Source organism: Euleptes europaea, chromosome 12, assembly GCF_029931775.1.
Source record: "Euleptes europaea isolate rEulEur1 chromosome 12, rEulEur1.hap1, whole genome shotgun sequence".
NCBI lineage: Eukaryota > Metazoa > Chordata > Lepidosauria > Squamata > Sphaerodactylidae > Euleptes > Euleptes europaea.
In genome coordinates this window covers 66,515,491-66,659,669 of record NC_079323.1, presented here as the reverse complement: position 1 = coordinate 66,659,669, position 144,179 = coordinate 66,515,491, and positions in this window count along the sequence as shown.

Genomic DNA, 144,179 nt, shown 5'->3' with positions numbered 1-144,179 from the left:
TTATGAAAGAATCAGAGACGGGAACCCCCCCCCTCGTTCAAAATAGTAGTCGGAGCAGGTAGGGGGGTTGGCGAGGGGGAAACGCTTACGTGTTGCGGTGCGTAGACTTCAGGCGGCCGGGCGGCCGGTTGAGTTGGAGGAGTCGGAGCCGGAGCCGGAGCCATCGTGGTGTCCCGTCGCGGAGGTAGGAGAGTAGCCGGTAGGGTTGAAGGAGTTTGCCCGCTGGTGACTGTGTGTTGTCGCTGGGGCAGCGTTTGGGATCGGGATTGTACAGCCAATACGGGCAGGGCTTCTCTTTGTGCGGGCGTAAATAGAGAGTCTGTTGGCTGATCGAGTGTTGCTGGGTATTGAGGCAATCAGGAGAGAGCATCCGCGAGAACGTTTTGTTTTCCTGGGACATGCTTCAGGACAAAACGAAACTGAGCAAAGAATTCCGCCCAACGTTGTTGTTTTGCGGATAATTTATGGGTTCCTGTGAGAGCGGCCAGATTCTTGTGATCGGTCCAAACTTCGAAGGGGACTTTGGACCCTTCCAGGAACTGTCGCCAAAGGGTAAGAGCATGGTGAACAGCTGAGGCTTCTTTCTCCCAAATAGGCCAGTTCAATTGGGAGTGCGCAAACTTCTTAGAGAAATAAGCGCAAGGATGAAGGAGACCATTAGGTCCTTTTTGCAGCAGGCCCCCCCCCATAGCTACGTCGGAGGCATCGACTTGCACAACGAACATTCGATTAGGGTCTGGGTGCCGTAGCACCGGTTCTGATGTGAAAAGCCGTTTGAGAGCTGCAAAAGCGGCTTGGCATTGATCAGTCCACAGTATTTTAGCGGAGGGCAATGTGGGCAGTGCTATTTGGGCGAAGTTTGGAATGAATCCGCGGTAGAAATTAGCAAAGCCCAGGAATTGTTGTACTTGCTTGCGGTTGGAGGGAGGTGCCCATTCGAGGATGGAACGGACCTTGTCCGGGTCCATGCTAAGGCCATGGTGGGAGATTATGTATCCCAAGAAAGTTATTTTGCTTTGGTGAAATTCGCATTTAGCCAGCTTTGCGAAGAGTTGGTGGGTGCGTAGGCGGCGTAGAACTTCTCGGACCAATGTGACATGCTCGTCCATGGTTTTTGAATAAATGAGAATGTCGTCTAAATAAACCACCACTCCGCGGTACAGCAAATCATGAAGGATTTCATTGATGAGTTGCATGAAGACCCCCGGGGCCCCTTTTAACCCGAAGGGCATCACAAGGAATTCAAACATTCCAAAGCAGCTAGAGAAGGCAGTGAGGGGTTCGTCCCCCTCTCGGATGCGGATGCGGTAGTAGGCTTCTACCAGGTCCAATTTAGAAAAAATACGTCCTTCTTGTAGTTGTCCCAAGATATCTGAAATTAGTGGTATAGGATAGACGCTGGTTTGAGTAACTGCATTGAGTTTTCGGAAGTCAATGCAGAGGCGTAGGTCACCCTCCTTTTTTCGGACAAAAAACGCGGGGGCTGAGTTGGGAGCATTCGATGGGCGAATGAACCCTCTGGCAAGGTTTTTGTCCAAAAAGTCCCGAAGCACAGTGCGCTCGGAAGTGCTCATTGGGTAGATTTTACTTTTGGTTAATGTGCAGTCTTTTACCACTTCAATTGCACAGTCGGTAGCCCGGTGAGGGGGTAAGGCATCACATTCTTTAATGTTAAAAACATCCGCGAAGTCTTGATATATTTCAGGGAGGGCTGGTGTTGATGGGATCTCGGAGAGTAATGCCGGAGCGGGTGGAGACAGCATTGCAACTTGCTGTCGGTGTTGATCGCATTTAGGATTGTTAAAGGAGATTGTGTTTGTGTCCCAATCGATACTGGGACAATGACCTTTAATCCAGTTAATTCCCAGGACCACCTTGAATCGAATAGGGGCTATGGTAAAGTCGATTTGTTCCCAGTGGGAGCCAATTCCCATCGCCACCCCTATAGTGGGATGATCAACTGGACCCCCTTTGAAATGGCTCCCATCCATTTGGGCAAATTGGACGGGGGCTGGTAAAGCCTCAGACTTGACTTTGAGTGCTGCAAATGTGGCTGCGCTTATGAGAGTGCGACTGCAACCAGAGTCAATAAGTGCTTTAACGGGTAGTTGGGGGCCACCTTCGTGATGTTGTAGAATGGCGTCTACATAAACGGTGGTTTCTACTTCCTTTACTTTAGTGGGAGCTGTCGGTTTAGCAGGAGAATCTGCAGAGGTCTGTGGAGACGCTCCATTCACCACAGACCGGAGCCGTTTTTTGACAAATCAAGGGGAGATTCTAGGTTTAAAGCCGGAGAAGTCCATGGGTTCTCTTCGTCCGAAGAGGGAAAGTTGTCCCCCAATGGGGCACTTGTAATCCGAGACCCGGCTGGGTCAGTAGATGCAGGCAGAACGGATGAGTCTCCAGCGTGAAGTGCAGAGGGTGTGGGTCTTCCCGGCGCTGCACTGCGGGTGGCCGCGGTGCCTCTGCGTTGCGGTCGTCCCCTAGCTCGAGTTGCCGTGCTGGGACGAAAGGGTTCAGGGCGGTAAGGGCAGACTGCTGCAAAGTGGCCCTGTTCCCCACAAATGAGGCAGGCACCCCTTTGAAATCGGGTTTCGCGATCCTGGAGTGGACGCGTCGGCTTCCGTATAGCAGGGGGTGGTGCCTTGGGCTGGGGCTTTGGGGCGCTTTTCTCCTTGTGTTTTTGGCGGACAAGGGAAATGAAGCGCCGGCGGCTTTCTACTTCTTCGGCTAATAGAATCCAATCCTCGAGAGTGTCAGGATTGCCCCGCATGTACGACCAGTTCAGGACGTCAGGGTGTAAGGCTTCCCTGAAATGGTGAATTAGGGTGGCCTCGGGCCAGCCCACAATTTTGCTTGCCAGTCTTTGAAATTCATCGGCAAACTCTCGGACTGGAGTGGAGCCCTGTCTTAGTTGTAGCAGTTCGGCTTTGGCCCGTTCCCCCAGAAAGGGGTCCTCAAACCTCCTACGTAAAGCAGTCATGAAACTGTTGAGGGAACGGATAGAGCGGGATCGGGTGTCGAATTGGAGCACCATCCAGTCGGCCGCTTTGCCTGTCAGAAGGGAAGCTACGTAGCGCACCCGGCTGTCCTCGGTAGGGAACAATTGTCCCTGTTCTCGCATATAACTGTCCACCTGATGCAAGAAACAGGGTAGGGCTTCAAGAGATCCATCATACGTAGTTTTCAACTTGAGCTGTTTCCAAGGACCGGGTATGGGTTGACCCGGCTGTACAGGCTGACCCGGTTGCACAGGTGCTCCGGGTGCAGGTAGAACGGGAGCTCCGGGAGGTGGAGGTGGTGCAGGAGGTTGGACTGGTCCCCCCTGACCCGGGACGGGCTGTGCTTGGGCTATCAGGGCTTGCTGCAACTGCCTGTTGTCCTGCAGCATTTGTTCCATTAACTCTTGGAGTTGATCGACACGGTCGGATAACTCTCGATTCTGGGCGCGTAACAGGTGAACATCCTCTCCTGGGCCACCGGTACGATGAGGTTTACTTGTCCGGAAACTCGTGGCCCATTGAGAACTGTCCCCATATAGGTCCTCGTTTGCAGACTCTCCGGAGTCTTGGCGTCGGTCTGCAAGGCGGCGTGCGCGTTGGGTCGTGCGCGACGGGACAAACACCGGGGAAAAAGACAGACCTAACGGAGGGCCGCTCTTTACAGTGTCCTTAGGGCGACCGCCGGTCCGCGCACGATCCGCAGCCAATTGTAACTCCTTATCCCTTGCGGCTTGGGCTTCGGCCGCCGCCTTAGCCGCTTCAGCAGCTTCTTTATCCTCGAGAACCTTTCGGGCTTCGAGTTTCAGAGCTTCAGTTGCGGTAACGTGCGGTAAAAGTTCTGTTTCCAGGAGCGAGAGTATGGGGTCGGGTTCCCCGCCCAGCAATGGTTGTATCCGAACCGCGATAGCGGGTGCGTCGGCCCCAAATGTCGAGGCCAAACGTTGGGCCAAGGTGGCTACCGTAGTATCCTTTGTACAATCCGCAAAGAGGAGGGCCGTATGGACAGCGGCCCGCTTGGCTTCAGCTTGACAACTAGCTGCATCGGGTATCAGGGAAAGACCTGAGGCTCCTGCCATGGTACCTTTTAACCAGGGTAGTAGGGGCCGTGAATGGGAGAGACTCATGGGCAATAAGTTCGTCCAATAATCCGGTTAGTACCTGTAAGTCCTCAGTTGCCAGCCGGGCATCATCCAGCAACTGATCAAAATCCTGGAGATCTAAACGAGTATTAGTATCATCCGAGGTTAACATCCAGAGAACTTTCACTAGAGATTGCCACTGTGTCTGTACTAGTCCCTCCAAGCGGCAAGCCTCTAGAGTAGTCCTAAAAAGTTCAGCGACTATGTCCTGTAGAAGGGTAGGATCCCCACATGAGGACTCCAGGGTTCCAGGAAGTAGTAGTCCCGGTTCACTCGGAGAGCGACTTCCTAGCTCCTATCCGAGTGGCAGGCGAACCCTCCAGGGCTCTAGCCTGACTAGAGGATCGTTGAAGAAGAGTTGTAGGGATAGCTGTCATAATGTCAGCTCTTGACCCAATGAACCAGAAATCACCACAGAGACAGTCAGAATCCAAGCAGATGGCTTTTACTGGTCAAATAGGTATTACAGTGCATATAGAATAAGATGACAGCTATGAGGGTCTTGCTCGTTAGTTGGCAATATAAGGCTTGAAAAAGGCGGGTGATTATAGAACACACAAAGCATAAACAGAGCACACTTTCCCAGGAGTAGCATTCCCAGGCTTTGGTATGTGAAGCTGTCCTTGAAGTCTGGACGGTTCAGCAAAGGAACAGAGGCAACAGAGAAACCGAGATAACAGCCTGACATCCTGCTCCCCTTAAGGCCCCCTCCCATCCTGCAAGGGGGCTGGTCTGTCTGGGTAGGCAATGTGAAAGGCGTTGACGAGCTTGGGGGCGGAGACATCTCGTGCGCGAACCCACTCGTCATAGGCAGGGGGGAAGTGTTTCCAGCGAACTAGGTATTGTAATTTTCCATGGTGAATACGGGAGTCTAGGACCTTGGAGACTTCGAAATGTTCTTCCCCCCCCCCACCATTATGGGCTGCTCGGGAGGCAGTTCTGGATGCCATTGCGGAGAAGCAATATGGGGTTTCAGGAGGCTCATGTGGAAAACGGGGTGCACGCGTCTTAAGGTTTTGGGGAGAGATAGTTCCACTGTGACAGGATTTATCATGCGAGTGATAGGAAATGGGCCAATGTACTTAGCGTTGAGCTTATGGCACGGTCGGGTGGAACGCAAATTCTTGATGGATAGGTAGACCAGGTTACCTACTTGTGGATCCCCACCGGGGGACCGATGCTTATCGGCTTGTGCTTTGTATAAGCGCTTGGCTCGGGCAAGATTGCTAATCAGCCAGGGCCACGTAGTGCGGAGAGTGTGTGCCCAAGAGGCAATGTCGGCATCCCCCTCCCCTTCTACATCCTTCACAGGGGGGATAGGACCGAAGTCCTGTCCATATATTGCATAAAATGGGCTGAAACCAGTGGACTGATGTACAGCATTATTGTAAGCATATTCTGCAAAAGGTAACAGTTCTACCCAGTTATCTTGGTGGTAATTGATATAACAGCGCAAATAACATTCAAGTACAGCATTAACACGTTCGGTCTGGCCATCCGTTTGGGGATGGTATGCACTAGACAATCCCTGCTCCACCCCCACCAATTTGAGAAAACTTTCCAAAACTTTGCAACAAAGGTACTGCCGCGGTCGCAGATTATTTTGCGCGGAAACGAATGTAGTCTAAAGCCATGTGACACGAAGAGGCGGGCCAATTTCTGAGCGGAGGGGATCCCTGCGCATGGAACTAAATGTATTTGCTTGGAAAATAAGTCAGTGATAACCCATAGTACAGTTTTTCCCCCGCTGAGAGGGAGATCCGTCATAAAATCCATAGCAATCACTTCCCAGGGTTTGGAGGGTATTTCAAGCGGTTGCAGTAGTCCTGGGGGCTTGCCTTGAGATCGTTTGACTGTGGCGCAAATAGGACAGCTGCGAATAAAAGAGTCAATATCAGAACGCATGCCCCCCCACCAAAACTGCCTGCGCAACAAGTGAAGGGTTTTGAGAAACCCAAAGTGCCCTGCGGTTTTCATTCCATGGGCCAAGTGTAAGACGTCTTTTCGGAGCGTTTTGGGTACATACAATTTGGAGTCTTTGTACCAAGAGCCCCCTTGTTCAATAACACCAGGAGGCAGGGTTTGATTAGAACGTTCCATAAGGCAGTGTTCCCGCAGGGACTTTATGAAAGAATCAGAGACGGGAACCCCCCCCCTCGTTCAAAATAGTAGTCGGAGCAGGTAGGGGGGTTGGCGAGGGGGAAACGCTTACGTGTTGCGGTGCGTAGACTTCAGGCGGCCGGGCGGCCGGTTGAGTTGGAGGAGTCGGAGCCGGAGCCGGAGCCATCGTGGTGTCCCGTCGCGGAGGTAGGAGAGTAGCCGGTAGGGTTGAAGGAGTTTGCCCGCTGGTGACTGTGTGTTGTCGCTGGGGCAGCGTTTGGGATCGGGTTTGTACAGCCAATACGGGCAGGGCTTCTCTTTGTGCGGGCGTAAATAGAGAGTCTGTTGGCTGATCGAGTGTTGCTGGGTATTGAGGCAATCAGGAGAGAGCATCCGCGAGAACGTTTTGTTTTCCTGGGACATGCTTCAGGACAAAACGAAACTGAGCAAAGAATTCCGCCCAACGTTGTTGTTTTGCGGATAATTTATGGGTTCCTGTGAGAGCGGCCAGATTCTTGTGATCGGTCCAAACTTCGAAGGGGACTTTGGACCCTTCCAGGAACTGTCGCCAAAGGGTAAGAGCATGGTGAACAGCTGAGGCTTCTTTCTCCCAAATAGGCCAGTTCAATTGGGAGTGCGCAAACTTCTTAGAGAAATAAGCGCAAGGATGAAGGAGACCATTAGGTCCTTTTTGCAGCAGGCCCCCCCCCATAGCTACGTCGGAGGCATCGACTTGCACAACGAACATTCGATTAGGGTCTGGGTGCCGTAGCACCGGTTCTGATGTGAAAAGCCGTTTGAGAGCTACAAAAGCGGCTTGGCATTGATCAGTCCACAGTATTTTAGCGGAGGGCAATGTGGGCAGTGCTATTTGGGCGAAGTTTGGAATGAATCCGCGGTAGAAATTAGCAAAGCCCAGGAATTGTTGTACTTGCTTGCGGTTGGAGGGAGGTGCCCATTCGAGGATGGAACGGACCTTGTCCGGGTCCATGCTAAGGCCATGGTGGGAGATTATGTATCCCAAGAAAGTTATTTTGCTTTGGTGAAATTCGCATTTAGCCAGCTTTGCGAAGAGTTGGTGGGTGCGTAGGCGGCGTAGAACTTCTCGGACCAATGTGACATGCTCGTCCATGGTTTTTGAATAAATGAGAATGTCGTCTAAATAAACCACCACTCCGCGGTACAGCAAATCATGAAGGATTTCATTGATGAGTTGCATGAAGACCCCCGGGGCCCCTTTTAACCCGAAGGGCATCACAAGGAATTCAAACATTCCAAAGCAGCTAGAGAAGGCAGTGAGGGGTTCGTCCCCCTCTCGGATGCGGATGCGGTAGTAGGCTTCTACCAGGTCCAATTTAGAAAAAATACGTCCTTCTTGTAGTTGTCCCAAGATATCTGAAATTAGTGGTATAGGATAGACGCTGGTTTGAGTAACTGCATTGAGTTTTCGGAAGTCAATGCAGAGGCGTAGGTCACCCTCCTTTTTTCGGACAAAAAACGCGGGGGCTGAGTTGGGAGCATTCGATGGGCGAATGAACCCTCTGGCAAGGTTTTTGTCCAAAAAGTCCCGAAGCACAGTGCGCTCGGAAGTGCTCATTGGGTAGATTTTACTTTTGGTTAATGTGCAGTCTTTTACCACTTCAATTGCACAGTCGGTAGCCCGGTGAGGGGGTAAGGCATCACATTCTTTAATGTTAAAAACATCCGCGAAGTCTTGATATATTTCAGGGAGGGCTGGTGTTGATGGGATCTCGGAGAGTAATGCCGGAGCGGGTGGAGACAGCATTGCAACTTGCTGTCGGTGTTGATCGCATTTAGGATTGTTAAAGGAGATTGTGTTTGTGTCCCAATCGATACTGGGACAATGACCTTTAATCCAGTTAATTCCCAGGACCACCTTGAATCGAATAGGGGCTATGGTAAAGTCGATTTGTTCCCAGTGGGAGCCAATTCCCATCGCCACCCCTATAGTGGGATGATCAACTGGACCCCCTTTGAAATGGCTCCCATCCATTTGGGCAAATTGGACGGGGGCTGGCAAAGCCTCAGACTTGACTTTGAGTGCTGCAAATGTGGCTGCGCTTATGAGAGTGCGACTGCAACCAGAGTCAATAAGTGCTTTAACGGGTAGTTGGGGGCCACCTTCGTGATGTTGTAGAATGGCGTCTACATAAACGGTGGTTTCTACTTCCTTTACTTTAGTGGGAGCTGTCTGTTTAGCAGGAGAATCTGCAGAGGTCTGTGGAGACGCTCCATTCGCCACAGACCGGAACCGTTTTTTGACAAATCAAGGGGAGATTCTAGGTTTAAAGCCGGAGAAGTCCATGGGTTCTCTTCGTCCGAAGAGGGAAAGTTGTCCCCCAATGGGGCACTTGTAATCCGAGACCCGGCTGGGTCAGTAGATGCAGGCAGAACGGATGAGTCTCCAGCGTGAAGTGCAGAGGGTGTGGGTCTTCCCGGCGCTGCACTGCGGGTGGCCGCGGTGCCTCTGCGTTGCGGTCGTCCCCTAGCTCGAGTTGCCGTGCTGGGACGAAAGGGTTCAGGGCGGTAAGGGCAGACTGCTGCAAAGTGGCCCTGTTCCCCACAAATGAGGCAGGCACCCCTTTGAAATCGGGTTTCGCGATCCTGGAGTGGACGCGTCGGCTTCCGTATAGCAGGGGGTGGTGCCTTGGGCTGGGGCTTTGGGGCGCTTTTCTCCTTGTGTTTTTGGCGGACAAGGGAAATGAAGCGCCGGCGGCTTTCTACTTCTTCGGCTAATAGAATCCAATCCTCGAGAGTGTCAGGATCGCCCCGCATGTACGACCAGTTCAGGACGTCAGGGTGTAAGGCTTCCCTGAAATGGTGAATTAGGGTGGCCTCGGGCCAGCCCACAATTTTGCTTGCCAGTCTTTGAAATTCATCGGCAAACTCTCGGACTGGAGTGGAGCCCTGTCTTAGTTGTAGCAGTTCGGCTTTGGCCCGTTCCCCCAGAAAAGGGTCCTCAAACCTCCTACGTAAAGCAGTCATGAAACTGTTGAGGGAACGGATAGAGCGGGATCGGGTGTCGAATTGGAGCACCATCCAGTCGGCCGCTTTGCCTGTCAGAAGGGAAGCTACGTAGCGCACCCGGCTGTCCTCGGTAGGGAACAATTGTCCCTGTTCTCGCATATAACTGTCCACCTGATGCAAGAAACAGGGTAGGGCTTCAAGAGATCCATCATACGTAGTTTTCAACTTGAGCTGTTTCCAAGGACCGGGTATGGGTTGACCCGGCTGTACAGGCTGACCCGGTTGCACAGGTGCTCCGGGTGCAGGTAGAACGGGAGCTCCGGGAGGTGGAGGTGGTGCAGGAGGTTGGACTGGTCCCCCCTGACCCGGGACGGGCTGTGCTTGGGCTATCAGGGCTTGCTGCAACTGCCTGTTGTCCTGCAGCATTTGTTCCATTAACTCTTGGAGTTGATCGACACGGTCGGATAACTCTCGATTCTGGGCGCGTAACAGGTGAACATCCTCTCCTGGGCCACCGGTACGATGAGGTTTACTTGTCCGGAAACTCGTGGCCCATTGAGAACTGTCCCCATATAGGTCCTCGTTTGCAGACTCTCCGGAGTCTTGGCGTCGGTCTGCAAGGCGGCGTGCGCGTTGGGTCGTGCGCGACGGGACAAACACCGGGGAAAAAGACAGACCTAACGGAGGGCCGCTCTTTACAGTGTCCTTAGGGCGACCGCCGGTCCGCGCACGATCCGCAGCCAATTGTAACTCCTTATCCCTTGCGGCTTGGGCTTCGGCCGCCGCCTTAGCCGCTTCAGCAGCTTCTTTATCCTCGAGAACCTTTCGGGCTTCGAGTTTCAGAGCTTCAGTTGCGGTAACGTGCGGTAAAAGTTCTGTTTCCAGGAGCGAGAGTATGGGGTCGGGTTCCCCGCCCAGCAATGGTTGTATCCGAACCGCGATAGCGGGTGCGTCGGCCCCAAATGTCGAGGCCAAACGTTGGGCCAAGGTGGCTACCGTAGTATCCTTTGTACAATCCGCAAAGAGGAGGGCCGTATTGACAGCGGCCCGCTTGGCTTCAGCTTGACAACTAGCTGCATCGGGTATCAGGGAAAGACCTGAGGCTCCTGCCATGGTACCTTTTAACCAGGGTAGTAGGGGCCGTGAATGGGAGAGACTCATGGGCAATAAGTTCGTCCAATAATCCGGTTAGTACCTGTAAGTCCTCAGTTGCCAGCCGGGCATCATCCAGCAACTGATCAAAATCCTGGAGATCTAAACGAGTATTAGTATCATCCGAGGTTAACATCCAGAGAACTTTCACTAGAGATTGCCACTGTGTCTGTACTAGTCCCTCCAAGCGGCAAGTCTCTAGAGTAGTCCTAAAAAGTTCAGCGACTATGTCCTGTAGAAGGGTAGGATCCCCACATGAGGACTCCAGGGTTCCAGGAAGTAGTAGTCCCGGTTCACTCGGAGAGCGACTTCCTAGCTCCTATCCGAGTGGCAGGCGAACCCTCCAGGGCTCTAGCCTGACTAGAGGATCGTTGAAGAAGAGTTGTAGGGATAGCTGTCATAATGTCAGCTCTTGACCCAATGAACCAGAAATCACCACAGAGACAGTCAGAATCCAAGCAGATGGCTTTTACTGGTCAAATAGGTATTACAGTGCATATAGAATAAGATGACAGCTATGAGGGTCTTGCTCGTTAGTTGGCAATATAAGGCTTGAAAAAGGCGGGTGATTATAGAACACACAAAGCATAAACAGAGCACACTTTCCCAGGAGTAGCATTCCCAGGCTTTGGTATGTGAAGCTGTCCTTGAAGTCTGGACGGTTCAGCAAAGGAACAGAGGCAACAGAGAAACCGAGATAACAGCCTGACATCCTGCTCCCCTTAAGGCCCCCTCCCATCCTGCAAGGGGGCTGGTCTGTCTGGGTAGGCAATGTGAAAGGCGTTGACGAGCTTGGGGGCGGAGACATCTCGTGCGCGAACCCACTCGTCATAGGCAGGGGGGAAGTGTTTCCAGCGAACTAGGTATTGTAATTTTCCATGGTGAATACGGGAGTCTAGGACCTTGGAGACTTCGAAATGTTCTTCCCCCCCCCCACCATTATGGGCTGCTCGGGAGGCAGTTCTGGATGCCATTGCGGAGAAGCAATATGGGGTTTCAGGAGGCTCATGTGGAAAACGGGGTGCACGCGTCTTAAGGTTTTGGGGAGAGATAGTTCCACTGTGACAGGATTTATCATGCGAGTGATAGGAAATGGGCCAATGTACTTAGCGTTGAGCTTATGGCACGGTCGGGTGGAACGCAAATTCTTGATGGATAGGTAGACCAGGTTACCTACTTGTGGATCCCCACCGGGGGACCGATGCTTATCGGCTTGTGCTTTGTATAAGCGCTTGGCTCGGGCAAGATTGCTAATCAGCCAGGGCCACGTAGTGCGGAGAGTGTGTGCCCAAGAGGCAATGTCGGCATCCCCCTCCCCTTCTACATCCTTCACAGGGGGGATAGGACCGAAGTCCTGTCCATATATTGCATAAAACGGGCTGAAACCAGTGGACTGATGTACAGCATTATTGTAAGCATATTCTGCAAAAGGTAACAGTTCTACCCAGTTATCTTGGTGGTAATTGATATAACAGCGCAAATAACATTCAAGTACAGCATTAACACGTTCGGTCTGGCCATCCGTTTGGGGATGGTATGCACTAGACAATCCCTGCTCCACCCCCACCAATTTGAGAAAACTTTCCAAAACTTTGCAACAAAGGTACTGCCGCGGTCGCAGATTATTTTGCGCGGAAACGAATGTAGTCTAAAGCCATGTGACACGAAGAGGCGGGCCAATTTCTGAGCGGAGGGGATCCCTGCGCATGGAACTAAATGTATTTGCTTGGAAAATAAGTCAGTGATAACCCATAGTACAGTTTTTCCCCCGCTGAGAGGGAGATCCGTCATAAAATCCATAGCAATCACTTCCCAGGGTTTGGAGGGTATTTCAAGCGGTTGCAGTAGTCCTGGGGGCTTGCCTTGAGATCGTTTGACTGTGGCGCAAATAGGACAGCTGCGAATAAAAGAGTCAATATCAGAACGCATGCCCCCCCACCAAAACTGCCTGCGCAACAAGTGAAGGGTTTTGAGAAACCCAAAGTGCCCTGCGGTTTTCATTCCATGGGCCAAGTGTAAGACGTCTTTTCGGAGCGTTTTGGGTACATACAATTTGGAGTCTTTGTACCAAGAGCCCCCTTGTTCAATAACACCAGGAGGCAGGGTTTGATTAGAACGTTCCATAAGGCAGTGTTCCCGCAGGGACTTTATGAAAGAATCAGAGACGGGAACCCCCCCCCTCGTTCAAAATAGTAGTCGGAGCAGGTAGGGGGGTTGGCGAGGGGGAAACGCTTACGTGTTGCGGTGCGTAGACTTCAGGCGGCCGGGCGGCCGGTTGAGTTGGAGGAGTCGGAGCCGGAGCCGGAGCCATCGTGGTGTCCCGTCGCGGAGGTAGGAGAGTAGCCGGTAGGGTTGAAGGAGTTTGCCCGCTGGTGACTGTGTGTTGTCGCTGGGGCAGCGTTTGGGATCGGGTTTGTACAGCCAATACGGGCAGGGCTTCTCTTTGTGCGGGCGTAAATAGAGAGTCTGTTGGCTGATCGAGTGTTGCTGGGTATTGAGGCAATCAGGAGAGAGCATCCGCGAGAACGTTTTGTTTTCCTGGGACATGCTTCAGGACAAAACGAAACTGAGCAAAGAATTCCGCCCAACGTTGTTGTTTTGCGGATAATTTATGGGTTCCTGTGAGAGCGGCCAGATTCTTGTGATCGGTCCAAACTTCGAAGGGGACTTTGGACCCTTCCAGGAACTGTCGCCAAAGGGTAAGAGCATGGTGAACAGCTGAGGCTTCTTTCTCCCAAATAGGCCAGTTCAATTGGGAGTGCGCAAACTTCTTAGAGAAATAAGCGCAAGGATGAAGGAGACCATTAGGTCCTTTTTGCAGCAGGCCCCCCCCCATAGCTACGTCGGAGGCATCGACTTGCACAACGAACATTCGATTAGGGTCTGGGTGCCGTAGCACCGGTTCTGATGTGAAAAGCCGTTTGAGAGCTACAAAAGCGGCTTGGCATTGATCAGTCCACAGTATTTTAGCGGAGGGCAATGTGGGCAGTGCTATTTGGGCGAAGTTTGGAATGAATCCGCGGTAGAAATTAGCAAAGCCCAGGAATTGTTGTACTTGCTTGCGGTTGGAGGGAGGTGCCCATTCGAGGATGGAACGGACCTTGTCCGGGTCCATGCTAAGGCCATGGTGGGAGATTATGTATCCCAAGAAAGTTATTTTGCTTTGGTGAAATTCGCATTTAGCCAGCTTTGCGAAGAGTTGGTGGGTGCGTAGGCGGCGTAGAACTTCTCGGACCAATGTGACATGCTCGTCCATGGTTTTTGAATAAATGAGAATGTCGTCTAAATAAACCACCACTCCGCGGTACAGCAAATCATGAAGGATTTCATTGATGAGTTGCATGAAGACCCCCGGGGCCCCTTTTAACCCGAAGGGCATCACAAGGAATTCAAACATTCCAAAGCAGCTAGAGAAGGCAGTGAGGGGTTCGTCCCCCTCTCGGATGCGGATGCGGTAGTAGGCTTCTACCAGGTCCAATTTAGAAAAAATACGTCCTTCTTGTAGTTGTCCCAAGATATCTGAAATTAGTGGTATAGGATAGACGCTGGTTTGAGTAACTGCATTGAGTTTTCGGAAGTCAATGCAGAGGCGTAGGTCACCCTCCTTTTTTCGGACAAAAAACGCGGGGGCTGAGTTGGGAGCATTCGATGGGCGAATGAACCCTCTGGCAAGGTTTTTGTCCAAAAAGTCCCGAAGCACAGTGCGCTCGGAAGTGCTCATTGGGTAGATTTTACTTTTGGTTAATGTGCAGTCTTTTACCACTTCAATTGCACAGTCGGTAGCCCGGTGAGGGGGTAAGGCATCACATTCTTTAATGTTAAAAACATCCGCGAAGTCTTGATATATTTCAGGGAGGGCTGGTGTTGATGGGATCTCGGAGAGTAATGCCGGAGCGGGTGGAGACAGCATTGCAACTTGCTGTCGGTGTTGATCGCATTTAGGATTGTTAAAGGAGATTGTGTTTGTGTCCCAATCGATACTGGGACAATGACCTTTAATCCAGTTAATTCCCAGGACCACCTTGAATCGAATAGGGGCTATGGTAAAGTCGATTTGTTCCCAGTGGGAGCCAATTCCCATCGCCACCCCTATAGTGGGATGATCAACTGGACCCCCTTTGAAATGGCTCCCATCCATTTGGGCAAATTGGACGGGGGCTGGTAAAGCCTCAGACTTGACTTTGAGTGCTGCAAATGTGGCTGCGCTTATGAGAGTGCGACTGCAACCAGAGTCAATAAGTGCTTTAACGGGTAGTTGGGGGCCACCTTCGTGATGTTGTAGAATGGCGTCTACATAAACGGTGGTTTCTACTTCCTTTACTTTAGTGGGAGCTGTCGGTTTAGCAGGAGAATCTGCAGAGGTCTGTGGAGACGCTCCATTCACCACAGACCGGAGCCGTTTTTTGACAAATCAAGGGGAGATTCTAGGTTTAAAGCCGGAGAAGTCCATGGGTTCTCTTCGTCCGAAGAGGGAAAGTTGTCCCCCAATGGGGCACTTGTAATCCGAGACCCGGCTGGGTCAGTAGATGCAGGCAGAACGGATGAGTCTCCAGCGTGAAGTGCAGAGGGTGTGGGTCTTCCCGGCGCTGCACTGCGGGTGGCCGCGGTGCCTCTGCGTTGCGGTCATCCCCTAGCTCGAGTTGCCGTGCTGGGACGAAAGGGTTCAGGGCGGTAAGGGCAGACTGCTGCAAAGTGGCCCTGTTCCCCACAAATGAGGCAGGCACCCCTTTGAAATCGGGTTTCGCGATCCTGGAGTGGACGCGTCGGCTTCCGTATAGCAGGGGGTGGTGCCTTGGGCTGGGGCTTTGGGGCGCTTTTCTCCTTGTGTTTTTGGCGGACAAGGGAAATGAAGCGCCGGCGGCTTTCTACTTCTTCGGCTAATAGAATCCAATCCTCGAGAGTGTCAGGATCGCCCCGCATGTACGACCAGTTCAGGACGTCAGGGTGTAAGGCTTCCCTGAAATGGTGAATTAGGGTGGCCTCGGGCCAGCCCACAATTTTGCTTGCCAGTCTTTGAAATTCATCGGCAAACTCTCGGACTGGAGTGGAGCCCTGTCTTAGTTGTAGCAGTTCGGCTTTGGCCCGTTCCCCCAGAAAGGGGTCCTCAAACCTCCTACGTAAAGCAGTCATGAAACTGTTGAGGGAACGGATAGAGCGGGATCGGGTGTCGAATTGGAGCACCATCCAGTCGGCCGCTTTGCCTGTCAGAAGGGAAGCTACGTAGCGCACCCGGCTGTCCTCGGTAGGGAACAATTGTCCCTGTTCTCGCATATAACTGTCCACCTGATGCAAGAAACAGGGTAGGGCTTCAAGAGATCCATCATACGTAGTTTTCAACTTGAGCTGTTTCCAAGGACCGGGTATGGGTTGACCCGGCTGTACAGGCTGACCCGGTTGCACAGGTGCTCTGGGTGCAGGTAGAACGGGAGCTCCGGGAGGTGGAGGTGGTGCAGGAGGTTGGACTGGTCCCCCCTGACCCGGGACGGGCTGTGCTTGGGCTATCAGGGCTTGCTGCAACTGCCTGTTGTCCTGCAGCATTTGTTCCATTAACTCTTGGAGTTGATCGACACGGTCGGATAACTCTCGATTCTGGGCGCGTAACAGGTGAACATCCTCTCCTGGGCCACCGGTACGATGAGGTTTACTTGTCCGGAAACTCGTGGCCCATTGAGAACTTTCCCCATATAGGTCCTCGTTTGCAGACTCTCCGGAGTCTTGGCGTCGGTCTGCAAGGCGGCGTGCGCGTTGGGTCGTGCGCGACGGGACAAACACCGGGGAAAAAGACAGACCTAACGGAGGGCCGCTCTTTACAGTGTCCTTAGGGCGACCGCCGGTCCGCGCACGATCCGCAGCCAATTGTAACTCCTTATCCCTTGCGGCTTGGGCTTCGGCCGCCGCCTTAGCCGCTTCAGCAGCTTCTTTATCCTCGAGAACCTTTCGGGCTTCGAGTTTCAGAGCTTCAGTTGCGGTAACGTGCGGTAAAAGTTCTGTTTCCAGGAGCGAGAGTATGGGGTCGGGTTCCCCGCCCAGCAATGGTTGTATCCGAACCGCGATAGCGGGTGCGTCGGCCCCAAATGTCGAGGCCAAACGTTGGGCCAAGGTGGCTACCGTAGTATCCTTTGTACAATCCGCAAAGAGGAGGGCCGTATGGACAGCGGCCCGCTTGGCTTCAGCTTGACAACTAGCTGCATCGGGTATCAGGGAAAGACCTGAGGCTCCTGCCATGGTACCTTTTAACCAGGGTAGTAGGGGCCGTGAATGGGAGAGACTCATGGGCAATAAGTTCGTCCAATAATCCGGTTAGTACCTGTAAGTCCTCAGTTGCCAGCCGGGCATCATCCAGCAACTGATCAAAATCCTGGAGATCTAAACGAGTATTAGTATCATCCGAGGTTAACATCCAGAGAACTTTCACTAGAGATTGCCACTGTGTCTGTACTAGTCCCTCCAAGCGGCAAGCCTCTAGAGTAGTCCTAAAAAGTTCAGCGACTATGTCCTGTAGAAGGGTAGGATCCCCACATGAGGACTCCAGGGTTCCAGGAAGTAGTAGTCCCGGTTCACTCGGAGAGCGACTTCCTAGCTCCTATCCGAGTGGCAGGCGAACCCTCCAGGGCTCTAGCCTGACTAGAGGATCGTTGAAGAAGAGTTGTAGGGATAGCTGTCATAATGTCAGCTCTTGACCCAATGAACCAGAAATCACCACAGAGACAGTCAGAATCCAAGCAGATGGCTTTTACTGGTCAAATAGGTATTACAGTGCATATAGAATAAGATGACAGCTATGAGGGTCTTGCTCGTTAGTTGGCAATATAAGGCTTGAAAAAGGCGGGTGATTATAGAACACACAAAGCATAAACAGAGCACACTTTCCCAGGAGTAGCATTCCCAGGCTTTGGTATGTGAAGCTGTCCTTGAAGTCTGGACGGTTCAGCAAAGGAACAGAGGCAACAGAGAAACCGAGATAACAGCCTGACATCCTGCTCCCCTTAAGGCCCCCTCCCATCCTGCAAGGGGGCTGGTCTGTCTGGGTAGGCAATGTGAAAGGCGTTGACGAGCTTGGGGGCGGAGACATCTCGTGCGCGAACCCACTCGTCATAGGCAGGGGGGAAGTGTTTCCAGCGAACTAGGTATTGTAATTTTCCATGGTGAATACGGGAGTCTAGGACCTTGGAGACTTCGAAATGTTCTTCCCCCCCCACCATTATGGGCTGCTCGGGAGGCAGTTCTGGATGCCATTGCGGAGAAGCAATATGGGGTTTCAGGAGGCTCATGTGGAAAACGGGGTGCACGCGTCTTAAGGTTTTGGGGAGAGATAGTTCCACTGTGACAGGATTTATCATGCGAGTGATAGGAAATGGGCCAATGTACTTAGCGTTGAGCTTATGGCACGGTCGGGTGGAACGCAAATTCTTGATGGATAGGTAGACCAGGTTACCTACTTGTGGATCCCCACCGGGGGACCGATGCTTATCGGCTTGTGCTTTGTATAAGCGCTTGGCTCGGGCAAGATTGCTAATCAGCCAGGGCCACGTAGTGCGGAGAGTGTGTGCCCAAGAGGCAATGTCGGCATCCCCCTCCCCTTCTACATCCTTCACAGGGGGGATAGGACCGAAGTCCTGTCCATATATTGCATAAAACGGGCTGAAACCAGTGGACTGATGTACAGCATTATTGTAAGCATATTCTGCAAAAGGTAACAGTTCTACCCAGTTATCTTGGTGGTAATTGATATAACAGCGCAAATAACATTCAAGTACAGCATTAACACGTTCGGTCTGGCCATCCGTTTGGGGATGGTATGCACTAGACAATCCCTGCTCCACCCCCACCAATTTGAGAAAACTTTCCAAAACTTTGCAACAAAGGTACTGCCGCGGTCGCAGATTATTTTGCGCGGAAACGAATGTAGTCTAAAGCCATGTGACACGAAGAGGCGGGCCAATTTCTGAGCGGAGGGGATCCCTGCGCATGGAACTAAATGTATTTGCTTGGAAAATAAGTCAGTGATAACCCATAGTACAGTTTTTCCCCCGCTGAGAGGGAGATCCGTCATAAAATCCATAGCAATCACTTCCCAGGGTTTGGAGGGTATTTCAAGCGGTTGCAGTAGTCCTGGGGGCTTGCCTTGAGATCGTTTGACTGTGGCGCAAATAGGACAGCTGCGAATAAAAGAGTCAATATCAGAACGCATGCCCCCCCCACCAAAACGGCCTGCGCAACAAGTGAAGGGTTTTGAGAAACCCAAAGTGCCCTGCGGTTTTCATTCCATGGGCCAAGTGTAAGACGTCTTTTCGGAGCGTTTTGGGTACATACAATTTGGAGTCTTTGTACCAAGAGCCCCCTTGTTCAATAACACCAGGAGGCAGGGTTTGATTAGAACGTTCCATAAGGCAGTGTTCCCGCAGGGACTTTATGAAAGAATCAGAGACGGGAACCCCCCCCCCTCGTTCAAAATAGTAGTCGGAGCAGGTAGGGGGGTTGGCGAGGGGGAAACGCTTACGTGTTGCGGTGCGTAGACTTCAGGCGGCCGGGCGGCCGGTTGAGTTGGAGGAGTCGGAGCCGGAGCCGGAGCCATCGTGGTGTCCCGTCGCGGAGGTAGGAGAGTAGCCGGTAGGGTTGAAGGAGTTTGCCCGCTGGTGACTGTGTGTTGTCGCTGGGGCAGCGTTTGGGATCGGGTTTGTACAGCCAATACGGGCAGGGCTTCTCTTTGTGCGGGCGTAAATAGAGAGTCTGTTGGCTGATCGAGTTTTGCTGGGTATTGAGGCAATCAGGAGAGAGCATCCGCGAGAACGTTTTGTTTTCCTGGGACATGCTTCAGGACAAAACGAAACTGAGCAAAGAATTCCGCCCAACGTTGTTGTTTTGCGGATAATTTATGGGTTCCTGTGAGAGCGGCCAGATTCTTGTGATCGGTCCAAACTTCGAAGGGGACTTTGGACCCTTCCAGGAACTGTCGCCAAAGGGTAAGAGCATGGTGAACAGCTGAGGCTTCTTTCTCCCAAATAGGCCAGTTCAATTGGGAGTGCGCAAACTTCTTAGAGAAATAAGCGCAAGGATGAAGGAGACCATTAGGTCCTTTTTGCAGCAGGCCCCCCCCCATAGCTACGTCGGAGGCATCGACTTGCACAACGAACATTCGATTAGGGTCTGGGTGCCGTAGCACCGGTTCTGATGTGAAAAGCCGTTTGAGAGCTACAAAAGCGGCTTGGCATTGATCAGTCCACAGTATTTTAGCGGAGGGCAATGTGGGCAGTGCTATTTGGGCGAAGTTTGGAATGAATCCGCGGTAGAAATTAGCAAAGCCCAGGAATTGTTGTACTTGCTTGCGGTTGGAGGGAGGTGCCCATTCGAGGATGGAACAGACCTTGTCCGGGTCCATGCTAAGGCCATGGTGGGAGATTATGTATCCCAAGAAAGTTATTTTGCTTTGGTGAAATTCGCATTTAGCCAGCTTTGCGAAGAGTTGGTGGGTGCGTAGGCGGCGTAGAACTTCTCGGACCAATGTGACATGCTCGTCCATGGTTTTTGAATAAATGAGAATGTCGTCTAAATAAACCACCACTCCGCGGTACAGCAAATCATGAAGGATTTCATTGATGAGTTGCATGAAGACCCCCGGGGCCCCTTTTAACCCGAAGGGCATCACAAGGAATTCAAACATTCCAAAGCAGCTAGAGAAGGCAGTGAGGGGTTCGTCCCCCTCTCGGATGCGGACGCGGTAGTAGGCTTCTACCAGGTCCAATTTAGAAAAAATACGTCCTTCTTGTAGTTGTCCCAAGATATCTGAAATTAGTGGTATAGGATAGACGCTGGTTTGAGTAACTGCATTGAGTTTTCGGAAGTCAATGCAGAGGCGTAGGTCACCCTCCTTTTTTTGGACAAAAAACGCGGGGGCTGAGTTGGGAGCATTCGATGGGCGAATGAACCCTCTGGCAAGGTTTTTGTCCAAAAAGTCCCGAAGCACAGTGCGCTCGGAAGTGCTCATTGGGTAGATTTTACTTTTGGTTAATGTGCAGTCTTTTACCACTTCAATTGCACAGTCGGTAGCCCGGTGAGGGGGTAAGGCATCACATTCTTTAATGTTAAAAACATCCGCGAAGTCTTGATATATTTCAGGGAGGGCTGGTGTTGATGGGATCTCAGAGAGTAATGCCGGAGCGGGTGGAGACAGCATTGCAACTTGCTGTCGGTGTTGATCGCATTTAGGATTGTTAAAGGAGATTGTGTTTGTGTCCCAATCGATACTGGGACAATGACCTTTAATCCAGTTAATTCCCAGGACCACCTTGAATCGAATAGGGGCTATGGTAAAGTCGATTTGTTCCCAGTGGGAGCCAATTCCCATCGCCACCCCTATAGTGGGATGATCAATTGGACCCCCTTTGAAATGGCTCCCATCCATTTGGGCAAATTGGACGGGGGCTGGTAAAGCCTCAGACTTGACTTTGAGTGCTGCAAATGTGGCTGCGCTTATGAGAGTGCGACTGCAACCAGAGTCAATAAGTGCTTTAACGGGTAGTTGGGGGCCACCTTCGTGATGTTGTAGAATGGCGTCTACATAAACGGTGGTTTCTACTTCCTTTACTTTAGTGGGAGCTGTCGGTTTAGCAGGAGAATCTGCAGAGGTCTGTGGAGACGCTCCATTCACCACAGACCGGAGCCGTTTTTTGACAAATCAAGGGGAGATTCTAGGTTTAAAGCCGGAGAAGTCCATGGGTTCTCTTCGTCCGAAGAGGGAAAGTTGTCCCCCAATGGGGCACTTGTAATCCGAGACCCGGCTGGGTCAGTAGATGCAGGCAGAACGGATGAGTCTCCAGCGTGAAGTGCAGAGGGTGTGGGTCTTCCCGGCGCTGCACTGCGGGTGGCCGCGGTGCCTCTGCGTTGCGGTCGTCCCCTAGCTCGAGTTGCCGTGCTGGGACGAAAGGGTTCAGGGCGGTAAGGGCAGACTGCTGCAAAGTGGCCCTGTTCCCCACAAATGAGGCAGGCACCCCTTTGAAATCGGGTTTCGCGATCCTGGAGTGGACGCGTCGGCTTCCGTATAGCAGGGGGTGGTGCCTTGGGCTGGGGCTTTGGGGCGCTTTTCTCCTTGTGTTTTTGGCGGACAAGGGAAATGAAGCGCCGGCGGCTTTCTGCTTCTTCGGCTAATAGAATCCAATCCTCGAGAGTGTCGGGATCGCCCCGCATGTACGACCAGTTCAGGACGTCAGGGTGTAAGGCTTCCCTGAAATGGTGAATTAGGGTGGCCTCGGGCCAGCCCACAATTTTGCTTGCCAGTCTTTGAAATTCATCGGCAAACTCTCGGACTGGAGTGGAGCCCTGTCTTAGTTGTAGCAGTTCGGCTTTGGCCCGTTCCCCCAGAAAGGGGTCCTCAAACCTCCTACGTAAAGCAGTCATGAAACTGTTGAGGGAACGGATAGAGCGGGATCGGGTGTCGAATTGGAGCACCATCCAGTCGGCCGCTTTGCCTGTCAGAAGGGAAGCTACGTAGCGCACCCGGCTGTCCTCGGTAGGGAACAATTGTCCCTGTTCTCGCATATAACTGTCCACCTGATGCAAGAAACAGGGTAGGGCTTCAAGAGATCCATCATACGTAGTTTTCAACTTGAGCTGTTTCCAAGGACCGGGTATGGGTTGACCCGGCTGTACAGGCTGACCCGGTTGCACAGGTGCTCCGGGTGCAGGTAGAACGGGAGCTCCGGGAGGTGGAGGTGGTGCAGGAGGTGGGACTGGTCCCCCCTGACCCGGGACGGGCTGTGCTTGGGCTATCAGGGCTTGCTGCAACTGCCTGTTGTCCTGCAGCATTTGTTCCATTAACTCTTGGAGTTGATCGACACGGTCGGATAACTCTCGATTCTGGGCGCGTAACAGGTGAACATCCTCTCCTGGGCCACCGGTACGATGAAGTTTACTTGTCCGGAAACTCGTGGCCCATTGAGAACTGTCCCCATATAGGTCCTCGTTTGCAGACTCTCCGGAGTCTTGGCGTCGGTCTGCAAGGCGGCGTGCGCGTTGGGTCGTGCGCGACGGGACAAACACCGGGGAAAAAGACAGACCTAACGGAGGGCCGCTCTTTACAGTGTCCTTAGGGCGACCGCCGGTCCGCGCACGATCCGCAGCCAATTGTAACTCCTTATCCCTTGCGGCTTGGGCTTCGGCCGCCGCCTTAGCCGCTTCAGCAGCTTCTTTATCCTCGAGAACCTTTCGGGCTTCGAGTTTCAGAGCTTCAGTTGCGGTAACGTGCGGTAAAAGTTCTGTTTCCAGGAGCGAGAGTATGGGGTCGGGTTCCCCGCCCAGCAATGGTTGTATCCGAACCGCGATAGCGGGTGCGTCGGCCCCAAATGTCGAGGCCAAACGTTGGGCCAAGGTGGCTACCGTAGTATCCTTTGTACAATCCGCAAAGTGGAGGGCTGTATGGACAGCGGCCCGCTTGGCTTCAGCTTGACAACTAGCTGCATCGGGTATCAGGGAAAGACCTGAGGCTCCTGCCATGGTACCTTTTCCCAGGGTAGTAGGGGCCATGAATGGGAGAGACTCATGGGCAATAAGTTCGTCCAATAATCCGGTTAGTACCTGTAAGTCCTCAGTTGCCAGCCGGGCATCATCCAGCAACTGATCAAAATCCTGGAGATCTAAACGAGTATTAGTATCATCCGAGGTTAACATCCAGAGAACTTTCACTAGAGATTGCCACTGTGTCTGTACTAGTCCCTCCAAGCGGCAAGCCTCTAGAGTAGTCCTAAAAAGTTCAGCGACTATGTCCTGTAGAAGGGTAGGATCCCCACATGAGGACTCCAGGGTTCCAGGAAGTAGTAGTCCCGGTTCACTCGGAGAGCGACTTCCTAGCTCCTATCCGAGTGGCAGGCGAACCCTCCAGGGCTCTAGCCTGACTAGAGGATCGTTGAAGAAGAGTTGTAGGGATAGCTGTCATAATGTCAGCTCTTGACCCAATGAACCAGAAATCACCACAGAGACAGTCAGAATCCAAGCAGATGGCTTTTACTGGTCAAATAGGTATTACAGTGCATATAGAATAAGATGACAGCTATGAGGGTCTTGCTCGTTAGTTGGCAATATAAGGCTTGAAAAGGCGGGTGATTATAGAACACACAAAGCATAAACAGAGCACAATTTCCTAGGAGTAGCGTTCCCAGGCTTTGGTATGTGAAGCTGTCCTTGAAGTCTGGACGGTTCAGCAAAGGAACAGAGGCAACAGAGAAACCGAGATAACAGCCTGACTGTGAGGGCCATGTGTCTCTGACTCCCCTTCCCCTTCTTAGCATCTTCTATCTCTGTCCCTTTGAACTCGTAAAAGCAGTTCACACCTCCCCATGCCTTCCTGGGCCCCGGCGCCTCATCTGCCTTTCCCAGGTGCCGCTCTTGCCCTCCCCTGCTGCGCTTCCTGCATGCACTCCCTCGGGCCGAATATGGCCTTGAGGATCTGATAGTCCTAACAGTCTCTCTGGGACCCGTTTGATGTTTTGTATTACACCAATCTATCTTGTAACTTCCCACAACAGAAGTGTGAACCCCAGTGCCCTGTAGTAAATATATTCTGTAACCCCGATAAGCTAGCTCACTTGCAACTTCAAACCTGTGTCTGTCTTGTACTATCTGAAGCCTTCAATAAATCCTTTGTTTCTGTATCCAAGTCTGAGCAAGTGATTTTGCGAAGTTAGCACAGCTAGGTTGGGACTCTCACATTAAGTTGCAAGTCCTTGCCTTTTCGTTCTGCATCTGTACCTTAAGGGACAGTAATGCCAGGCGAGGAGGATACCTCTTCCCCCCCGGGTTCACCGGAGAAACCCGAGGTTCCGGAGAAACCTGACCCTAAGGAGGAGGGTGCCAAGCGGAAGGTATCCGGTGCCCCCCACCCGGGACCGGGCTTGGGTACGAAGCCCAAGAACACCTTTAACTCCTGGCTGGACTCTCCTAAGGGCTGGTCGCTCTCCCGGACCGAGGCGAAGCACCGCCGCATGGCTTTGTCCGGCACGAGACTCGAGGACGACCGCGCGCGTAGGGAAGTCCTGATGGACGAGGAACGGAGGCAATGGCAGGAGGAACGCCAAGCCATGCTGGAGCGCATGGATGCCCTGCAGACCGTGATGGGTGAGATGGCTGCCGCCATGGACGCGCTGAAGGTACAGCCTCCCCCCGGCAACCCCCCGGATGGGACACCGGCAGCTCCCCCCGTTCCTCCCAGCGCTCCGGCCCGCCGTGACCTGAAGATCACGTATGATGGGTCGGGGGATCAGTTGACCTACTTTTTGGTCCAAGTGGATATTTTTATGCGGGAACAGGGCCGGACCTTTACCTCTGAAGAGTCCCAGGTCCAGTATGTGGCCTCCCTCCTGCAAGGCGAAGCGGCCGCGTGGATGGTGTTACAATACGAGCTCCGCTCCCCTGTGCTGCGGAACCTGGATGAGTTTATGATTGCTCTCCGAAACCGGTTCGAGGACCCGAACCTGGGGGAGCGGGCCAAGGCTACTCTGATGCAACTACGCCAAGGGACTAAGTCGGTGGCGCAGTATGCGAGCGAATTCCAGTCTCTATCGAGCAGAATTCTGGATTGGAGCGAGGCTACCCGGGTGCAGTGCTTCAGAGAAGGACTAAACCCGGACCTGCAACATTGGGCCTTCATGCAAGGTAACCCCCCTGACGTCGAGGGCTGGGTGCGCCACGCTGCCGATATCGAAAATCGGAAGCAACTCCTGACCCTGTCCAAACAGCGCACCGGCCGCGACTTTAAGCCGAGAGGGGACAGACCAGGCGGTACCAGAGATTCCCGAACCCCGGGCGGCGGCGGCCCCTCAACAGCCGAACGCCGCAAGCGCTTCGAAACCGGGGTGTGCTTGGTGTGTGGAGGTAAGGGTCATTTTGCCTCGCAATGCCCGTCCCGCTCCGGCCGTCCGGCTCCTCCTCGCCCAACCCCGACCGAACTGGAGAAGGCCCCGGCGGAGGGCCAACCTCGACGCAGAAGCGGCGCTCCTGGATGCCGGAGCGCGCCCTCCGCGCTACACGCAAGCGCTCAAGATGGAGCCTCCATCTCTACTGGTCCGTCGGGACCCCGGATTACAAATGCAGCTTTTGACTCGGCCGAGTCACGGATTACAACTACCACGTCTCCTTCATCCAGTGAGGAGGAAGAGTGGGAGATGCCGGCAAAAAACGCCGTCGGTCTGCTGTAAGAGGGGCTCCTCAGCAGACCGCTCCAATCGTTGTGCAAGGAGCTCCACCGATGGTAAGCGCCCAAGAGGATAATGTGTACATCCGGGTCCACCTATCCTTACCCAAAGGGGGTCCGGTGTTAGAATTCCCCGCGCTAGTTGACTCTGGGTGCGCCCGCACCTTGATTAGTGAGGAAGCCGCCAAGAGACTACGCGTCCGACGCAAACGGCTCCCGGGTCCCCTCCGTTTCTCTCAAATGGACGGTAGTGACTTTAAAAAGGGGCCCGTCACTCACCGTACCACTGCGGTGGTCATGGCTGTGGGAGAACATTGGGAACGACTGTACTTTACCATCGCCCCCATAGTTGCCCCCGTAGTTTTGGGGATGAATTGGTTACAGGGACAGGGACTTCCGGCGGTGCCGCTGGAGAGAGCACTCCATTTCCCCAGGTTGTCCTGGGAGAAATCCAAGTCTGCGTTATTTTGGGGGTACATAGATACCCCAATCCGACCCTTGCAAGTGGGTTGGAAAGCAGGAACTCCCTGCAGCCCGCAATCGCGGTTTGACCTCCTAGGTACTCTGAGGGGGCTCTTTTAAGCCCCTCGGAGTCCTAGACGCCGGTCCTGCGAGGGCACTAGGGAAGGACATCGCCAAAACGCAACTTTGGCAGCAAGCTCTACCCTCCACCGCCTTAATACCAACATAAGGACTACATAAAGAAAAGAACCTCACCTCTTGACACCCAAGTGAGTACAAAAGAACTCTTCGTCTACTTACTAGAAATTTGAACAGACGGGAGGCTGATAAGATTATTTCTGGGACCCCCACCCCTCCATAATCCGAACTGAAAAAGTTTGATCTGAGTTAGTCATCGGGATTAGCGACAGGAGCCTTATCGGATCGATCAGCCTAAACCATAACAAAGAGTCGGAAGGATACCTTTTAGACTGACAAGAATTATCACCAATGAGAAGGTCCGAAGGAAGGGGAGGGTGATTTCTCTTCCTGATTTTCCGGCGAATTCCTGCCACGTCTGCAGTAAGGGAGTGCCTGGAACGGAAGACTCTCTATAACACCCTCTCTATCATTGGAACTAAAACAACAGGAAGTAGCCGCGGGACTGAATATCCGTCGCACTCGAGTTACTTTCAAATCATTCCTGAAGGAATAACCATCGAGAAGAGGCGAGAGAAGGTCTGCAGCACTAGTAACTTCCTGTTTACTTCCTGATTAATCCGATCTAGAGCGACCGAAAAAACTCACTGGTATTTTAAAACTTTAAAATGCAATTTTAAAGCCAATTTCGACTCTTTTCAACCCGAAAAAATTATTAGGCTGATCTTTGAACTATCATCTTTTAACCAGCACCTTAAAGGCCCTGTCGGTGGACATGTATTTTACCAGCTTTTTTTGAATGTAAATGTCTCGACCCCGCTCTGGCTCACTACATAGCCCTGCCTATACTAAACTAAGGGACTCTTTACAAACCTCGACCATGGAAAAAAAGTTACAGGATATGCTAACTAAACAAACTGAGGCAACAAATAAACAGTTTGAACAGATGTCCACACAGATGGCACAGTTGACTTCTATGATGACAAATCTTGGTCAAGCATCCCAAGCTATTAATCAGAAGTTGGATGTGGTCACTGGAGACTTGAAAGAAGTAAAAACTCAAATGATTGTTATGAAGACAGATATGCAAGCGATGGATGTATCGATTAAGAAAGTGATGGATGAGCACAAGGACACAAAGAAAAAATTAGCAAGCCAAGAAAAACAGATTGAAACAATACAAGCGGATCAGATGGCGGCAAAAAATCAAATGGCAATGATGGAGATGAGAGTGAAAGAGACCAACCTTCGTATACGCAATTTTCCAGATATGATGGGAGATAATAAAGAATCTGCAATACCAAATTTGGCCTACTTATTTCAGATAGACGAACAAGAATTAAAACAAGCCATTAATAGAATATACAGGATACCACTACCTGCTAGAATGAGAAGATCTAAGCCAAGAGATTTGATGATAGTGTTCTATGACACCAGAGTTAAAGACAAGATTATGAAGATTCATTATGAAAATCCAGTGTCAGCAGGAGACTCCTCTCTTATACTACTGAAGGATATTCCAAGGCATCTACTTTCACAGAGGAATAACTACAAAGACTTTGTGTCTATACTGAAAGCTAATGGCATCAAATATCGTTGGATTATGCCACAAGGTTTGGCTTTCACCTATAAGGAAGTGAAAACGACAATTCTATCCCAAGCAGATGTGGGGAAATTTTTGAGAAAATATAAAATGGACCTTAAAGAATTACCTGGAGAGAAGGAGGAAGAAGAAGAGGAAGAAGAAGAGGTACAGGGTGCAGAAGGTGGTACTAAACTATAGACTTTTTATTTTGCTAAAAAATACTACATTATGGCAAAAGCAATTTCTTGGAATGTAAATGGACTGAATGAGAAAACCAAAAGGGCCAGAATCTTCAAATATCTACAGAAATATAAATACTCCCTAATTTGTCTACAAGAAACCCATATAGCTTCAAAGCATAAAAAATACTTGGAGAAACAGGTGCTTGGACAAGCATTTATTGCTTCTGCTAAAACTAAAACAAAGGGAGTGGTAATCTATGCCCACCCCAGTCTCTGTCCAGAACTAGTATATAAAGACAATGAAGGAAGAATTGTAATTATCAGAACTAAAATATTGGGACAAAGGACAATAGTGGTTGGAATCTATGCACCCAATGAAGGGAAAAAATCCTTCTATGAAAAACTACATGACCTGATAACCCAGTACGCACAAGATCAAATTTTATTGATGGGCGACTTCAATGGAATTACTCTCCCGTCTCTGGACAAAAAATCAAAAGCAAAAGATATCAATGATGGATGCTTGCCTAAAACTTTCTTTGCCATGGCTTCAGAATTAGAATTACAAGACATTTGGAGAACAATGAATACAACAGCTAAAGAATACACCTTTTATTCAGCAAGAAACGATTCACACTCCAGAATCGATATGATATGGGCCAGTAAATCAATTTTCACGCAACTACGTAAAATTCATATTTTACCTAGAACTTTTTCTGATCACAATCCTGTTACCTTTGATTGGAACAATAAACAAGCATTTAGATGGCGAATGAACGATAAACTTTTAAAAGACAACAAGATACAAAAGGAATTACAGGTTTTAATGAAAGACTTTTTTGAAATTAACCTTAATGGAGAAACTTCTTTAAATACAGTTTGGGACGCATTCAAAGCTGTTCTGAGAGGTTTTATGATACAGAAACACTCGGCCTGGAAGAAGACTCAATTGCAATTTACAAACAACATACTTTGGAATTTACAAAATTTGGAACAGAAATTGGTAATGGTAACACAGGAAGAGGAGAGAAGAGAAATTCAAATACAGATTTCTGCATCTAAACACCAATTAAATTTGGTAATAATGGAGGAAATGAATAAAAATCTGAAACTTGCTAAACAAAAGTATTTTGAATATGCAAATAAACCAGGAAAATTTTTAGCAACACAACTGAAGGACTCATTTCAAAAGAAGATTATAACAAAAATCCAAACTGCTAAAGGACCAGTTTATTCAACTTCAGAAATTCAGAAAGAATTTGTTTCATTCTACTCTAAGTTATATCAGAAAGAAATTATTCCAAAACAGAAAATAGATAAATTTCTAAACTCAATACAGATGAAAGCTTTGTCAATGACCCAGAGAGAATGTATTGAAGCTCCAGTAACAAGGGAAGAAATACAAGAAGCAATACTGAGACAAAAAACGGATAAAACACCTGGACCAGATGGAATTACTGCACTATTTTATAGAACATTTAGTGACAATTTAGTTGGATTTTTTGGTTCACTTTACAATGCAATTTTGGACGAGGGAACATCCCCGGAGACTTGGTCACACACATTTATATCACTGATACCCAAAGAAGGAAGAGATCCAGAAAAAACATCTAATTATAGACCTATATCGCTCTTAAATGTGGATTACAAAATTTTTGCTTCGGTTTTGGCATGTAGGATAAAGCAATTTATTAAGGATCTTATACATGAGGACCAAGCAGGTTTTATACCAGGAAGGCAAATAAAAGACAATGTAAGAATTTTACTAGACTCACTGGAATATTATGACCATAATATTCAACAAACTGCGGCTTTTGTATTTTTGGATGCAGAAAAAGCCTTTGATATGGTCTCTTGGAACTTTTTGAAACGGATTTTGGATAAATTGAATTTTGGAGATCGTTTTCAGAAAGGTATATCGGCTATTTATACCTCCCAACAAGCTAAAATTTTGGTTAATGAATCAATGTCAGATAACTGCCAAATCACGAAAGGGACTAGACAGGGATGTCCCTTGTCTCCACTTTTATTTTTGTTGGTGTTGGAACCGCTATGTGTGAAACTAAGAAGTATGGAGGACATCCGCGGGCTAAGAATTAAAAAACATGAATTTAAGTTGAGAGCATTCGCGGATGACCTACTGCTAATTTTGGAAAACCCAACACAGTCAATGAATATACTTCAGGAGACTTTGGATGATTTTGGAAAAGTATCAGGCTTTAAAGTGAATCAAGAAAAAACAAAGATAATATTTAAAAATTTATCGGAAATACAACAACAGGAATTTATATCATATACTGGCTGGGAGAAAGCTAACAAAGTTAAATACCTGGGAATTTGGATCACTGCAAAGAATAAAGATCTGTTAACCAACAATTACCTCAAGTTATGGGGTAAGATTAAAACTGATATGATTATATGGTCAAACAAAAAATTGTCATTAATGGGACGTATCTCAACGATCCAAATGAATGTCTTACCGAGGATGCTCTTCTTATTCCAAAATTTACCAATAATATCACAAACAAAATATTTTGAAACTTGGAGGAAAGACATTTCAAACTTCATCTGGCAAGGAAAAAAACCAAGGATTGCTTATAAATACTTGGTGGATCTAAAAACTAGAGGAGGTTTAGCATTGCCTAACTTTCAACTTTATGCTGAAGCGGTAGCTTTAGTATGGCTAAAAGACTGGATGGATTTGTCAAATGTACGTTTGCTAGACTTGGAAGGTTATAATAACTTAAGTGGATGGCATGGTTATTTGTGGTATGATAAAATTAAGTTACAAGCAACATTCCGTAATCATATAATCAGGTCCTCTCTACTTCGTATTTGGATGAGATATAAACACATTTTGGAACCAGAAACACCGATGTGGATATCGCCCCAAGAAATGCTAACTTTGCGCCCACTTAGACCAGACAAATTTATTACTTATCAAGATCTAATTAATTGGGAAGGAAAGAAATGCTCACTAAAAGACTTTCAACTGCTTAAGGATGATTTACAATGGCTTCAATATTACCAAATCAAATCAGTTTTTGTACAAGATGCAAAAAAAGGTTTCTCTAAAGAAAAATCTCCTTTTCAAAGGATTTTACTAGATAATAATACAAAGCTGATTTCTAAAATGTATAATCTCCTTTTAACAATATACTGTGAGCAGGACACGATTAAACCAACTATGATCGATTGGGCTCAAAATGTGGGACATGATATTGTTTTAAATAAATGGGAAAGATTATGGTCTAAAGATTTAAAAGGAATAAAAGCACAGTCAGTGCGAGAAAACATCTATAAAATGATGTATAGATGGTATCTAACACCCAAGAAAATTGCAAAGATTTATAAAACAATGGCCCCTACTTGTTGGAAATGTAACAAAGAAATTGGTTCCTTTTATCACATGTGGTGGACCTGTGATAAAGCCAAAGACTTCTGGGACATGATTTATAACGAACTGAGATTAATACTACAAAAGAATATATCCAAAACACCAGAAATGATGTTATTGAGTATGATTCCAGACGACTTAGCAACACAAAGAACCTTTTTGATATATGCCACAACAGCTGCGAGACTGCTTTATGCAGCGAAATGGAAAGGGCTAGAAACTCCAGAGAAAAAAGACTGGATTGTTAAAATGTTTGAAGTGGCAGAAATGGCAAAACTCACAGCTATTCTAAATGAAGAAAATGACGTTCGGTTTTTGGGGGAATGGGGGGCGTGGATGCATTACTGTGAATATGAGTTAAAATTGGGAAGAATGGAAGAATATTTTCTAATCTGATCCAGAGGATTATTTTTGATTTTTTTTTTATATTGAATAAGCATAATTATATTTACTAACAGATTATGGTTTTTTATATATGGTATTGATATTTTATCAAGATTAGATTACCTATGACGGGAGGAACTTTTTATTAAGAGGCAGATAGAGGTGATGGGGAAGTCAAAAAATTTTCCATCTCTTTTTTTTCTTTTTTCTTTTCTCTTTTTAATTATATGATATGGAATTATAACAACTTTAGGTTAGAATTGAAATTCGATATTGTTATAGATGTTGTTTAATGCAATGGAAAATTTCTATTATAAAACCCAATAAAATTTATATATATATAAAAAAAGAATTGGTTACAGGGACACAACCCCTCCATTAACTGGGTCAAACGGACACTCACTTTCCCCGAGGACCCCTGCGGAATGCACGACAAGGACCGAGTACTTTGCACCCCGACCGCCGCGTTGGTGGGTTCCCCCGGGCCCGTCCCCGTGACACCCCAATCTCCCCTCGGAGTACTCCCAGTTCGTGGATGTGTTTGATGTGAGGGAATGTGATGAACTGCCCCCACACCGAGAAACTGATTGCGCAATTGAGATCGTGGGAGATGGCAAGTTGTCCAAGGGGAAGGTTTACCCCATGAGCCCTAATGAAAAGGCGGTGTTGCGGGACTATTTGGACACTAACCTAGCGAGGGGCTTCATACGCCCCTCCAAAGCTCCGTACTCCTCCCCCGCCTTTTTTGTCAAAAAGAAAACGGGTGACTTGAGACTGTGTATTGACTTCCGTAGACTGAACGCTGTCACTCAGTCTAACGCTTACCCCCTCCCTCTTATTCCAGACCTTCTAGCGCAATTGAAGGAAGGCCGAATCTTCACCAAACTGGATTTGGTGGAAGCCTATCACTGCATCCGCATTAAGGAGGGGGACGAATCCAAGACGGCCTTTTCGAGTTGTTTTGGCATGTTTGAATATCTAGTGATGCCGTTCGGACTTTCAGGGGCTCCGAGTGTATTCATGCAATTAATTAATGAAGTTTTACATGATTTGTTGTTTCGGGGGGTGGTGGTATTTCTGGATGATATTCTCATTTATTCTGAAACCATGGAAGAGCATGTCCGACTGGTGCGCGAAGTCCTCCAGCGACTGCGGGACCACAAATTGTATGCTAAGGTGTCAAAATGTGAATTCCACCAGCCTTCCATCACTTTCCTGGGCTATGTAATTTCCCACCAGGGGTTGGAGATGGATCCCGAAAAGGTTCAGGCGGTACGGGATTGCCACCACCCGCCGGCAACTGCAACAGTTTTTGGGGTTTGCCAACTTCTACCGCAACTTCATCCCCAATTTCGCACAGGTGGCTCTCCCTCTCACTTCCCTTTTGCGCACCAAGGGGAAGGGAGCGAACGCCGCGCTACCCTCGGCCCGTTTGCAGTGGTCACCGCCCTGCCAGCAGGCGTTCGATGAGCTAAAATTGCTCTTTTCGTCCGAGCCAGTACTAGCCCACCCGGACTGCACTAAGCCATTCGTGGTCCAGGTGGATGCCTCGGACGTGGCCATGGGAGGGGCTCTCCTGCAGAGAGACGAAAGTGGGGGTTTGAGACCATGCGCCTACTTCTCCAAAAAGTTTTCTCAGTCGGAAATCAACTGGGCGATTTGGGAGAAGGAGGCGTCAGCGGTGAAACATGCCCTCACCATCTGGAGACATTTTTTGGAAGGGGCAGAATTTCCGTTTGAGGTGTGTACCGACCACAAGAATTTAGAGGCTCTCAAGGGGGCTAGAAAGCTCAACGCTAAACAGATTCGTTGGGCTCAATTTTTCGCAAAGTTCCGTTTCACCCTCAAGCACGTCCCCGGGAAGGAAAATGCCCTGGCTGATGCCCTGTCCCGACTCCCCCAATACCGCAATGACTTTGACCGTCCCGTGGACTCCCTATTCACCCCCGAGCAACGGGGGGAGGTCTCAGGTTTAGCCGTCACCACTCGGTCCCAAACCCGCCAACTGGGTAATCCCATGCTCAAAGGGATCCCGGAAGCTTTTCAGCAAAGGCTCCGAGACGCATCTCTGCAGGAAGCGGAGCAGCAAATTCTCCCCGCCGGCATGGAACAACGGGACTCCTGTTGGGTGCGGGGTGGAAAGCTTTATGTCCCAACGCCTCTCCGTAAGGAGGTCTTGGGACTAGTCCACGGGGCCAAACTTGCGGGTCATTTTGGCTTTGTAAAAACTCTGCACCTGGTGAGGCGGCAATTTTGGTGGCCCAGCATGAGAACTGATGTGGAACTGTACGTGCGCAGCTGCCCCATCTGCGCCACAGCTAAAAAGAGGATGGGAAAACCTCCGGGGCTTCTGAAACCCTTAGAAACACCCACCCGACCGTGGGAAGTGATCGCCATGGACTTTATCACCGATCTACCTCCCAGCCGGGGTAAGACGGTCCTATGGGTGATCACGGACCTTTTCTCCAAACAGGTCCACTTCGTTCCCTGTGCCAGACTCCCCTCGGCCCAGGGTTTGGCCAAACTGTTTATCACACATGTCCTAAGGCTTCACTCGATTCCCAGAAAGGTCCTCTCCGACAGGGGGGTCCAGTTCGTCGCCAAATTCTGGCGGGCCTTCCTAAAACTGATGGGGGTGGAGGAGCAAGGACTCTCCTCGGCTTACCACCCCCAAACCGATGGTCAAACTGAACGAGTAAATGCCGTGGTCGAGTGTTACCTCCGGTGTTATGTCAATTACCACCAGGACGATTGGGTGGACTTACTACCTTTTGCTGAGTATGCCTACAACAATGCCCCTCACTCCTCCACTGGTTTTAGCCCTTTCCAAGTAGTATACGGGACGGAATTCGGCCCTTTTGGTTCCACCCCCGTCACTCCTGAGCTCGAGGCAGTCCCGGAAATCCAGGAGTGGGTGCAAGTGGTTCGGTCTACTTGGCCCTGGTTGCAAAAGAACCTAGAGCGGGCCAAGCGCAAATACAAAGAACAGGCCGACAAACATCGGTCCCCGGGCTGGGAGCTCAAGGTGGGGGAGCAAGTTTATCTCTCCACCAAAAACCTGCGCTCGCTCCGGCCCTGCAAAAAGCTAAACGACCGATAAGTGGGACCTTTCCCCATTTCCCGGGTAATCAATGAAGTCACAGTGGAATTGGAGCTGCCAAAAACCCTTAGGGGCGTTCACCCCATCTTTCATATCAGTCTGCTCAAACCTTACGTACCCGCTCCCCAATTCCATTCCCCCCCCAAACCCGAGGTTCCGACAGTAGTGGGCGGGGACACACACTTGGAAGTGTCCAAGGTTTTAGACTCCAAATGGAAGAAAGGGAAACTGTTCTATTTTGTCCGATGGAAACATCTGGGACCTGCACACGATGAATGGGTAGCAGCCCCCCACATGGCGGCCCCCCGCCTCGTTCACGAATTCCACTGCGCCTACCCTGATAAGCCTCGGCCTCCCGACCTTGCGGGGGGGGGGCTTAAGGGGGGCAGAATATGAGGGCCATGTGTCTCTGACTCCCCTTCCCCTTCTTAGCATCTTCTATCTCTGTCCCTTTGAACTCGTAAAAGCAGTTCACACCTCCCCATGCCTTCCTGGGCCCCGGCGCCTCATCTGCCTTTCCCAGGTGCCGCTCTTGCCCTCCCCTGCTGCGCTTCCTGCATGCACTCCCTCGGGCCGAATATGGCCTTGAGGATCTGATAGTCCTAACAGTCTCTCTGGGACCCGTTTGATGTTTTGTATTACACCAATCTATCTTGTAACTTCCCACAACAGAAGTGTGAACCCCAGTGCCCTGTAGTAAATATATTCTGTAACCCCGATAAGCTAGCTCACTTGCAACTTCAAACCTGTGTCTGTCTTGTACTATCTGAAGCCTTCAATAAATCCTTTGTTTCTGTATCCAAGTCTGAGCAAGTGATTTTGCGAAGTTAGCACAGCTAGGTTGGGACTCTCACACTGACTATCTTCATTCACTTCTATAGGGTCAGATGCATCCATCCCTAGGTCTGTCAGAAGTCTGCGTAGCCATAGTATCTCTTGATAGCCTTGTGCAAGGGAAATGTACTCAGCCTCTGTGCTGGATGTGGCTACAGTCTCTTGTTTCCTGCTTAGCCAGCTAATAGCTCCACCTCCATAGAAAAATATGTGGCCACTGGTGGACTTTCTGTCCTCTAAGTTTCCAGCCCAGTCTGCATCTACGTATGCTACAAGCTTGGGCCTCTCATTGGCAGGGAGCTTACGTTTATAGTGCACTGTGCCAATTAAGTATCTTACAACCCTCTTTATTGCATTCCAGTCCTTGTTAGTTGGAGCTGAAGCCTTCCGCTGTATGCCCACCACTGAACTGATATCTGGTCTAGTTAGTGTACTTACATATAGCAGCTTACCCAGCGCTTCACGGTACAAGTTCTCAGGCGGCAGCACGGCACTGTTGTCCAGCTGTTTCACATAACTAACTTCCATTGGAGTTGGTGATGAGATGGCTTGGTCCATCCTCAAGAATGATATCAGCTCTTTAATCTACTGTTCTTGGCTGATCAGGAAACTCCCATCATTTCCCCTCTGGATTTGTGTTCCCAAGTAGTGACTGGCAGGTCCCAAATCTGTCACTTCTACTTCTTTGCTTATGTGATGTACCAGTGCCTTGTAGTCAGCTGGGTCTTCATAAGCAATAATCAAGTCATCAACATAGGATAAAAGAAAGGTCCATTTACCTTTTTCATGTTGGGTATACAGGCACTGATCATTCTCACTTCTCTTAAAGTTCGCTTGAAGAAGAATGTCATTCAGCTTTGCATTCCATGCTCTGGCAGCCTGCTTTAGTCCATAGATGCTTTTCTGCAGCTTGCACACAAGTCCCTCCTCTCCTGTCTGGATGAACCCTGGGGGTTGTTGCATGTAGATTTCTTCTTCCAAGTCGCCGTGTAGAAAAGCAGTCTTCACATCAATGTGTTGGACAGGCATGTTCCTTGGCTGCTGCAACACTCAAAAGAGTCCTAATAGTGGTATGTCTAACCACAGGCGCAAATGTCAGGTCAAAATCTGTGCCAAATTTCTGTGAATAACCCTTCGCTTCAAGCCTGGCTTTGTAGCACTGGACCTCACCATTGGCATCACGTTTGATTTTAAAGACCCACTTGCACCCTATTGCCTTCCTGTTGGAGGGCAACTCAACTAAAGTCCAAGTCTTGTTCTCGTCTAGGGAGTTGATCTCCTCTCTCGCAGCTTGCATCCACTGCTCCCTTTGTTCTGGAGGCAGTTTGGAAACATCACTCCAGGAGGTTGGCTCGAGTTTATCCGCTGCTCTTGCAAGGTAGGAAAATCTTGGTGGTGGTACACCTCAGTTGGTGCGTTCTGACCTCCTCACTGCACACCGCGTGGCCTGTTCCACTTCGTCAGGCTCCTCCGGTTCAGCAGCCCCCTCTGGTTGGACATCTGTGGCTTCTGCCTCTTGTGGGTTCGCCAAAGGTCCCTCAGGCTCCTCAGCGTCCTCCTCTTTCGGGCTGAAGTCACCAGGATACTTGAATGTGCTGTCCACTTGTGCCTTTACCCCCTCTGAAGCTGGTGGTGTTTGGTTTTCATCAAAATAGACTGCTCGACTGATGGAGATTCTCTTAGAGACTGGGTCTAAGATTCTGTAACCCTTGCTCCTGGCTGAATAGCTGACAAAATTCCCTCATGTGTTGTGTCATCTAGCTAACTGCGTTTTTCCATTGGAACATAGGCTTAGGCTTTGCTTCCAAAAACACGCAGATGCTGCACACTTGGCTTATGTCCATGCCATAACTCGTAAGGAGTTCTCCCTGTTGCCTTTGTGGGCAATCTATTTCTGGTGTATGTAGCTGCTATGGCAGCCTCTCCCCAGTAGCTGTTTGGAAGATGTGCGTCTTTAAGCATGCACCTTACCATTTCAACTAGCGTCCGGTTGCATCTCTCTGCCACACTGTTCTGAGATGGATTATGGGGCACTGTCACTTGATGCTGAATGCCTTCATCCTTCAGGAACTGTTGCATTGTCTTAGAGATGTACTCCTCACCTGAATCCAACCGAAAGACCTGTATCTTCCGTCCATACTTGTTCTGCACAATGGCTGCATACTCTCTCAGCTTGTCAAAGACCTGAGATTTCTCAGAAAGCAAATACACAACAATATAACATGAATAGTCATCAATCAGAGTAAGAAAATATTTGAAATTACCCAGTGTTGGTGGCAGGGGGCCACATAAGTCACTATGAATGAGCTGAACCGGAACTGTGGTCTTCTTCTCACTATTCTTTGGAAAAGGTCTGTTTACTCCTTTGGACTTAATGCAACACACACAGTTAATATCAAAATCACAATCTGAAAAATATAAATCTTGGGTTAGATTCCCTTTTGCCATTTCCCTGATTGCTTGGACACTACAATGACCTAATCTTCGGTGCCATAGATTGACACTTTCCACTTTCTCACAGTACTTTGTCACATTAGTTTCTTGTTTGGGAACATCAGCACACAGTTCATAGAAATCAGCACTCCTCTCCTCTTGAACAACTGGCAAACCTCTGTTATCATGCAAGTTTTTCCATTTAGTGAAACTGTACATCTTGTCCCTTTTGCATTATTTTCATATCCTTCAGCAGCAAGCTTACCCCAAGAAATTAAGTTACTTGTGAAATCAGGAATATACAAAACACTCTTCAATGGAAATTCACATATTTCATTACCTTCTAGTTGGCAGCTCAAGAGTCCACTCCCTCTCTGGTGGGCTAGTATCTTAGTCCCATTGCCCATTAGTACTTCTTGAGGAGGAATCCATTCTAAGTCAATGAAAAATTCCTTTCTATTCGATATGTGTACAGTGGACCCCAAATCAAGCAGGAAACATGGTCTTTCATAAGACTTTTCTCCAATTGAATAGTTAAAATGTCTCGGTCTGCTATCATATTGCTTTCATTCTGAGCCTATCTGTCTTTCCTGTTCACGCTGCTTATGGGGACAGTGTGACACCTTGTGGCCAATGTCTGAACAGCCAAAGCACACAATGGGAGCTTGATTTCTTGATCTCATCTGGGGGGAGGGGCTCCTTCCCTTCTCCCCTCCTTCTGGGGGGAGGGGCTCGCGCCAAAACCGTTCCCTTTAAACTGGCTGTTTGTCTCCCTCCTCAGCCCCTCCCTTTGTCCCTCGTGGCTGATCTCTTTGTCGCAAAATGTGGGAGAGGGAGCCCTCTTGGCAACATGGCGGTCCCGCACAGTCAGCTTATGTGCCATTTCATCTGGCAAAGAGTGGCTATTCTCGTTCCAAAGCCCCCTTCTCATAATTTCCATCATAACCTCATGGCAGGCATCCTTGAAAGTTAAATCAGGTCTGTGTTCGAGTTCCCCAACCATTGGGATATATTGTTCTGGGAGACTCATAAATAGGGAGCAAAGTTTCTCTGTTTGGGAGACAGGCATGCCAGCCATCTCGATTTGTGCTAACAACTCCTTAAGCTGGTAAATATGTCCCCTTATATTTTCTCCGTCCTTGTACACCAGGGAGGCTAATTTTCTCCTTAAGCCAAGAAAATAGGGCCAACCTTTCTTGGTAAATATCTCAGTAATTATTTTCATCATCTCTTTGGCAGTTTCCGCCCCGCATAGCTCACAAAGAACAGAATTGTTAGTTAAGATAAGATCTTGGGCACATCCATCTCCTCGGACCCATTCATTGGTGAGCGGGGTCAGAGGACTTTCTTGAAGGTATTTGTTAAGACCTTCAGACTTCATAGCAACTGTAATTCTAGTTGTCCAAGCATTAAAATTGTAATCATCCAGAAGCATTATTCTGTGACGATCATCTTTCTGGCAGGCCATGGCGGTAGCCTCCGGCACACACACACACAGTCTCAAGCACGCCCGCAGCTGTAGGGAAATGATTGGATTCCACCAGTCCTTTTGGTGGCCGGAAAGCGAATCTGTAACCCTTCAAGGTTCAGGAAGCAGCTTCAAAATGGGCTCCACGCAGGAACAAAATCAGGAACAAAATCCAGGCAAAATCATAACCTTTAAATCTGGGCCAACATAACCTGTTGGAATATCTGTCGTGGAGATATTCCTGTATTTAGCAGAGTGCCTTAAGCTTAGCAGCAGCAGAAGCTACACGTGCATGCGTGTGTGAAAAGAAAAGGAGCATCAGTCGTTTGCTCTAATCAAACTAAAGTACATTTATTGTTGAAATACACATTGGATAGGAAAGGACAAACAAGGGCCTCCTATCCTGATCTACCTTGCTAATTCTCTAGGTATAAAAGGGTATCTGCCTTCCACTCCATCTTGGGGTGGGAAGGCCTGGATGCGTGGAGCGCCCGGCTCCTAGATCTTGCTTGGGTGATGGGCAAAGGGCAAGAGAGAGAGAAGGGAAGTTTCCCTGACAATACATCCTCTAAACATCAAAGGGGCAGGAAATGAGGGCAAGGTGTAACTAGAGATGACCTTCCCCTGTCCTGTCTGTCTATCTGACTCTGTGGTCAGTTCCCCCTTTCAATGTGCAGGCAAGTGACACCGTCCTAGAAAGGGCATATTTTCCAATAAAAGGTTGGTCAGACCAAACTAGCTCTGATTACAAGATCTCCATCTCAAAAGGGCCCCAACTGTGGGTCCCTAACAAAACCAGCCAAAAAAGAAGAAGAAGAAGAAGAAGAAGAAAGAAAGAAAGAAAGAAAGAAAGAAAGAAAGAAAGAAAGAAAGAAAGAAAGAAAGAAAAAGGGGAGAAAGCACAGAGCTATGCCTCTGAGCAAAGGTGAATAGCCAACCCTAAAAAGCTTCGGCTCTATCCCCAGGTTTTGGTAACCGTAAACCTGAATCCTGAAATTTACTGAAATGGTTGTCGAAGGCTTTCACGGTCAGAGTTCATTGGTTCTTGTAGGTTATCCGGGCTGTGTAACCGTGGTCTTGGAATTTTCTTTCCTGACATTTCGCCAGCAACTGTGGCAGGCATCTTCAGAGTAGTAACACTGAAGGACAGTGTCTCTGACACTGTCCTTCAGTGTTACTACTCTGAAGATGCCTACTACTCTGAAGATGCCTGCCACAGTTGCTGGCGAAACGTCAGGAAAGAAAATTCCAAGACCACGGTTACACAGCCCGGATAACCTACAAGAACCTTACTGAAATGGGTTTATTTTTTGTATGGGTTTATCTATATTCAGAACCTTAATCATCGCCCCTGCTCCAACAGAAGTCTGACCATCTTGTGGTATAAACAATTATGTCTTATGTATCACCCTGTGGTACAGTTGCTAAAAGCTAGACGTCCTGGCACAGTACTGACTCACAATTGCTCCTTGGAATTCATTTCTACTCAAACATCCCCCAAGTTGTTGTTTCCAAGTTTGCTGCTGATCATAGTCCTGTCTTTGCTAGTGACATTGGTAGTACACCAGCGGGCAATGGCATAGGTGACCGCTAGTACACCAGCGGGCAGTGGCATAGGTGACCCCCCCCTTGAGATGTCAACCTTCTAATTCTTAAAGGAGCCTACTCTGGATCCAGGAGAGTTGAATCACTATCATCCAGCATCAAATGTACCATTCTTGAGCAATGTGATTGAATGAGTGGTAGCTGGCCAACTTCAAGGATTCCTGAATTAAGCAAATTGTTTGGATTCATTCCAATCTGGTTTCAAGCCTGGTTGTGGGACTGAACTGGCTTTGATTGCCCTGGTGTGCTTTTTGATACCATTGATTGTGGTATCCTTCTGGACTGCTTTTTGGGATTGGGAATGGGAGGGTTAATAAAAAAAGGTTTCAGATTATGTTAGGTTGTAGTGCACATAGCTAGGTACATAAGTTACCCCAAGTAGTTAGCCTCAGTTTGTCCCAGGCACACAATGAGCAGCAGGAAGGAAACACAGTGGGGCCCTGGAGGATAGACAAAGGAGAAGGCTAGAGGGATGGAAGGCAGCAGAAGGGCTGCAGCATCCCCCCACCTGTGAGGAGGCCTGTCTCACAGCCACCTTCTACCACCCTGACCTCTAGGGCTATTGATTCGGTTCGGCCTGAACTGAAAATCAGCCGAATTTCCCCTGATTCGGTGGTTTTTAGTTCGGGAGGAACCGAACTCAAAACTGGCGGGCAACCGGGGGGGGGCTGAATTCAGCGAGTTCGGGAGTTCGCGAATAAATCCGGCAAATTCAGGGCCGTCAGTAAGCAGCATAACTGTCAGTAAGCAGCATTCTCCTCCCCCGGCCAATCGGTGGCCAAGCTGGGTCTTCTTCTCGCCAATCAGTCAGGATTGAGTACTGGAGGAATCAGCTGATGTGCGGTCCGGCCAGAGAGAGAGAGAGAGAGAGAGAGCGAAATCCTTGTGTGTGTGTGTGTGGGGGGGGTGCTTGTACACATTTGCTCCTTTCTGTGGCTGCAGGGGATGCATTTTTGGGGGTACAGACACAAAACTTTCAGTGGAGCTTCAGATGAAGCTTCTTAAGATACCCCCCAAGTTTTGTAAACATTGGGTCAGGGGGTCCCGAGATATGGGCTCCCCCCTTTTTCTTTCCATGGCTGCAGGGGGCGCATTTTTGGGGGTACAGACCCCAAACTTTCAATGGAGCTTCAGATGAAGCTTCTTAAGATACCCCCCAAGTTTTGTAAACATTGGGTCAGGGGGTCTCGAGATATGGGCTCTCCCCCTTTTCCCTCCCCCCTTTTCCCATTTATGTGGCTGCAGGGGGCGCTTTTTTGGGGATATAGCCCCCAAACTTTTAGCATAGCTTCTGACAATTATTCTTAAGATACCACCCAAGTTTTGTAAAGATGGGTTCAGTGGGGGCAGAAATATCGCCTCCCCCCCTTTTCTCTTTCCGTGGCTGCATGGGGTGCATTTTTGGGGGTGCAGATCCCAAATTTTGAGCGGAGTTTCAGATCAGTGTTCTTAAGAGACCACCCAAGTTTTGTGAACATTGGGTCAGGGGGTCCCGAGATATGGGCTTTTCCCTTTCCCCTTTTCCCTATTGGGATGAATGGATCAGCCGATCCTGTGTGCATCTTCTCCAGAGCAAAACGTCCCGTGCCTAATTGGAATCATCTTGGATTACAAGTCCTCCCCTCCTGATGGAACAGAAGACAGCCACAGTAAGACCCCTTTGGGGGCTTTAATCTATAATTTTTCTCCTGTGTATGTGTGTGTGTGTGGGGGAAAGCAGAGTCTGTGTGTGTGGGGGGAGGGAGCAGTTTCTGTGGGTGGGGGGGAAGCCAAAAGGGGCTTTCGTCGGTTCTGCCTGGGGTGTGTGTTCCCCCTCGAGTCTCTCGCTCCCTGGTTTGAGGGGGGAGGTTTCAGTTGTGTGTCTTCTGGTTTCCCCTGTTGCAAAGGTGTTGTTTTACAAGGTTGTGTTGCTTTGCAAACTGTTGTCGGCGCTGGGAGCTTTGTGCGTGGGCGGCAAGCTCTACTGAGAGATGCACATTAAGGGTGGGGGGACCCCTTTCAGGGCCCATATCTCAGCCCCCCCCGACCCAATCTTTACAAAACTTGGGGAGTCTTTCAATAAACGTCCTTTGAAGCTCTGCTGAAAGTTTGGGACCTCTAACCCCAAAAATGCCCCCCCAGAGTCGCAGAAAGGCGCGATTGTGTTTTTAATGGGTTTATTCGGCCGAATTTTTTCCCCGAACTTTGAATTCCCGCCGAATTGAACGGATCCGAAGTGGGGGAGTTCGGACTTCGGCATATCCTGAATCTAAACGGGCCGAATTCGGCCGAATCCGAACTATACCGAATTTTTTAAAATTCAACAGCCCTACTGACCTCTGGCTGGGGTGGTGAAATGAAGAGGCCCCTCAAAGCCCTCTTAATTGAGGCAGCTGCTGGAGCACCACCTGCAGAGGTGCCTGCAAGTACTGGCACTGGTCAGGGTCTGCTGCTCCTCCAGCTGTTGTTGAGACTCAGCAGCATGAGGAGAGCAGCCTGGGCTGCCTTTTGGGGCGAGCTTGGGGGCCAAGGGTGTTGCAGCTCCGGAGCTTACTAGGGGTGTGCATTTGGCAAAGCCAAACTGAAAAAAAAAAGCCAAAAAATGCTGCAGGAATTAAAAACCCAGCCCCTTCCCTTGTAGTCTATGGGGAATCTTTTCAGGGCTTGTGGGGGGGCTATTTTAAAGATGTGTGTGTGTGTTAAGTGCCGTCGCTTCCGACTCATGGCGACCCTATGAATGAAAGTCCCCCAAAATGTCCTATCTTTGACAGCCTTGCTCAGATCTTGCAGATTGAAGGCTGTGGCTTCCTTGATTGAGTCAATCCATCTCTTGTTGGGTCTTGCTCTTTTCCTGCTGCCCTCAACTTTTCCTAGCATGACTGTCTTTTCCAGTGACACTGGTCGTCTCATGACGTGACCAAAATACGACAGCCTCAGTTTAGTCATTTTAACTTCTAGGGTCAGTTCAGGCTTGATTTGATCTATAACCCACTGATTTGTTTTTTTGGCAGTCCACGGAATCCGTAACACTCTCCTCCAACACCACATTTCAAAGGAATCTATTTTCTTCCTTTTAGTTTTCTTCACTGTCCAGCTTTCACACCCATAGGGAATACGATAGCATGGATTAATCTAGTCTTGGTGGCCAGTGACACATCCTTACACTTCAAAATGTTTTCTGGCTCCTTCATGGCTGCCCTTCCCAGTCTCAATCTCTTTCTGATTTCTTGGCTGCAGTCTCCCTTTTGGTTGATGGTGGAGCCAAGGAATAGAAAGTCTTGAATAATTTCAATTTCCTCATTGTCAACCTTAAAGTTGTGTAATTCTCCTGTAGTCATTACTTTTGTTTTCTTGATGTTCAGCTGTAGTCCTGCTTTGGCGCTTTCTCTTTTAACTTTTAGCAGTAGTCGTTTCAGATCTTCGCTATTTTCTGCCAATAATGTAGTGTCATCAGCATATCTCAAATTATTAATGTTCCTCCCTCCAATTTTCACTCCACCTTCATCTAAATCTAATCCAGCTTTTCTAATTATATGTTCTGCATATAGATTGAAGAGACAGGGAGATAAAATACATCCTTGTCTGAAACCTTTGCCAATTGGAAACCATTCCGTTTCTCCATATTCTGTTCTAACTGTGGCCTCTTGTCCAGAGTACAGGTTGCGCATTAAAACTATCAGATTTAGTGGCACACCCATTTCCTTTAAAACCAGCCATAGCTTTTCATGATCCACACAGTCAAAAGCTTTGCTGTAATCTATGAAACACAAGCTGATTTTCTTCTGAAATTCTCTTGTACGCTCCAGTAACCAGCGTATATTTGCAATATGATCTCTAGTGCCTCTTCCTTTTCTGAAACCAGCTTGAACATCAGGCATTTCTCATTCCATATATGGTAACAGCCTTTGCTGTAAGATTTTGAGCATCACTTTACTTACATGAGAAATTAATGCGATGGTCCGATAGTTGCTGCAATCTTTGATGTCTCCTTTCTTGGGAATTGGAATGTAAATGGATCGTTTCCAGTCTGTGGGCCATTGTTTTGTTTTCCATATCTGTTGGCATATTCTTGTCAAGATTTTGATGGACTCCATTTCTGTGGCTTGGAATAGCTCTATTGATATCCCATCTGCTCCTGGTGATTTGTTTCTCCCGATGGCTCTCAATGCAGCTTTCACTTCACTTTCTAAAACTGTAGGTTCTTCTTCAAAAGATTCTTCTTGGAAAGAATCTTTTATCCTTTCATTTCTGTATAGTTCTTCAGTGTATTGTTCCCACCTTTTCTTTATTTTGTCCTGCTCAGTTAATGAACATTCCATGCTGAACATTCCATGCTGATCTTTCAGCATGCCTAACCGTGCTTTAAATTTCCCTTTGATTTCTTGGATCTTGTGGAACAGATCTCTTGTTCTTCCTTTTTTGTTGTTCTATTTCTTTACACTGGTTATTATAATAGGTCTCTTTTTCTCTACGTGCGAGTTGCTGGAACGTTGCACTTAGACTTTTGATTCTATTTCTATCCCCTTCTACTTTTGCTTCTCGTCTATCTCTGGCAATTTTAAGAGTTTCCTCAGACATCCATCAAGGTTTTTCTTTTCTTTTGGCTACAGGAATAGTCTTTGCACATTCTTCCTTGATAATACCTCTAGTTACCACCCATAGTTCTTCAGGTTTACATTCACTTGAACTCAGTAATGCAAATCTGTTCCTTACATGGTCTTTAAACTCTTCCGGAATATTGCTTAGATTGTATTTTGGGGCTATGAATGTTTTGGTATTTTTCTTAAGCTATCTTGATTTTCGATATTAACAATTCATGATCTGTACTGCAGTCGGCTCCTGGTCTTGTTTTGGCTGAGAGAATAGAGCTTTTCCAGCTTCTGCTTCCAATTATATAATCTATTTGATTTCTACACTGGCCGTCTGGTGATGCCCATGTATACAATCGTCTATTTGGTTGCCTGAAACATGTGTTTGCAATGAACAGATTGTTGTCTTCACAGAATTCTACGAGGCGTTCTCCTGCTTCATTCTGTGCTCCTAGCCCAAATCTGCCAACAACATTTGATTCTGCTTTGTTTCCTACTTTTGCACTCCAATCACCTATGATTATCAGCATATCTTGTTTAGGTGTGTGATCAATTTCTTCCTGAACACTGGCATAAAAACTTTCAATTTCTTCCTCATCAGCATTAAATACAGATAAATACAGTAGTTGGGGCATAAACTTGAATGATGCTTATGTTGATAGTCTTTCCCTGAAGTCTGATTGATATTATTCGGTCAGACTTTGCATTATAGCTCCTGACTGCCTTTGCTACATCTTGCCTCACTATTAAAGCAACTCCGTTTCTTCTCTTTTTGTCATTCCCTGAATAAAACACTTTGTAATTTTCTGATTGAAAATGTCCTAATCCAGTCCACTTTAATTCACTTAATCCCAGGACTGAAATGTCCATACGTTCCATTTCTTGTTTAACAATTTCAAGCTTACCCTGATTCATGCTTCTCACATTCCATGTTCCTATTATATGCGTCGAACAGCTCCGGACTTTCCTTTTGCATCTATTCATGTCAACCACTGAACATCCTTTCGGCTTTAGTCCAATCGCATCATTAAGAACAGCACTACTCGTACTTGTCCTCTGCTCTACCTCAAAGATAGAGGCACCAAATTTGCAGCATAGCTGCTATTGACTCTTCTTAGAACACCCAAGTTTGGCTCTTTGGGTTATGGACCCCCATTTGGAGAAGAAATGAGGGCCCATAAAATTGGACCCCCTGACCCAGTCTACCAAATTTGGGAGTTCTTCTAAGGAGAGTCACCAGCAGCTATGCTGAAAATATGCCTCTACCTTGAAAAACACCCCCGGAAAGATTCCCATTAAGGTATAATGGACTCAATTTATTTTGGATCCCCCCAAATTACCAGTAAGGGGATTTGGGATTTTCTGGGAATGCTGAACATTTTTTAGTCCTATATACCCCAATCTGAATTTTACCATTTTTTTTTAAAAAATGCATACCCCTAGAGCTCACCCCAGGGACCCAGAGGCTGCTGGAGGAGCCAGAAGAAAGACTGGGTGCCCCAGCCCTTTTTCAGTTCCTCCAGAGTCCAACAGGCCTTCAGAGGAGAGAAAGGAGAGGAGGTCAGAGGTCACACAAGAAGAAGAGATGGCAGCACCTTGAGGCTTACCTCCATCTTAACCCTCTCCCCCTTGGGCATCTCTTTCTGAGTGTGTCTCCCCTGAGCTCCTCACAGGAGGTGGCGCCAGGGCTGCCCGCAGCTGCTAGTCAGCATGGGTGCCCCTTTACCTTCAAAGACCGGAAGCATTTCCAGGGTGGGGTGGGGTAGGTTGGCAAGGTGGCTGTGCAGCTGCCAGCCAGCCAAGAGGTGAGTCATCCTGTGACCTGGTATTCTGCCCAAATGGTCTTCTGTAGGGAAGGGATGCTGTGATGAACAAAGAGTTAATCTTTGAGAGAAGCTCAGAGACAGGGAGTGGGAGCTAAGGAACTCACTCTGTTCTGAAGAAAGGAATTGTATTCTGATTTTGGTAACCTGCATGATCAGAAGCTGAGTTTTACTTTGAGAATCTGAGGGTTCAGATTTGCCTAAACTGGTGTAAAACAAATCCTATGGAGTGACAGGCAGAGATTGGGAGGAAAAGGGCCCTCTCTCAGATTACTGGAAAGGCTCTGGGAAGGAGATATTCCAGATACAGAGTTTTGTTAATGGATTACTGCCACTGGAGTGGGGTAATTCTGTAGTGAGGAAGAGAGATTTGAGGAGAAATCTCCATACTTCTGTGTTTTCTGGGGAAGAGAGGTTGCTTAATCTCTACCTTTCCTAATAGCTAGGCAACAGAGTCTGAATAGGAACATCCATCAGTGGTTCTGGGAACTGAACTGAATTTGTAAACTGAAAGGAATTGGTGAACTTAAGATAATAATTGTAATTCTGTACCATCTAAGCCATCTAAGATCTATGCCTTCTCTGAAGTGAATCTTATAAAACAGCTCTAGTTCTATGCTTGTCCTACATACAGTTTTCACTCCGAAAGCATTCCTTGTATAGTTTTTAATAAATCTCTTGTTTGTTAACTTGAAAAAAAGGCTCTGGTGTCTTATTTCTACTGAGGTAAAATAGGTAAAGGGGACACTTGCTGACAGCACACAGGTGGAAACCCGATGACATTCTAGGTGGGGGTGGAGCTCATTGGAGCTCACTGGGGGAAAACTCAGCCCCTCTGGGAGCAAGAGGTTCATGAGACAGGATAAGGTGGCTGCAGTGGTGAGGGATGACCTTTCTGAGTTGCAGACCACCAATCCACTGAGCTGTTGGGCCATGAAGAAGATGATGTGGCTGGACCTCTCTGCCATGGCCCAGAGGCTCCTCTCATGCACTCTGATGTGCATGCAGGGTGAGTATGTTTTCTCCTATGTGGGCAATGTTGTCAGCCCACAGCACTCATGCCTGCTCCCCTGGATAGCTGAGCAGTTGGTCTTCCTGAAGGTCACCTTCCACTGTTCAACCTCCCAGTTCTGGACTTTGAGGGCGAGTAAAGGGATCACATGCTTGTTCCCGCATCCTGTCAGTTTATCTTGGGAAGTTGGTGTGAAACATTTCCCCCCAAATAAAAATGTCACTAGAAAGAAGCAGCAGGGCAGTTACCCAATTTAATTGGCAGAATTCCCCCCCCCCACATCCCTAATTCCATTCTGAATCCACTTGCACCAAAGCACCTCAACTGAACTCTAGTAGCTATGCAGCACGGGGAGGGGGGAGTTTGGAGGTGTTGCTCACTCACTCACTCAGAGCAAAAAACAGCACTGTACTTTATATTTTTTTCTCATTCAAGATATTTGCAGTGCGGTGTTTTGAACTTTGAGTAATCTAGAGCCTCTGTTTATTTTTCACTTCTGTGTGAAGCAACAGAAGAAGAAGAAGAAGAGTTGGTTTTTATATGCCAACTTTCTCTGCCACTTAAGGGAGAATCAAACCGGCTTACCGGCCTTCCCTTCCCCTCCCCACAACAGACACCCTGTGAGGTGGGTGTGGCTGAGAGAGCTGTGACTTGCCCAAGGTCACCCAGCAGGCTTCATGTGTAGGAGTGGGGAAACAAATCCAGTTCACCAGATTAGCCTCCGCCACTCATGTGGAGGAGTGGGGAATCGAACCCGGTTCTCCAGATCAGACTCACAGCTCCAAACCACCGCTCTTAACAACTACACCATGCCGGCGCAATAGTCTCTCCTGTGCATCTCCTAACAACATTTGGAGATGTATTCTCTATCTCTTAAGTCTGTTTGCACTGCAACAATAAGCAATATTATTTTTCAAGGATTCGTGTTTGGTACTGAGTTTCTGCTTCCTCTGCAACTGCATGGCCTGCCTTACTGTCTGCTGCTGCTGCTTCATCCTGCTTTGTAATCTGAGCTTCTACCACTTAACTGTTCTGCACAAAGTTGCAGCAAGTACTCACTGGAGAAGTCACAGTTAACCCCAAGCCATGTGATGTTTCAGGCTGAGCTATCCAAGAACTCACTTCCTTGACAGCTCTGATTCAGGCTCCCAAAAATGCCCTGCCGAGTGAATCATGCTTCCTTCTGGAAATGACAGGACTTCCTCAGCAAGTTGTTCCAACTTGCCAGCTTCTCATCTTTGGTGCTATCAAGAAAGGAGTGAATTTCATGTTACATTTTTTCCATGGTCAGCTGGGAAGCGTATCCTTTTCAGAGTGTAAAGAGCCCCTGTGAGTCAAGGATGACAAACTGATAATTAGTACCAGGCATAAAACTAAATGACAAGCATCAATTACCCAAAGCCCTTCCATGCTGGAGAATGAGTGTGTATTGAATAAATGCTTCTCTGGTAACCTCAGTTCCGGACAGCAAAATGTTCAAGGGGGCTCTTTGGGGACTAAACATAGCAAAGGGTGACTCTTTAAATTCTTGTTTATCACAGTTGTGGGCTTGAATCATTAAAAAAAACACGGTGCTGTGCATTAAAAAAGGACAGGGGGATATTCATTTCAGAGTTCTCATCCATTAAAGATCCTGTTTATTTCTAGACAAATGGACTGCGTATATTAATGATGGAATTTCTCTGTGCAAACAAAATCCAAACACCTTGATTCCTGATACTTATTTTATCTTTTTAATATCCCATATCAAATTACAAAAATTGGGGGGAAATTAAAAGCTAGAGAGTATGGCATCTGTAATTATTCTAAAAGATTATTATATTTACCTGGGGAGGACAGTGTTAAATTATTTAATTGTACAAACTGTTCTATAGTAATTTGCAAAAGCAGCAGTGTCTGGGCACTTTTTGTGATTTGTGGCACTTCCCAACCTACTTAATTATCATGCCATTTTCTGAACGCCAGGTATTTGGGACAAATATCTAGCCATATGGGGAATGATCATTTACATTACATGGGAATTTCAAGCATCCGCGTGATTGTGTGTACACAAAATCTTTAACCTCTTCACTGTTATAGCTAATATAATCTCCATTTAAATTAACTGTTGCAGTATTTAATGTATTCCATGCTTCAGAGTTAAAAGTACACACATCCATCAGCAGCTAAACACCCCTTCTTGAAAATGTTACTTTTAATGTACTGGGTAGAGAGGAATGGGAGTACAAATTAGATTTTTTTTAAAAAATGATGCATGGGAGAGTCCTCTAACACCCTCATTTATTGCAGCTCTTCATTCTCCTACACATGAACCAATCTACCACAAAGCTCTTGCCTCCTCATTCACCCACTCTTTGCCAAGTAATTCTCAGTTTTGTAACCAAGGCAATTCTGCAGAAATGCTCTGCCAGTGCAGAGGTAAGACACACTGTTTGAACCATTTACATGCAAAAAGTCAAGAAATGCAAATCAAACTGTTCCTGCCCATGGCACTGTTGCTTTATGAAGCAGAGAGTTCACTTAGACATTGGACTCCAGTAGTGCTTCCACATTAATCTTTCTCCTTTTTATTTAACATATATGATGATGTTTTTATTAATGCCATAAAACAGAACCACTCCTTATTATAAACTGGAACAGGGAGGACATTTTTAAAGAAAAGGGAAGTGAGGTGAAAAGAACTGAAGGTATACCAAGCAGCAAGAACAAAGTTAAGATGCTAACAAGCTGGATTTATTATTAAATTGCTGCAATTACTGTGGAAACAAGGTTTACTATCAGAACGAAGCACCCACTCTTTTATCGTTTTACAGAGGGAACAACACTTATTTTCCTCTTTAGCCTTCTAATTAACTTGGACTTAGTCATACACTTGTTGAGAGTTCCAGTGCTGATCCCATGATCACCACAATGGCAGGGTAGGAAGGTGGGGCTGAGTAGGGATGAAAAGGGGAGATGGGACTTACCTGCTGCTCCAGAGGCAAGGCTGGTGGTCAGTGCAGCTGAAGGGCTGGGCTTCCTTAGGGTAGCAGCAGATGTCAAGCTGGCAATACCTTGGTTTCAAGCCCTGGCAGGCCAGAAAGCAAAGTCACACCTCCACAACCCAACGGCAGCTTGATGGGGTTGGGACAGGGAAGATACTAGAGCAAAGCTGGCCACAAGGAGGTGAACACAATTCCCAAACCTTTCCTAGGGATGGGAGGCAACAACTGGGATTTGCTGGTTCCCCATGAACCAGAGGAAAAGGGAGGGACTTGCTTCTGCCGGGGTAGATGGCACCATCTTCAAGGAAGTGGACATTCAACAACCCACCAGCCACAGGTCATCAGATGGCCTTCCCATCATGCCACTAGTTCTAGTCTACCTCCTCACACAATTTCTGAATGCTGGACCTAGTATTTTGGGTCCCTTCCCTTCCTCTAAAGGAGAGGAAACAGGATCGACTTACAATGAAAGCAGTTATCATGCAGGTTACATCTCTGGTTCATAAAATGATTTTTCTCAGTGATAGTTACTAACAAAATATTGTCGAAGGCTTTCACGGTCAGAGTTCATTGGTTCTTGTAGGTTATCCTGGCTGTGTAACCATGGTCTTGGTATTTTCTTTCCTGACGTTTTGCCAGCAGCTGTGGCCGGCATCTTCAGAGGAGTAACACTGAAGGACAGTGTCTCTCAGTGTCAAGTGTGTAGGAAGAGTAATATATAGTCAGAAAGGGGTTGGGTTTGAGCTGAATCATTGTCCTGCAAAAAGTAACAAAGGTAATGTGCTAACCATTGTCCTGTAAGTATCAAGATAATGTGCTAATGAGGGTGTGGTATGTTAATATGGAACCATTGTATCCTGAAGTGATCTGTTAATATGTGAAATCCAAAGCTAATCTGCATGGCTATTGTGGACTGTAGTCTTTGTTAGTCTGGAGGTTTTCAAGACAGGAAGCCAAGCCTTATTCATTCTTAAACTCTCTTCTTTTCTGTTAAAGTTGTGCTGATGTTTATGAATTTCAATGGCTTCTCTGTGCAATCTGACAAAATAGTTGGTAGAATTGTCCAGTCTTTCAGTGTCTTGGAATAAGACCCTGTGTCCTGTTTGTGTCAGTCCATGTTCAGCCACTGCTGATTTCTCAGGTTGGCCCAGTCTGCAGTATCTTTCATGTTCTTTTATCCTTGTTTGTATGCTGCGTTTTGTGGTCCCGATGTAAACTTGTCCACAGCTGCAAGGTATACGATATACTCCTGCAGAGGTGACGGGGTCTCTTTTGTCTTTTGCTGATCGTAGCATTTGTTGTATTTTCTTGGTGGGTTTAAACACCGTTTGTAGGTTATGTTTTTTCAAATGTTTCTCCATCCTATCAGTGACTTTTTTAATAAATGGCAAGAATACCTTTCCTATGGGAGACTGTTTTTCCTGAGTTTTCCGATTTTTGTTTGGTTTAATGGCCCTTCTGGTTTCATTCTTGGAATAGCCGATTGCTAGCAGTGCGTGATTTAGAGGATTAGTTTCTTCCTTGAGAAACTGTGGTTCACAGATCCGTCTTGCACGGTCCATTAATGTTTTGATTATTCCTCTTTTCTGTCGGGGGTGGTGGTTGGAGTTTTTGTGTAAGTAGTGATCTGTATGAGTTGGTTTCCGGTAGACCTTGTGACCTAACTGAAAGTTTGTTTTACGGATGACAAGGGTATCAAGAAATGGGAGTTTACCCTCAATTTCCTTTTCCATGGTAAACTGAATGTTTGGATGGATATTATTAAGATGGTTTAGAAAGTCCATTATTTTTTCTTCACCATGGCTCCAAATAGTAAATGTGTCATCTACGAACCTGAACCAGACTGTATTCCATGTAAAAGTTTCCTATGGGATAAAGAATTTTACGAACAGATTGATGGAGTAGCTATGGAAAGTCCACTCAGTCCAGTAATAGCAAACTTTTACATGGAATATTTTGAAAAGACAGCATTAGAATCGGCACCTTCCATGTAAAAGTTTGCTATTACTGGACTGAGTGGACTTTCCATAGCTACTCCATCAATCTGTTCGTAAAATTCTTTATCCCATAGGAAACTTTTACATGGAATATTTTGAAAAGACAGCATTAGAATCGGCACCTTACAAACCTACAGTCTGGTTCAGGTTCATAGATGACACATTTACTATTTGGAGCCATGGTGAAGAAAAATTAATGGACTTTCTAAACCATCTTAATAATATCCATCCAAACATTCAGTTTACCATGGAAAAGGAAATTGAGGGTAAACTCCCATTTCTTGATACCCTTGTCATCCGTAAAACAAACTTTCAGTTAGGTCACAAGGTCTACCGGAAACCAACTCATACAGATCGCTACTTACACAAAAACTCCAACCACCACCCCTGACAGAAAAGAGGAATAATCAAAACATTAATGGACCGTGCAAGATGGATCTGTGAACCACAGTTTCTCAAGGAAGAAACTAATCCTCTAAATCATGCACTGCTAGCAAACGGCTATTCCAAGAATGAAATCAGAAGGGCCATTAAACCAAACGAAAATCAGAAAACTCAGGAAAAACAGTCTCCCATAGGAAAGGTATTCTTGCCATTTATTAAAGGAGTCACTGATAGGATGGAGAAACTTTTGAAAAAACATAACCTACAAACAGTGTTTAAACCCACCAAGAAAATACAACAAATGCTACGATCAGCAAAAGACAAAAGAGACCCCGTCACCTCTGCAGGAGTATATCGTATACCTTGCAGCTGTGGACAAGTTTACATCGGGACCACAAAACGCAGCATACAAACAAGGATAAAAGAACATGAAAGATACTGCAGACTGGGCCAACCTGAGAAATCAGCAGTGGCTGAACATGGACTGACACAAACAGGACACAGGGTCTTATTCCAAGACACTGAAAGACTGGACAATTCTACCAACTATTTTGTCAGATTGCACAGAGAAGCCATTGAAATTCATAAACATCAGCACAACTTTAACAGAAAAGAAGAGAGTTTAAGAATGAATAAGGCTTGGCTTCCTGTCTTGAAAACCTCCAGACTAACAAAGACTACAGTCAACAATAGCCATGCAGATTAGCTTTGGATTTCACTCATTAACAGATCACTTCAGGATACAATGGTTCCATATTAACATACCACACCCTCATTAGCACATTATCTTGATACTTACAGGACAATGGTTAGCACATTACCTTTGTTACTTTTTGCAGGACAATGATTCAGCTCAAACCCAACCCCTTTCTGACTATATATTACTCTTCCTACACACTTGACACTGAGAGACACTGTCCTTCAGTGTTACTCCTCTGAAGATGCCGGCCACAGCTGCTGGCGAAACGTCAGGAAAGAAAATACCAAGACCACGGTTACACAGCCTGGATAACCTACGAGAACCAGTTACTAACAAACATCCAGGAATCATGACAGCTCTGATAGATGTGCCTATGTAATCTGCTACTAGTAATTATTGAACTAGTTCTTAATTAATTAGAATGAAAATGCAAATAGTTATATTTTTCTTAACATGCTTTAAGACCCCTAATGAATTCACATAGAAAACAAGGTTGGCAAGTTTTGAAATTGCCCTTGCAAATGTACCTTAAACAGTCATTTGACTTGCCACAGTTAAGTGATGACTGTGATCTCTGTGTCTGTGAAAAACTTCATCTGCTTTACAAGTGTACCACAATCCGTTCTCCATAGTTCAGTGATAAAGCACCTGCCCTGCACACAGAATGTCCAAGCCCCAGAAGATCACAGTTTTAAATCCCAGAATCTGCAGCTGAAAAGATCTCAGGTGATAAATATTGGGAAAAACCTTTCTCTGTTTGAGATCTGCAATCTCTGCCATGGTAGACAGAGCTGAGCTAGATGGACCAATAATCTGAGGTACTTTTTACATTTCTATGATTTCTGCATATCAAGCATCTGGTAAATATATGGCAACTCGAATGGAAAATTATAACGGACAAAAGTCTATGCCAGATTCTCTAAAATGACCACTAACTTTCTCATCTCTGTGCCCACAAACAAAACCCATACAACACCATTGAAGGATCTGCCTGTGAAATAAAATTCAAATCTGGGAGCAACCAAGGATGATGGATTTCTGGATAATTTCAAATACATATAATACCAGGAAATGTAAATGTAAAGCATTTCAATGTCTGAATGCCTCTCTTCTTCAGCTCTTCATGAAATGCACCCTTCTTCTCCACTTATATACTCTGCTAGCTGCATGTAAACTATTTTTCCATGAAAAGCTCCCACATAGCTAAAAGGACACTGAATCGTGTAATCTACATACTTTACTCCTAGGTAAATATGTATAGGATAGCAGCCTAGGGCTATGGTTCTGTGTGAGTTTACCTGACATCTCAGAGAACAAAATGTAACTTACTTCTCAGTAAATGTGTAGGATTGCAGTGTAGATGACCAAGCCACATGAATGGAGCTCTATCATGGGAGTCTTCCTCAACTCCATTTTCCCTGAAGTGCTACCCATATAGTACATTTAAAGGCATGAAAAAGAATATTGCTCCATATAGCAGTGCTCTGTAATTCTGAATAGCTGAAGAATGGTGACCAGAATGTTGCTAATTTAATTCCTTCAACAGTAACTTCTGCTGTTTAAAGTGAATTTACAACATCCTGAATCAATCTAAATTTCAAAGACATTTCTGAACATGCTGAATTGTAATCAGGATCCCTGTTTCAGCATCCTTAAAATCAGGTAATCTTGCTATTCAGATTATTTGTAGTTCAAAGAGAACAAGATCCATACCTTTTAATGGGTAAACATGCTGTAAGCGTTGTTTTGAGTTCATCATCTGAAATCAACATATTCTGTGTATCGTGCTGTGGTACCTGAAGTTGTGGGTTGTTTCATTCATTTTAAATAAATAGATACAATCAGTGCTGCACATCTTCCCCATATATGTTTTCAAGGGGGAGAGATGAACCAGCACTTGTCCACAAGAGACCTGAACAAGATGTGGCCATTGTCATCATTACTTGAGCATTAGGAAGGATGCAATAGGAACTGTGCTGGGTTTAGGGCTTGACTTTTACTGTCTACAGATTCTAGGTATCTGCTCAACTATACCAGGTACTAGTACCAGCCTTGTGGGAGGCTTGGAAGCCTGTTCACCTTTTCCATTTTAGTTCATGAACCTGATATGTGAATACAAATGCTAGACTATGAATTTCTACTGATATAGTCATGCTTGAAAAGATTGCAGCTTGACTGATGTGAAAATGGAAGGTGAGTGAATGATAGGTGTCTTGAGAATTTTGGTTCTGACAACTGAGCAATATATTAGTATATGTGTGTTATGCCCAAGACAATCTGTACCCACAAAAGCTTTGGTTCTGTGTCAAGGATTTCAGACTTTTCCTCCCCTCATTTTTGGCCATTTCTCTTTACTACTTTGGCTTTTCCTGGCAAAGGCATCCATTGCCCTAGGTAACACACAGGCCTCACATCTAGACATGTTCCTTCTGCTCCATCATGTGGTGGAGAGAGTGTATTTTCTGGAGATGAGCTCAACTCCATAAATCAAAGCACACATATATTTGTTTTTCTTTTCATTTGAGGAAAGAACACTACCAAAACTAGGCTAGCTCACTGCAGTTTGTACCACTCCCCCTTGTCTAATTAAGTGCCTAATGGTATATTTTACTAATGAAATAGATTAAAGGGACAATTAGGGGAAAACCTATTACTGCTAGAGTTACATAGATGTGGCTTTAGATTAATGAAAATCAGGCTGTATCATTTCTGTGATATAAACAGGCCAGATATGTGCTACAGAGTAGAGGTGGAAGAAAAAAGGTGAAAACGCATGGGAGGTTTTGCTGCTCTCTAAATGCACATTTTCCCCAGTCCGATTCTTAAAACTCAATAATAAGCCCCCATGCAGAGTTTTGAGAATTCAGATGGGGAAAATGTGCATCTAGCGTGTAAAATGAAAAGCAAATCCAATGCAAAAAGAATGTTTTAAGTACTGATCTTTTAAGTATGAAAAGAATGTTTTAAGTACTGATCTATTGTTCCTTCCCACAGTGGTTTGAACATAAGTTCCCTGCATTCTAAGGCGTTTCTTCCAACTTTACTTCCATGTTCATCCTTTCTGGCAAAGATAGGAAAAGTGGAATACTAGAAGTGTAGGAAGGTTGTTAGAAAAACAAAGTGGCAGACAAATGGTTATTACAAGAGGTAATTATTTGAACCAAATTCCAGAGGAAAAGATAAGCATGGAGCAGCAAGCACATTATAAGCTGGTTTACTGTGGTGTGAGTTTTTTTTTCTGGCAGGTATCAGCCTCCTTCATTAGATGCACTTGAGTGGCAAGGAGAGGTGACAAAAAACCCTTCCATGAATAATTATGCTGAGATAAAATATTATCTTCTAAACATTCTGGATAAATTTACTTGTATTCAGTATTTATAGTTGCAAATTAATCCTGAGGGGCAGTGGTCTGGAGTAAAGGTACCTGACCAAATGATCCAAGAGCCAACAGAACTGAACTGTATTATCAGTAAGTAATTAGGTGAGCAGAAACCACAAAACTATTCTGTCTAAACTTTTATTGCATTAAACTGGTTCAAAATGTCATGAAAGTCTTTGTTTCTACTTGTGATTTCTCATTTAGTTCTGCAATGCTACAGAGAATACCGTAGTATAAATCTATATTATTTCCTCCAGAGAATGATACCTCATGGGACATTAAAGTAGTTTGTTTAAGAAAAAACATAGTTCTGGCTTTAGGGTTTCTATTCTTTGAGCTTTTAGCATGTATAATCTGAAAAGATGAAGGGTTTGTATGTCAGTTATGAAGCACTGAGGATACTGGGCTTAAAAGGAAGCTATAAAGTGTTTGTCTTGATGTGATGACAATTACTAATATAACATGTTTAAATGACTAACGTCTTAGTCACATACCTGGGTTGGGCTCTGCCTTGGACTGAAAATGCTTGTGGAGGACTCAGCCCTGCATTTGGCGGGGCCTGAAGTTCAGTGCATTTTTCAAAGATGAAATTCTCAAGAACAGAGAGAACAGTTTAACCCTGTGGTTGTGGTTATGAATGAGCAAGGAAGTCTTAATTACACTGGAGGAAAAATCCCTTAGTCATAGAGGACTCTAGCACATTCTAGATCTTCTACAAATAAATAAAGACATTTGGGGTTTCTGTGGTAATAAGCAATCTGTTAAACACAAACATTCAACCTTTCTTTTTTATGTTTACTGTAGCTACTCCCTATTGAACATTTCACACCATATACAGATGAGAGTCTAGAAGCAGAGAAAGTGGGTTTCTTCTGTATTTAATAGAGTCGTTTACTTTCCTGTTGAAGTGTCCCTTTGTCTTGTTTTTTTTAATAGGCACACCAGGATAAAAAAGGTAATTATGTTAGTGTATTCAATCATTTTGACAGATAATTCCAAACTGGCAACTATCCGGCTTGTTCCACAGGGTAGAGATGCAAGACAACAACAACAACCATGTTTGTATTGTGAAAACCCACAGAAAGTGGCTTTTAAATGTCTGAATTCCAAAAACGGTTTCATCAGAGGCAACTTTTGACTTCTCTCTTCTTTTGCAAACTTTATTAAAATGTTGTTTGGAAACTATCTTGCACCCTAATCGACATAAATGACATTGTGGCTTCTTGAAAATAACTTCATAGCAATCATAAAATGCTTTATGGTTTATTCCATTGTCTCTATTAACCCTATGTCACTTACAGAGACAGGGAAAAACTGGTTCTAAATGGAGTATCTAGAACAATTTATTATTTATTTGACTGCCTTTCCCCAACCAAGGTCGAGCTCAAATTGGCTAATTTTGAAGTTCCATTAATTACCATATTTGCAAGTAAACATGGTAATATTATTAGGCTGCAGTCCTGTACACAGCATTCTTAAATCTAATTGACTTTGACAGAATTAGATGGCACTTTTTCCACACCAAAGGTGGCAAATATATTCCAGGGGCTATTCAGGTTTTTAATCTAAAAATTACCCCAATTATTCTTTTTGGTGTTGCCATCTGGATAACAGTTGTCAATGAATCTATAGATTGTCCACTGCTTCAGTTCTTACGAAAACTCCTAAACGCCCCTTGATGTGTTGCTGGTATTACTCTTCGTTCCAGGTTTGGCCAAATGTCACTTGAAGCTAGGGCGTGGTTGGCCGCCTTTAAACTACACCTTAAACTGTACTTTAGCACTGAGGGGTTCCTAGCTTCTCTGAAGCACGACCCTTTTAAATCCTCATGGCAAAAAATCTTAGATGAGAAACTGTCATTGTTGGGCTTCGCAGGATATGTTATTAGATCTTGGGAAAACTAAAGCTTTCACCAAAATTAAAAAGCACATTAAAGAGCTTGATTATAACAGCACTACTTTTTGTGCTCACCGTTTTTGTTCATCCCAGTTCTTTGGAATACCACCATCACATGGTTTGCCTGCTTATACATATTATTTGAAAACTCCTAGTCTTTCTAGAGCCTTTTGTTTAGCTAGATTGAATGCTAACCCCTCTATGGTTATGCAGGGCAGAATTTTGAATATGCCATATTCAGATAGGACCTGTCCTTGCTCTTCTGGCTCTATTGATTCACTAGCTCATGCCCTTTTGGAATGCCATTTTTACGAGGAACTTCGATCACATTATATCTCCCCACTTTTAACATATAAATCTAATGCCTCTGTGTCTGACTTTATGCTTTTTCTACTAAGCGATAGGGATCCCAAGGCAAGATTTGTTTCAGTCCTTATATCCCTCAAACACTAGATATATGCTGCTCAAGATCAATGGATCAAGGAGCTTCTAAGGGATAAAAGGAAAGAATTAGATGGCAGGCAAAGAACCCGATCCTATGCATGTTTGTTCAGAAGTATGTCTCATTGAGGTCATGGGGCTTATTTCTAAATTATTGCAAATTTAGTCTAATCTCCCACTTTCAGTCAAACTTTCAGTCATACAGTGCAACCCTAAGAAGCGTTACTCTAGTCTAAGCCCATTGATTTCAATGGGCTTAGACTGGAGTAACTTTGTTTAGGATTGTGCTGGTAATTTCCTAAAGTCCAAAACTACAATGCTTAATAACAGTACAATACCAACCAGAGTTGATCTGGATGGCCCAGGCTAGCCTGATCTTGTCAACTCTTAGAAGCTAAGCAGGGTCATCCCTGGTTAGTATTTGTATTGGAGACCACCAAGGAAGTTCAGGGTCACTGTGCAGAGGCAGGCAGTGGCAAACTACCTCTGAATGTCTTTTGCCTTGAAAACCCTATGTGGTTGCCGTTAAGTCAATACTTTTCACCAGCACTAACCAGAGTTAAGGGTATGAGTCTGGTTAGACTGCCCCATTTTTATTTTTATTTTGCCGTCAACTCACAGCTAGGGGTGTGCACCAATTTCTTTCGGTATTTTTCTGATTGGTTTAATAACTTCAAAATTTTTTAGAAAATCTGAAAAAAGCCAAATCCCCATACCAATATGAGCTTCTTTCTGACTTTTTTTGAATATTCAAAAATTATTGGGTCAGGGGGTCCAATTTTATGGAGGCCCATTTTTTCTCCATTGGAAACAATGGAGAATGGATGGGGCACCCTCTTTGGGGGCCCATAAAATTAGACCCCACACTCAATCTTCACCAAACCTAGGGGTTCTTGTAAGGAGTCACCTGCAGCTACACTGAAAATTTTGTGCCTCTACCTCAAAACAAAGCCTCCCCAGAGTCCACAAAGATTCCCCTAAGGTAAAATGGACCCAAAAAATCCGGAAAAATCTGGGAAAACATCCGTTTTTTTTTCTGATTTGCCTTTTTGGCTCCACTGAAAGGGTGCCTCTTTTTTTCAGTTCAGCATCTCTGAATGCACACTCCTAGTCACAGCTGACTTATGGTGGCCCGTAGGGCCTTCAGGGCAAGAGACATTTGGAGGTAGTTTGCCATTGCCTGCCTCCCTGTCATGACCCTGGTATACCTTGGTGGTCTTCCCAACTAAATATCAACCAGGGCCGACCCTAATTAGTTTCTGAGATCTGATGGGAGCAGGCTATCCTGGGCAACCCAGGTCAGGGCCAACTGTGTTTAGAGATGCCCAATATTACTGTATTCAGGCACTAGAAACTAGCCACTGGAGGCTGGCGTTCATTGTTTTGGAAAGGTGCAGGGGCAGTAGCCTCAATACACAGATCCAAAACAGAGTTTGAATTTTTCAGAAGTTCTGTTTGTCTAATTTTGACTTATTTAGATGTTGGAGCTGTCTGTACAGACATAACAGAAACTGCACATCTTGCTCATATAAGCCAACAGAACCAGTTCTCTTGGACAAAACTAAAATATCTCTAGGCTTCAAAGCCTAGCCTTTAGTTCATTAGTAATCTGCAGCTTGCTGGGCGTAAAGTGTAGATGACTGGGAAATGCCATGGCAAAGCACCCTGTAAATATAGCCTGTATAGTAAACGTCAGGATGTGACATCACCCCATGGGTCAGTAATGACCTGATGCTTATCTTTAATCTGCAGCTAGCCTCTTCAAGTGCTGCATGTGAGATTAGTTGAGGAATACACATTAACTACTAGTAAATGAGTTCAGATACTAGCCCTAGATACAGCAGTACTTAATACAAGTCTGGATGTAAAGCCCAGGTCAAAAGCATGTCTGCAGCACATGAGACTTCACATTATATTATATTAGCCAACACTGTTAAAGTTGGGTGTTGAATTCACCAAAGCTTTTAGAAACCTCTGACCTGAAAGCATTTTCCTATGAAGTCCATTTGAGAGAAAATCCTTACTAGAAAAAGAACTTCCATATTTTCAGTTAGTCTGAAAGTACGATATACTTTTAAGTCATCTTTTTAGTCATCTTTCCTATGTGCTTATAGCTCATCTCAATTTATTAATGTTTTGGTCACAGACCTTAACAATGTTCAGATTAAAACCATACAAAATGTCTAACCCACAACACCCAGGATTACATGAATAGTTTTTTTAAAATGTTACAGACAGCCACATATATATTGATTGAATGTTCTCCTAAATTATTCTTTCTGTGTCAACTTCGGGGTCTGATTTTCAACAAATTTTCAACAAATTTCTTCCTTAGCTTAGAAGCTAACATGATATAAAAGGCCACACTAAGCGTGATCTTTGAATTAACGTCTGCCATTTAAAAACTAACTCGGCCCTCAACTGTATCTAAAACATCTGGGATATGCTGGGTTAATTTAAAATGAATGGAGTTATAAAATGGTCAACTAAACAGAATATGTGGGAGATCCTCTATTGAACCTGAGGAGCAGGGACATAGCCTTAGATTATGAGGAATTTTTTTATATCTACCATGGGTGAATGCTGAAGGCATCATTTGGAAACGTGCCATAGTAAATGCTCTCCTTAACCCTGGGCCCGAAAGTTCCATTAAATAATTTGAAAATAATTTATTCGATTTGAATAATGAATACCATGGGGAGTACTTGTGCTTTTGTATTAGATGTGCCTATAGCAGAACAAAGGAGCCAGCCCCTTCATCTTACCTGGCAGTCATGTTTGCTGAAGCTGCACTGTTTGCATATTGTGGACATGTGCCAGAGAATAGAAGGGCCATGTGTGCTAAATTGAAACACAGAAAACAAGCACTATAACCTCAATTGCAACTTCAAGCACAAAGACCCTCGTTTGCCCTTTTGGAAGGGAGATGTGCCAATTTTTAAATTGAACGTCATAGTAATAAGTGACTGATTAAATATATAGCCCCACATAGGGGAATAACAGCAGGGGAAGACCCTGTCTTCCAAATTCTTGTAATATCACAGTCTAGAACACTGTTTCTTGTAAATAATCTCAGTTGATCCTATATAAATATTTTCCTGCTAATTTTCTATTACAGAATACACCACAGAGGGACATGTTTTCATTTATTTTTTATTGATTTTAAAAAATATGATACATTACTCTTTTTTTAACACTTTAGAATTTCAAGTTGCTTCTAGTGCCTTGCTTATAGTATCTGAGGAAAATGAATACTAAAAACAGTACTCTTCTGTGAATTCTGTACTTTATAGACATACAATTAACCATACAAAAATGAATTACCAGGAATCCAAGTAAATATTTAACAGCACAGATGAAATTCCATTGCAGTCAGTCTGCCCAAAGTCATGTGTATCAATTATTTTGCAAAGTTTTATTGCCAAGGCTATTTGGCAATATGAAGAACATGCAGACCAGTAAAAGTATCACTGTCACTATACAATTTCCCTTACCTGCTACTATATATTCAAAATACCAACATAGCATGAACAGTGTGTGTGTGTGTGTGTGTGTGCATTTTCCAAGATCCACATATATAAAAGCCATGATCAGTATTGCATACCTGGTCCACTACATTACAATCCTATCCAACTCATCAATGCAAATAATGGAAAATCCCTAAAAGTTAGAAGGGGAGTTTTATGCCAAGAAATTGTTGCTATGATCATATGATGGTCAGATCATTGTTCTAAACTTATGAGCAAATGACACATTTTATTTCTGGACTATATCAGTTACTGGTTCGAGTCTGTATCTGAGAGACGTCATTTCTAGCAGCCTCCCAGAAGTTTGATCTCTCCTTTACCGGTAAATATTTTTTTCCTCTTTTGACAAGGTCTCTGTGTTTGTTTTAACGGCCTCCAGCTCTGTGAACCTAGGCTCTGATTTCCACTACACCAGCTTTGGTCCTGCCAATTAGGGCTGTCAGTTCCATCCGACATAGAAAACAGCAGAATTTTCCCCGATTTGGTGGTTTCCAGTTCAGATAGAGCCGAAGTAAAAAAAAGGCAGGAAAACAATGAGTCGAACTCGGCGAGTTTGGGCAGACGCCGGATAAATTCGTACAACTTCAGCGCCCCCGAATCAGAATTCTCCCGCGGCCAATGGTGGCCCAAGCTGGGTCTTCTTCTGGCCAATCAGATCAGGGATTCTCCCTTTTGAATCGGCCAGGAGAAGAGTATAAAAACTCCCGAGTCCCTCCCGTCCCATCCCCTCCCAAGTTCATTTCCTTCCATTTTGGTGGTGCTGCTCCTGAGAGATCCTGAGCTGAGCAATTTAATGGAATAGGATTGGATTTACTTCTCCCTGTGCCTGCTGGAAGACATCCACACAGTTTGATTTTTGGGGTTTTCATCTATACCTTTTCTCTTGTGTGTGTGTGTGTGGGAAAACAGATTCTCTCTCTCTGTGTGTGTGTGTGTGTGTGTGTGTGTGTGTGTGTGTGTAAGCAGTTTTTGTGGTTGGGGGGAGCCTGTTCTGCTGGGGGGATGCCCGCTCGCCTCTGCAGGAGTGTGCGTTCTGCCTCTTTGCCCGTTGCCACCCTCACCTGGAGTTGAGTCAGTGCGGCGGTGCGGCGTGAGTCTCCCTCCACTTGGCACCCGCAGCTCCTCCTCTTCCTTGGATCGTTTGTTTGGGGTTGAGCCGAGAGCCGTACTGGTTTGAGGGGGGGGGGCTTTGCCTGTTCTGCCGGGGGGGTGTATGCCCGCTTGCCTCTGCGGGAGTGTGCATTCTGCCTCTTTGCCCATTGCCACCCTCGCCTGGAGTTGAGTCAGTGCAGCGGTGCGGCGTGAGTCTCCCTGCCCTTGGCACCCGCACCTCCTCCTTGGTTCGTTTGTTTGGGGTGAGCTGAGCCATACTGGTTTGAGGGGGGGGGCTTTGCCTGTTCTGCTGGGGCTGTGTGCACACTTGCCTCTGCGAGTGTGTGCGTTCTGCCTTTTTCTGCCCATTGCCACCCTCGCCTGGAGTTGAGTCAGTGTGGCAGTGCGGCGTGAGTCTCCTTCCACTTGGCACCCGCACTCCTCTTTGGTTCATTTGTTTGGGGTTGAGCTGAGCCGTACTGGTTTGACGGGGGGTTGTTCTGCTGGGGGGGGGGCTTGATTGCCTCTGTGGAGTGTGATTTGGGGGGGGGTTACCTGTCCTGGGGGGCTGATTGCCTCTTTGCGAGTGAAATCTATCAATCCTGAAGATACACAATTTGCACAGGTCGCACTTACACTAGTAGCGTTATGAGATGCACTTTGGCTGCGTTGAAATGAAAAGATATGTACATTACCCATGCTAGTTATGCTGTTTACTTATGCTTTGAGCGGGATGCACTTTTGGCATAGTTACATCGACTCTTAGAAGCCATGGACTGGCTTCTACTGTGTGTGTGGGGTGACCTCTCCTGGTGGGTGGGGCTTGATCTCCTCTTTGCGAGTGTGATTGTTGCTGTTTTCACTGGTTGCCACCTTCTCCTGGAGGTCAGTGTGGGTTGGTGAGTCTCTCTCTGGCTGCCCCAGAAACAATGGGAGGTTTTGCCTTGGATTTGTCGCTCTCTGATGCACATTAAGGATTGCCAGCTCCTCTTCATTCCAATGGGCGGAGGGGGGAACCCCTTCCAGACCCCATAACTCGGGGGGCCCTGACGCAATCTGCACCAAACATGGGGGTTCTTGCAAGAAGGGTCCCCTCAAGCTACACTGAAAGTTTGGGACCTCTACCTCCAAAAATGCCCCCCTGGAGCAGCGGAAAGCCGCGAATGTGCTTAAATGGCATTATTTGGCTGAATTTATTCGCGAATGTTGAATTTCATGCCAAATTCCACGGATCCGAATAGGGGGAGTTTGGACTTTGGCATTTCCTGAATAAAAATGGGCCCAATTTTGCCAAATCTGAATTTTACCAATTTTTTTTTCAGCAGCCCAACTGCCAATGACTCTCTCTCCATGGAGACAGCTTCCCCAGAAAAGAAGCAGCTTGATTAAAGATAGTGAGAAATTTCAGGTAGGGTAAAGGACATGCAGGAAATAATTGAAGGAAGCTAGGAGGAGGGAAGGGGAGTTAATAAACAAATATTTATCATAAAGAGAGAGCTAGAGAACAGATGGAAGAGCACAGATATGCAGGATGGGACAGGCTGCAAATTAAGTGGTGCCAGTGCTACAGCGAAAAGCCTGCTCATCAGAGTTGCCAGATCATGTTATCTAATAAGTGGGATTGGGTTCATTTGTTAAAATAACTGCTTACATTTTTAGCTGTCTGCTTTTGGCCAGAACCCAATATAAGCACACTAACTCTGTACCAGATTGTGAACTTGGTATGGATTTGGGACTTCTTTCTTTACAAATTTAATCCTTATCTTCTCTGCTTCTTAAAAGCATAAAACCTATATGACAATTTTTAAATACATTAAAATTATATTATTCACTCCTTCCAAGTTTCTAAGATACCTTTTGGATTACAACTTCAGGCTTGTTTTGAAAAGCACATGGAAGCTTTTTCTTCTCAAAATCCGGCAGTACTGCTGATCATGGATTTCAGATAAAGTTATACACCATCTATGCTTTGCTACCAATGGAATGAAATGTTGAACATGCCATATAAGTCCTGTATCAGTTCTGTGAAGAAGTCATCACCTTATGGGGAAAAGTATTTTATTTTATGAGTCGCCTCAAGCAGGTCTGTGAAGAGGTGGTATACAAGTCCTGTAACTAAATAAGGAAAAGTGTTTTATGGTTGATCTGAACTTAGATTACACAGTGATAGTCTTGTTTACTTCTTAAAAGTAGTATCAATCACTGGAAAGAGCATTTCCATGTGACGAGATTAGCACCATGAGAAGAGGTTAAAAGTAGTATCTATCACTGGAAAGAGCATTTCCATGTGACTAGATTAGCACCATGAGAAGAAGTTACTGGTAGGGCTCATTCACACATTACTGTTCAAGTTGTCTGAAGTGATGACAGCTTCAATTTAGCCTGTCAGGAGAAAGACTTGAGAGTTTACAACCTTGTTAATGTGGTAAATAGATACATGCTGACGCTACATGGGAGCATTCACAAGAAATACTCATCATAAATCCTGGCCTTGGTGAGTTAATATTTCAGGATGCCCTTACTGTGTAAAAAGTGCATGTGAGAATCATTCATGCAATATGATTTATGACTTCATGTCAGCTCTACAACTTATATTAAAAAGGTATTTCTTATTGAGAAATAATGATCTATTGTACATTCACGTTTGTGGTATAAAAAATTAAGTCCCTGACATGGGAATCATTACAGACTAATAGCCAACTAGATGCAACAACTAGAACTGAGTGTAGGAGGACCTTAGAAATGAAGCAGGTCAGTTCCTTTCAGTGCTTATGCTCTTCCTAAGAAAAAGTATGTTATCTTATTCGGATAATCACCTAATAAGCAGGACACAACTTAGTTTACTTACTCACGTAAGCCTTTTTATTGTATAGCTTCATACATGTGTATGTATGTAAAGTCTTTAACATATAAAGTACATATGTATGTAGATGGATACAGTCTTTAAAATGTTACAAAAGTTCAGACATTAAAAATCTTAACACTGCTTCATGTTACAAGCAATCTCTATCTTAAAGTTTCTATATTAAAGTTTCAAACCTTAAAATGAAACAGTTAAAATATTTCATTTAGAAAATACAAGTTACAGAAATCTGATTTAGTTAAAAGTATCTAGAATAGCATATAAGTAAGTAGACATACTTACCCAAATGTCATCTGTGAAATCCTTCAGTCCATAAGGACTGAAGAGATCTGAGAGCCCCCAGTCTATGCAAAGACTGGGTAGACCTCTAAGACCCTCCATGTATTGGAGAAATGTCTGAGAATCTCTAGTCCATGCAAAGACTAGAGAAATCTCTAAGACCCTCAGTCCATGCAAGGACTGAAGAGATCTCTATGAACCTTCAGTCCATAAGGACTGGAGAGCTCTGTGAGAGCCTCCTAACCCATGCAAGGGCTAGAGAGATCTATGCCTTCAGTCTATGCAAAGACGGGAGATTTGTGAGAACCTCCAGCCCACGCAAGGGCTGGAGATATTTGTGAGAACCTCCATCCCATTGTAAGCACTTGGTCCATAGAAATCCAAAAACCACACCAGGAGACTTAGTAGTCCAAAAGAGTAGGTTTACTGGTAACATAGGCAAGCAGAGGTTAGAAATCCAAAGGCAGGAATAGGGGGGGGGGAATGGCAAGCACTTGATTATAAGAGAATACCAGAAAAGCAGCAGCAATACAGTCTCATGAGATAACCCCAAACAGTCTAGAAACACCAAGGCTCCCACGGGCACCCGCTAGCTTCAAAGGGAACAGGAATGAGAGAGTTTAGAGAAACAGTTTAGAGAAACAGAAACAGTCCTTGAACGGGAGTCTGTGAGAAAACGAAACCATCTTAGACACAGCGAGCAGGCCTGACATTCTGCTCCCCTTAGGGGGCCCCCCATCCTGCAAGGGGGACGGTTTGTGGGGGTAGGCATTGTGAAAGGCGCGCACCAGGTGCGGGGCGGAAACATCTCGTGAACGAACCCATTCGTCATAGGCAGGGGGGAAGTGTTTCCAACGAACCAGGTACTGAAGAGAGCCATGACGGACACGAGAGTCCAGGATTTTAGCAACTTCGAAATGCTCCTCCCCTCCCACCATCACTGGTTGATCCAGAAGAGGTTCAGGATGCCATTGCGAGGATGCAATATGAGGTTTCAAGAGGCTTACATGGAAAACTGGATGGATGCGCCTCAGAGTCTTTGGAAGAGAGAGTTTCACGGTTACTGGGTTAATGACTCGAGAAATGGGATAGGGACCCATGTATTTGGCACTGAGTTTATTACACGGGTGGGTGGACCGGAGGTTTTTTGTTGACAGGTAGACCAACTCTCCCACTTTAAAGTCCTGGCTAGGAGACCGTTGCTTGTCGGCTTGAGCTTTGTATTTACGTTTATCTCGCTCCAGATTTTTTACTAGCCAGGGCCAGGTGGTATGAATCGCGTCCACCCAAGCTGTCACATCCTTACCACCCTCCTCCCCCGAAACGTCGATATGGCCAATGGGACCAAAGTCCTGGCCATATACAGTTTGAAACGGGCTGAAACCTGTGGATTGGTGTACAGCATTGTTATAAGCATACTCAGCAAAAGGCAACAACCCAACCCAATCATCCTGGTGGTAGTTTACATAACAGCGGAGATAACATTCCAAAACTGCATTGACCCGTCCAGTTTGTCCATCAGTTTGGGGGTGGAAAGCACTAGAGAGACCCTGTTCCACCCCAACTAGTTTGAGGAAAGCCTTCCAAAATTTGGCAACATAACTACTTCCGCGGTCGCTCACAATCTTGCGCGGAAACGAATGCGGTCGGAAGACATGTGACACAAAGAGGCGGGCCAACTTTGGGGCGGAGGGAATACCAGCACACGGGACGAGATGCACCTGTTTAGAAAACAAGTCGGTAATAACCCATAAAACCGTTTTTCCCTCACTGAGGGGGAGATCAGTCATAAAATCCATAGCAGTTACTTCCCAGGGTCTAGAAGGGATTTCCAACGGTTGCAATAGTCCAGGGGGTTTCCCTTGGGATCGCTTGACAGTGGCGCAGACTGGACAACTGCGGGTGAAGGAGTCCACATCGGTGCACATGCCCACCCACCAGAACTGCCTGCGCAATAAGTGGAGGGTTTTTAAAAAGCCAAAGTGTCCCGCAGTTTTGGCGCCGTGGGCTAATTGCAGGACTTCCTTCTGAAGTACTTTGGGCACATACAATTTCGAGTCTTTGTACCAACAACCACCTCATTCTAGCAGGCACGGGGGCAGTGCCTGAGCAGTGCGTTCAACCAGGCATTGGGCACGAAGGGAGTCCAGGAAGGAGTCAGGCAGGGTCATCCCCACTGCGGAGGGGGGTGAAGCAGGGCTCGCTGGCAGTGGCGGTGGGGCGGAGGGGAGGACTGGTTGAGTTGGGGCACTAGGCACAGGAGGCGTAGGTGGGTCCGGTGAGGGAGTCAGTTCCCTCCTGACAGAGGCTCTGTGGTCCGCTGTTTGGGGCTGGGGCAGAGTTTGGGACCGAGTTTGTACAGCCAAAACTGGTAGAGCATCCCTTTGCGCCGGGGTGAATAAGGAGACCGTTGGACTGTCGATTTTCACCGGGTACTGGGGAAGCCTGGAAAGGGCATCAGCCAGTACGTTCTGCTTTCCAGGCACATGCTTGAGCACAAAACGGAATTGAGCAAAGAAGTCAGCCCAACGCTGTTGTTTTGCGGACAGTTTGTGGGCCCCCATGAGGGCCTCTAGATTTTTGTGAAGTCCAGACTTCAAAGGGGGTCCTGGAACCCTCCAGAAATTGCCTCCACGTAGTGAGAGCATGGTGGATGGCTGCCGCTTCCTTCTCCCAAATTCTTCCTTCTCCCCTTACCCTTAGTCTTTAGGAGGTCAGTGAGCGGCAGTGCCACTTGCGCAAAGTTGGGAATGAAACCACGGTAAAAATTGGCAAAGCCGAGAAACTGCTGCACTTGCTTGCGGGTGGAGGGAGGAGCCCAATCAAGCACAGACTGTATTTTAGCGGGGTCCATGGTGAGGCCCTGATGTGAAACTATGTATCCCAAGAAAGTTAACTGTTTTTGGTGGAACTCGCACTTAGACACCTTAGCGTAGAGTTGATTGTTTCTGAGAAGCTGTAACACTTCCCTGACCAGAGCAACATGTTCATCCATGGAATTAGAGTAAATAAGGATATCATCGAGATAAACCAAAAGGCATCACCAGAAATTCATACATTCCGAAGCAGCTAGAGAGGCTGTGAGGGGTTCGTCCCCGTCACAAATCCGGACCCGGTAATAAGCTTCAACTAAGTCCAGTTTGGTGAAAATGCGCCCCTCCCTTAGTTGTCCTAAGATATCCAAGATCAGTGGGATGGGGTAGGCGTTGGTTTGGGTGACTGCGTTGTTTTCGAAAGTCAATGCACAAGCGCAAGTCACCCGTCTTCTTACGGACAAAGAAAGTGGGGGCGGAGTTGGGAGCGGTTGATGGCCGAATGAACCCCCGAGCAAGATTTTTGTCTAGAAAGTCTCGCAGTAGGGCGCGCTCGGAAATGCTCATAGGGTAAATTTTGCTTTTAGTCAGTTTGCAGTCTCCCACCACTTCAATAGCACAGTCCGTTTTGCGGTGGGGGGGCAATGCATCACATTCTTTTACATCAAAAACATCCTCAAAATTCCGGTATACATCGGGTAATTGGGTCGATGGTAGGCCATTGGAGGCTAAGGCTGAGGCGGGTGGAAGAACAACTGCGACCTCGCGTCGATGCTGGTCACACTTAGGGTTGGTAAACGTAATAGTGTCAGCCTCCCAGTCTATGGAGGGACTGTGCCCTTTGAGCCAGTTGATTCCCAAAATCACCTCGTATCGGACTGGAGCTATGGTAAAGTCTATCTGCTCCCAATGGGAACCGATGCCCATCGCTACTCCCCATGTGTGACAGTCGACTGGCCCCCCTTTAAAGTGGCTACCATCCATTTGGGCGAATTGGAAGGGAGCTGGTAGATTTTCGGACTTGACTTGCAGAGCTGCAAACGTGGCCTCATTGATTAAAGAGCGCTCGCAGCCGGAATCTATGAGTGCTTTGACACCTAACTGGGGGCCCTTTTTATAGTGTTGTAACACTACATCCACATACACAGTATTTTCGACTTCACTCACCATGACAGGAACCTTGGATTTTGCAGGGGTTTCTGCAGGGGTCTGTGGGGATGCTCCACTCACCACAGACCGTGTCCATTTTTTGACAGGTCAAGAGGAGATTCCAGATTGAGAGCTGGGGAATTCCAATGATGGTCTTCATCTGAAGAAGGAGAGCTGTCCCCCAATGGGGCACTTGTAATCCGGGACTCTACGGGGTCGATGGGTGCAGGGAGACTAGACGGTTCTCCAACATGAAGTGCAGAGGGTGTGGGTCGTCCCAGCACTGCGCTCTGCATTGAGGTCGTCCCCGAGCTCGAGGCGGTGCGTCCGGTCGAGTGGGTTCTGGACGTTGAGGACAGGCCGCTCAAAGTGGCCCATAACACCGCAAACGAGACAGGCTCCTCTCTGGAAATGGGACTCGTGATCCAGAGGGAGCCAGGTTGGTCTCCGCGGGTTGGGATTCGAAGGTTTGGGGGGAGGTTTTTGATCGCCCCTCTCTTTGGCCCGATTCCGGACTAGGGAAACGAATCGCTGGCGGCTTTCTACTTCCTCGGCCAGTAAAATCCAATCCTCAAGGGTATCTGGGTCGCCTCGCATATAAGACCAGTTCAAAATGTCTGGGTGCAAAGCTTCTCGGAAGTAGTGGATAAGCGTAGCTTCAGGCCAGTCCACTACTTTACTCGCGAGTCGTTGGAATTCATCAGCGAAGAGGAGCCTTGCCTGAGTTGCAAAAGTTCTGCTTTGGCTCTCTCTCCCATGAAGGGGTCCTCAAAGCGCCTCCTTAAGGCAAACATAAAATTGTTGAGGGAGCGAATGGAGCGGGACCTCGTATCGAACTGGAGAATCATCCAGTTGGCCGCTTTCTCTGTTAACAGGGAGGCAACGAAACGGACGCGGCTATCTTTGGTAGGGAAGAATTGTCTTTGCTCCCTCATATAACTATCCATATGATGTAAAAAACGGGGCAGAGTTTCAACTGAATTGTCATAGGTAATCTTCAACTTGGGTTGTCTCCATGGCATTGGGGGTGCAGGTGGTTGTCCAGGAATTGGTGCCCCCGGCAACCCCAATGCACCCGGTAGCAACGGTAAAGCAGGTACGATAGGCACAACGGGAACCCCCCCGGGCACCACGAGGCCTCTGTCAGGGGCTGCGGGTCCCCTGCCAGGAGCAGCGGGTCCTCCGCCAGGAGCAGCGGGTCCTCCACCAGGAGGAACCACCGGCGCAGCTGGTTGCTGCGGTGGTTGCTGTGGTGGTGGCTGCGGTGGCTGCGGTGGCGTCATGGGAGCTGGAGCAACTGGTGCAGTTTGGGCCCATTGTAACTGGTCGTTGTCCCGAAGTACCAGAGCCAGTTGGTCTTGTAAATGCGCCACCTGTTCCATAAGGTCCAGATTTTGGGTCCGCAATAAAAACACATCGTCGCTGGTACTGCCAGCTCGGCGGGATTGGCTGACCCGTAAATTAGCAGCCCAGAGTGATTCCCCACCGTATAGGTCCTCCTCGTCGGAATCATCCGGCAGATCGGGCAAAGTCCCCGCGAACCTGTGGGTGCGTTGGACGCTGCATGACGGGACGAAAGTTGGGGAGAACGAGGGAATATCAAGACCCCCGGGTTGTCAGGGGCGCGTGCTGCATCGCGCCTGTTCGGCAGCCAAACGTTCCTTCTCCTCCTGTTCAGCCCGAGCCCTGGCCGCAGCATCTGCCGCTGCCCGCGCCTGATCCTCAGCCTTCTTGAGTTCAGCTAAGGCCTGGTCGGCCGTCAACCTAGCGGCGAGGGCTGTGGTAACCAATGGGAGAGCCTCCAGTTCCAAAGCCAAGAGGAGTTCAGAGGGGTCAGTAAGATCCAATAGCGGTTGGATCTGCACCGCCAAGGCCGCCGCACCAGCACCGAAGTCAGGGGTCAGAAGCTTTGTGATTTCAGCCACCGAAATAGTCGCCGAGGTCTTGCCCTGCAAGAGCGCAGCCACCCATGTTGCTACCGCTCTTGCCTCCATTTGCCAAAGCTGGGGGTCCTGCGCGGCTGGAGTCGCCATATCTGATGGTTCAGCGGGGCGGATTGGGACCCCCTGCCTGATCCAACTGTGTGTCATTGGAGGTTAGTCCCGCCAACAGGCTAGTTAGCAACTGCAAAGCCTCCGCTGCCAAACGAGTATCCTCCACCAACCAGTCCAGTATGTGGAGGTCTTGGCGAGCACTGGCGTCCGCGACCTTGGACGTCCAGGGAACCGTCACGGCCAGAGAACGCCACTGAGCTCGAACAAGTCCAGTTAGGCGGTTGACTTCCGCATCAGTACGATGTATCTCAGCTAAAACGTCCCGTGCTAAATCGGGGTCGTCGTCTGCTGTTCCCAAGGGAAGGAACCAAGGATGGAAGCCTTCCAGGGCTCCGGGCAGGAGCCCACCACCCGGGCGAACCGCACGGGGCTCCAGCCACGGGTAGACAACTCGGAGAGCACCGTCCTAGCTCCAATCCGAGTGGCAGGCGAACCTAACAGGGGCTCTAGCCTGACAGGTGAAAGAGGGTTGATTCCTGCCTTAATGTAAGCACTTGGTTCATAGAAATCCAAAAACCACACCAGGAGACTTAGTAGTCCAAAAGAGTAGGTTTACTGGTAACATAGGCAAGCAGAGCTTAGAAATCCAAAGGCAGGAATGGGGGGGAAATGGCAAGCACTTGATTATATGAGAATACCAGAAAAGCAGCAGCAATACAGTCTCATGAGATAACCCCAAACAGTCTAGAAACACCAACGCTCCCACGGGCACCCGCTAGCTTCAAAGGGAACAGGAATGCGAGCTTTAAGAGAAACAGTTTAGAGAAACAGAAACAGTCCTTGAACGGGAGTCTGTGAGAAAATGAAACCATCTTAGACACAGCGAGCAGGCCTGACACCCATGCAAAGGATGGAGAGATCTAACCTCTCTGCCTTTCCATAGGTATATTTATATGTCTCCAATTGTCAGGTTTCAGCAAGCCTATGGAGTCTCAGGCAATAGAACTCAAATCCAGATGGAGCAGTGATTCAGAGAGTTTATTCATGAGGTAGTAGTTTCACCAAGATGGAGAAGGTTAGAATACAGAGCATTGGGGCACTGCTATATTTATAGAACGGATACAATGGATGAGATTGAGTTACAGGAATACAAAGGAAACAATGAGATTTCTTTCTCCCGGTAACGACTTCAGCAAACCAAGTACTGGGTACTTAAGGGCAATCAGAGAAGGGGCTGGTGGGGTTCCTGGCATTGTGAGCGAGGCCCGGTATCAGATGAAAGATTTACATGGGCTGGTCTCCATACAATTGTAGATCTCTGACCGGAGCTTGTGGCTCGTGTGCAAAACAGGAGGGGAGGGGGGAGTGCACGGAAGGATCCATATTGTTTACAGAGGAACCATCCTGTTCGGCCCATTCTGTCAGAAACCCTATCTGACATTCTGCCTCTCCAAAGACCCCCTCCCCGGGTCTCCGGGCTTGTCGGGGCAAGTCCGGTGGAACTCGGTGATTAAAGAGGGAGCGTTTACATGTCCAGCTGCAACCCACTCATCATGGCTCGAATTCAAATGTTTCCAGTGTACCAGGTACTCCAGCTGGCCCCTCCGCAGCCTGGAGTCCAGTACCTTGGAAATTTCAAAATGTTGTTCCCCCTGTACCATGATAGGAGTTGCCTCGGGAGGTTCCGGGTGCCAGTCAGGGGCGGGAGGAAAAGGGTTTCAGAAGGCTGACATGAAAGATGGGGTGTACCCCTTGCAAAGTCTTGGGGAGGTCCAGCTCGGCCATGACCTCGTTGATAACTCGTTGATAACTCGGGAAATGGTAAACGGACCCACGTACTTCTGGCAAAGTTTCTTACAAGGATGCAGTGATTTTAAGCTCACACTTTCTCCCCGACCACAAGATCCCACTGAGGCGCTCTGTGCTTATCAGCCTGCGCCTTGTATCGTTCCTTCGCCTGGTTCAACTGTTTAACCAGTCCCGGCCAAGTATTTCTGACGGTATTAGACCAAGCCGACACCTCCGGCGGGTCGCCTCCCGGCGGGAGGGGAACCGCTCCCAAAGGGTCGAATTCAATACCATATACCGTCTTAAATGGACTCTGTCCCGTAGCTGAGTGTACAGAGTTGTTATAGGCATACTCAGCTAGGGGCAACAGGTTGACCCAATTATCCTGGTGATAATTGGGGAAGCAGCGCAAGTAACATTCTACAACAGCATTCACTCTCTCCGTCTGCCCATCCGTCTGAGGTTGATAGGCAGACGATAAACTTTGTTGTACCCCAACATCCCCAAAAACGCCTGCCAAAATTTAGACAGGAACACCGAGCCTCTGTCGCTCATGATCCTCCGGGGAAATCCGTGTAGACGGAAGATCTGTTGAACAAACAGGTGGGCCAGCTTGTGGGCTGAGGGCAAACCTTCGCACGGGGTGAGGTGGATCTGCTTGGAAAACAGGTCCGTGATCACCCACAGTACGGTTTTTCCTTGGCTAGGGGGGAGATTGGTCACAAAGTCCATCCCAATCACCCGCCAGGGAGCCTCCGGAGTTTCCAGGGGTTTTAGTAGAACGGGTGGTTTCCCCATAAGGCGTTTATTGGTAGCGCACGTCGAGCAGGACCTCACAAAACTGTCAATGTCCTGTCGCATTCTGGGCCACCAAAAGCATTGTCTGACCAGGTGCAGGGTCTTTACAAAACCAAAGTGTCCCCCTGCCCTGGAGCTGTGGCTCCATTCCAGAGCCTCTCGGCGCAGTTTTAGGGGGATGTAAGTTTTTCCCTCCGGAACCACGGCTTCCTCCTCTCCAAAGGACTTCCCCCCTCGTTCCTCCAGAAGGGCCTCCTTCCACCTAGTCTGGGTGTCCGGGGGCAGGTCACTAGGGGGTGCCTGCGAGCGGGGGGTTTCGGCCGCCTCTCTGGGCGGGAGCTCGGGAGGAGGCGGAGCAGCCGCTGCCCGGGTCTGGGCCTGGGTTTGGACCCCCTGGGAACGGGTGGATACGGTACACTCCCCTCGTGGGAGAGCCGGGGTCGGCGGGGGGGGGGGGGCGCTGCCCGAGCCTGAGCCCGGGTGAGAATCCCTGTGCTTGCCCCCTCCGGGTTCAAGCCCAGGTGCTCCGGGGGAAAAAAGGGATCCCATCGGCCACTCGACTCTGCAGTCGTACTGCTGCATGCGGGAGAGACCGTCCGCCAGACAATTCTCCCTCCCGGGGACGTGCTTGATGGCAAAGCGGAATTTAGAAAAGAAATCTGCCCACCTCAGCTGCTTGGCCGAGAGTCTCCTCTGTCCCAAAATAGCCTCGAGGTTCTGGTGGTCCGTCCAAACCTCGAAGGCCCCCTCCAAGAACTGGCGCCAAACTGTGAGGGCATGTTTGATAGCCATGGCCTCCTTCTCCCCAATTGGCCAGTTTAGCTCAGGCCCAGTGAACTTCTTGGAGAAGTAAGCACAGGGTCTGAGTCTCCCCTGAGCGTCCTTCTGCAGAAGCACTCCCCCCATTGCCTTCTCGGAAGCATCCACTTGCAGGACGAAGGGCTGGGAACAGTCGGGGTGAGCTAAAATAGGCATGGACGTGAACCGGCTTTTTAGCAAGTCGAACGCTGCCTGGCAGCGATTATCCCACGCCACCTGATAGTTAGCGGCCGTGGCCACTTGACCCCTCCCCTTGGTTTTAAGGAGGTCCGTGATTGGGAGGGCTATCTCAGCAAAATCCGGGATGAAGCCCCGATAGAAATTCGCGAAGCCCAGAAATTGCTGAACCTGTTTACGGGTTCGGGGGGGGGGGTTCCCAGTCACGGACCACCTGGACCTTCTCGGGATCCATGATTAACCCATTAGAAGACACCACAAAACCAAGGAAGGCAAGCTTGTCCTGGTTAAAGGCGCACTTGGACAGCTTGGCGTATAGGTGGTGCTCCCGCAGTCGGCGCAGGACCTCCCGCACCAACTTCCGGTGTTCTTCCGGATCCCGAGAATAGATAAAAATGTCATCTAGATACACGATAACCCCCCGAAACAAAAGTCTTGTAAAATTTTGTTAATGAGTTGCATGAAGCAGGACGGAGCTCCAGACAACCTGAAAGGCATCACGCAAAACTCAAACAGACCAAAACAACAGGAAAGGGCCGTCTTCGCCTCGTCCCCCTCCTTAATCCGAACCCGGTAATAGGCTTCCGCCAGGTCCAGTTTCGAAAAGATCCTGCCCTCCTGTAACTGACTGAGGAGGTCAGGAATGAGGGAGATGGGGTAGGCATTCCGTTCAGTCACTGCATTGAGCCCCCTATAGTCCACGCACAACCGGAGGTCTGAAGTTCCCTTCTTCTTAACAAAGAAGCAAGGTGAGGAGAATGCAGCCTTGGACGGACGGATGAACCCCCTAGCCAGATTTTTATCCAGAAACTCCCGCAACACAGTCTTTTCTAGGGGGCTCATGGGATAAACTCGGGCTTTGGAGGGCTTCACGTCCACGGTGAGCTCAATGGCACAGTCCGTGGTGCAGTGAGGGGGTAGCAAGTCACAATCTGTCCCTTCAAAAACGTCCATATAGTCTTGGTATTCCGGGGGTAATGTCACAGGAGTCGCTGTCGCGGCCGCTATCCCCCCCCATCGGGCATGTCCTCCCGGCAATGCCACTTGCATTGTGGAGACTCAAACACAACCTGATGCTGCGTCCAGTCAATGCTGGGGTTATGACCCGCCAGCCAGTTACTTCCTAGAACCACTGGGTAGGAGATCCCAGGGGCGATGGTGAGACTGATCAGCTCCCAGTGATCTCCCACCCCCAACAAAACTGGTTCAGAGCGTAAATGAACGGGACCCCCCTGAAGATCGCTCCCATCCATCTGGCGGAAGTGTAAGGGCCGATCCAACTCCACTGCCCCCAACTGCAAACGGTCAAACACCCCCTGGTCTATTAAAGTTCTGGAGCAGCCAGAGTCCAAAATGCCTACGACAGCAATAGGGTCCCCTCCCCGGGGATTCTTCCACACTACTGGCACCAACAAAGTCTCCCCCTGGTCACTCACCCAGGTCGGAACCGGCTTGTTCCCTTGCAAGGTCGCTGCCTGAGCCGGCTCAATCACAGGAAGCTTTCCTCGTTTTTTGATGGCGAGGAACATCTGGAGCAACAACGATGTGTGCATGGAGCAGGCTCCAGGTCTGCGCTGAGAGCCGCTGCGCCGTGTTGGGTGGGGGTCCCTTCTGCTCTCCTTCTGTCCGGAACTCGGGGCTCGGTTGGGACCGCTCTATCAGCCGTCTGTCCTGGGAAGCCGTAGGTGCACTTGGCCGCAAAGTGCCCTGCTCTTCCGCAACGCCAATAGACCACCTCCTTGGAGCGGCGTGCCTTCTCCTCCGGGAACTGGCCTAGGTTCTCCTCTCCACGGTGTGCCCCCGCCGCGGCATTCCCTCTGACTGGGCCTCTGGAGGGGGGTTCCCTCCCCGGGCGATCCTTGGCAAACTGTAAGGTGAGCTTGGGGTGCTCCACCTCCCCAGCCAAACGGATCCAACCCTCCACAGTATCAGGGTCGCCAAGAGTCAGGCAGCCCTCCAACACTTCCCAGCGCAATCCCTCGTGGAAGTGCTGGACCTTGGTGGTCTCGCTCCACTCCCGCACTTCACATGCCAGGGACTGGAACTCCTGGGCATACTCTAGCACAGACCGGGACCCCTGCCTCAGTCTGCGCATGGCTATCTTGGCCCTCTCTGCCCGGTGAGGGTCCTCAAAACGGCGGTGCAGGGCTTCCAAGAAATCTTCGAGCGAGTGCAAAAGTCCCGGGTTGACTTCAGTAGCAGCTACTGCCCATTCTACTGCCTCCCTCCTTAGAAGCCCGATGGCATAACGCACCCGGGCCTCCTCGGAAGGAAAAGTTTCACCCTGATCGTCCATGAAACCAGAAAGTTGCAGTAGAAAGTGGGGTAGTTGACCACAGGAACCATCGAAGGAGATCTGCAGGTCCCGGACAACAGTGCGTGGGGGGAGAAAGGAGGTGCTCGGGGCGCCGAAGGACGATCGAAGTCCATGCACCGTCCCTGCCAGCATCGTCATCTCCCTCTGCAGGACTCCCAGCTGGGCCTGAAGATTCCAATTCTCGTGGTTCCATTCCTGTAGGAGCCGGTGCTCCTGGAGGTAAGGGGTCGAGGTGGTTGGTCCCTGGTCCCGGATCGGTGCCTCTCTCCTGGAGTACTGATCCTCCAGCGGACCTCGGTAGAGCTCGACCGAGTCTGCTCCTCCCGGGGTAGCTGCTCTCTGCTGTTCCAACAGGCAGAGGCTCTTGTAGCGTCGGATTAACTCGGCGGATCGGCTCGAGCTGGAGGACATCTTTCTGAAGAGCTAAACTAGTAGAAAATAAAAAAGATGGATTCTAACCTAATGTCAGGTTTCAGCAAGCCTACGGCGTCTCAGGCAATAGAACTCAAATCCAGACGGAGCAGTGATTCAGACAGTTTATTCATGTGGTAGTAGTTTCAGCAAGACGGAGAAGATTAGAATACAGAGCATTGGGGCATTGCTATATTTATAGAACGGATACAATGGATGAGATTGAGTTACAGGAATACAAAGGAAACAATGAGATTTCTTTCTCCCGGTAATGACTTCAGCAAACCAAGTACTGGGTACTTAAGAACAATCAGAGAAGGGACTGGTGGGGTTCCTGGCATTGTGAGTGAGGCCCAGTATCAGATGAAAGATTTACACGGGCGGGTCTCCATACAATTGTAGATCTCTGACTGGAGCTTGTGGCTCGTGTGCAAAACAGGAGGGGAGGGGGGAGTGCACGGAAGGATCCATATTGTTTACAGAGGAACCATCCTGTTTGGCCCATGCTGTCAGAAACCCTATCTGACACCAATATTAATTAAATAATGTGTATGTAAAGTGCCGTCAAGTCGCAACCGACTTATGGTGACCCCTTTTGGGGTTTTCATGGCAAGAGACCAACAGAGGTGGTTTGCCAGTGCCTTCCTCTGCACAGCAACCCTGGTATTCCTCGGTGGTCTCCCATCCAAATACTAACCAGGGCTGACCCTGCTTAGCTTCTGAGATGTGACGAGATCAGGCTAGCCTGGGCCATCCAGGTCAGGGCTAATTAAATAATAGGATAGCAGAATTTACTACTGCATTTCCCTGGAGTACTCCCACATAAGGACTTCCTCTTTCAGCAGGGTGTCTGTAGCACCCTCAATACCATCCACTACTAGCATTGACAATTACTATTGTCTTTAATAGTCGAATATCAACATCAAATAATCATAAATTGTACTATCAGTATCAAATACTTGTAGAGATTCTAATCGCGGGATCATTCATCTGTATACAAAATACAGAAGACTTCTATAAACATGCTTTACACTGTTTCTTCTCTTAGTATTTTTATAAGCATTTACTTTTGTTTAGCATTGGGACTAATATATCTCCAATAGTTATTTGGAGATGAGAAATCATTATGACAAACACAGAGCTTTTTAAAAACAAATCTTCTTGAACATTACAGCTTTCAGAGACTACCATAATAAACTAAATGCTTCTTTTCTACTGCCAGATGATATGCATTCTGTTAGAAGTAAGAGCTGGGGAAAACTTTCCACCTGTTTTTGTTTACCATGTACCGAGATGAAAACTCTGTGTACTTAAAATGAACATTCAAGCATTTCGGCTTCGGCAGGTGTTTTGTAAGACTTGTGAGAGGCTTTCTTCAACTTTGACATCTCATTGTAGGTATTTATATCTCATCTAAGCTACCTTGTGGATTTGCTGTACAAATCAAGGCAGTGAATGACAAAGGAACTTAAATGCATCTTTAAACTACATATCTGTACTGAACAAAAACTTCCAAGCATTTAGCCATGTTAGCATTAGCTTCCCTGATAATCCAATGGCTTTGTATCAAGGGCCCAAACATTTGCTAAACAAGCCTTAAGAGGGACAATTACAGAGAGTATCTGGGTAAAGGTAAATGTGGAGTGCTTACTACCAGATCACCATTTTTGCCTTCCTCCCTCACATAGTGGGCAAGGGGACCTTAGAGGAGTCGGGGGCATGTATCAGGAGTTCCTGGGATGTGACTACAGCCTATCCTTAGATGTTTGGCAGTTTCTTGGGCTTAGCTGGGCTCACTACTCCTTCAACCAAGAAATACTTCCACCCCAGTGACCTAGGACTCCTGTCTGCATTCTGCCTCCACTGGCAAAGATGTTCTTCAGCAGCATGAGCAGTATTTGCAACTTTCAACCAAGGTTTATGAGGTCTTTTGTAATAAAGTAAGGGATCCTTTACATTGAAGAGACCTAGCTTCCTTGACATGTCTTCCTCATTTTGCCACCATCTGCTTGCATGATCAAATGAGTGGTAAATAGATAACAACATTGTAGGAAGAATATATTTTAATATACATTGTGAAGAGGGCTCCTTTTGAACTATGGTTTTGGAGACCAAGAATCAACCTGATTGTGTAATAGTAATGGAATACATTCAAACAAATGGCTCTCAAGTGACACTGAACTTTCATCTCACAAACTACTGGATGAATTGGTTCAGAGATTGAATTAATACTACCACCTGAAGGCTTTAAAATTACAAATGCTAACAAAACCCATGTACATCTTTTCCCCAAAGATCAGGCTATAAAGGGGCATCATATGTACAGTTTCTAATTTTTGCCTAGTTTTTTTTGCTCATGGGAAGTTTACTGGAAGAACTTGGCCCCTTTTTTTCTTCTTCTGCTTAACCAAACAGCAAAGCATTTTTGGTGCTTACATTTTGCTTATGGGTTATATTTGGTCACAGCAAAGGCTTTGTTAATTTAATTTTAAGATTCAACCACCATGTTACAACTTGTAGTTACGTTTATCATCTAATCACAGGGTTTGTACATGGTACTCAGTGGGAAGTGAGAAGCAAAATCTGATACAAAAAGAAATGCACTGCAGCTGCTGCACTCCAGAAAACTCTGAAGGGTAGTAGAGAGCATCCCTGCAGTAAAGTCTACTACACCTTTAAGATTATAACTTGGGAACAGTTGTCAATTCCTAGTCTTCTGCTGACTCAGTTGCACTTACTGCATGCCTTTGCAAACTGAAACTAGCTTCTCAGGATCGCCGGTGTGAGACTCATAAGCAAACTGGTAACTGTTATGCAGTAGTGCTGCTGTATCTCTGAACAAGCATAATACAGAAGAGAACTTTGGCAAAGTCACAGTGAAACCCAAGCATTATTTCTGCACCATTATTTCTGCACTAGCAACACATACATATTAGCACAGATCTATCTCATTCCATTCCATTCTCCCCTCCATCTTAACAGTCATAGAAAAAATGTTATCTATATTAATTATCAAAGGACATCAACAGACCATATCACAATTATTTATTTATAGCCCATCTTTTTTTCATTGAGTCTCAAGGCCTTGAAGCTCAGGCTGAAGCTCAGGTAAACTGTAGCCATTTACTCTCCCATTATTAGGCCATTGCTAGGATCCACTACACAAATTAAATACAATCACTCCAGTTCAAGCTAATACAAGGAAAATCAGCCATGAACCACACACACTTTTTAGTGCCCATGAATCATGCTGTAAATGCAGTTATCTTAGTGAATGTTCCAAGCAGCATACCAAAAAGGGAATGTTTTGCGGACGGACATGCAGATTGCTTAAGAGAATTTCAAGCAACGGAGAAGGTGCACTTAAGGGAACTGCGGTTCATATTTCCTAGTCTCAGCACTGATGATACCCTTTGCAGCTGCTGATGCCGCTCTGGTAACAGTTATAGCTGAGCAGGCTGGACTATGGAAACTCAGTAGAAAAAATGTGCATATGGATAGCTTTCCTATTTAAAGGAACTTTGTCGGAGAAGAGATTGTGGCAGTCTAAAAAACAATCCCAACATCAAGGTGCCATAATCTAATTTATTAATACAACATAAATACAGCAATAGCATTAAATGGGGAAAACAGCCAAAACATATAGCAGTCTCCCTTCACTATTGGGGAGAAGGTGGTCTGTTTTACTGAGAATACTTTCCTGTTTTTTCTGTATTGACATTGCCCAAATGGAACTTACAGACAATAGTTTGATTGCAACAATTAATGCTTACAGTATGTTTTGATGTGGAAATACAGTTACTGCAGGCAAAGTGAATGATTGCTACACTCATAAATTTTGGTTGGGTTTTTTTTTTTTTTTTTGCAATGATGAATGAATTTCACAATTAAAACTGGTTTTTGCCTTGACTGAGTCTAGCATTTATGTTACAAAACAACCTAAAGATATTTCACATTTCTTAAAAGCACTTTTTGTTAATGTGAAACAGAATTCATAGGAAGGCCACATCATGCTTTCTGTTTAATTGTGAAGAATATATGTGCTTATCTCTCTCTCTGTGTGTGTGTGTTATAAGTGCTGCCAAGTGGGGCTGTTGAATTAAAAAAAAATTCGGTATAGTTCGGATTCGGCTGAATTCGGCCCGTTTAGATTCGGGATATGCCGAAGTCTGAACTCCCCCGCTTCGGGTCCGTGCAATTTGGCAGGAATTCAAAGTTCTGTGGTGATTTCTGGTTCTATGGGTCAAGAGCTCACACCGTGCCAAAGTCCGAACTCCCCTGCTTCGGATCCCTGAAATTCGGGCAAGATACGGAGTTCGGTGGAAAATTCGCTCCCCCGCGCGCCTTCAGGGGGCTTCCCTGAAGGCGTGTGGGGGTGGTGGTGGAACAGATCTGTGCCTCCCACCTGGGAGGCACAGATGTGTTTAAAGGGCCCCCCGCACCTTCACGGGGCTTCCCTGAAGGCACGTGGGGCCCCCTTTAAACAGGGAAGCCCCCTGAAGGTGCGCGGGGGGTGCTGGAACAGATTTGTGCCTCCCAGTCGGGAGGCACAGATCTTTTTAAAGAGCCCCCCAAGCACCTTCAGGGAAGCCCCCTGAAGGCACGCGGGGGGGTGGTTTAAAGCCCCTCTGCGCCTTCATGGAACCCCAAATCTGCCAAATTTATTCACCAAATCCCCAAAATCGGAGAATTCGCCTCCCCCGTTTCCCACCTTTTTTGAGTTCGGTTCGTCCTGAACCAAAAAACAGCCGAATCGGGGGTAATTCGGCTTTTTTTTCGGTTCAGGACGAACCGAATCGACAGCCCTAGTGACAGTCACTTAGTCTTGTCCTCACACGGTTCTTGTTAAAGTTCATAGCAGAGAATGTCTTCTCACACAAATATGTTGAGCCAAACAAGAACAGCATTTTCTTAGCCAATGGGGAGGGTCACAAACTATTGGAGTACCACACCCATGTGCCCCTTCTCCCCCCACCTGGTGTAGCCTCCTCCATAGCCAGAAGAGTGCATCTACACACAGACAGGAAGATCCACTCCCAGCTTACCCCCCTCCGCGACTGGGGGGAAGGCCCCTGCCCCCCAGTTGGCAGGCAGCGTCCCAGCCTGCTCCCGGGGTGGCCCAGCTCCGTGCCCCACTGCAGCTGCGCTGGGCAGTTGGGAGGGGCCTCCCGCCCCCCAGCTGGCTGGCGGCTTTAAAGCCGGCTCCCCTGGCATGCCCGCTCTGCACCCGGCTCCCGCTGCGCTGGGCGGCTGCTGGGAGGGGCCTCCCGCCCCCCAGCTGGCTGGCGGCATCCCAGCTGGCTCCCGGGGCGGCCCAGCTCTGCACTGGGCTGCTGTGGCCAGGGGTCGGCCGTGGCTCCCAGGGCCTCTCGGCAGCTTTGCCCTTCTCCCCGGGGGCCAGATTCAACTGGTCTGACAATTGGCCCCTGGGCCGGACTTTGGACATGCCTGAGATATGCTATTATATATTACTGATTTGCGCCCGCCAGCCATTCTTGGCTTAGTTAGTTTGCAAGCACTGTTAACCCATTTGATTTTTCCAATAAAGTCAACTTGCCTTTGGACTACCTGTCTGGGTTGTTGCTTTTGGGAATTCCTCGGGGCAAGGGCTTACATCTAATGGCTGGCATCTAATCGTGCTCCGATAAACTCCTGCAGTTGTGCAGGAACAAGTTTAGATTTGGTAAAGTTAACCAAAAGGCCAAGATTATTGAGGACCGAAAGGATCAGGTCAACTTGCGCAACCAGCTCTGTTCATGATGTGCCCGCTACCAACCAATCGTCGAGGTAGGGGAAGATTACACAACCTTTTAGGTCCAGGTGTGCTACCACCACTGCTAGGCATTTAGTAAAGGTCCTAGGGGGCGTAGATAGCCCGAAGGGCAAGACATTATATTGATAACATTTCCCATTGCACTCAAATCTCAGATATTGTTGACATTCCGTGTGTATTGCAATGTGGAAATAAGCATCATGGAGATCTAGCACAACAAACCACATATGTTTGCTCAACAGAGGAAGTACTTCCGGGAGCGAAAGCATTCGAAATTTCCTGGTTTTAACAAAAACGTTGAGCTCCCGTAGATCATATATAGGCCGCTTCCCCCCTTTTTTTATCAATAAGAAAGAAGTGGGAGTAAAACCCGCACGCCTGCTCAGGAGGTGGAACCTCTGAAATCGCCTGTTTAGAGAGATTTTCTACCTCTCGGACAAGCAGGTCGGGGGCCGGAATGGGTGAGTGGACCACAGGTTGATATGGAGGTAATGTATCAAACTCTATGAAATATCCAGTGTTTATTATTTTCAGAACCCAAACATCATTTGTGATAGCAAACCAAGCATGATAGAAAGCTGACAACCGGTCAGAGAAACAGACAGAAACCTCTAGTCATGCCTGTTTAGGCTTGTTAAAACGACCAAGAGACATCCTGGGGCCTTTGCGGCCTCTAGATTTGTTCTGAAACTCCCTTTCCTGCTGAGTACGAGGAAAGGAAGGGCGGAATTGGGTTTGCTGAAAGGCTCCCTGAAATCTATAAGGGCAGGAAGACTGCGTGGTCTGCCGACCAAAGTAGCAACGTTTGAAATCGGGTGCCTGAGGTGCAATTCCTAATGATTTCACGTTTGTCTTATTTTTCTTAAGCCAGTCTAGGAACATGTCAGTTAGGTCGCTGAACAAGGACGTTCCCTCGAAAGGGAGGTCCTCTATACGTGACCTAGTGTCATAGGGAAGGGCAGACTAACGGAGCCAGGCATGTCTGCGAATGACTATGGCGGAGGCTATAGCCTTACTAGATGAATCCGCCACATGGCGTGCCGCCGTTAGTTGTTGTCTCATTAGAGACATGCCCTTATTCTGAATGGCCGTAGCCGAAGGGCGTTGATCATCTGGGAGAACGGCAATCTGTGGGGAAATGCGATCCCAGAGAGAGTATTGATACCTGGCCATAATGGCTAGGAAATTGGAAATTCTGAGGCCTACTGCGCTGGAGGTGTATATTTTTCTGGCAAGAGCATCGAGCTTGCGCCCTTCCCTGTTTTGGGGAGAAGAGTGCACTCCCAATCTATATTTACCAGGTAGTGCCTCCACAACTACGGAATTGGGAGGGGGTGTTGGTATAAGAACTCTCCAACTATGGAATTGGGAGGGGGGTGTTGGTATAAGAACTCTCCACCCTCCCTGCGGATCTTATACAGGTTCTCCACTCTTTTGGAGGAGGAGGGAACCGAAGCCGGTTTGGCCCAATTGGTGTGAACCACCTCTAAAATACTCTTTATCATGGGAAGGGCTACTGGCCCTGCATCTGGGCAGTGAAGGATATCCATGATCTCATCGATGGGGCCTGAGTCCTCAGGCTTAAAATCAATATTAAGGGCCTTGGCCATACGGATAACCTGTTCTGCATATATATGAACATCCCATGTAGGGGAGATAGGCTTAGAGTCCCCAACAGTGTCCTCAGGCGGGGGTTGTGAAGTACGGGATTCTTTTTTTTAAATAAAATTTTTATTATTTTTTTAAAAAGTAAATTTAACATCCATTTAACAACAGTTATAACAATCATAAAAGAATATCTCTGTAATGTTGTGAAAAATACATAGCAATGAATTAAACAGTGACTTCCCCGTCACCTCCCTCTGCTTCAAAATAGATTAATGTATTTCTTACGTTTATAGTATTGACCCTAATATTAAACAAAAATCTAATAGCTAATCATCAGAGAATACCTAACGGGTCAATTCAGTGTGTAACCTTCTAATTTCCCTAAATGTAATTCATGTTCACAATAAATTCTCCATACCTCCCATTCTCCCATAAACTGTTCATTGTCTCTTTGGTTTATCAATGCAGTTAATTTTGCCATTTCCACTAATTCTAGCATTTTCAGTATCCAGTCTCTTTTTTCTGGAATGTCCGTCGTTTTCCATTTAGCTGTGTACAGCAATCTTGCAGCTGTGGTTGCATAAATCAAAAAAGTTCTTTGAGTTAAAATAGTGTCTGGTATTATACTAAGTAGCATCAACTCTGGTGATTTTGGTATATTCTTCTGTAGTATCAATCTGATTTCATAGTATATCATGTCTCAAAATTCTTTAGCTTTATCACAAGTCCACCACATATGATAAAATGAGCCAATCTCTGTATTACATTTCCAACACTTAGGAGACATCGCATTGTAGATCCTCGCCATCTTTTTAGGTGTTAAATACCACCTAAACATCATTTTATAGATATTTTCCCTCAACGATTGGGCATAAAGCGTCTCGGAGCCGCTGTAGAAAAGCCTCTGGGATCCCTTTGGGGGGAGGGACTTGTTGACGGTGGGATTGGGAGCGGGTGGTCACTGCGAGTCCCGAGGCTTCCCCCCTCTGCTCAGGAGTGAATAGGGAATCTACCGGTCGATCGAAATCGTTGCGGTACTGGGGAAGTCTAGAGAGAGCATCCGCTAACGCATTGTCTTTCCCTGGTACATGTTTCAGAACGAAGCGGAACTTAGCAAAAAACTGAGCCCAACGAATCTGTTTCGCGTTGAGTTTTCTAGCCCCTTTCAGAGCCTCAAGGTTCTTGTGATCGGTGCAAACCTCAAACGGGAATTCCGCCCCTTCCAGAAAATGTCTCCAAATGGTGAGGGCATGTTTGACAGCAGCTGCCTCCTTCTCCCAAATGGCCCAGTTAATCTCCGACTGGGAAAACTTTTTAGAGAAGTAGGCACACGGTTTCAATTGGCCGTTCTCGTCCCGTTGTAAGAGAGCCCCCCCCCCCCATGGCAACATCAGAAGCATCTACTTGGACCACGAAAGGCTTATTACAATAGGGGTGGGCAAGAACGGGCTCGGACGAGAAGAGCAGCTTGAGAGTATCGAAAGCCTGCTGGCAGTCCGAAGTCCATTGCAATCTGGCTGAAGGCAGAGCAGCGTTCGCTCCCTTCCCTTTAGTGCACAGGAGCGAGGTGAGAGGGAGCGCTACCTGGGCAAAATTAGGAATAAAGTTTCGGTAGAAGTTGGCAAAGCCTAAAAATTGTTGCAAATGTCTACGAGTGGTGGGGGGTTCCCAGTCCATTACCGCCCGAACCTTTTCGGGATCCATTTCCAAGCCTTGATGAGAAATTACATAGCCCAGGAAGGTGATGGAGGGTTGGTGGAAATCACATTTGGAAACCTTGGCAAACAGTTTGTGCTCGCGCAGCCGCTGCAGCACTTCGCGCACCAGTTGAACATGCTCTTCCATGGTTTCAGAATAAATGAGGATGTCGTCCAAAAATACCACCACCCCTCGAAACAATAGATCATGTAGGACTTCATTAATTAATTGCATAAACACACTCGGAGCCCCCGAAAGTCCGAACGGCATCACTAAATACTCAAACATTCCAAAACAACAAGAAAATGCAGTCTTTGGTTCGTCCCCTTCCCGTATGCGTACTCGGTGGTAAGCCTCCACCAAATCCAATTTGGTGAAGATTCGGCCCTCCTTCAATTGCGCGAGAAGGTCTGGAATGAGAGGGAGAGGGTATGCGTTAGACTGAGTGACCGCATTCAGTCTACGGAAATCAATACAGAGTCTTAAATCCCCCGTTTTCTTCTTGACAAAGAATGCGGGAGCTGAGTAAGGAGCCTTGGATGGGCGGATAAAGCCCCGCGCCAGATTGGTGTCCAAATATTCGCGTAACACAGCTTTTTCATTTGGACTCATGGGGTACACCTTCCCTTTGGACAATTTGCCATCACCCACTATCTCGATAGCACAGTCCGTTTCTCGGTGGGGGGGCAATTCGTCGCATTCCCGCACATCAAATACATCGGCGAACTGGGAATACTCGCTGGGAAGCTGGGGTGGAGCAGTCCCGGGAGAGGGGGCCCCCACGAGGGCGGCTGCTGGAGCACTAAGCACCCTATCTTTATCATGGAGTTCGCATGGGTTGCGAGGGAAGGAGAGCGTCCGCTTCACCCAGTCTATAGAGGGATTGTGCCCCAGCAACCAGTTCATTCCTAACACTACGGGTGCGACTATGGGAGTGATGGTAAAATAAAGGCGCTCCCAATGTTCTCCTACGAACATGATGACTGCTGCTGTGCGGTGGGTTACGGGTCCCTTTTTAAAGTCACTGCCATCCATCTGGGAAAAGCGGATGGGTTCGGGTAGCCGCTTCTGCCTAACTTGCAGCAACTTGGCTGCCTCTTCACTCATCATGGTACGGGCACAACCCGAATCCACCAGGGCCGTGAATTCTAAGGTGGGACCCCCTTTTGGTAGTGAAAGTTTGACTTTAACATACACATTGTCTTCCTGAGCGCTTACCATTAGTGGAGCTCCTTGCACAACGTTCGGCGCGGTCTGCTGAGGAGCCCCCTTTACAGCAGACTGGCGGCGTTTTTTGCCGGCAGGTCCCAGTCCTCCTCCTCGCTGGAGGAAGTGGTTGTGGTATTTGTAATCCGCGACTCCGATGAGTCGAATGCTTCCCTTGTAATCCGTGGCCCCGATGGGTCGGTGGTGTCCGAGGCTACGACCTCGGAATGGGCGTGCAGGGCTGAGGGCGCGCTGCGTCGGCTCGGAGGTGGTGCGCCGCTCCGGCGGCGAGGTTGCCCCTCGGGAGAGGGCTTCTCAAGTTCGGTTGTGGTCGGACGAGTCGGTCCCGGGCGTCCGGTTCGAGAAGGGCATTGCGAAGCAAAGTGTCCTTTCCCCCCGCAAACGAGACAGACCCCGCTTTCAAAACGCCTGCGGCGTTCGGCCATGGAAGGTCCACTCCCCGAGGGGGTTCGAGGATCCCTCGGGCCACCGGGTCTGTCTCCACGGGGTTTGGTCTCGCGTTCGGTGCATTGCTGGGACAGAAGTAGCAGTTGCTTACGGTTTTCTATATCGGCGGCGTGGCGAATCCAGCCCTCAACATCGGGGGGGTTGCCCTGCATGAAAGCCCAGTGTTGCAAGTCTGGGTTCAACCCCTCCCGGAAACACTGCACCCTGGTAGTTTCGCTCCAGTTCAAAACCTGACTCGAGAGCGACTGGAACTCACTTGCGTACTGCGTGACAGTCTTAGTCCCTTGGCGCAGTTGTTGCAGGGCCACCTTTGCTCGCTCACCCAAATGCGGGTCCTCAAACCGGTGTCGAAGGGCAATCATGAAGTCATCGAGACTTCGCAAAACCGGGGAGCGAAGCTCATACTGCTGTACCATCCAGGCGGCCGCTTCCCCTTGTAGGAGAGAAGCGACATATTGGACCCGGGAGTCTTCCGAAGTAAAAGTCTGGTTCTGCTCACGCATAAACACGTCCACTTGTACCATGAAAAACGTTAGTTGGTCACTCGACCCGTCATACGTGATTTTCAAATCTCTACGGGCCGGTGGAGCGGGGCGAATGGGAGGTGCCGGGGGCACGGGCGCCGGAGGCTCACCGTCCGGCGGGACCACTGGTGGAGGCTGAATCTTCATCGCATCCATGGCTCCGGCCATCTCCAGCATCACTGCTTGCATAGTATCCATCCGGTCCAGCAATTCCTGGCGCTCGGACTGCCAGCGCCGCCGCTCCTCATCCATCTGATGAAGCAACACGGCTTCCTTTCGGGCGGGATCGTCCTCGAACCCCAACCCGTGCATCACAGTCCGTCTTGACTGTGTGTCGCTCTTCGGAAGCGACCAACGCTTGGGGGTTTGCAACCAGCTCTCCAAGCGAGTTTGCTTGGGTCTTGTTCCCAGACCTAATTTGGAATCGGGTTCACTGGGCGTCTTCCCAAGCGACTTCCCATCCGTAGGGGGTAAATCAGGTTTCGTGGGTACAGCATCGTCCTTCTTGTCGTCGTCACTCGGTTTGTCGTTGGGTTTCCCGTTGCCTGCCATGGCTGTCCAGGAACGGTCCAGGAGCAGGTCAACTTATTGTGAGGGTTCCTGACCTCTCTGTGCAAATTCCATAAAATCACTTGTTCAGTCAGACATGTAGAAACAAGGTTCCTTTATTGGAAGCTCCAGAAGATACAGGCCGCACACAGATAAAAGTTGCAAGTAAGCCAGACTTCTCTACTACAGAATTATATCCCCTACAGGGAAGCAAAAGGTCACACCTATGTTATGGGAAGCTACAAGATAGATGGGTACGGTGCAGACATCAATCGTCCCCAGGGAGCTAGTTAGGGTTATCTACTTTCCAAGGCCGGAATTGGCAAGAGGGAGTGAACCAAAGCACAGCCGGGGAAACACAGCAGGGGAGGCACTCGTGAGACATACCAGCCAGGGCTTGACAGATATGGCGCCTGAACTCAGGGAAGGCCAAATGGTCTGAACTGCTTTTACGAGTCCAGAGGGAGGGGGGAATTGGGACACAACAGCACACAAGGATACACAGACCCTCACATTTCCGACCACTGGCTTATGGCAGGATGAGCCATGTGGTCAGATGGAGGGCACATTGTGATGATGAACGCAGCCCACTAGCTGAAGATCCTCCTGAGGAGGGAAGTGGTGGAACAATCCCCTGGCCAGTTTCCACAGAAGGGGAAACCAGGGTTGTTTGGGTCATTGGGGGGGATAAGGATTATTGTGGCCCAATCTTGCTGGATCTTTGCTATGGTCCTTTCCAGAAGAGGGATCAGGGGAAAGCGCTTGAGGTTCTCCACTGAACCTGAAATGTGTCCCCTATTGATTGGGCTGAAGCCCTGGAGCAGAAAGCCGTGCACTTTGTGTTCAGGGATGTTGCAAAGATAAAGGGGGGTAACCCATTGCTTGAAAATGGGTAGGATGTATTTGGCCTATATGGACCACTCATGTTGTAGGGGGGTGTCTCAGCTTAGGGCATCTGCAGCCATGTTGGATATCCCCACAACGTGGATAGCTGTGATAGAAACTCTGTGGGCAATTGTCCACTCCCAGACTTCTATAGCCTGCTGGCAAGGAGCCTGTGCCCCCCCGCTTGCTGTGAGGGTCTGTATGCCTGGCCTTGGGTAGGCCTTTGCCTTGTAGGCTTCCCCCCCCCCCCCCGGACTCGTAAAAGCAGTCCAGGTCTCTTGACTTTCCTTGGTTCAGGCGCAGCGTCTGACGGGCCCCAGGTTGGAATGTCTCTCCCCTCTTCCCACGTCCCTCCCTTGCTCTCACTGACTCCCTTCCACCACTGTGGCCTTGGTGGGTAGATAGTACTAACAAGCTCTGAGTTCTTTGATGTTTTGTACCATGCACAATTATCTCGTAGATTCCCATAACACACGTTTGACATCTGCTTCCCTGTAGGGGTTATAATTCTGTCTTTGTGAATCTGGATTCACTTGCAACTTTACCAGTGTAAGGCCTGTACTTCTCTGAAGCTTCCAATAAAGTTTCTTGTTTCTGCATGACCGTCTGAGCAAGTTATTTTATGGAGTTTGGTGGAAGGGAGTCAGTGAGAGCAAGGGAGGGACGTGGGAAGAGGGGAGAGACATTCCAACCTGGGGCCCGTCAGACGCTGCGCCTGAACCAAGGAAAGTCAAGAGACCTGGACTGCTTTTACGAGTCCAGGGGGAGGGGAAAGCCTACAAGGCAAAGGCCTACCCAAGGCCAGGCATACAGACCCTCACACTTGCAGAGGCAGTATTTTGTGGCAGTGTTGTCGGTGACCAACATAATGCTGGAGTCGGTGAGAAGCGAGAGCATATTTGACTTCTCTAGGCTCCAACATGTTAATGTGCAGATATGATTCAGCAGGTGACCACCTTCCCTTTACTGACAATTCTTGGCAGTGAACTCCCCATCCCCCAAAGGAGGCATCAATAAACAGTTGGTAATCGTGTGAGGAAATTCCAAACTTAACACCCTTCAAGAGATTGGCTTCATCCAGCCACCAACGAAGGGACCTAATGGGTCCATGTTAATCTTAAATTTCTGTATGAGCCTATGGATATTGTGTATTTGGATTTCCAAAAAGCTTTTGACAAAGTCCCCCACCAAAGACTGCTAAGCAAACTTCATAGTCATGGGATAAGAGGACAAGTCCTCTTATGGATTGAGAGCTGGCTGAAAAATAGGAAGCAGAGAGTGGGAATCAGTGGTCAGTTCTCCCAATGGCGGGATGTGAGCAGTGGGGTGCCTCAGGGATCTGTGTTGGGACTGGTGCTTTTCAACCTGTTCATCAATGACCTGGAGTTGGGGTTAAACAGTGAAGTAGCTAAGTTTGCAGATGACACCAAATTATTTAGGGTGGTTAAAACAAAATCGGACTGTGAAGAGCTCCAGAAGGATCTCTGCATACTGGAAGAATGGGCATTAAAATGGCAAATGTGATTCAATGTGAGCAAGTGTAAAGTGATTCCTATTGGGGCAAAAAATCCTAACTTCACATATACACTGATGGGATCTGTGCTGACAGCGACAGACCAAGAAAGGGATCTTGGGGTGGTAGTGGTAGTGTCAGCCCAGTGTGCGGCTGCTGTAAAAAAGGCCAATTCCATGCTGGCCATAATTAGACGAGGTATAGAGAATAAAACTGCTGATATCATACTGCCCTTGTACAAATCTATGGTGAGACCACACTTGGAATACTGTGTACAGTTCTGGTCACCACACCTAAAAAAGGATATTACAGAGCTTGAGAAGGTGCAGAAAAGAGCAACTAAAATGATTAGGGGCTAGAGCAACTGTCCTATGGGGAGCGGTTAAGACGCTTAGGACTGTTTCGCTTGGAAAGAAGGCGGCTGAGGGGAGTCATGATAGAGGTCTATAAAATTATGCATGGTTTGGAGAGAGTGGACAGGGAGAGGTTTTTCTCCCTCTCCCATAATACTAGAACACGGGGTCATCTGCTAAAGCTGAAGGGTGAGAGATTCAAAACAGATAAAAGGAAGTATTTTTTTACACAACACATAGTTAAATTGTGGAACTCCCTGCCCCAGGATGTGGTGATGGCTGCCAGCTTGGAGGGCTTTAAGAGGGGTGTGGACATATTCATGGAGGAGAGGGGTATTCATGGCTATTAGTTAGAATGGATACTAGTCATGCTCCATACCTATTCTCTCTAGTATCAGAGGAGCATGCCTATTATATTGGGTGCGGTGGAACACAGGCAGGATGGTGCTGCTGCAGTCGTCTTGTTTGTGGGTTCCTAGAGGCACCTGGTTGGCCACTGTGTGAACAGACTACTGGACTTGATGGGCCTTGGTCTGATCCAGCAGGGCCTTTCTTATGTTCTAACAAGATGCTTGAACCACTACTCCTAGGTAGTTAAAACTGTTCACCGGTTCTATCCGGTGACTCTTAAACTGCAGAGGCTGGCACTTATTTTCCCTTAACACAGGATTCACAACAAATCTGCAAGGGTCGGCAACACTTTACCCTCACACAGGATCGTCTTTCAAATTAAACCACTTGCTTACCCCATGAATGAGATTGTTAAGAGGACAGAACGAATTAATTTTTAAAAGATAATTTGTGATCAGAATGTGCTTTATTTACTTAAAATATATATAATCTGCACCCTTAAAACACATACAGCCCTGAGGTGACACACAACAATCTTGAAACACATACACACAAACATATCATGATGGGTAGCCATGTTAGTCTGTCACTAGCAGTAGAAAAGAGCAAGAGTCCAGTAGCACCTTAAAGACTAACAAAATTTCTGGCAGGGTGTGAACTTTCGTGAGCCACAGCTCACTTCTTCAAATACAGCTAGAATGTGATTTCATCTATCCTTAAGTAGAGATGAGTGAATTAGACACACAATGGCAATGTAAATGTCAAAAGCAAGTAAATGACATTAGCAGGCATGATTGGATTAGGTGTGATATGCAGGGGGCAGTAGGCGTGGAGAAATCAGCATTGGTAATGAGGCAGGAATCCCAGATCTCTATTGTCCCGGAGAATGTATAGTCTTGAGCTTCATTATTAGTTGTAATCCAGCAGTCTCTCTTTTTAATCTCCCTTTGAAATCCCTTTGTAAGAGAACTGCTACTCTTAAAATCAGCAACTGAATGTGCTGGAAGGTTAAAATGTTCCCCCGCTGGTTTCTGATGTCAGACTTATGTCTATTCAATCTTTGTCGCAGGGACTGGCCTGTTTGTCCAATGTAGAGGGTAGAAGGGCATTGCTGGCATGTGAGGGCATAAATCACGTTAGAAGATGAGCAGGAGTATAAACCTGAGATAGAGCAAAAAAAAAAAAAAGACACATCTCTGCCCTTTCTCTTTAAATCACTGTGTTAGTTGATGGTAAGAGCTCTCCTTTCTCTTTAAATCACTGTGTTAGTTGATGGTAAGAGCTATCTGCACTACATTTCTTAGCCCTTTAGATATGCTTAACTGTGATCGCACAAAGACAACTACAAGTTCTATACAATGAAAATGCTTCACTTGCCATGTTGCTTGCCATATGAACTTCCTTTTATAAAAGGCTGCAATAAATACTAAGCATGTGAAGTTGAGCTGAGGCAATTGCTATAGTCATGGTGACAAAAATAGAAGTTAGGAAACTCCTTGAGATGTTCCAGGTATCACCATTCAAATTGTGTCTTTTGTGTGAGCATCCAGCAATCTGCCAGCAGTCTAGCAGCATTCCATAGATTGCTTCACAAAGTCAAGTCAGAGTTGCAGAATACCTCATTTAGAATACTTCTTTTCCACTTCAGTGGACTGGGACACTAGTAAATCATATCATTTCCAATATCTAATCTGCTCTACCTCAAGGGCAAGAAGCAACAATACAGTACACCAGACTATAAAACAAGAACGTTCTAGCTTCACCTGGGTATTAAAAGACAATACATAGGTGTTATATTGTTGGCCTACAAAATCCAGGTAGGTTTAAAATACACAGAATATTTGGGCTCCATGTCCTTAGAGATTACAGTGGAACACAAGGAAATAGGACAGTTCCAAAGGCAGGTCAACATATTCAAAAGGCACATGCAGTACAAGACCTGTTCCATCTAGAAAGCTAGCCTGCCAAGGAAAAGCATTCTGGTGCTCTGCTTTTGTTTGTGTACGGAAGTTTTTTTTAAGGTGAAAAAACATTCAAGCATGTATGATCACCATCTGCATTCTCAACTACTACAGTTCCAGGACAGCTGTATATACAGGGCATATAAGTAATCTTACAAACAGAAAACTTTGATCTCATAGTGCCCTACAGGAAGTGGATATCCATATAGTGCACTCTCATTTAGGTGATAAAGTGTAACAACAACAAATGTCCTCACGTCATGAATAGTATAATCCTAAACAGAGTTACACTCTTCTAAACCTATTGACTTCAGCAGACTTAAAAGGCACTGTAAGTTTTTAATGCACTACAGCTTTAAATCTTGCCTTATTTACTTTACAATTTCTTTTCAAAGAGAGATTCATAACCTAGAAAAAGGTGAGCTGTTAGTGGGCCAAGGAATCTAACACGAGACCCTCGCACCTACAACCAGCTTGGTTTTAATATAAACAATGATGAACAGATGACAGAATGCAGAATGAAGGTGTCAGGTAGGAATTTTCTATGTATTTCCAGGCAGCCTGAAACCCAGCAGACAATGTAGCTGTTGCTTAACTAACACAGAATTCTACATTGTATGCCAGGTTCATGCCCCAAGGCCAGATATATTTCTTCAAGTAGATACATATACTAGAACTGATGATCCGCCTCCAACAGTACATGGGGGACTCAGGGAACAACTATTAGAGAAACTAGAGAACATTACAGGTACAATCCAGACCAACCAATGCTAGAGACAAACTGGCAGCTGTTTGCCTACTACAAACAGGTTTATTGTAAACATGTGGTAGGGACTCTAGTCCAATCAATACAACAATATATATATTGCTCAAATAATTTTCTTGTAAGGTGAACTTTTACAGCATAATTTTCCTTTGTATCCTGGAGAGGTATCCAGTGATGATCATTGAAGTACATTGAAGAGAAGCTACAAGATGTCCTCAGAGACCCAGTAGCCAGATGTAGCTGCTGACCGAGAAAACAGAATCTACACTGACTACTGAGCGAATGACGAGCAACTAAAATTTCTTGAACAAAAGACCCTCCAGCATTACGGAACATTCCAACCTGTGGAAACAAAACAATAATTATAATCCAGAATTAATTACACATACCTTCACAAAACATGGTAACAAGACTGAAACAGACATTATTGATTCCATAGAAGTATTTTTAAATAGGATTATTTTACATTTTTCAAAAGTATAATTTAGAAAGATTCTAACAACACCTCAGGATGGAAACTCACCAGCACAACATTTTAAGTCAACATATAATGGCAAATAAATCATCATTTGGGTGTCTGAAATCTCCATATAAGCCAAAGCATAACCTCTCACAACATAAAAAACACATATACCCATGATCGACAGTAAGGAAAGACAGCCGGGGAAATCCACTATCCCGATGTCTCACTTGCAAGCCATCTACATTTGCTCCAAAAAGGTCACAGAAGTAGTTTAAACATGACACTCTATTAGAACAAACATTTAAACAAGATACTGTATAGAAAGAAGCCATTGGCTGTTAACTTGGAGCAATAGCTGAGGTTTTGCAAAAGGCATGGTAATATGCATTGTTAATCCAGACTGAACACTTCCCCACTTTAAAAACAAAATGTAGTTTAGCTAATAAGCAACACGGTTGTGATTTCTATAAGCTTCCAAATTCATTTGTGCATTTTTGCAGCATACTTTACTGGCCCAGTTTATAGTTTTAGATTTCCATAAAGTTATAAAATTTATGTGCTATGAACATATGAAACTCCTTTACATTAAGGCAGACAATTGATCCATCCAGCTCAGTATTCTCTACTCTGACAACAGTTCTCCAGGGTTACAGAATAAGAACGGTCTTCCCAACATGTGCTACCAGAAATCCTTTTAACTGCAAATATTGTGGATTTAATTTGGGCCATCTACATGCAAATCATGTGTTCTACCACTGAGCCCAAAGCCAACCCCTTTGTATGCTTTTTAAACTCGTATTGCAGAAATCTTTGAAAATATTACAGCTTATCTAACTTGAGCTGTACTTATTCACCCAAGTTATTTTCTAAGCATAAACTGCCAACAAATTATCACATATACTTTGTCTTCAAATGAAAGAAAAACTTCCCCTCCCGGATGAAGATGAAGAGTTGGTTTTTATATACTGACTTTCTCTACCACTTAAGGAAGAATCAAACCTGCTTACAATCACCTTCCCTTCCCCTCACCTTCCCCTCACCTTCCCTTCCCCTCACCCTGTGAGGTAGGTGGGGCTGAGAGAGCTCTAAGAGAACTGTGACTAGCCCAAGGTCACCCAGCTGGCTTCATGTACAGGAGTGGGGGAACCAACCTAGTTCACCAGGTTAGCTCATGTGGAGGAGTGGGGAATCAAACCTGGTTCTCTAGATTGAGGGACTGGTGAGGGTGGAGGCAAGGGTTTGTATTGCTTCTATTATTCTTTGGCTTAAATTAAATCTTATCCCTCAAGGACTGCTACCCCTGCTTCTACAGGATAAGTTCCAGTCAACAAGGTTAAAGACGGTCCTTAATACAATGGCCTGCTTGGGCCTTTCTCCACCTACCCTGTTAGCCATTGGCTAAGTTTCTTGAAGCAAAGGGTGGAAGACATTGAACGCCAGACAGACCTTGGAAAATCACAATTTTTCCTAGTACCTGATAAATCTAGATACTTAGTCTCACCTGCAACTTAGTCTCACCTGCAGCTTATTTTTATCATCTTGAGTCTATTAATTATAGGAAGGTCTTTACCCTTGCCAGATGCCAGGCCCTCCCATCGGCTGTTTTAGAAGGGAAATATAAGAAGATCCCTAGATCAGAGAGGTTTTGTCCGTGTGGGACAGGGGACATTGAAACCATCAAACATGCACTGATACATTCTACCACAAAGTTAGATCAAAGCTTATTTCCCCCCTACTTGGTAAATTCCCTGAAGAGTCAGCTGAGCTTTTGGCAAAGAGGCTCCTATTAGGAGAAGACCCTCAACTTACACTCCAAACTGCCAAGTTCTGCACAGTTGCTATTAAAATACGCAGAACTTTATTAGAAAATGATTGTTAGAATATTTTACAATTTTATCAATTTTAAGATGATAATTTAAACCAGGGATAACTTTTACTGATCTTATGCCTTTTAAGTATGGGCAGTCTGTGATTCTGCGGTGAAAAACTATTGAGTCTGGAAATTTTGATGTATTGGCATGTGGTTGGTCAGTCGACCGTATTAATAAATTTGATTTGATGGTTCTGTAGATTAGAGTCCATCGCTCCAAACCACTGCTCTTAACCACTATATTTAATGACAACCATTTTTAAAAAGCAAAATCATATGACACAACCCAAGTTAAGCAACTGAAAGACCAGCCGAGAACTGCCGTGGTGTACTGGTTAGAGTGCTGGGGATAGGACCAGAGAGATGTAGATTTAAATCTCCACTCTGCTATGAAGCTCACTAGGTGACCTATTTCATATGGATGCTATGATGATGGGGCAGGGGGAAAGTAGAACTACATATGCCACCCTAAATTCTTTTGAGTAAGGATAACATAACAATTAAGTATATTTAAGTGGGAGAGTTAAGCATGTGCTTAAATATCTTCCTGCAAGTCGTAGCATTCCAATTCTATTCTATGCTGATGACGCAGTTCTTCTGTCCAGCACAAGAATTGGTTTGAAAAGATCCTTAGAAACCCTTTTCCGTGTACTGCTCTAAGGAAGATCTTAAAATAAACCATCACAAATGTAAGATTATGATCTTCTCTAAGAGGAGAAAAATGCCTCCTTTTCGCTGGGTATTAGATGGCTTTGAGGTTGACCAAGTCAAGGAGTTTGTTTATCTTGGCATTCTCTTCTCCCATAACCTAAATTGGAATGCCCATCAAAAAGCAGTGTCCAACAAAATTAAACCTGGGGCTGGAGCTATTGTCAATTTTTTCCATACCAAAGGCGGCAAATATATTCCAGGGGCTATTCTAGTTTTCTAATTAAAAATTATTCCAATTGTTCTTTTTGGGGTTGCCATTTGGATAACTGCTGTCAATTAATCTATAGATCATCCACTGCTCCAGTTTTTACGAAAACTCTTAAATGCTCCTCGATGCGTTGCAGGCGTTCCCGTTTGCTCCAAGTTTGGCCAAATGTCGCTTGAAGCTATGGCATGGTTGGCCGCCTTTAAGCTACAACTTAAGCTGCACTTTAGCACTGAGGGGTGTCTAGCTTCTTTGAAGCATGACTCTTTTAAATCCTCATGGCAAAAAATCTCAGACGAGAAATCATCATTGTTGGGCTTCTTGCAAGATATGATATTAGATCTTGGGAAAACTGAAACTTTCGCCAAAATTAAAAAGTGTATTAAAGAGCTCGATTATAACAGCACTACTTTCTATGCTTGCCACGTTTGTTCATCTCAGTGTTTTGGAATACCACCACACGGTTTGCCCACTTATACTTATTATTTGACAACTCTTCGTCTTTCTAGAGCCTTCTGTTTAGCTAGACTGACTGCTACCCCTCTATGGTTATGCAAGGCAGAATTTGAACATACTATACCCAGAAAGGACCTGTTCTTGCTCTTCTGGCTCTATTGATTCATTAGAATGCCGCTTTTATGAGGAACTTAGATCACATTATATCTCTCCCCTTTTAATATATAAATCTAATGCCTCTGTGTCTGACATAATGCCTTTTTTAATTAAGTGACAGGGATCCCAAGGCTACATTGTCAGTGGCAAGATTTATTTCAGTCCTTATATCCCTCAAATGTTATATTTAAAATTATGCTGCTCAAGATCAATGGATCAAGGAGCTTCTAAGGGAGAAAGGAAAGGTAAATATCTTCCACTGAAATCAATGCTACTTAAAATGCTTAACTTTGGCTGGACTTTGCCAATACTAAGTCTGTTTTGAAAGCCATGAAGTCCACAAATTTTACAGCAGAGAAATTATAGTAACAGAATATTGCAGCACCAAAGAAAAATACATGGCATGAAAGGAGGATTGGAGGACAAAATTATTTGAAAAGGCTATATTTTTGTACGCACTAAGAAAAATCAAATGTACAGTTACGTATACTTAAGTCCCATTGATTACTGTGGGAATGTTCAGCCAACTCTGTGCTGTACTGTGCATCAATAGTGTAAATTTTTCAAGATCTGCTAGTGTAAGATACATTCAAGTAGTACAACACAATGAATGTGACTAAAAAAGTTTTGATATTCAAGTAAGTTTTCACTTTTGTTGCTGTAACAGGTTAAAAAAAACACAGAGAGAGAGTCAGAAAGAGGTGTTTGTAGCTCCAAGGGGGAAACCCAATTTAGGGCAACCCTTCAAACTTTTTTTTATATAGTAATGCAATATCTCATTAACAAACAGAAGAAGCAGACTTCACCAAAGAAAAGGTCAAATAAATATTAAGGAAAATACAAAATAATTATTGTGCAACAATACAAGGGCAGTCAAATCTCAACACTCAGGCTTGTTCTAGCTTGACTCAAATCACAAGTTTGGTTGGTATGATCTCATACTCTAACAGCCCATTCCTGAGCTTTCGGCGTGAGGGGATGGCGGGGAGGAGGCACCGCGGCAGTGCCTCCTAAGAAGTTCCCTGCATGCCGAAAGCATGAAAAAAGCCTTTAACTGGGTTTTTTGTGTAAAATGAGGCAAAAAGCCCCATAGGGAATAGCAAGGCTGTGCCTGCAAAAAAACAGACGCAGCAACACCATTCTTGGCACGGGCGTCCGGGGCTGAAAGGGGACAGGAGGCTGCCTAACGGAAGCTCTTCCCCCTGGAACACCCCAGGAATGCCTCCTGGGATGCTGGAATGCCTCCCAAAATACTGGAGTGGGCCTTTACACCAGTGGGTTGCTGGGGAAAGGCCCCACCAGTGATCTGGGGTGGCGCTGCCACGTCGTCATCTGGAGACTGTCATCCGGGGCTCCACGCGGGTGCTGGAGCCACTAATGCTGGTGTAAATAGCCCGGGCGCTGGTGCAGGGGCCCAAATGCCGGCATGGCCCCTTCCAGGCCTCCTAAGGGCTTTCACCCTTGAGGGTCAGGAATGACATTGATGCATACATTGGCTCTCTCTCTCTTTTTGAAGCTGAAGTCTACTCATTGAGTTCTTAGAAGAAGTGAAATTTGAAACAAAAGACTTCTTGGATCTAAGCTTACTCTCTGAACCAGCATATATATATATTTCACAGGTATGTCATATAAGTAAACAAACCACCATCCAGATTTTATATTTATATATCTATATATATCCCCACTATGGAAGAAAAATGTCTTGAGAATCCCAGAGAGGTATCAATGGTGAGAAATGTCTTAGACCTGTGTGAAAATTCCCACCACCCTCCATTTTTATTCTTCAGCTGCATTTACACAGTTTGAAGAGGATGAGTTATATGGAGGATTGATGGGGTTCACCTTAAAGTAAGAAAATGTTGTATTACTGACTTGAGTGTGAATGGAAAGACACAGGCTGAATGGTTGGGTAGGATGGCAAACACAGATACGGTGTCTCCAGCAGTCTGCAGGCATAGTGCACAAGGCCAACTGGTGGTCTTGCCATAACAAGCAGAGCAGTGGTGTGCTCAGTGCTCACCCTTCACCTTGACTGGGATAAAGCCATGCAGCTGGCCCAACCTGGCAGAGGTAGAATCATGTCCAACTATATTACTTAAATAAGTCTGAAGTATGAATTCCTTTGGAGATTCACAGCCCATTCCTGAGCTGGAAGAGCGAAAACGCTTAGGAGATGGGCAAAGGCCTGCGCCCGGACTGCTTGCGCTGGCACCTGGGCTGTTTGTACCACCCAGAGTGGCATGGACTGTTGGGGCACTCACACCAGCTTCCGCCGGTATCCTGATGGCGCACCTCCATGTGCCATCGTCCCAGGGGGCGTTCCCGGCTTCTTAACCCCCTTCAGGCCAGGAACGCCCCCTTTGCCTTTACCTGCAATTACACCACTTTTTTAGGTGGCGAAGCCCTGTGGAACTCTATGGAGTGTGTGTGGGAAGAATCCTCCTTTGGAGGCGGTGTTGCTGCACTGCCTCCAACAACAGCTCAGCCCTCCCCCTCAGGAATGGGCTGAAATAGGTAGAAACAGATACACTGAAAACTAGATTCTGTAAGAACTCAAGTTCTGTATCAAATCCACCCTTTATTACCAAGACCAGCATTTTAAATATAAATATTCTTACTGATGAATTATGATTTCCTCAGAGATTAATGTATAAGCTGAAAATGTATTTAAGCACATTTTTACTTAGGTGATATCCTTTCTAGTGTTAAAGTTCTGTTTCTATGTACATTTGGTTAATTTTATTTCTTAGTTAACAATTCAGTTGAGCAGATTAGCATGTAGAAAATAACTGCCACAACATATAAAATTATAGTCTCATACACCATGGAGGAAAATAATACTGCATAAAGGGTACATGGGGCTCTTTTTTCTTCCCAAAATGAAAAAAAACAATACCATACAACTCTGTTATCTAAACATAAAAGTCAACTAACAATTGAAACAAAAGTACCTAATTAAAGCATGTTCTTGTGCACTTGAATGCCTACTGAATTACACAGTGACAGAGTCAGCATGCCTCAAGGGGGAAAAAGATATATTTTTGTAATTGTTCCAACTTGCATAATTGAGACCCTGTGACTGTATTGGTCATACACTCTCACAACAGCTGATGGTCACTTGACTGACACTAATTAATCAACTGCTCCATAAATTAAGTTTTGGATTGAACTAAATGTAGTCAGGGAAATTCCTCTCCAAGGCATTTTTAATCATTTTGCCAGACAATACTAGTATGAGCAAGCCTAGAGAGGTGGGTGGCTGCTGGCACAAGATTTTAGAACAAGTTCCCAAAGGCAAAACCACTTGCATTCCCATAAAGACAGACTCAAACTAGTTTTAATTACTGATAAATGTAATTAAGTAGCTACCTTTCTCCTTGGTTATCAATAAAAAGTTCCCTGGAGGTTTGCAAATGATACTTATAAGCAGGCCTGGAAAAATATTTCAAATTCTTTGGGCACCAACATAATTCTTTTACAAATTAAGTCTGCAAACAATTCAAAATTATTTCAAATTTTGAGTAACTTGATGACCAGGTGTCTGAGTTTTCCATTCATATTAGAAATCACAAATGCTTTACACTCGTAATAAATAATAAAGACTCACTCACAAAAGCTTTAATGCACTACATTTAATGCTGTCTTTTTATATTGGTGAAAAATTATTTTGTCTGACAGTAGTAATGTTATGGATAAAAGCACCCTTAACCTGTGATGACAAATTAATTTCATCACAACCACTGTAAACAGTGTATCAATGTACAACATCAGCATATGTTCCCTCCCCACTTATTCTGTAAATCTATTTATCTACCTACGGCTGACATCTTGCTCCTTAAGTGATACCAGCACTGAATTAATAAAACACTTTGACGACCAGTGTGATGCAGCTAGAATACTGGGCTTGGTTTGCATCTTATGAGACCAATTCACATATGAAATTTGTGGACTCTTTGGTTCTGCAGGCTTTCACGGAAGAGGGGCTGCGGCTCAGTTTGAAGAGCATCTGCTTGGTATGTAGAAGGTCCCAGGTTTAATACCCGGCATCTCCAGATAAGGGACTAGGCAAGTAGGTGAAAGACCCCTGCCTGAGACCCTGGAGAGCCACTGCCGGTCTGATTAGACAATACTGACTTTGATGAACCAAGGGTCTGATTCAGTATAAGGCAGCTTCATGTGTTCATGTAAAGCATGACTTTGGATGACACAATGTGCAGAGAGAGAAGGGAAGTTGAGGAAGAGTCATAGTTCATCTTTCAGTATAATGCATAAAGGGGGCAGATACATGGATACGTGCATTTCCTCATGGGAAAGACATGCAACTAGAAAAAAGCATGAGTTACTTCTGCTTTCTCTACCACCACCTAGCATTCTGTGAACATGTAAAGCAGCAGTGTTGATCCTGGAGCTCATAAGACCTTGTGTCTGCCTGATAGAAATCAAGGCTACAAGCACTCACATATACAACTAAGGAACTTGATATACTCTGCCAAGAACTCTTTCTACTTTTGGGAGCTCCTCACTAAATATGACAACTGCTGATTTCAGAAAATAAGATAATGGTAAATAAAACATAGTAAATAAACCATGAGTGATGACATATAGGTGTGGTCCACTGTGAGAACATGCTTGAGCAGTAGTAACAGAAAGCCACAATACCATTTAGACAATGATGTTATGGCCCTTGGGCAAATCTTTAACCTCATGCCAAAGTTATCTATAAAGCAGGTCAAAGTTTATTTCACAGGAATGAAGAGAGCATAAAATATGAACATCAAGATTCCTTATGGGAGAGATTGTAACATCCCTACCACTTTTTCCAACACCTGACAACTTATGAAACACTTCAAAAAGGTGCAATAATCAACAGAAATCCTCCTAAAAGCCACGTCAGGAACATTCTAGGATGCATCCAGTCTAATATTAGCTAGAATAGTAACAATCACCATCATCATAGACCAGTGAGTGCTTAGAAAATGCCATAGCTTTTATAAGCAAGAGTCTTCCCCTTCTCACATTAAAAAATATTGCTATGATACTCTATTGTCTACAATGATATTGAACTTTCTTTCCTGAAAAAAATTAGGGACATGCCACTATCTGCAGGGCTTGACAAATTGTAGGCACCAGGCCGCCATGGCGCCTAGAAATTTCACTGTGGTGCCTAGTATTTTTCAGCAACTTTTTTTTTTTTTGCAGTCTCTCAGCATTTCTCACTGTAAGTATAGATATTTACCATTTTGCATCAGAATGTTTTGATGTCTGGCATAAAAATAAATGTGCATGAAGTTCCTATCATTGCTTGTTTATATGTAAACTTAACTTGGCACCTTTTGGTGAAGATGAAATAATTTCTTAACCAGTTGCTTTCTATACTGTCTCCAAGATTCAAGTAAATGGAGCCTTTTAAAGCAATAATGGAGTTATGAGAAATTGGGGAGAAATAGGGTTAGATTTTTGTTGAGGTAATAACAACTATGAATATCCATATATTTATTTATATGCTACAACACTTTTGTCATAGCTTTACTAAAATTAGAAGAAACTGAAAAGGTTAAGATTAGGTTTTGTGGTAGCAATATTTTTTTTTTAAAATGGGCAGCCCATTCCTGAAGGGGGTGGGGGGAAACTCCTTAGGAACCGTCATGACCCTATGCCAGCATAGGTGCCACCTTATCACAGAATAAGGTGGCATCTATGCTGGCAGGGGGGCAAACATGCCGGCGTCTGGGAGCCACTGGCCCCTGCCACCAGCACAGCCATGCCGGCCTGTATTTTCCATTAGGAAAAGGCCGCACCGGCATGGGAGGGGATTCCCAGGGGCGGAGCTGCCTTTGGCCAGCTTCCCAACACCATTTGCCCCGGGAACACCCCCTCGAGCTGTGGTGGGGCTGTGCCACTTTTTTGGGTGGTCCAGACTCACTTTGTGCTATGGGGCATTTCCCTCTCTTTTAATTTTTATTTTTAACTGCTTTGTTTTGACTCTGCAGTGGCTGAGTGGATCCACCCCCCTTCAGAATTGCGCTCTCAGTCTCTAAAACACAAAACCCTGATGGTTAAAAAATGAGCTTGACTCTTAGATTTTTGGACTGGTTTTTAGAGCCAAAGAAAATTTGTCAAGGTCTGGTCTAAAGCACTGCTTTCCCCATCTCATCCCTTTTCCAGGGTCCAAAAATATAATGCTAGAACTCCTGATGCCTAGAGCAGCTTTTTAATCAAGTACCTTCAGTAGAATATAGCTTTTTAAAAGGAATTAAGTGATCTTCAAAGGTTTTACAAAGTTTTTGTATTCTAAACTAAGGATTAGAACGTTAATCTTATTAAGATTAAAACTTTTTTCGGTAAATCACAAACCATCAATATTTTTGCCAAGGGCACTTTTAAACTTGTCTGGATTGTATGGTCCAAGTACCTCTCATTGCTAAATCTGCAGGGGTGGTGGTGGTGATGCTATTGTAGGAAAGGAAGGAGGTAGATTACATCTTTCTCCAAATGTAGCATGTGTAGAGGACTTTTTTTTTTGCCTATTACCAAAGATTAGAGTTTTTTAAAAAAATGAAATCACCCCTAAAAATCAGAGCAAACTAAGCAGATGATTGAGCTACAGAGTTAAAAAAATTCCTGCAGGACATCAATATAAAGGTAGTTCAGTGGAAAGATACTATTACTAAGCACACTGGCATCTAAAATACCACTAGGTCTCTACAGTTGTTTTGGTGATTCTGACATGAAACAACCAAGCAAATATAGGGAGAGATACTGAAGATGATATAATGGCAAGTTAACACTGACAGAAACAATATTTTACCAAGCTGAAAGAGGCTATCCAAGCAGAACATAAGTTCAGATTTTAGAAACGTAAGAAAGAAGATAGTTGGAAAAGCTAGGGACATCAACATGCTAAGAACTGAAGAAACAGTGACTAAAAGGGATGCAGAAATAGTGATGGCAGAGGGAAAGAATAACAACAGTCGGAAGATCAAGGGGCTAAGGCCCAGGAGGAAGTATTGGAAGGGTTGTAATTTCATTGAAAGAAACAGAAGAGTATCAACAACAGAGTAGGAGAAAGAATCAGGATAGAAGTACATAAAAGGCGAAAAATGACAACTTTTCTTCATTATAAAAGAAAAAAAATGGAAGAAGAGAACAACGCTGATGTGTAGCAGATGGAATTGATCTGGATTCAACCTTGCCTCCACAACAAAAGGAGTTCACTTTCCAAAAACAAAACAAAACTGCCATCAAAACTACTTTCTGACATCTGTTTAGGAAGTTTTTCATTTTCATGAGTTTGCATTTGTTTACTCTCTTATAACAACATATTTGTACAGTTGCAGTATACCTTGACATCTAATTAAATCATCCCCTTTTACATGAGTAAGGATAATGATCCAGCAGGCAGACTTCCTCCAAGGACCAGAAAATCCTTTTAGACAAAAACAGTCATGTGCTAGGAGGTACCTTCTATACAATGTAGGTACTAAGTAGTCCAACTGCTGCTTTTATTTAACATGGATGGTGAGACGGTTTGAGATGGCATTATATACTCTTTCTGTAAGAGCTGTGCTTTTCCCAGGAAGCCTAGTAGAGAAAGACCAAAGTGCTGAGAGGAACACTGCAGAACAGCTCTCACTGCCTATATCATATGCCTTTCTCTGCCACTAAATAACTAAATAATAAGCATCCATTCGAATTTTGAGAGTAATTGAACTCAAGGCAATAGAGTTATGGGGCTCTTTTCCCACACGGGAAGCATCAGCAGAGGGCTAGCCTGACTGCACAACATTACTGAAGGGGACAACAACTGGGACAATGGAGTAGCACTCAAGAGCAAGGAAAGAATTGTGCCTGTTATCATGAGACAGTTTATCACCACTAGGTGAACAGAACAGAACAGCAGCAGAATGAAGCCTTTAGATGCTCCATGGATATAGATTGCCCCACTGATAAGGTACAGATATTATCCAGAGGGATAACTGTGTTAGTGTGCTACAACCAAAACAGAAACCTCATAGAATCTTAAAGAATAAAAAAATGATTAATTAATATATTAATAGAATAGTGAAAAGACTAAAGAAAATGTTAGGGGATTAGAAGATATTAACATCTTGGACATGAGCTATCAGTTATACTGCTGGAAAATAGAGTTGTACTGACAGGGATACTATGCATTCTGGCTTCTACTGACTTGCTATCTAGTGTATCATTTTTTATTATTTTCTTCGTTAATCAGGATTACCACATCTTTCTGCTACTCTCTGTGTTCCAGTGGACCTGTGTGTTCCAGAGGAGGGAATCTGGGGAGGAATCAGATGAATTGCTGATGATTATATTTTCAAAGGGAATAAATGCATTTTCTGCTTCTTTACTACAGGAGCCACTAGTACAGGCATGTCCAAAGTCTGGCCCGGGGGCCAATTGTGGCCCGCGGACCGGTTGAATCTGGCCCCCGGGGAGAAGGGCAAAGCTGCCGAGAGGCCCTGGGAGCCAAGGCTGACCCCTGGCCGCGGCAGCCCAGCGCAGAGCCGGGCCGCCCTGGGAGCCAGCTGGGATGCCCCAGCCAGCTGGGGGGCGGGAGGCCCCTCCCAGCCGCCCAGCGCAGCGGCAGCGTGGCATGGAGCTGGGCCACCCTGGGAGCAGGCTGGGACGCCGCCTGCCAGCTGGGGGGCGGGGGCACTCCCCCCCAGTCGCGGAGGGGGGTAAGCTGGGAGTGGATCTTCCTGTCTGTGTGCAGATGCACTCTTCTGGCTATGGAGGAGGCTACACCGGGTGGGGGGAGCAGGGGCACATGGGTGTGGTACTCCAATAGTTTGTAACCCTCCCATTTGGCTAAGAAAATGCTGTGCTTGTTTGGCTCAACATATTTGTGTGAGAAGACATTCTCTGCTATGAACTTTAACAAGAACCGTGTGAGGACAAGACTAAGTGACTGTCACTAGGGCTGTCGATTCGGTTCGTCCTGAACCGAAAAAACAGCCGAATTACCCCCGATTCGGCTGTTTTTTGGTTCAGGACGAACCGAACTCAAAAAAGGCGGGAAACGGGGGAGCCGAATTCTCCTATTTTGGGGATTTGGCGAATAAATTTGGCGGATTCGGGGTTCCATGAAGGCACGGGGGGGGGCTTTAAACAGATCTGTTCCACCACCCCCCGCGCGCCTTCAGGGAGCTTCCCTGTTTAAAGGGGGCCCCGTGCGCCTTCAGGGAAGCCCCGTGAAGGCACGGGGGGCCCCTTTAAACACATCATCTGTTCCACCACCACCCCCACGCGCCTTCAGGGAAGCCCCCTGAAGGCGCGCGGGGGGGCGAATTTTCCACCAAACTCCATATCTCGCCCGAATTTCGGGGATCCGAAGCGGGGAGTTCGGACTTCGGCACGGCCCGAATCAAAACGGGGCAAATTTTGCCGAATCTGAATTTTACCAAAAAACATTTCAACAGCCCTAACTCTCACCTGTGTGACATCTTGTGAATCAAAACCACTGCCTTTGAACCAGACCTAGCCTATGTGCTGCAGTCCAGATCTCAGTTTCACCCTTCACATTAGTGCAGGCAAGTATTTTTTTTTCCAATTGAGATGAATACATTGTAAAATTTCAGTTAATGTCAGTTGGTCTAAATCAGGTATAAATATATTTGGACACAACGTGTATACCTGGTGTTATGTTCCTGGCCATATTTTTTGAACTTAAAAGTTGACAGACAACCTTTATTACCAATAGTATGTAATGTACTTTACAATGTTCCTGACATATATTTCAGCTTCCTGGATTTTTTTTTCATCTGGCCTTCAGATATGAAAGGCAGAGTGATTTAACACTTGTTTAGATTTGTCATCCATGTGACGAAATGAAAAGTATTCCGTTTGCAATAAACTTTGAATAAAATAGTTAATTTGCATTTAATTTTAATGGTTCAAAGAATGTCAGGCAAAATGGTCGGCCCTCACGCATGTTCACTTCATCAAATCTGGCCCTCTTTGAAAAAAGTTTGGACACCCCTGCACTAGTACAATTTTAAATGCTCTGATCACTATGTAATCCAGTTAAGTCTGAACACTTCCTGGTCATCTTCAGAACATTATGAACTTCAGCTTTCTCATCATGCCCTAATGTCATTTTCTCCCCCACCCCATTTTTTTAGTTTAATAGTTAGACTAAGACTACAGTTTGGTCTACCAAGGAGATAACAATGCAAAATGGAGACAAATGCATGCCCTACTTCACGAATTATAGAAAGAGAGCCAATGTTGTCAAATAATATACTAGACTTTCAAGTATCCAGCATCACATGGAGGAAAGAACAGCAACTAGTTGCTATGTTAAAGTCAGAAAATTAATGGATCTGAAGAGTTTCTCTCCCCTACCCTTTCTTCATTGCCACCCCCTTGCCTAACCAACTAGATAATGGCATAGCTGTAAAAATGAACAAAATCAAGAGCAACTGAATTGAGAAGTGCAAGGCACACAGGATATCAAAGAGAAAGAGCCTTGGCTACTCACCGTGAAGGCTTCTTCTGCTCTGGGATACGGAGGCCATCTTCAGAGTGGGTGTTTCCTCTTCCTCTTGTTCCGGGAGGCAGGACCTAGAATTTTAACTGCCTATCTCTGGAGGGAACGCCCCCGCCCTTTTCAGTCAAAGACTTTCCGAGCAAGGAGTGTCACCATTATACAGAGAAAGAAAGTAAGGGCATAGCAAAAAAGGGGAGAGAACTAACAACAAGTGCTGAGATAAGTTTTTTTAAAAACTTGTAATCTTAACTGTAACAACATTAATAAAGAACTGTTTGTAACTGCACCCTTAAAACCTTGTGTTGTGAAAATTATTGTGGGAAAAATTCAAGTGTATGTCATCCTCCTAATTACTTAGACGTCTGGGCGGGCAAGATGGCCTCCGTATCCCAGAGCAGAAGAAGCCTTCACGGTGAGTAGCCAAGGCTCTTTCTCGCTCTGGGATAGGAGGCCATCTTCAGAGTGGGACTTAAAAGAGCTGTCCCTGCCCGGGTGGGATCAGACGTCATGGAGAATGCTCTGGAGAACGCGCCTTCCGAAGGAGGCTTCAGCTGAGGCATAAATATTAAGTTTATAATGCCTCACGAAGGTGGAAATTGAAGACCAGGTAGCGGCCTTGCAGATCTCCTCTATAGAAGCTCTACGATTAAAGGCCGCTGATGTGGCCGCACTCCTAACAGAGTGTGCTGTCAAACCTGAGGGAACAGAAATGTTTGCTGCTTTATAGGCCTGAGTTATACAGTTAGTAATTGTGCGACTGATGGATGCACGGGACATGGGTTTGCCTTTGTTAGGGGCTGTCAGATTGATAAAGAGAGCATCTGAAACTCTTAGGTGTTTTGTGCGGTCAATGTAAGTATGAAGGGCCCTTCTAAGATCTAAGGTATGCCAGGTTTTTTCCCTTGGGGATTTGGGTTTTGGACAGAATGAAGGTAGTACGATATTCTGGTCCCTATGGAAACTGGAATTGACCTTCGGTATAAAGGAAGGGTCGGGAACGAGGACTACCTTGTCCTTGTGAAATGTACAAAAACCTGGTCTAACAGATAGGGCTCCTAGCTCCGAAACTCTTCTAGCCGATGTCACAGCTGTTAAAAATAAGGTCTTCATTCTCAATGGGTTTAAAGAGATGTTTCTTAGGGGCTCAAAGGGATGTTGAGTAAGGGCTGTTAGAACTGTATGCAGGCTCCAGGTAGGGAACCTGTGTTTTACCAGAGGAGAGATTAATGTAAGTCCCCTTAGAAAGGCTTTAATATGGGGATGTTTTGTTAGTGGATAGCCTGATACTTTTGGAACAATAATGGAGATCGCTGCTAGTTGACGACGTAGGGTTGCTGGAGATAAATTCTGAAGTCGACCGGCCTGTAAAAAGGCCAGGATGTTGCAGATGGTGGGTTTGATTGGATTAAGTTGTTTTCTTTGGCACCATCTCACAAAGGCTTTCCACGTGGTGTTATATATCCGTTTCGTAGAAGGTCTTCGGGCAGCAAGAATAGTTTCTGCTATCTCCATGTCATAACCCAACTTCAGCAGACGACTCCTCTCAATACCCAGGCGGTCAGTCTGTACCAGCCTGGGTCTGGGTGAAGGATCGGGCCCTGGTGGAGGAGATCTGGTTGAAGTGGAAGCGTCCACGGTTCTGCGATGGACATCTCTATCAGAGTGGGAAACCAAGGATGCCGTGGCCAATAAGGAGCTACCAGAATGACTGTGGCTTGAAGGAGATTGATGCGTCTGAGGACTCTGGGAAGGAGAGGGAAGGGAGGAAAGGCATACAGAAGACCCGGTGGCCAGGGTGCCGTGAGAGCGTCTGTCTGTTCTGCTCCCACTTGAACGTATCTTGTGTAATACCTTGGCAGCTGGTGGTTTTTGTTTGACGCGAAGAGATCTACTAAGGGCATGCCGCAGTGAGTTGTCAGGAGATGAAACACGTCCCGATTCAGGCTCCACTCGGCCTCGTTGAGGTGTTGTCTGCTGAGCCAATCTGCGTCGACATTGAGGGCTCCCTGGATGTGCTCCGCTGTGATGGAGTAGAGGTTGATCTCGGCCCAAGACAGGATTTTTAAGGCTTCCTTGTGTAGAACAGATGACCGGGAGCCCCCCTGCTTGTTCAGGTGAGCTTTGGCAGAGATATTGTCCGTTCTCACCAGTAGATCTTTTCCGGTCAGGTGACGTTTGAAGTGAAGGAGGGCATAATAAATTGCACGGATCTCTAGAGTGTTGATGTTCATTCGCTTCTCTTGGATTGACCACGTGCCTTGTGCTGGTTGACCCTGGAAGGTAGCTCCCCAGTCTATAAGAGAAGCATCCGTGAACAGTTGCACCGGTGTTTGGCGTATGTAGTGGACCCCTTTCTGGAGATTCCCTGGAATGGTCCACCACTTGAGGCTGCGTCTTGTCGTGGCAGAAAGGAGGAGAGACTTGTTTCTCTTTATTAGGATGTCCTTCTGGTAGACCTTGAGGAACCATTGAAGAGGTCTGGAGTGTAGTTGTGCCCATTGTACCGCTGGAATACATGAAATCATCAGTCCCTGCAACTTGGCCAAGGTCATGAGGCGGACTGTGGAAGCTTTCATGGTTGTCTTCGCAAGACTGCAAATTTTGCGGATCTTGTCGGGCGGAAGAACCAAGGAGTTGGCGACGGTGTCGATGTATACCCCGAGATGGCGGAGATGTTGAGTGGGAGTGAGGTGGCTTTTCTTCTGGTTGACTAGAAAGCCGTGGTTGTCCAGGAGCTCGAGCACAATGTTTGTGTGTTGGATGCTTTGTGCTCTTGACGACGAGCAAATTAGAATGTCGTCGAGGTACGGGTGGATCCTTACACCCTTCTGACGTGCTAGGGCTACCAGGGCCACCAGGACCTTGGTGAAGACTCGTGGGGCTGAACCGAGGCCGAAGGGGAGGGCCCTGAATTGAAAGTGATGACCGTTGTGTAGAAATCTGAGGAATCGTCGATGATCTGGGTGAATGGATATGTGCAGATAGGCCTCGGTCAAATCCACGGAGGTTAAGAAGTCTCCTGGTCTTAAAGCCTCTGCTATGGAGTGTAGAGTCTCCATCCTGAAGCGACGGTAAGTGACATGTTTGTTGAGGTATTTTAGATCGAGGATGGCCCGCCATCCTCCGTCCCTTTTTGGTACAGTAAAGAACACGGAATATATACCCAATGATTGTTCCGAGGGGGCTACATATTCTATGGCCTTGATCTCCAAAAGATGTTGGATGGCTTGTAAGGTTCTGAGCCGTTTGTCTGGTTGACGTGACACGGGGGACATAAGACGATCTCGAGGTTTTTTGCAGAACTGAATTCGATAGCCATGAGTGACAGTCTGTAACACCCAATGGTCTGTGTGAACAGTTGACCATTGGATGTGAAAGAGGTTGAGCCTGCCCCCCACTGGTTGTAGCTTGACGTCACTGTCTTGATTGACGAAAGGACTTGTCTCCTCTGTCACCCTGGAAATTCTGGGATCTAGGGGAATTTTTAGGGAAGCGCCCTCCCCTACGAAAGGATCCCCTTCCGTAATTCCATTGTCCTCTCCTCTGTTCAGGTCTATAACGTGAGTATGGATGGTAGGGACGAAAGGAAGTAGGGTTAGAGAACCCTTTAGATTCCTTACGAAGGCTTCTGGGTAAGAATTTCTTTTAATCTTTTGATTCCACCAATATTTCTTCCAACTTTTCCCCAAATAATTTCTTGCCTTCGTAGGGATAACCCATTAACACCGCTTTAGACCTGTGCTCAGTTTGCCAAGGTCGTATCCACAAGGCCCGCCTAGCAGCTGTTGCGGTGGCTAGGGCCCGAGCTGAGAAACACATGGTATCCAGTGTAGAATCAGCCAGGAAGGAGACTGCCTTAAGAATTCTAGATACTCCTTCCATAGCACTTCTATCTTCCTCTGGAATTAGTTTGGCTAACTTCCTAGTCCAGACAATAGCTGCTCTGGACACTAAAGCGGAAGTAATGGAGGAGCTAATGGCCAATGCTGAGGCTTCGTGGGCTTTCTTACAGGCTAGTTCCGTCTTCCTGTCAGCAGGGTCTTTTATAGACACTAGGCCTTCCCCTGTGACTGTGTCGGAGGTATGTAGTACAGTGATGGGACTTTCCACTAGGGGGATCTTTAATAAGTCAGCAGTGTTACTAGTTATGTTGTATAGTTTTTTGGTGTTCTGAGGGAATTGTTTTCCTCCCATGGGCTTATCCCATTCCCCTTTTAGCAGAGACAAAAAATAATCAGGAACAGGCACTACTTTCTCAGTGGTGGTATAGGAGTGAAAAAATTCTTTTGCCCCTTTCTTTTTCTCCTGGGATGAAGGAGAATCATCAGAAAGGTCTAGTGCAGCCAGAACTTTTGTTAAAAATGGTTGTAACTCATCGGTGTCAAAAAGCCTAGTCTGCTTAGTTGGTTGGGGCAAAGGGTCCTCTCTTTCAGAGGAGAATTCGCCCTCCTCTCTATCAGAAGTATCGTTATCAGAGGAGAAGGGTGATGGTTCTTGCCCTGATAGCTGGGGTTGAGATGATGAGGTAGCCTTTAAGGCTGGTTTAATGGGCCGAGGATCTCCCCCCCGCAAGGAATGTGGGCCACTCTGCTGCCCGCCGCCCGCCTGATCATGGCCCCTGGGACCGCGAAGGTCTCGATTGGGCGCTTGCAAGCCGGTAAGAGAAGGAGTGGGGGAGGAGAGCTGCGCGGTTCTAAGGCCCTTGAAAGCGTCCTTGAGTAAAGACGCGAGCTCCGCTCTCAGAAGAGCAATTTCGCCCGCGGCCGACTGGAGGGGAAGGGAGGAGGGGGGTACATTACCAACATCGGATGCGCTCGGACCGGGGAGTTGTGGAGGCGAGACGCCTACGGCCTGATCAATCGTTTGCGCACTCGTAGAGGGGATAGCGGCCGAAACCGCTGTATTTCCCCGGCCGTTCCCGGTTCCCGGAGGCAGAGAGCTTTTCCTTAGCGGGTTTATCCGCAGCCGATAAGCGGGCGCGAGCGGCGGTTAGGAGGCGTTTTGCGCTTCCCTGGCGAGAGGAGCCTCTCTTGCGCTTGCAAGTAGCTTTCTTAGATTTGCCTTTTAAATCACCGGGGTGATTGTTCAAAGGCGGATCCCGGGCGTCTGGCATAGCCTGGAGTAGGCCCGGGTCCAGATCCCCCTCAGAAATATAGTTGTCTGTGCGATCGGTCGCCATTTTGTTTTGGCGGGAAGGAGAAAACTCTTACCCTGCCCTGCCTCAGAAGAGGGGTTAAGGACAGAATAAAGTGAAAAGATTTTTTTTTTTAAATAGGATAGAGTAGGATTAGGTAGAGAGAGAATAAGAATAAGGAAATATAAGGTCGGATATAGCTAAGGGAAGAGAGCTGTGAATACACTGCTCTCCCGGAGCGAGGCAGGAACAAGACTGAAAAGGGCGGGGGCGTTCCCTCCAGAGATAGGCAGTTAAAATTCTAGGTCTTGCCTCCCGGAACAAGAGGAAGAGGAAACACCCACTCTGAAGATGGCCTCCTATCCCAGAGCGAGAAATTTGATATCATTGTGATGTGCAGATTATGTGGAAGCATAGAAACACTATGTTTATTATAAGTATATTAATTTTTTAACATATTACTATCGTGTATAACAAGAATTGCTGTAATATTCGTAATTGTAAAACAAGACAATTTATCATTAAACAATTTATGTGTAGCTAAGAGACACTGCTATTCTGATCTGTTTAAAGTGATCTGGGGAATTAACCTATTACGTATCATGAAAGCTCTATTCAATAGACTTACATGACACCTCATGATGGAGAATAAAGACTAGATGATCCCAGTACTATTACAAAGTTCACTTTTCACAGTTGATGTTGGTTTCCTTTAAAATGCTTTGAAAGTGACTAGGCTGACCACATCCACATTCTGAAATAACATTTTTGAGAACTCCTAACGAAGCTCTAGCCGAAAGGACAGGAACTGACTCATTTTACAGTGCCTGTTCAATGTGTAATAACTTTAGAGATTTTTGCCAAAGATACCGACAGGAATAGTGAGGAGTCAAAGTATGACATCCACATACCACTTAAACCAACGCACAAATATCTTGTAGTGCCACTGGAATTTAAATGCTTCAAGTGGTCTACAGAACAAGGCCAAAATGCATTACCCAACCAAGCACACAAGAACTTAAATATTTATTATTATTATTATCCCTCTAACTGAATATGCACTTTCTAACAGACAACACACACAACCACAAAATTCTTTATCACACCCTAAAGAAGAAACACAGAAGTGAACTTATTATTTGAAGGTACAAACTGACGACTATCCAGCCCAAACTAGAAGAACCAAGTCTGTTAGAATGTACAGAAACATGTGCGGTACAGTCCTGTTTCCCCATTAGCTTTCAACAATTATGGAAATTTTCATGGCAGGCACTTTCAAACAAGCAATTATGCATGTACCACAGTAGTAGCAGAAGTAGTAGAATGTATTTGTATGTGGCCATTGGCCTTCACAAAACATCATCCACATGCACCAAAGTAGAAAACAATAAGTGCACAAGCAGGTGCTAGTCTACATAAGTTTAAAAAAGAGAAGTGATGAGTGGAATGTTCATCCTCTGTTATATCCTGTGTAAATGAAAAAGATTTCCGTGTGTAAAAAAGTTTTAATGGTACTTCTCCAACTACTGAACAGAAAAACAGGGGGAAAGAAACTCAACCTAAAAAACCAAAAGCGGAGGTTTGCCTCATCAGTTAGTTTAAATTGTATTCCTGCTTGTATAATTGTGATCAACACCACTGGGGGCACATACTCCTACAGCACTGTTGTAACTAAGGAGATATGAACCTGCTGAGTGCCTGAAAAGAAGACCACTGGGAACCTCCATAGAATCTGCAGAGGAGGTAGAGGAGGAGGAGGCGACTTAAATACAAGTATCTACTTAGAACCAGCATCAACAGGGGTATCAGCGTTCTCACCAGCCAATGAGAACTTCTTCACAGGTATTAACACAGAAAGGAAGTTTACTAAGTAGCAGCAGAAAAGCCATGGTTTTTGCACAAGTGTACAGATAGAAAATTAAGGAAAATGAAAGGAAATCTAAGGAGTTGTCAAGAGAATTACAATAAATTTTCTAGCTGTATCTGAAGAAGTGAGCTGTGGCTCACGAAAGCTCATACCCTGCCAGAAAATATTTTTGTTAGTCTTTAAGGTGCTACTGAACTCTTGCTCTTTTCTACTACTGCAGACAGACTAACACGGCTACCCACTGTGAATAAATTTTCTGAGGACTTTGCACACTGGAAAACATTAAATTGCTAGCTACAGGAATAATGACACTTAATAAATAAAAGACAAACGAATCTACCATTCTTCCTTGCCGAGCCTTGTATCAGAATCTCCTTCCCCTCCAAAGACCTCTACATGATGCCACTCTCCCCCTTCTCTGTGAGAAAATTACAGGATCCAACTCGGGGACTTTTAATTTTGCTTATATTACTTTGTATCAAGAACATTGCTATATAAATGACAAAATTAATTTCTAATACCAATAAGCAATGTTGAATAATGTTTTTGAAAACTGCACAATGAGTATACTGTTCATCAAACTGCCATTAGCGGATGTCTAAAAATAAATGAACAGAAAAGCCTCATAATATATTTTATGAATTTTTGCAATTCCCCTAAAATCTACTTTTGCAATCCTATTCCAATGGCAACATAAATTTAAACTATTTTAACTTTTTTTACTTTTCAACTTAACTTACTGACAGTCAGTTTCCAAAATATGTGATCTTTCTTCTCTGTAATAGGGGTTTTCAAATTATGACAATCCCACACCAAAGGACTATCTTGAGACTGATCTGTGGTTGTTTGTTCGGGAAACATGATATTAAAACCAAATGTCATGAAAATCAACACAGCTTACTTGTACTAAGTATCTGAATAGCCCTTGCCTAAGGCCATGCAGACTGCCACTAGTAATATATTGTAACTGTCAAAGTACCCCCCCCCCCCAATGAACACATGAAACAACCAAGTGTGGGTTCAACTAGTCTACTTATTTAACTGTATTTAACTTACATATGTGGCTGATCTACATCACTGCTTGTTTTAATACGCTGATGATTTTGAGGGAAGGCTGTGCTAGGCATCCACATGGTCTGCGCCTTTTGGGCAGATCCACCCTGGCTCCAAACTTGACTGGAGTTTCCACCAGCTTTGCTTATCACCACCTGCCCAGCTGTATGTGCAGCGAGGTGCCCAGTTTCATTCATTTCCCCTGATGTGCTGCAAGGCTACTACCACGTTAAAAAGATACCACTCAGCCCTAAGGGCACTCCTTCACTCCAGCTGCAAGGCATATCATGGCCTGTTCTGGACATGCCCTCCATCAAGCAGATTAACCCAACCTATCCAAAGCAACCCACCCCTATTCATGCCAACTAGTTGTGGCCTAACCGGTTATTACAACCAGATCTATTTAATGAAGGAAACCAACCCACAGAAACAGCATGGAGCAGGTGAAAGGGAGGCTCCCAGCACAGCCAATTTCCAGGAACCCCCAAAAACACACACATACACCTGTTTGGCCCCATACAACAACCAGCTAATCCCTTGCTGCCCCAAGGGATAGTGGCTGGGTCAGATGAAGTGAGAAGGCTAAAGGTGAGAGGAAGCAGCTGGCTAAAACCCCAGCTGCTCTCCTCTGACTGGCTGCTCTGTTTTACCATAGCAAATGGATTCTTGCACTTCATTTGAAGCAAGCTGGGGCAGATGTTATTCACAGTGTTATTTACTGTGAATCTCGCATCTGACAATAAAAGAGCACTGGGCACTGACAGGTCCCACTGAGGTTTTGTGGGGACTGTGTCTTTATGACAAGGGTGGGAAGAGGTGGACCATGACTTTGACTTAGGATGCTTCTCTGCATGCTTGTGCCCAGCATTCTTCAGCGGTGGTTCCAAGGAGCTTCTCTCTGGGGATGTAGAGACCAAGCCCATGGGCTTTCCCATGGACTAATTTCGGTCCGGAATGGTCAAATTTAGTCTCTAAACCAAGGACACTTGAAACCTATCAGTAGCGGAAGGGTGCATAGTGCTCAGATCTTTGTCTCCAACAGTGCCAGATAGAACTTTCCCCCAAAGTGCTGCTTTTAGGCAGGAAGCCCTGTCATGCCTTGCTTTCGGGGTGAAATGGAGAAAGATGGAGCAATGTGATATGTCATGTTCCTTGCCAAGGCACAGTAGGCAGTGTTCATGGTTATCCAAGTGGGGGATTTTTGACCCACAGGAACTGCATGTCTTAAAAAGAGTTTTTTATGCCATTCTGTAAGCTACAGGCTCTAGATAGGTCAATGAGGTAGGTTTATCAGCAGTGGTAACTAGAGAAAAAGGACAGCGCTTCTGTGAGCAGACCTCTCTCAGCAACGTCAAGAGACAGAACTGAGGGAAGGGTGCTCTGCCCCCTCTATATCATGCTGGAAAAGGTGGGAAACAGTGTGTGTGGGGGTGTTTTGAGCTTCAAAAATCCTCTGCAACAGGTCTGCACATCTGCAGTACACATGTGGGACTGCACAGGTACCATGACAAAGAACTTCCACCAAGTCCAATGTGCTTATATCCTAGTAAGGAAGATTGCAGCTTATGGGATATTACTGTCGTATTCAATTCAAAATCTGATAGAGAAGGTGGGTGGAGAAGGAACATGAATCACAGCCAGAATAAGGAAGACCTGGCTCTAAAAGGTTTAAATATTTACTGTGTGATATAGTTATTGATTCAACCATTCCTCTAAAAGACTCAAACTTGCTATTTAATATCTCCCTAAGCAAAACTCAGGATTATACACACAGGTTCTCAAGTCAGTGTGTACCAATAACATGTGAGGTAGATTACAATCATATATATGTTTATGAGCACTCTGTGAAAATCTATGAGAGAATTATTATTGCCATTTTAAAAGTTTCAACACCAGTGGGGGAAAAAATCTTCCCATATCAAGTATATTATATTTATCAAATAAATTGGTGGTAGGCTATGTAGTTCTTGCAACAGTGTTCTCCACATAAACTCCTGAAGTAGACATTTGGTTAAATCCATTTTCCAAAATGTATTCCCCTCCACAAAAGGGGAAAACAGTAGCCACAACACATATGTTAGTTGGAAATATTCAATCTGTGCTAATACAGTAGTCTCAAGGATAAGATTATTGCCTGATTCTATGCAGACTTAGGCACACTTACCCACACCAAAACTGATGGGGTCATGTCCCTCTAATTCTGAATAGGTCTGGGCTGTTAATGTTGCACAAGATAATTGCTGAAGCACATTCCAAGGACTCAAAAGAAAACATACAGATAGATGGCTCCAAGCTTTTTGGAAAAGTGAGATTGAGAAACAACAGGACCAGCAGCCACTTCAAAATTTCCTTAACACATTGGCGTGTTTGCTATTACCATTTCTTCAACCAAGCCCTGGCCTTAGGAAGGCTTGGCCTTAGGAAGGCCATGCCCCTACTCTAGCTTTAGGAGGGTCAAGGCCTTAGCTAAACCTCTACTGGGGGCAGTTTCCCTGAAGAACAGAAACCAACCTCCTTTCTAACACCACTTACCTCCCCCATCAGAATTCCTTTGTTCTCTAAAAGCTGCCAATGTTCTGAAAAGTTTCATCTTTCAAATACTTGCTATGACTTCTAAGATACTACCAAAGTCTTCTGACTTCAGATATAGTAAGGAGTTTTCAGCACTGCTTTGTGCTGCTCTCCTGTACTCTAGAAGTCAGGTGAACTCTACTTCCTAGGTATTTGTTTACATAATTTTAGCTCACTTTCTTCTGAAACCAGACTCAAGGCAAGTTATTATAACAATAAAAACATACAGTTAAAATCCATAAAAAGTTATAAAGATAAATAATAAATAATAATAAATTATGTGGCGCTGCCAAACACCTTCCTGAATAAGTCTTCCTTGCACAACTTCCAAAATTCCAATAAAATCAAAGCATTCCTAACAGCTTCAGGAAGACTATTCCATAAAACAGGAACAGCAGATGAAAAAGCACTGATAAATCTTGCAATGACAGTCCTAGCTACCCTACAGGAGGGTATAACCAAAGGGCACTGGTCCAACAAGAGAAGCTGTGGCATGGGTTGATACTGGGAGAGGCAGTCTTGAGGTATATGTATCCCAAGCCAAGAAAAGCTTTAAAAGGTTACAACTTTTGCATTTCAGTCAGATTAATGGAATAGGACTTTTGACTAGATTTAACTGCACAAGTACTTAAGAAATTCTCATATTTTAAGGTGTAGTCGTCTGTCAAAACCATTTATATATGTATTTACACTCATATATATTTAAACATGCATACACTTCAATTCATAATAACTTTAAAAATTAATAGTGAACTATTAATGCTATAAATATTAGCACATATTCACGTCCTTTCAACAGATATGTTCAGAAAGATGGATATTCTCAGTTCAGTGTGGGGAGAAAAAAAATAGCTCTGTTTATTTTGAGATCCAAGAAGATACACAATTCAAAGGAGGAAGCCCATTATTCATAATATAACACCTGAGCTGTTGTAAAATGTCCTTTAATGACAGTTCTTCAAGCAGATTAATTTGCTTGTCTATAGAGTCTACCAGTGGCCACTTCATCAAGCAATGGGTCTCTCTTGTTCCATCCACCTTGGATGAGTGCGTGTTATGTAGGCATTTCTTGAGATATGGATCTTTCTACATTTAAAGCTTCATCAGTTTTGTAAAGTGTTAAGGTTTGCTTTACATGGGACAGTCCTTCTGGAAAGATGGCATGGGGACTTGCTTATAATAACTGAACATAACTAGTGGTGGAATCTTATGCACAGAAAATAGTTATAGCATATGATCAACTAGCAGTTGGAACTGTGAGAGAGGGAAAATGTGAGCTAGCAAAAGCTCCTTGTGCACATAACTGCTGCATGGTAGGCTGTTAGTAGCACACACTATTAATTTATTCCCTTTTGTTATCTACCATATCTAGATTTTTCCTGCTGATAAGAAAATCACTACCTATCTTAATACTGTTTATTAGAACACCTTACTAGTGCTGCAATATACTTACATTGTCCCTGTCCCATTACATTTCCAAAACACACTCATTCTTATATGTACTCTTAAGCCTTCTATGCATAAAATTAAGCAGTCATTTGTTAATATTGTGTAAGTTCAAAACAACTCTTCCTGTATGCATGATTTTTTTTTTTACTGGAAATAAATTAAGAACACACAATTATAACTTCGACTGGTTGGCCAGTTGTGGTCTTTCATGAGCAGAAAAGATCTGGCCACTGTGGTACATGCCCTTGTTACAGCTGGATTAAATGACTGCAATGCATTCTACATGGGGCTACCCTTGAGAATCGGTGTAGAAAGCTGCAGCCAGGATATTGACTGGAGTGGGTTGTAGGGACCATGTCACTCCAATCTTGGCCTATCTACACTGGTTCCCAATTCAAGGTGCTGGTGTTCACCTTTAAAGCACTATATGGTTTGGGACTAACATACCTGAGGGATCGCCTACTCCCTTATAAACCTACCCAACCACTTTTTCAGGTGCCTCCACCTTCTGAGAGTAGGTGGATGCCAGCCCAGGAAAGGCCCTTCCCAGTTGTGGCACCAAAACTCTGAAATTCTCTATCCAGAGAAACCCATCTGTCGACTTCTGTTGCTACCTTCAGCCAATGGGTGAAGAATTTTTGTTTTGTTTTGAATTCCCTCCTTCCTGCTCATTTATTAAATTGTTGTTTTCATATTTTCATATGTGTATTTTAACTCTTGTTCAATTTTTTTAATGATGCGTTATTGTTAGTTTAATGGTTTTTAAGATGTGATGTTATTATGTATGTTTTTAATCTGTTAGCTGTCCTAGTGGCCCTGATAAAGGCAGAAATGCATGGTAAATATGTAAATAAGTAAAAATAAAGATTTACCACAAACCCTGTAAGATGCTAAATTTTGTTAATTCATCCATATACATGGAAATGCTTAAAGTCAGGCAACAAACTCTAATAACTTGAGTTTCTATGGACTCTCTTTGAAATCAACTGGCAACCCCATGGCAGCAAATCAACATGTAGGCTATCATGGTAAATACCTTGGGTAGGAAAGCAGTCACTGACAAGGGAGAGATTCTTAAGTCACACTGTAAGCAAAATAATGCTCGAAATATTAATATAGCCTCATAAGACAAAGAACAACATATTAATTGCTCTTTTGGAAGCAAATTTGGGTTCAGAATTTGAACAGTGCATACTAAAATAGGTCTTACCTTGTTCATACAACACATTCTTAAATGCTCAACACACATTTGGAGGAGGGAGGGAGCCCTCAACTTATTAACTAGGCTCTCACAAGTACGAATGGCCACAATTATCACAACGGTGGCAGCACAGGCATTATAATTTGGGAAACTGCCACTGGTCTTATCTCTAACTGGTCTATTATATGGCTGTACAACAGGGAAATCTTACACATATCATCTTCAGGAGATTCCAAAAACTACAATGTCTTCTCATAACTCTGAACTAGTATGCCCAGCCTTAATCTGATAGCAATTTTGAGCCAGTTTTCACAATCTACATCTATGGTCAGGGTGCAGCTGAAGTCTAAAAGCTTGCCACATTCAAGGTACTCTATTTCAAGACATTGAATACTGCCGTAACAACAGATTTGTCATGTTTTCCTATTGCAGTGATAATAAATCTATGAGTTGAAGATGTAAACACACTTTACTATATACCTTGAAGAGATTTGAAACAGAGTCTGACAATTGTGAGCAATTCTTTTATCTGCATTGGCTGTTCTAATCTTAGACAAATATAAGAATGCATATATTGTTGAAGGATATATTGTCAGAGTTCATTGGTTCTTGTAGGTTATCCGGGCTGTGTGACCGTGGTCTTGGTATTTTCTTTCCTGACGTTTCGCCAGCAGCTGTGGCAGGCATCTTCAGAGGACTAACACTGAAGGACAGTGTCTCTCAGTGTCAAGTGTGTAGGAAGAGTAATATATAGTCAGAAGGGGGTTGGGTTTGAGCTGAGTCATTGTCCTGCAAAAGAAATGTGCTAATCATTGTCCTGTAAGTATCAAGATAATGTGCTAATGAGGATGTAGTATGTTAATGTGGAACCATTGTATCCTGAAGTGATCTGTTAACATGTGGAATCCAAAGCTAATCAGCATGGCTATTGTGGACTGTAGTCTTTGTTAGTCTGGAGGTTACCACATTATTAGCACATTACCTTTAATACTTTGAAGGACAATGACTCAGCTCAAACCCAACCCCCTTCTGACTATATATTACTCTTCCTACACACTTGACACTGAGAGACACTGTCCTTCAGTGTTACTCCTCTGAAGATGCCTGCCACAGCTGCTGGCGAAACGTCAGGAAAGAAAATACCAAGACCACGGTCACACAGCCCGGATAACCTACAAGAACCGATAAGAATGCATATTTATGAGATTTCATTTCTACTCTGATTCTGCCTAGTGCCTATAATTTTCAGGGGCTCTCCTAGTTAGGAGAATGCATAAGCATTCATGTTTTTAACCTTTTTAAATATTTCCCAAATGAAGCCACGAGGAGAAGGAAGAGGAAGAGTTGGTTTTTATATGCCGACTTTCGCTACCACTTAAAGGAGAATCAAACTGGCTTACAATCACCTTTCCTTCCCCTCCCCACAACAGACACCCTGTGAGGTAAGTGGGGCTGAGAGAGCTTTGACTAGCCCAAGGTCACCCAGCTGGCCTTATGTGTAGGAGTGGGGAAGCCAACCCGGCTCTCCAAATCACTGCTCTTAACCACTACACCACCATCAACATTGAAACATTTGGGAGCAGGCATCATAAAACAAGTGTTCGTTTTAAGTATTATATTTTCATTATCATTTTTTTAAAAATCATGTAACCAAGACATTATAAAGGTGTTTGGTTTTCTTAAAGGAAGACAGTAAGGTACATCTTGAGTTATAATGCACTGGACTGCCTCTGAACATCTTTTATAGTAGTTATGGGGAAATTATTGCTTGGATTAATATTACAAGTGAAAACTTCCTGTGCTATCTTTTACAACTGTCAAAGCAATTGCAAAGCCTCTGGAACAGTGTGCTTAAGATTAGGAGGGAGCCTTTTCCCAGGTGTTCCTTAGCCACACCTTAGCTAGAAAAAGATTGATTGTCAAGGTGGGGTCACATTCTTCTTGATTTACTAGGGAACAGTGCTGTTAGTACACATGTTTATCTGAAAGCTTATTCTTTGTTGGTCCTGTTATTAAGCATTTTCTCCCTACTTTGTACAGTGTTTTATGGAATTTTTTAAAGAAAGCATTGTTTAAAGATTTCCCAAACACCATACTAACAGAAGGAGGGAATGATTTGTACGCTGTTAAAGCAAAAAAAAAAAAAAAAAAAAAAAAATTACAGAACCATTCTACCTTCTGCAAGTCTACAGATCTACCTTCTACAAGTCTCAAACAAGCGACTTATGCCAACAAAGAAACCAAATGGCTTTAAAAGTAACAACAGGTTGGGAAGGAACAGTGAAAAGTATTTATTAACATTAGGAAAAGAGCATCTTATAACAGTTTTACTTAGGCTGACAACAACTAAACCATTTCAGAACTGGTATTTAGCATAAATGAAAATAAAACCAGGTGTTACTCCACAGGAAAAAAATACACACTTTTCCCCACCTATTTCCCCCCAATAATAGTCACACTTAGTTTTACTGAATGTAAACTAATTGTTTCCTCTATTTGTTTCAACACTTCTTGTTCACAAGGAAAAGTTGAAAATGAGCTAATTAAAGGAAGAATGACTAATAGAAAAACATAGTTCGTGAAAGTCTTATACTGAAATGTTCACTGAATTTTTTAACTAATTCAAATTTTCCAGCTTTTCTTTCTTCAAATACGTTTTTTATTTACACATGTCTAGGTTACCCTGAACTATCAAATTGAATCTATTTAATCAGTTCCATATTTTTTTACAACAGTCAGAAACTATACAATAGCTTGGTTGTTAAGATTCTGGAAGTGTGTCCCTACTACTATGTATACTACAAGTAATTAGAAAGAGAAACTACAAATTTAAGAGTCACTTTCCTGTACAAACAAGGCTTATAACATACTTAGCCTGGGATTAAAGCACTCTCTCAATTCACAGTTAAATAATAAAAGGAATAGCAAAAGCCAAATGATGTATTTTTCCTAAACATATTTTAACCAGAAGCTTTGTCTTTTCTATCACTACCTCAAAACCCCTTCACTAAATTCTTGTTTTTGGAAAATGCAGTTCATTTCAGATATAAAAGTAAAAAACACTGAACAAATTACTATATTCTCGTTTCAGAACAGTTCCTGTTACATTTTGAGAAACTTGAGCATATACACACGAAAATATGATATTTAGCAGTAAAAGCCACCACTTCACACTTACCTTTTTCAAGGGAATAATACTTCTTGGTGATAGATTTTTATAGTTTTCATTAAATAAAAATCGTTTACCTCATCTAGACAAGTCAAACTACAAAATGCTTTTGTCAGGAGGTAGAATGAAAGATTCCCCCCTCCCCGCCCCCCAGTCATTTCCCAAAGCAAATAGTCATCAGCACTTCATTCCTGTGATAAAAACAAGGTAGTAAGAAAGGAAAATAAGCTCAGACAAGTTCCTGTCAAAGATTCTGAATGGCAGTTTTCTGAACTGGGTAAACAACTTTAAAGTGACAGTTACCAAACTCCTAGGAGACGCTCATTAATCCAAATTGGCTGCAGCTGGCTTTATTGTATACCATTAGGTCAAGCCCACATCAGTGTTAAACTTTATCACTTGTTGCAGAATCACCGCCTAGTCTCAGCATCACAACGTACACGTAACTATGCAATGTGAGCGAGCAAACTAACGGCAAGGCAGGGAGTTCTTATAGATAGCCGCCAATTAGCTACTACCCAATCACAGGCTGTAAGAGCTGCCTCTGTCACATGACTGGGCAGTCCTCACTACAGCAGAGAGATTTCTGAATTAGTTGGGGTTACACAAAGGACACTCACTGGGAGGGGGAAACAGCGAGTACAAAATGGAAACGCCCAGCCTGACTGTTGTGCTTTAAAGCAGGAAACTCCCTCGCTTCCACAGATGCACACATTCAGAACTGTCTGATCTCTGAAGACCGTCTAGTATACAGAAAATTTATCAGAGCTTTGAGATTGTTTTAGAAATAGAACCAGTTGATTCTGCCCTCTTTCCCCATACCTTCTTGCTTTCACTTAATTAGGTGAGAGGTGTTTTTTTTTTTTTTAAAAAGGTCCTAATCCATTGTAGGGAAACAAACAATTAAACAGGGCTGACAAAATTAGTTTTTTAAATTAAAAATTTACTATATATATATATATAATTATTATTACAAGGAATTGGGTTTAATTCCTTACTTAATTAAGCATGCATTTACATGAGCTTAAAGAATTATATCATAATGGCAGCCAAATTCTTCATTTTTGTACAGCAATGTGTAAATTATTCATGGATGGATGTGTGTGTGTAAAGTGCTGTTGAGTCGCAGCCGACTTATGGCGGCTCCTTTCTGGGGTTTTCATGGCAAGAGACTAACAGAGGTGGTTTGCCAGTGCCCTCCTCTGCACAGCAACCCTGGTATTCCTTGGTGGTCTCCCATCCAAATACTAAGCAGGGTCAGCTTCTGAGATCTGACGAGATCAGGCTAGCCTGGGCCATCCAGGTCAGGGCCATTGATGGATACACATATTTTAATACTTTTCTTCTACTTACGAGAGAAAAACATGAAATGTTTAAGATTACTCCTTCAGTATACTTTTTCCAGAGAACACTGAGAAGGTTCTTACATTGTAATGCAGCTAATGCCACACTTCCATAGACTCATATTGTACTTCGTTTGAAATGTGCTTTTAAACTCTACAGATTTATATATTATTAGAAGCATCATATGGTTGCACTGGATGCTGTTAAAGTCAAAATTAGAACAACTATAAAGCTTCTTCCTCCTGCTAGGGAAGTTTACCAGTCCCAATTTATGTACATGCTGTATATGCCAGGACAAACCAAATAAGATTACTCAAATTGCCTCAGCCCCACAAAACAACAGTCCTCTTTAACCAGGGAGTGGAGAGGTGCTTTAAAGGTATGACTCAGAGCCTTCTGCTATATTCAGAAAAAGACATTAAAATTACTGAGGAATGCTTGCATGTTCTAGGATGGCAGTGCAGGAATTTAGTATCGCAGACTAAGCCAGGACAGTTTGTCCTGGAATAACTTTTTATACCATTATTTTTAATTACTGTATTGGCTGCAGGGTACAACATGCAAATATTTTGTTTCAATAAGCCATGAAATGTGAATATAGCACACCACCACACATCAGAAGTATTCTTGCTCACCAACTATGCAATCCTAAACAGAGCCCATTGACTTCAATTGACTTCAAACGATGTATCTCAGTTTAGGATTGCACTACAAACAGCCATGCCAGTACTGATACTGAAAAAAACAAGAACCAATGTACAGACTCAAGAGGCAGAGAAATTAATGTATACATTTGCACCAATCGAACATCCTGCTCACAAATCCTTTTAAAACTCAGTGTCATATGAACCACATGAGCAGCCCGAGGCACACACACACTTTTTTATATATTCAAGTAACCCTGGCCTATCAAATCCCAAATATATAATCAGCATTTTCACTCAGCTGCAGTCATATGACACAACCATATGATGTATGTTTTTGGCCTTAACTAAATGTTTAAATATTCATTATGGCTCAGGAATTTAAAATATTTTTAAAGAAGAGCTAAATAATCCTGTTTGAAACTAGAGGGTATATGCTGTTTCAGCAGACATTATTTTAAAAATTACTATTCTATAGCTTTTTCCCTCATTACTCTTTCTTTCCCCCTAAAGCCACTTGCTTCTGGAACAAGAAATGACAACATAGGTTGTTTAACAACAAAAAAGAGGGAAAAACCCTAACCCTAAAATACTAGAATAAGGTACCCAAAAGGTAAGGAATCAACATGAAATCATGGGCTAATATTAATACAAGTGATTTTGTGAATAATATATAATAAATTTAATGCAAACACAAAATTAATGTAAATATAAACAACTTGTATGTATCCCTGTTCCAGCCTCTGTGCTGAACATGCCAAATAAACATAAAAACACAAAATTACAACAGTGTGACAATATACCCAAACTATATCACAGCTCAGACCAAATGTGCTTTGGCTGTGAAGCCTTCTTCAGTGGTCCGAATAATACAATTCTATGCCATTTTGAAAGTGCATGAATGTATAAGAAAATTGCAATCCTTAGACTGAGTAAGCTGACATTTGTAAGTTGTAAAGTCTAAAATTTGTTTGTGTGTATTTTATCCAGAGTTGCCTTTATAATCTTAGGCTCCTATAGAAGTATTCCTTTCACAGATCAATCTACTCAATTACGCTGTGTTCCTTATACTGAAAATGTGAGTTTACTGTTTCACCCATTTTCTCAATATATCTTGATGACTGAGTACTGGGGAAATCACTTGTTTAATAGCACATGATTTCATGTTGATTCCTTACCTTTTGGGTACCTTATTCTTCATATAGGTTGTTTATGCATGGGAGTTTTACCTGGGGTTCGATGCTTGCTTGACCTACACTTTTCCGTTGTGAATCCAAAATTTGCTATGCTCCAGCAAAGTCACCAAGCTCAAATCCAGAAGCGTCTCCCCGCCACTTGAAAACACTGCTTTGTAATTGGCCCTTCCCCCAGTGGAAACCCAAGTGCCATTTTACAAAACAATTTCAAAAACTGGTGCTCTTTAAAATGAACGTGGTGGAAGAAACCCAAGCGTTGTTTTAAAACCCTTTCTTATGTGAATGCCTACTCAGAAAGAACGAGTGGAGGCAAAAATCAGGAAGCATTTGTGTCCCTGCCCCTTTAAGCGCTGCTTTGTAGTTGCTGTAGTGATTACTGTGAGAAAAACGTCACACACACTCTAACTCCCCTGTGACATGCTTTGGCTTATGCATGGAGATTTCACCCGGGCTGATCTCAGGGGAGATCAAAGATTCGGGTTATTACAGGAATGGGAAGAACTGGGATTTGCAAGGGCTGGCCACAAAGTCATCTCCAAAGGATGGAAAACTCATGCATAACTCCAAGGAACAACTGAGTCAGACCTGGGGGTGAACTTGAGTGAAAGTACCCATGCATAAATGACCATAGTGTTTCTGTATGTAACATCTGTAGTATAGTATAGTCACAAAGAAATATCAAGCAACGTGCTTAAATTACCTGAAACCATATTTGCGTCTCTAACGAGTGAGTTCATCTTGTGTTAGACATAAGAAGAGATTCATGGAAATTTAAATGAAAATACTGTTCCTTACCTACAATTTTGAACACAATTCATATGAAAAAGAATGCACACTAGTTTTCAACATCGTTTCTTTAAGAATTCTAATGATGGCATATTATTATTTAACTCTCTGGCTAGATAGTGCTTTGCACTCTTACCCAATGAGTCTTAACTTAAAAATGGATTTTATACTGAAGAATTCTAATGATGGTGGGTTATTTTTTAACTCCCTGGTTTGATACACTGTCCTTTGAACTCAGTTCTTACATAATCTTAACTTAAAGATGGATTTTACACTCAATGCAAGTCAACTTCTTTAATTGCGGATACTTTTCACATAGATAAAGCTGACTACAGTACATACACAGCTTCAGTCATTTTCTTAGTATTTCAGCAATGAAACTTAACAATCGCTAAGCAAAAACAAAAACAATAAATACAAAAAGAAAGCTTTTTCATGTTTAATGAACATTTGATTATTTCACTACATTTTAGGGCAGGCTGTAAATTGAAACAAATAGCTAATGAATAGGTAAGTAATCCTCATCGTCCACCCATACAATTGTTACTACAAGAAAGAATGCTTCTTCAGCATCATTTAACAAATTGCAAAGGGAAGAAGACAGAACAGTTAAACACATGCCTAAGGGCATAGAAGAAAACCAGGGATTACAATGCTAGAAGATGGTCTGTTCATACTAGAATGAATACAGTAAAATGTAATGCAACTTTTAAAGAAGTGATCATTAAATGAAGACTGTTTTAAAATGCAGGACAGACATAGTGCTTTGACCCAAAATAATGCTGTTTTTGGTGATTCTCCTCTTTCTTTTTATCATCAATAACTTAAACTGAAGTAAGATGGGGGGGGGTAAGAGCCCCGTGGCACAGAGTGGTAAGCTGCACTACTGCAGTCCAAGCTTTGCTCACGACCTGAGTTCGATCCCGACAGAAGTCGGTTTTAGGTAGCCAGCTCAAGATTAACTCAGCCTTCCATCCTTCCGAGGTCAGTCAAATGAGTACCCAGATTGCTGGGGTAAAGGGAAGATTAATGGGGAAGGCACTGGCAAACCACCCCGTAAACATAGTCTTCCTAGTAAACATCGAGATGTGACATCACCCCATGGTCAGTAATGACCTGGTGCTTGCCCAGGGGACTACCTTTACCTTTTTAACTTAAACTGAATTCCTATCGGAATAAAATGTTGAAAACCTAAAGTAGCCTTCTCTTTCTACAAAACAATGATAATAATTATAGTATCGTTTTAATTACTATGTTAATGGCATTTATAAGATCAGATGCCAGATAAATGATACGAAACTTTCCTATTAACAGTGAATTGTGACAAACACTCAGACAAATGGAGAAGGACAGGAACATCATTCGCCTCCTACAACTGAAAACCTGGGTGGGAACTGAAGAAAAATTGAATGCCACCGCCAATGCTGCTTAATCATTAGAAGAAATTTTAGGTCACAAGGGTAACAACCAAGGGAACTGAATCTAAAGCAAGAGTATGAGAGACTTGCTCCATGACATAACAATTTATTGTTATGAATGAAAATGTGGTCCCAGTGATGCATTTTTTTTTTTTAAAAAAAGGAATGGTATCTGAGTGGCATTTCAGATTTGGATGTATTCATTATACATCCAAGTTTACAAAAAGAAAAATTCTGAAGGGGACTAAACATGCACACATTAGCTTGTGAACTGTCCTTTTCTCTCTTCTCTCAATTACTCTCTTAAGGGAGCACAGAAATTAAAATCTTCATGCACCCCACCTTTTCTTTCTCATGATGAGGATTATCTTTTGCTTTCCCAGCTCCCTTCCTCTCCATGTACAGGCAATTGACAATGCAATCCTATGCGTGTTTATAGACTTGGAGATGAAGGCTGTCAAGGCTTTGGCTGTAATCATGACTTTTTACAAAAACCTAACGGCAGTAGCTAAAATTACTATTTCAGAAGAGAGAAGATGCATTGGTAGAAGCATTACCAATTCAAGCCAATTATTCATTTCTCTACCATGGATTACACATTCTTTGCCAAATAAAGTATTACTGGGGCTGTTAGATGATCATTCCTTTGTTAGGCTACTAGCCCAGGATGGTCTGTTGATGTTTATCAAATAGTTAAGTATAGGAAACCTGATAGGTAAGGAATGACTTTGAATGACTGACCCATTTGAACATGGAGAAGGTAACACACACACTTTGGCCAATTATACATGGGAGATTTTGCCTTGGATTTGCCGCTCTCTAGATGCATATTTTCCCCGTCTGAATTCTCAGAACTCTGCATGGGGGCTTATTTTTGAGTTTTGAGAATTTGGATGGTTGAAAATGTGGATCTAAAGAGCGGCAAATCCAAAGCAAAACCTCCCGTGCATAAATGACCTTTCTCTCTCCAGTTGAAGATAAGAGGGTAGGTGCTTACCCACAGAAATAGCAGTCTGGAATTTTGGAAGCCTCATAGAAAAGCAGCAGAGAAACAGAGAAGTAACTTTTGGGGCTGCAGGGTCTTTTTCTAGAGATCTGATCAGCTGCTTTGTAGGGATGCCTCTGTGCATCTACCAATATTCTGCTTGTGTATGTGTTAATAAAGCAATGATTACAAAGTAAATCTAGTCTCCAGTAAATCCTCATTAAAAAAAAAAGACTTAGGTAGAGTGCCTCTGAAATTTCTCACTACAGAGAAAAGTGGAGGATAATACCATTTTAAGGCAAGTAAACCCCATTTTGAGGCACATAAATCAGACTTACACCCCATTACAAAAATAAAAAGGCTTAGACTGTAATCCTATATTCATGCAATGAAAGTCCCTTTTGAATTCAACAGGACTTACTTTCAAGTAAACGTGCATTGATTGTGCTGTTTATTAGAGTAACCAGGAAACCTACTATCAACATTGGAAACACGCTCCCCCTCCCAGGTGGAATCCATTTTCAAGAACATTTTGTGGTTGAAGTTCTGCAAGTAGAGACCAGCATCCAACGAATGTAGAACATGGGATGGTGTCTATTTGCATAACTTCATATACAACGTTTATGCCTGTTGCCTTAAGGGCTCTCACTCCTTGCAGGTGTTTGGCTTCTATTCTTTTACTCTCAAAGTCCTAAGGAAAAAGTGCTTCTTAAAATGTCCTTTATTCCTCCCTCTTTTAATGGCTATAGTTTTCAGTACCACCCAATCATGGAACATAAGGAAACCTAGGAATAGTCTTTCCTACTTAGGGGCACATCTGCATTATCACAAAGCCCAGTTGTTCCTTTTGCTTTCTCTCTTTGTTCTCTCCATATTTCTGCTTGGAGCTGTGGATGGGAATTTAACTTTCTACTTGCCTCTATCATCAAGAGAATTTTAGGGTATGGGACTTACGGAAAGGCTTCTATTCCCTTCCCCGGTTATTGAGGTTTTATTATGGTAATTAAAAAAACAAAACAGTAATCCAAAATCTAAATATCTGCATTTAGCGTGACCACATAATCAATAAGGTATACCTTACTCTCACATTAGCCAAACTATGTTTCAATTTAAACATAGTGCTTTAATGCAATATGTCAATTACTTTTTTTAAGTCCCAAAAAGCCCTCCGAAGGCACTGGGGGGGGGGAAATGGTGGCAAGGGAAAAGGGCAGTTAGGAAAGCAGCAAAAATGCACACCTTCCCATAATAAACATGCTGTCCAAAGGTGCTTCAAAAGCAGTCTTTCCAAAAAGATTGTAACAAACCAGGTTTAGGAAAGATAGTAGCAAAGTAAAGGAAAACAAAGAAGCAGTATGGATGCTCCCCTAAATAGCAATGTAGTAAAGAAGCAAGGCAGAGCATAACTTCTGTGTGGAAGCAACCCTACTTTGCTACAAACCTGGAATTCTTTCTTCCATGTGTTCATGTCTCCATCAGTTGAACTCATTTCCTTCGTACCCTCTGCCAACATGTGTGAACAGTCCATGGCTAAACTTTCCTTTTCAAAGAGTGTATCATATAGACAAATCAGACATATGCCAATAAAAGAGGCACTGGTGAATAATTCCCTGTAGGGGTCTACAATCCCAAAATCAACCCACTAGACCCACTGTAGCCAAAAAATAAAAATGAAATGAAAAAACCTGGACAGAAGACTGAGGATACTTAAAATGGATAAAGATAGACAAGAAGTAAAAGTAAAAGGTGACAGAAACACAAAGTCTAAACGCAGAGTTCCATTGACTCACATGGGACGAAAATGCATAGTCGCTTTATCCTGCTTTAATCCCTGTTTTAGCCAGGATCGAACACACATTAGGCAAAACACATGTGTTCAATCCTGGCTGAATCAGGGATTAAAGCAGGATAAAGCGACCATGCATTTTCGCCGATGTAGAGACAAAGATAACTATAATAACCAGTATAAAGAAATAGAAGAGAACAAGAAAAAAGGAGTAACATGAGATCTGTTCCACAAGATTCAAGAAATCAAAGGGAAATTTAAAGCACGATAGGCATGCTGAAAGATCAACATGGAAATGCATTAACCAAACAGGACAAAATAAACATGAGATGGATTGACTCAAGAAAGGCATGGCCCTCAGTTTCCAAGACCTAAGCGAGGCTGTTAACGATAGGACGAAGACATTGATTCATAGGGTCATCATGAGTCGGAAGCAACTTGATGGCACTTAACATACACACACAGACTGATTTTTGCCTAGGAATGTTTAGGCACACTGGGCAAGGTGAAACTCCGACTGAAGTTGAGTAAGGGTTCAAGATTTACAGTACACATTCTTATTTGGGATATGGACCCAAATTATGGGGGAAACTGTACCATGCAGTTGCCAAAACATTTTTTTGCCCAAACCAAAAGTAAACATTACATTCTTTTAGAAATAGGAAGACTTCTTCCTTCCTTCTCTCTGGAATTAGGTTGTGGTTGTTGTTGTTTGTATAATTATTCTTGTGAGCCAGGTTTCTTTTAAAGTAGCATCAAAGTCTTCTTTTAAAAGCCTGACATTTTAAAAATAATTACTTATTTATATACTACTACACAATGCTTAACTTATATTCATCTTTAAGATCTCTAGACTATATTGCACTTTTCACATTTTTATATATTATAGGCCATTATTTATTTTTATAGCTACTTTTTATAGCTTCTCAAAGACAATGCACATGTATTATAACTCAAGTAACAATTATCTGGAAAAATGCAACTGTGTTATCCTCTGTCTTTTAAAAATGCTACTTAAGATTTGAAATCTGAAATTGTATACAGTGGATGAGAGTGGGCAGCTGGAAGAGAACAGAATTCTATGCCAAGAACTGAATCATAACCATGCCAGTAATTCAGACCCCCCCTTCTTTTTAAGGATAGGAATCAATTTAAGTTTGTTTTGCTGTGGATGAAGAAAGGGAGAATATAATATGAGATGGATTCTATCTGTGGCATTGACAGTTTAATTACAATCACCGCCTTTTGTCCTAATGTTTCTGCCTTACTCAGCCTGAAGTTTTGTTCATCAATAGAAAGGTTACCTAAGGCTAGTTCTCAGGATCTGAGCAGCCCCTATAATTCTTCTCTTCCTTCTCTTGAATGTTACTGCTGCTACACACTATAGTCCAGAACGGGATACTCTTTTGTAATGCCCTTCTGCTTAGTTTCTGGAATAGAGAAACTATTACTAGTAATGATGTGAAAATTACAGGGATGCATTTCATTCTGCCTTCAGAGTTTTGAATGTAATGCTCCAAATTAGATTTTAAAGTCAAGCTACAGCAAATACAGGTTTTCCTACATTTAGAGGACTTGACTTATCGTTCTAACAGCAATAATCTTTTAGATAAAGAAAACAAACAGAAAATGTTTAATATTATTTTGAGTTTTTTTTTCCATGCTTGATTTGGAAGTTGTCTCCTGGGACTTCTAAGTTCATTACTGAATGGTTTTTAATGGTCCCAACAGATTATAATTTTGCTTTCCATCTGTAATATAAATTAAACTGTATGTTTCTAATAGTGAAAAGAAAATTATTTGACAGAGAACCTGTTGTTTTGGCAGCAGAACTCACAAGTATTACAAACACAAACACAAAGCTTTATTGGCATAATTGTATTACTTCTCATTGAACTGATACAACATCAAAAGTCCTGCCAGCCGGGCAGGGACATCCCATATCAGTTTCTCACAGATCAGCCTCCACAATCCAAACTACAATATGCTACACTCAGAAAGCATGTACCACATTGGGATACAAATTCAGGATAACTCAATCCAGCCATCCAAGCCACATGCTTGGAGGGAAGCAATTTTTTCATATAAAAATAACACTGCAAAATAGATTATAACTTTAAAAAATGAGATACACTCAGCACAATCCAAGCAAACTTCAGCACTTTTAAATCTCATCAGCTTCAAAAGGGAGAACAAAATTCAAGTTCAGTAGCACCTTAATGATCAACATTTTCCAGTCCCTACACAAAATGGTGGATAGCCCAAGCTAGCCTGGTCTCAGAAGCTAAGCAGGGATGGCCCTGGCTAGTATTTGGATGGGAGACTTCCAAGGAATACCAGGGTTGTGACATGGAGGCAGGCAATGGCAAACCACCTCTGAATGTCTTTTGCCTTGAAAACCCTACAGAGTTGCCATATATCAGCTGTGACTTGACAGCACTTTCCACCACAACCACACAAAATAGACATAAAATAAATTGACATAAATCTGACATTAAAGATATAACACTCAGAAATCAGCGGGAGAACATTTTAATCTTCCAGGACATTCCACTGTTGACTTAACAATGGCAGCTGTCCTACAGAGAAGTTTCAAAAGGAGATTACAATGAGAGAATTAGAATTCGCTTGTTCAGGACAATGGAGCACCCACCCAGGGATGAATAGAGACACTGGATTCTTATCTCATTACAAATGCTAATTTTTTTGCATTTCCCACCTCTATGCATATATCCTAGCTCTAATCAAGCTGATTATATTTTGCATTGTACTTCTGTATCCAGCTGGCCCCTCTTTGTAACACCTTTGACCTGGATATAACGTCTGATGGATCTTCCTTCTATTTGTATCTGAGGAAGTGAGCTTTGGCTCACAAAGGCTTACCCTTTTGAAAATTTTGTTGGTCTTTAAGGTGCTACTGGATTTTGTTCTGATTAACATGGCTACCCACCTGAAACAATCTTAACTGGGAAACTTTAGCATATGCTTAAATCTTTCCCATTGAAATAAACAGTATTGAAAAGTGCTTAATTTTGGCTGGGTTCTTCTGTATGTGTTTCACACAAATAGTTTGTTCCTATGACACATTAGAATGAGAATGACTAGATTGTGCTGCCACCATAAGTAAATCCAAGCTATCAAATGGGTATTAGTATGGCACTGCATGGCACTAGAAACTAGTTACCTGCACTGTACTAAAAAAACATTTTTAAAAAAAATATGGAATACCCACCTAATATTTGGCAGTTATACCTTTCCTAATGGGAGTCTGCTGGCAGGCAGGTCATGGACATAGTGGAGCCATGCAGTCTGTGATGGCTTGCACTCTTCCCTGTCTGTCTCTGCTTGATACAGCAAAAGACAAAAAATATATATAGCCTGCAACCCTTGCTATGTTTACCTAGATGGGCAAATGCATTGGGGTTTACTGAACTCCAATTCACTTTCCCTCTCTGCCCCAGTGATCAGAGAAAGGAAGAGAACAAAAGCAGCGAGAGTTGATAAATCACAGAAATGGCAAATGCTGTGTGGCTTTCTATATTCCCATATTTTTGCTGATTGGGAAGGGGGGTCAAGAGAAATAAAAAGAGTGCAGGACCAGAGATTACCCTGTTGCCTGTTATTTTATTGTTATTACTTTACAGGGGAGTGACCTTTTGCAACCCTAGGTTAAAGAACAGTAAAACAGAGTATCTTCCCACCCTCTCAAAACATACTTGATGATTAAGTGGAAATTCCAGTCCATTGATGATTATGGAATTAAAAAACAACACATCTTTTCCTTATCCAATATACCCTGTCAAGCAATACGGAAAAGGTTTTTTCCTCCACGTTAATGCATTTTATATCCTTGAGTGACACCGAGGGTTTCTAGCTGTACACAGAAACACATCTCACAGAATAATTCTGCCTAAAAGTGAAGTCCTTACTTTATAAAACAAATCACCACAGGAACAGAAAATCCTTATTTTTGTTCATGCCACCCAGACTGAATCTAGCGGCACTGGCAAAAGTCAGACCACAAGTATTCAGTACCACTGTGAATAAAAAAGATGTTTATATTTTGTTTACATAGAGAACGAATCACCACAAAGCTCTACACATGAGTATCAAAACCAGCCCAATAGAACAGCTCTGCATTTACTGACTCATAATTACATCAGTTCCCTTGTAAGCTCTAGCCCTGCGGCAAACCCATAAACAGATTCCAGCAGACGGCAAGTCCATGAAAGCAGTTTTATTGGTTAGAATCGACAGGTTTCAGAAGCCATATTCAAAAGGACACTAGTGAGGGGCAAAGGCAAGGTACATGGCACATATGGAAAAGCAAAAGGAGATAACTGGTAACCCAGGCAACCCCCTTCGCAGAGGCAGGAAGGAGTACTTGGCGATTCCCACACTATGGGAATCTATGAAGACTAAACACGGGGCATAGACTGGCCTTGGACAGAATAGCACAACAGCACCTGGAAGCAGCACAATCGCACTACTGCATACCATCCTCATGGCCTGCTCCTGACATTCTGCCCCCCCAAAGACCCCCCCTTCCACATTGGGTTTGTGAGGGTAGGCTGCATGGAATTTTTGTACTAAGTGGGGGGCGGAGACATCACAGGCGCGCACCCATTCATCCTGGGCAGGACTAAAATGTTTCCAGTGGACCAGGTATTGAAGGGTACCGTAGCGAATGCGAGAATCCAGTATTTTAGCTACTTCAAAATGCTCCTCCCCCCCACCATTTCAGGCACTTCGGGTTGTGGCTCAGGATGCCATTTTTGGGAAGGAACATACGGTTTTAAAAGACTGAGATGGAACACAGGATGGATTCTCCGGAGGGACTTGGGTAAGGAGAGTTCCACAGCCACTGGATTAATAATCCAGGAAATGGGGAACGGACCCAGATACTTGGCACTGAGTTTATCACACTGGTGGGTGGATAGTAGGTTCTTGGTGGACAGACAGACGAGGTCCCCCACTTTGCATTCCATACTGGAGCAATGTTTGTCAGCCTGAGCCTTGTAACGTTGTTTGGCTCGCTCTAGCCATGGCCAGGTAGTTTGAATTGAATGTACCCATCCATCCACATCAGCTCCCCCCTCTTCCCCAGAAACATCAACATGACCAGCGGGGCCAAATTCTTTACCATGGACAACCTGGAAAAGGCTGAACCCTGTGGATTAGTGAACCGCATTATTATAAGCATATTCAGCAAAAGGCAATAGGTCTACCCAATCATCCTGATGGTAATTAACGTTACAACGTAAATAGCAGTCCAACACCGCATTCACCCGTTCAGTTTGACCATCCGTTTGGGGATGGAAGGCACTAGACAGTCCTTGTTCCACTCCGACCAACCTGAGAAAAGCCTTCCAAAATTTGCCCACGAAATTTGAACCCCTGTCCGTGATTATTTTGCGCGGAAAGGAATGGAGACGGAAGACATGTGACACAAAGAGGTGGGCCAATTTCGGAGTGGAAGGGATACCTGCACAGGGTACAAGATGCACCTGTTTCGAGAACAAATCAGTAATCACCCAAAGAACTGTCTTTCCCCCACTAGGGGGTAGATCCATCATGAAATCCATTGCAATTACTTCCCATGGTTTCGAGGGAGTCTCTAACGGTTGTAAAAGTCCAGGTGGCTTGCCCTGAGATTGTTTGGCTGCTGCACATATGGGGCAGCTGCGGATGAAGGAGTCCACATCTGACCGCATGCCCGCCCACCAAAATTGTCTCCATAGCAAATGCAATGTCTTGAGGAATCCAAAATGTCCGGCGGTCTTGGCGCCACGAACTAAACCCAAAACCTCCCCCCACAACACTTTTGGAACATACAATTTAGAATCTTTGTACCACCCCCCCCCCACGTTTAATTAGAGTAGTTGGAAGGTCTGCGAGGACAGTTCAGCCTGACAACTGCGAAGGAGAGTCTCCTTAAAGGAATCAGACAGCCCTTCCACCCCCTCCGGCGGTGGGCAGCTTGAGTTGGTGGGCAGCTTGACCGGGGACGGAGCCGACACAGGTGCAGGGAGCGACTGAACGGGGCGCTCAGGCTCCCGCACCTCGGGAACTGTGGTTGTCAGTCACTCAGGGGGAGAAGGAAGCGAGGCGGGAGGCGCTGCCGGCTCAGCTGGGCGTGGGGATTCCCCCTCCATCGAAAGCGGCGGCGGGAGGGATCGGGTCCAAGAACGTGTTTGTACGGCCAAAGTGGGCAACAGACCTCGTTGGGCAGGGGTGAAAAGCGACTCTGTGGGCCGATCAACCTTGGTGGGGTATTGGGGAAGTCTGGATAAAGCATCAGCCAGAAGGTTTTGCTTCTCTGGTACATATTTTAGGACGAATCGAAATTGGGCAAAGAAGTCCACCCAGCGTATGTGCTTCGCGGACAGCTTGCAAGCCCCCGTTAGGGCCTCCAGGTTTTTGTGATTGGACCATAATTCAAAGGGCACCTCTAAAAATTGCCTCCACACTGTCAGTGCATGCTTTACTGCTTCCTTTTCCCAAACGGCCCAATTGAGTTTGGATTGAGTGACCTTTTTAGAAAAATAAGCGCATGCATGCAGGTGCCCATCCTCTCCCCACTGCAGGAGTGCACCCCCCCCATCGCTACGTCGGAAGCGTCTACATGCACTATGAATGGTTGATTGCAGTCTGGGTGCTGCAAAACAGGCTCGGGTGTAAAAAGCTGTTTAAGACTATCAAAGGCGGCTTTGACACGGAAGCCAGCGGATTGGCAGTCTGTCCAGGATAACAGTTTATTTCACAGTGCAAAGATATAATACAGATACTTCTTACACACTCTTCGCTCATAGCATCCCACACTGGGGGGTCCACTCCACCCGGGCATTGGGTAAGGTGGCTGTATTCCCTTTTCCCTTAGTCTTAAGGAGGTTCGTGATGGGTAGTGCAATCTGAGCGAAATGTGGGAGGAACGCCCTGTAAAAATTTGCGAACCCGAGAAATCTTTGGACCTGTTTACGAGTAGAGGGTGGTTCCCAACTGAGCACTGCTTGCACCTTTTCAGGATCCATAGTCCCTGGTGAGAGATAATATATCCTAGGAAAGTCAATTGCTTTTTATGGAACTCGCATTTAGACGCTTTAGCATACAGTTGATTGTCTCTGAGACGTTGCAACAACTCTCGAACCAAGGCAACATGCTCATCCATGAATTTAGAGTAAATGAGGAT